Source organism: Carex rostrata, chromosome 6, assembly GCF_964058835.1.
Source record: "Carex rostrata chromosome 6, lpCarRost1.2, whole genome shotgun sequence".
Lineage (NCBI taxonomy): Eukaryota > Viridiplantae > Streptophyta > Magnoliopsida > Poales > Cyperaceae > Carex > Carex rostrata.
Window position 1 is genome coordinate 13,449,603 of NC_135923.1, and position 123,375 is coordinate 13,572,977.

General features: G+C 34.4%; 4 protein-coding genes, 1 long non-coding RNA gene and 1 pseudogene across 6 annotated transcripts; 3 read left to right on the forward strand and 3 right to left on the reverse strand.

The window, feature by feature from the left end:
* Positions 1 to 23,984: 23,984 nt before the first annotated feature.
* On the forward strand, positions 23,985 to 29,576 carry LOC144555145 (aldehyde dehydrogenase family 2 member B7, mitochondrial-like). The gene is made up of 11 exons (XM_078303380.1): positions 23,985 to 24,200; positions 25,181 to 25,318; positions 26,101 to 26,243; positions 26,675 to 26,828; positions 27,185 to 27,414; positions 27,502 to 27,591; positions 27,862 to 28,035; positions 28,161 to 28,298; positions 28,583 to 28,720; positions 28,817 to 28,878; positions 29,105 to 29,576. The coding sequence occupies exons 1-11, from the start codon at positions 24,113 to 24,115 to the stop codon at positions 29,376 to 29,378; spliced, it is 1,629 nt and encodes a 542-aa protein (XP_078159506.1). The 5' UTR covers positions 23,985 to 24,112; the 3' UTR covers positions 29,379 to 29,576.
* A 4,424-nt stretch (positions 29,577 to 34,000) lies between these two features.
* LOC144555146 (putative glycosyltransferase At5g25310) lies at positions 34,001 to 41,071 on the reverse strand. The gene is given in 6 exon segments (XM_078303381.1): positions 34,001 to 34,403; positions 34,860 to 35,212; positions 35,542 to 35,682; positions 35,684 to 35,782; positions 35,784 to 35,910; positions 40,920 to 41,071. Coding segments are annotated over 6 exon segments (1,146 nt in total). The 5' UTR covers positions 41,027 to 41,071; the 3' UTR covers positions 34,001 to 34,084.
* An 8,097-nt stretch (positions 41,072 to 49,168) lies between these two features.
* LOC144555646 (uncharacterized) lies at positions 49,169 to 53,791 on the forward strand (annotated as a pseudogene).
* Positions 53,792 to 72,536: 18,745 nt separating this feature from the next.
* On the reverse strand, positions 72,537 to 79,180 carry LOC144555647 (senescence-specific cysteine protease SAG39-like). Its single transcript, XM_078304047.1, has 5 exons — positions 78,618 to 79,180; positions 77,979 to 78,082; positions 77,368 to 77,466; positions 76,898 to 77,030; positions 72,537 to 73,045 (listed from the first exon to the last, which is right to left on the reverse strand). The coding sequence occupies exons 1-5, from the start codon at positions 79,045 to 79,047 to the stop codon at positions 72,537 to 72,539; spliced, it is 1,275 nt and encodes a 424-aa protein (XP_078160173.1). The 5' UTR covers positions 79,048 to 79,180.
* A 22,551-nt stretch (positions 79,181 to 101,731) lies between these two features.
* HB-1 (homeobox 1) lies at positions 101,732 to 105,336 on the reverse strand. Of its 2 annotated transcripts, XM_078303383.1 has the most exons (4): positions 104,785 to 105,335; positions 104,597 to 104,697; positions 103,312 to 103,551; positions 101,732 to 102,499 (listed from the first exon to the last, which is right to left on the reverse strand). In XM_078303383.1, the coding sequence occupies exons 1-4, from the start codon at positions 104,873 to 104,875 to the stop codon at positions 102,059 to 102,061; spliced, it is 873 nt and encodes a 290-aa protein (XP_078159509.1). In that variant the 5' UTR covers positions 104,876 to 105,335; the 3' UTR covers positions 101,732 to 102,058. The 2 variants fall into 2 exon arrangements, with proteins under 2 accessions (XP_078159509.1, XP_078159508.1); XM_078303382.1 differs by having other exon boundaries at positions 104,597 to 105,336.
* Positions 103,003 to 103,536, forward strand: LOC144555148 (uncharacterized). The gene is made up of 2 exons (XR_013511988.1): positions 103,003 to 103,175; positions 103,228 to 103,536. It is a non-coding gene; the product is annotated as an uncharacterized LOC144555148 (long non-coding RNA).
* Positions 105,337 to 123,375: the final 18,039 nt, after the last annotated feature.

The window sequence follows — 123,375 nt, forward strand, 5'->3', positions numbered from 1 at the left end:
TATGAGTTAAGTATTTAACTCCATATACAGATTATTTAACTTATCAGTTCTTTCAAAAAAAAAAAAAAAAAACTCTATCTGGCCACATGAATAAAAAAATTAAGCAAAATTTAATTGACTATATGATATTAGAGAATAATTAATAAGAAAGATGATGTAACAATTGCTTAACTTTTCAAAATATTTAATACCAATAATAATTATAAAAAGTATCACTAAAACAACGTTTATTATTTTTCTGCTATTAACAACCACTGGCAGTATTCTAAAAAATAAAGATTCCAAGTTCCAATGTATATCACTAAAATAATATTCTTTTTCTCAAATTGACAGCCATTGTTTTATTTGTAGAAAATTAATTCTTTCCAAAAAAATTTTATATTTTATATCAAAATTAATGATTTTAAATATATAGTATTGCCATGAATTTTAATGTAAAATATTTAATTTGTTTTGATATAAAATTGGTACTGTTTAAGCATGTTTAATTGATAATTTACTTTGTAAATTAATTAGCAACTTTTGAAGATACAACAACTGCAAATATTGTTTCAGAAGATTAAATTGGATGAATTAAAATTGAATTCAAAATAGTTAGCTTTGTAATTGTAAATTTTGATTGAATTAAAATTGTTTTACTTTCAATTTCGTCTTTTGGATTTCATTCCTTTAATTTATGTATTTTTATAAAACTTTTTTTTTTCGAAGGTTTTAAAAAAAAAAACCAATCAGATCTCTAAACTGGTCTTTTGTGAATCAAAACCCGTTTTTCATAATCGGAAACTATTCATCTCAAACCTACGAAAAACACTAGACACGGACTAGACTTAATGGGCCGTATTTGGGCCTATAGAACCCAACAAAACCAACCGCACTTGGAGCGGTCTTGACTTGACTTTATGCACATTTTATTTATATGTAATTTTTTACTTTTCCAGGTACAGAGATGCTGAAATATCTCTGACAAAAAAAAAAAAAAAACATATTCAGATATGTAAAGACATTTTTTTTGTAATTAAACACATGTTGGCTGATTTAATTATAGCCTTTGTGCGGACTCCTGGGTAATTTGTAAATTGGCGATTCATACAGATTTGGTGAAGTTGATTTATTCGGCTATTGTTGAAAAGCAGCTTCAGGACTTCATTTTAGCCTTAAAAATAGCTTTCTTTGAGTAGATTGCTAACGGGGAAACCTCCTTGTCTTATCTTTCTCTCTCCTTATTGGGTAAAATTTTATTTCAAGGGGAATTTGTTGCTGTCATACAGGCTCTGATTTAGGGGTGCAAACATATCGGATATTATCCAACAGTATCCGAAAATTTGATACGAATATCTGATATCTGAATATCTGTGCGGATACGGATATGTTTTAAATTTCAATTATTTGTATCCGAATAGTAAATATATACTATATATAGTTTAATATATATTATGAAAAAATTTATGTTATTTGCTATTATAAAAAGCGGATATCCGTATCCGTATCTGTCTTCCGATCAGTATCTATATCCGAAAAATAAAAACGGATACAGATATGATTTTACCACTATTCGATCTCTATCCGATCCGTTTGCACCCCTACAGTCTGATTGGCATTTTAGCAATTTTTTATCAATAGAAATTATTAAATTCAAACATACGAAATAGAAAGAGTGTCTTGTTTTTAATAAATATAGAAATATCTTATTTATTGAGTCCGATTCAAATATATGGTTCAGATTTAATGGTCCAGATCCATTGTTGTATATATATATATATATATATATATATATATATATATATATATATATATATATATATATATTTTAAATGGTTCCCATTAGCGCTTGTTTATAAAAATAAAAAAATGGATCTGGACCATTGAGTCAGGTTCTATATATTTGAATCGGACTTAATGAGTCAGATCTTTATATATAGGTTAGAAACGAGACATTCTTTCTATTTCCGTACGTCTGGATTTAATAATTTCTATTGATAAAAATTTCCTGGCATTTTAGCTGAATTGAGGAATGTTTTTCAACTGCGAATCCTACAACAACATTGGAAATAACAAGACACAACATTTGAGTTTAAGTATTAATACTTTTTAGAGGAATAAAATAATAAATAAAAGAATAATTATTTAACTTTAAGTAAAATAATAAATCTCCTCACCCCTGTCTCTCATTTTTTTCTGTACTCTCTCTCAATATTAACTTCCTTAACTGTCATTTATCCCCCCATTTATTTCGCTAATAATTTTTATTTATTCCTGCATTAAATTAGACTGTCATTTAATAACAATCCCCGCATTAATTATGCAGTTCTCTAATAACAATCCCCGCATTAATTATATTGTCCTCTAATAACAATCCTCGCATTAATTATGCTGTCATCTAATAACAATCCCCGCTAATAAATGCTTATCAGTTTATTAATGTTCAAGAAAGCATTTATCATTATTTCTGACAAGTATTTATCATAATGTTTGAGAAGTATTTATCATTGTTTCTGACGTGATAATACTTTGATTTGATTAAACATTACTTATTAACAAGTTGAAGAACAAAGTTCAAGAAAGTATTTATCATTGATTCTGAGAAGTATTTATTGTTGTTTTTGACATACATATGTTTTACTGAAAATTGCAATTATGACTGAGAATTATTTATTCATGTAATATAAAGTATTTATCATTATGTCTGAGAAGTATTTATCATTGATGTTTTACTGAAAGTTGCAATTATGTTTCAGAAGTATTTATTCATGTAACATAAAGTATTTATTCATGTAACATAAAATATTTATCATTGATGTTTTATTGAAAATTACAATTATGTCTCATAAGTATTTATCAATGTAACATAAAATATTTATCATTATGTCTGAAAAGTATTTATCATTCATGTTTTACTAAAAGTTACAATTATTTATGAGAAATATTTATCCATGTAACATAAAGTATTTATCATTATGTCTGAGAAGTATTTATCATTGAGTGAGGAGATTGTTTATTTAATGGTCCTCAGTTGTGCAGGGACAATCCAGAAAAAAAAAATTGTACGGGGATAACTGACAAGTATTTATGAGGGGTTGTTTATTTAATAGTCATTAGTTGTGCGGGGAGGATTCAAAAAAAAAAAAAAAATTGTGCGGTGACAACTGATGGATTGATTTATTCTTTCATAAATAGAGATCATTGCAAAGGGATTAATACTTTGCAAATTCAAGATAAATAATTTGATGCTTCAAGTTAAATACTAACAGTTTTCTAAACGCTTATTAATGATTGAGCGGTCACTCCATGATTTTTTTTATAGTTTGTGCAGAGTTTTTTGCGGGGATAAAGTTGCGGAGATTGTTATAATTAAGGATCCTAAATAAAATAGATTTAAAAGTGAATCAAGTAATTTTTTTTTTTCGTTTGCACAAAAAAATAAAACATTAGAACAGGTATCTGAGTGCTCGTCAAATAAGGAAAAAAAAATGTCTTCTGCCTTAGGTACAAATGGTTGACCTAGGATAGTTGCAAGCATAACATGGTAGATAATTAAGTATTCCTCATGAGAATCATGCTCGAGCAATTAACTAATAAATTGATTAAGTTAGCAAAGATGGATAGGATTATATATGGAACAAGGATCTTCTGATCTGTCAAAATCACATATTCTGACTCTTATGGACAAGCGGCCACTTTACCGCATAGAGGAAGAACAGAGAGGAATAAATAATATATTGTTTGTAGATCCAAATCTGTAGATCTAGTATAGCTCGTGAAAGAAGAATATATACTATGTCTCACCTGATGCAGTTGACTTATCCATTATAATAATAACGCGCGATTTAACTATTTCCCTTGTGAATCAGGCTGAGGCTGTTGGTTAATTAGTAATTTATTAGGGACTAATTTAGATTTTTTTATAAAGGAGAGCTTAAAGCTTTAAAAAACAGGACAGCATGTTGTTGGTTGTGGAGCTCTAAAAAATTCTGGTGCTCTAAATTTGACTGACTTCCTCTCGTATGTATGTGGAAGTTTATTTGTAAAAACATTAGAGGTAGAAATATTTTTTTGAGCTTCCATATCTAAGATAAAGATTTGAACATTATCTTTCAATTATTTTTTTAAGATGAAGTTGAGAAGCTTGCTTCTCATATATAGATATCCATCAAAAGTAAAAACACGTTACACATTTGGATTTCAAACATGTAACCCGTCACACAAAGAACATTATTTTTAACCACTAAATCAAAGACTAATTATTGCTAACATAATTTTTTTTTTTAAAAAGAAACATCGTTTCATAAGTAGAGAAGAAATGATTTGTGCTAATATTGTGTACCAAAGAAAACAATATATTTTTCTATAAATTTCAAGTATACTTACATTAACATTCATAATGTATATATTGCTTTTTCACTTAATTTGTTTGATTTTCTTTTTATAAGAAAGAATGAGGTTTAGTCTACCAACTATGTTTTTTTTTTCTTTTAGTAAATATTGGAGATTAAACTATCTAATTATTTAATATCTACAAAGAATTTCTCCATCCATATTTCGAACATGCGACCTTCTATATAGAGAGCATTGTCTTTATCACTAAATCATATATTAGTTCTCCTATCAACTTCTATTTAATATCTATAAAAAAACTATCTATCCGAATTTTGAATCTACAACCTTCTACACTTAAAGTGTTGTCTTTTATTACTAGACTAAAAATTAGTTTTTCATTTTGTTTGATCTTACAAATAATAAAGAAGAGAAAGGGTTTCAAAGCATCCTGAGTGTACTCCTTACATTCAGATCAGAGTAATTTTTTTCTTGTAATACCGACTATGTACGACTTCCATCATCAATCGTATTATGCATTGTCAAAATTTTATTTTGTAGTTATTTAATAGTACACCACATTTTGTAAGAGAAAATTATAATTATTACTTTTCTTCATATGATTAAACAATAGTAGGAAAATTTTCCTTTATTCGGAAGAATAATTACTACATTTTTAAGTAAGAAAATACTCAATAATAAAATATAAATTATAACAAAAATTACTTTTTATATTCTTGTTATTAAATTTTAGAAAACCTCAATGGCATGGCATAACCACACGATTAAATGAATAGGAACCATATAAAATGAAAACTCAATATACAGAAGTAATTTTCTTTATTTAATTATTAAGGATGCAATTTTTTTTTCCATAGCATGCACAATATTCTTCATCCGTCCATTAAAACCGTAAATGTTGTTCTTGATGTGAACCGTGAAGTGGGGTCCGCATAACAATGTCTCGATCGTTGCATAGATAAGATTTTTTAGACTCTTATCCTATATATTCTGAAAATAAGTTTGCTCTACTCTGAGTGAGTTCAATCTCAAATACTGCTCTGAAAAAAAAAAGAAACTATGTACAGGTGAATCCATTTCGTTTAGAAATTAAATAATGCACAATCTATTTTGTTTAAAATTTGCGCAGCTCAAAAAAAAAAAAGTGCAACCTACCATCGTGATTTTCTTTATCTTCTCATAGCTCCGCTTGTGATTTTCTTTCTTCTGACTCTGTTAGCTAATTCATGTTGACAATGCATCGCCTCCTCCGCCTCCTCCGCCGCCGCTGCAATTTCTGCTCATCTGCTTAGGACCTCACGCCATCAGGCGCTCCTTTGGTCCTTTGCTTAGTTGACTTGCTCAACACAGCTCAATAACTCCTCTCTCCTCTCCATCTCCGTGAGCACAGACTTGATTGTAAATTTGAGAGTTGGTTTTAATTTAAGTTTAATCGAAATTCGATTAGTTATTTAAAATAGATTTGATTACTAATCATGATTTGATTAGAAAATTGAGAGTTAGTTCCAATATAATGGGTTTGAACCCGACTCGATTATTTAAGCACAATTCAATTAGCTATTTAAATCTAATTGAATAATTTCTTACTCTATCCTTATCAAGGCTCTAAATAGCGTTTATCGCGTCATAGCGGGAAACCTACAAAAAAAGCTATAGCGAATAGCATCGCTATAACAAAAGCTATGCTACATAACGTATTTTACTTTTATAAAATTTACATCATATATTTGTACTAAATATCAACATTATCTAAGTCTCATAGAACAATAAATAACATCAAATTGATTAAAAAATTATAATATTTATATTGAACCAATACAAAGTCCAAATTGCGACTCAAAATATTCATAGTAATACTAATATCAAAAACTATCAATCTTTTTCTATTCAAAATATATTCAGCATCATGACATAATCCATCTTTTTTTATCATTTTGTTATTTCAAGAAATATCTTAATATATTCAATCTGAGCCTTTATTTAAATCCCATATAAATTGAAAAAAATAAAATAAAATAGCTCATGTTGCAAAGCACGCGCTATTTGCGCTACACGCTATGCGCTATAGCGGACCACTATTACCGCTATAGCGTCTGTAACTCAAATAATGCGTTTTGATGCCATAACTTAACGTTTAAGGTCCAAAAATACTATAGCGAGCTATTTAAAACACTGATCCATATAAAAGTTCTACATTAGCCCCTGACTATACTATTAGCTATATTAAATTGTTTCATGCTTTCCATGTCCGGAAAAAACAATCCCTCGCAGGGAATCACGAACATGTTATGCAAATTATTTCAATTGCTGAGCAGTGGCCAATGGGCTTCCTGCTTTCTGGGTGAATTCAGGTGGTGCCAAGGCCCAAAGAGGATTGAAAAAAGAAAATTATAATTGTCAACTGCTATTTCATACCCCCCCCCCCCCCCCCCCCCCCCCCTTTTTTTTTTCTATTTAATAAAGTTTCAAGAGAGTTATTAATTTTTTATTTGATCGCCTTTGATTATGTTAGGTGTGATGTGGTTAAATTATGATTAGAACAATCAAAATTGTGAAATTAGGTACATATTAATTACGTTAAGCCAAAAAAGAAATAAATTAAAAGAAAATGATTGAGTACAAAAGTATATTTTTTTTTAGGTACAACTCAAAATTTTCAACTTTAATAATTTACAAAGAATCCTTTCGAATTTATATTTTCCACATAAAATGTTGCCTTTTAGTCACATTACATTAATTATTAAATTTGGTATAAAGCAATATTTTAAATAACTTTTTTAGGCCTCAAATACTAAATTATGCGAGCACAAATGTGGAAATTACTAGCGCTATCTCTGAAAACTTTTGTGAGGAATATAACCGCAAAATTTGTGAAGATATTAGATGCAAAAATATTTTATGAAGAAAAAAGAAAACTCTTTTGATGAATAGAAAAGAGAGAATTTGTGCTGACATCGTGCATCAAATAAAATTCAAATGTCTCATTCGTGCATCACCATTTTTTCTTCATTTCAAAGTTCAAGTTCAAATATATGATCAAAATTGTTCAATATAATCTCCATATTAAAATATGTTTAGGAATCAAAATTTATATGTTTAGGAAGTTTTTTATTTTTTTAGATAGATACAAAATTCTTGTTTTTCAGCAAATTCCGAATCATCCAAAAATGATGATTTTGTATCTATCTTAAAAATAGTATAAAGTTTTGAAAAAGTATCTAAAATTTGGTCTCCAAGTACATTTTAATGTGGAGATCATATTTAGCAGTTCAGACTAACTACTTTAACTTTGAAAAAAAAAAAAATAGAGTAGAACTAGGGTGTTTCTAAGTTCACAAGTTTCTTTGTGAGCTCAACTCTAAAATTTATTGGATTGATTTCAATTAACAAATTCGAACCGTTAAAATCCTTCTACCTTAGAAGTGATGCGTCTGCATTTAAAAATTTTAAAGTTTTGAATTAATTTTGTATAGAGTCAAGTGGTCAAAATTAGAAGGTTTATAAATTAATTTTAATGCATTCATTTTTTGGACATCTTTTGACCACTTTACTCTGTATAAATTTAATTTAAAATTTTAAAATTTTCTTATGTAGGCACATCACTCATAAAGTAAAATGATTTCAACAGTTTGGATTCGTCGTTAAAGTCAATCCAATAAATTTTAGAGTTAAGTTCACAAAGGAGCTTGGTAAACTTAAGTACACCCTAGTTCTACTCAAAATATGAGACACAAATGAAACATGAAATATTTGAACCCTCGTCATAAAACATTTGAACCCTCATCATAAAACAATAGGATCTATTCCTAACTAACATGAGCATTCATAATGTATAGCCTTTTCATTTTATATGATCTTACAAATAATAAACAAGAGAAGAGTTTCAAATATCAAAAGACGTTTCAAAGTATCATGAGTGTACTTCTAATACACATTATGCACTATCAAAATTTTATTTTAGAGTTATTTTCTAGCAAACCACATTTTGTTTGAGAAAAATTTAGTGATTAATTTTCTTCATTTTATTAAATAAGAGTAGTAGGAATATTTTTTCTTTGTTTGTAAGGCTAATTATTTTTCACTATGTAAGAAAATATTTACTAATAAATATAAATTATACCAAATTACTTTTATATTCTTATTATTTTAATTTAAAAAATCTCAATAACATAACATAGCATAATCATACTAATCCATATAAAAAAACTAACATACTGAAGTAATTTTCTTTAGTTAATAACTCAGGTTACAATTTTTTTTTAAGCTTGCGCAATGGATCTAAATTTACTCATTTTCTTCGAGAAAGGCGAAATTCGTACAGTTATGTAGAATGAGATAATTGGACCGTTCATTTAACTTAGTACGAATCTTAATGGAAACCTTTACAGTAAAGTCTAAATAAGTATCGGATTGAGTTTGATCGGCTGAATATAAACCAGTGCCGTAAAGTTGTGAGCATAACCGTACAATATAGGGCTGCACTCGTAGTTCATGATTCGATTTGAGTTTGATTTGGAAAAAGTTCGTAATTAATTTGATTCGAAATTAGTTTGTTCTGAAACAAATTGAACCAGTTCGGTTCGAATCTTATTCAAACTCAAACTGAGTATAGTTCGTTCGAAATTGGTTTGTGAACTATTTAGATTCGAACCTAAAATAATACAACTAATGGTTTCATTCATCAATCTTTAATAATGCAGGAACCAAACTTATATCAGAGTTCAAAATTATTAATATAATGATAACTTATAATAAAAAAAAAATTCTGCAGCGTAACAAATTAATAATGAAAATAAGTTTCATTTGACTAGATTCATACCGTAATTTTAATCAATCCAGCAGCGTAAATAGTGAGGTAATTTTGGACTGGTCCAAAATTCATTAGTGTGAATTCTTGAAAGGAAAAAGGTAAAAGGAAACTGTGTGAAGATAACTAATGCATAAACTACCGATGGCTGCCACAAAAATCCATAGTCTTTGATTTGATTGATTTTAATTTGAATAAAAAAAATCGCAATTAATTCGTTCGATTGATGTTTGTTCTGAAACAAATTAAATCAATGCGGTTTGAATTTTATTCAAATTCAAACTCAAATAAGTTTGATTTGGTTTGATTCGTTCGATGCCCTACTACTATAGTATCATAGAAAATATGAATCCGAAAAGAAAGTCCCTCCTTTTTTTTGAGAGAGAGAGAGAGAAAAGAAGGATCTTATTTTCTCTTGAGAAAAGTAGAGTTGAATTTCTCTGTGCAATATTGTTCAGTATTGAAATACTATGCGCGTATGAAAAAAAAATGAGTGATTTTTTTTTTTTTCAACGAGAACAATTGCGTGCCGAACAAATGTTGCTCTTGATGTCAACCGTGAAGTAGGGAGTGGCTCGTTGCATGGAACATAATATCAGTAGGAGCCCCAACCATCCAATCCAATTATCATCATTATGCTATTTGTTGTATTATATTGTTTCATGCTTTCCATGCCCGGATAAACAATCCTTCCAAAGGAATCATGAATCTGTTATGCAAATTTAAAAAGCAGTACGTGCCTACGTGGCCAGTGGGCTTCCGGCCTTCTAGGTGAATTCACATGGAACCAGGAAGCAGGAAGGATCGAAAAAACAAAATTATAATTCTCAACAACGATTCCATACCTTATATTTTATTTTCTTTTTCTCTATCTAATAAAGTTCAAAGAGGAGAGACCAAGTTTTTTAAAAATAATCAAAATCATAAATATTTCATTAAAAATAACCAGCTTTGAGCTGGTTTTTTATTTCTACATAGTCCACAAAAAATATCCGCCCCCCGGCTTTTTAATTCCGCCCCGCGGAAAATATCCGCGCCCTGACTTTTTAATTCCGCCCTGCGGAAAATTTCCACACCCCGGGAGTAAATATAGACTAAACAGCTGTTTTCTCTCTCTCTCCTCCTATCCGAATTTTCTCCTCTCTTCTCCTCACTTCTCCCAATTTGCAAGTAAATCCCTCTATTTTTTTAAAATTTCATTTCTAGTGTAAAAATAGTTGTAAATTAGTCCAATTAAGTTAGTAAGGTACCAAAATTAGTACAATGTAGTTGCAATTAGTGTTAACTATATGTAGTTAGTTTAGTGTTAATTAGTTATAATTATGGTTAATTATATGTAGTTAGTTTAGTGTTAATTATATGTAGTTAGTTTAGTGTTAATTAGTTATAATTAGGGTTAATTAATTATGGTACCGAATTTAATGGTAATTAGTGTTAATGTAGGTACAAAAATTATTTGTAATTAGTGATAATTAAGGTACCAAAGTTAGTTATAATTTTATTTTGAATTGTTTAGGACAAAATTTTACCTTAATTAGTGTTAATTAGTTGTAATTAGGGTTAATTAATTAAGATACCAAAATTAGTGCTAAATGTAGGTACCAAATTAGTTGTAAGTAGTGATAATTAAGGCAGCAAATTTAGTTTTAATTTTATTTTGAATTTTTTAGTCCAAAATTTTTCCGTAATGACCGTATTTTAGCATATTTTTGCACATTTAAGTATATTCTTGCTTGTTTTAGCATATTTTACCCGAGTGACCTTTTTTTTGCATATTAGTTTAATTTAGCATATTTTTACCGCAATTAGCGTATTTTTGCATATTTGAGTATATTTTTTATTGTTTTAGCATATTTTATCCGAGTAATCTTTTTTTGCATATTAGTCTAATTTAGCACATTTTTATCGCAATTAGCGTATTTTTGCATATTTAAGTATATTTTTGTTTGTTTTAGCATATTTTACCCAAGTAACACTTTTTTTTTTTTTGCATATTAACCTATTTTAGCATATTTTTATCGCAATTTGCATATTTTAGCATATTTGAGTATATTTTGACATGTTTTAGCATATTTTACCCGAATAACCTTTTTTGCATATTAGCCTAATTTAGCATATTTTTACCGCAATTAGTGTATTTTATAATATTTGAGTGTGCATGTTTTAGCATATTTTATCCGAATAACCCTTTTTTTGCATATTAGCCTAATTTAACATATTTTTACCGCAATTAGCGTATTTTATCATATTTGAGTATATTTTAGCATATTTTGCCCGAATAATCCTTTTTTTTGCATATTAGCCTAATTCAACATATTTTTACTGCAATTAGCGTATTTTACCATATTTGAGTATATTTTTGTTTGTTTTAGCATATTTTATCCGAGTAACCTTTTTTTGCATATTAGTTTAATTTAGCACATTTTTACCGCAATTAGCGTATTTTTGCAGATTTAAGTATATTTTTGTTTGTTTTAGTATATTTACCCGAGTAACACATTTTTTTTTTTTGCATATTAACCTATTTTAGCATTTTTTTTTTTTACCTCAATTGGCGTATTTTAGCATATTTGAGTATATTTTGACATGTTTTAGCATATTTTACCAGAATAACCCTTTTTTTTGCATATTAGCCTAATTTAGCATATTTTTACAGCAATTAGCGTATTTTACAATATTTGAGTATGCATGTTTTAGCATATTTTACCCGAATAATCCTTTTTTTTGCATATTAGCCTAATTTAACATATTTTTACCGCAATTAGTGTATTTTACCATATTTGAGTATATTTTGGCATGTTTTAGCATATTTTACCCGAATATATTTTTTTTTTTTGCATATTGGCCTAATTCAGCACATTTTTACCGCAATTAGTGTATTTTACCATATTTGAGTATATTTTGGCATGTTTTAGCATATTTTATCCAAATAACCCTTTTTCTTGCATATTAGCCTAATTTAACATATTTTTACCGCAATTAGCGTATTTTATTATATTTGAGTATATTTTGGCATGTTTTAGCATATTTTACCTGAATAATCTTTTTTTTAATATTAGCCTAATTTAGCATATTTTTACTGCAATTAGAGTATTTTATCATATTTGAGTATATTTTGGCATGTTCTAGCATATTTTACCCGAATAACCCTTTATTGCATATTAGCCTAATTTAGCATATTTTTACTGCAATTAGCGTATTTTACCATATTTGAGTAGTATGTCTAATTTTTTTTTAACGTAGGATGGCGGCTAGGGGACGGAGACGGCCTAGGAGACCACCACCACCCGACCCTGATCTTGAGCCAATTCCCGAGAACAGCACCGAACATTTTAGTCCTCTATTATGGATGACTCACACAGAGCACTGAGTCTCACTGGCATCTGTTGATGTACTTGATTACTTTTTTAAGTTTAAATTTGATCGAGTAGTGATTTTCTATCTATCTAAAAAAATAGTAAAATTTTTTCAAAAAATGTAAAATTTGGTCTCCAAACACATATTAATATAGAGAACAAGATGAACAGTTCGGATTGACCGTTAGGATTTTGAAAACTCAAATATTGAGCCGTAGCACCGTAGCCCTCTATGCAACCCATAACACCATAGCCTTACCCCTTATATGTTACCTCCAGGGGCGGATCCACTGTAGCACAGGGGGGGTCAGCTGCCCCCCGCTGGATTTTCAAAAATAGTGCTAAAAATTTGCTTTTCGGATCTCTGCCCCTCCCTGGAATTCAAATTGCCCCCCCATAGCTCATTCTGGAATTCTAATAGACGAAACGGAGCCCATATAAACTTTGAGCGAAACAAATTAGCATAGCCCAAATAGGCGCTGATCCCAAATAGCGAAAATTAGTTGAACCAAAATTCCCTATAAATGTTGAATTGTTGATTTTTTTCAAGTAATTTAGGATTTTTATTATATTGATTGGTATTTTTTTTTGTTATGTTGAATTGTACCCGATAAGCTATTGGGTTTGAACCCGATAAGCTATTTGCATCCGATTATTGCCCCGCCCTGACAAAAATTCTGCGTCCGCCCCTGGTTACCTCAATTTATAATTATATTCTCATCTCATACATATATATCTTATATCGATATATTTTCTTTTAAAAAAAAATAAAAATAAAAATAACCATTGATGTCTTTCAAGAAACCATACATAATTATGAAGTCACTAATTTTAACCGTCTGATTTTAAACGGAAGCCAATCCGGTCCTGCTTATGATATAGGAGACCTTTAATATTAGTGCAAATTTAATATACACGAATCTTGAAACAGACAAGATCGTCAAGAATCATTAACTCAAAAGATTTGCTTTTGAGTTAATGCAGAGGATACGAATTCGAAGAATCATCACGATCTAGAAACCCCACGTGTATTCATTTTGAAGGAGCTGTTCCTAATAAAATATTTGTTGGTCTGATTTGTCTTGTGTCATTGTAACATCAGCCTCAGGGAATCTGGGATAAATTATTTGTGGTTACCCCTCTCAGTGTTGAGTTAGGCTAATATGACACTAGTGTTATATCAAACTAAATAACACCACATCTTAAATTCTTAGATTTGCTTTAAGATTCGTACAAAATGAAGTGCTTGAACAGTAAAAGCGGATAGTACGAATCTTAAAGCAGATCTAAGGGTTTAAGATGTGGTGTTATTTAGTTTGATATAACACTAGTGTCATATTAGCCTAACTCCTCAATGTTTGATATTTTACCCCAACTATTGACATTTTCTTTCAATCAGGATTTTATAAAGATTAGCAACAACAGTTTTATTTCAAAAAAAAAAAAAAAAATGTACCTAAAACTATAACTAAGCATGCACACTGGTTTAGAAATTTACTTCTCATAATATTTTATGCCTATTTGTTGTTTCATTATTTTTCTTTTTAACATAAACAAATAAAAATATATCATATGATCTGACTTGTTAAAAAGTAAAGCAATTTCTATATTTCTATCTTCTACCCTTTTAAGACATGACACGTGTATAATTTTATATTTCGGCGAGCGCAATTGGAGAATATTAGTCATAAATAACCTTCTTTTAATTATTTATGAATACAACTAGGATATTTTGAGTATTCTATTTTGCCTCGTATTTTGCTCTTTTTAAATTCAACCGTATATCATTTTCCAATGTAATGGAAGGAAATCTGCTATTACTCTAAGAGGATAACATCAGATCTTAATTCTTTTTCAATTGTTTGCAATTTTGGAGGGATGCTCATGTGCTCCAAAATCTTTTTGCAAGTGTTTGACATAGAAGAGAGGGAAAAGAAATCAACGACAACCAAGAGTCATACAAATTTATGGTAACGAAAATAACCGATCTAAGCTAAAAAAATTCTAATATTATGTAAAGCTTCCAATGTTTAATTTTTTAGTTGGATGTTTGTCAATTGAAAACATGTGTTCATACAACCAGTGTTGTAAAAAACGTCCGTTTAGGCCGATTAATCGACCGATTAGTCGTTGACGGTGATCAAACCGTTATGAAATTTTCTGACTAATTGACCTATTACTTCTAATTATAGCTAATTATTCTCTATTATTTTCGATTAATTGCTTGGCGGTATCATGTCCTTCTGATGACCGCATACCGTTATTTACAACACTGCATACAACACTTAATAGATGCTAACTGAAAGCATGCGTTCATACACACTTATACGTGGATTCAAATTTTGAGAATAATTTGTAATACTTTTCAAAGAAAGGATATAATTGTCATTTTTATGAAATAAAAGTTCCAATTTGTTGTAGAGCCAAGGGTGTGAACGTAAGAAACTCACAGCATACATTGCGCATAGGCTAGCTATCAAATCATGCATTCCTCCTTATCCACATTATGTATGGCCCATACCATCATGCCATGCTTATCTGATTTGTGTACTTCTGACTATAAATGCTTGATTTAACCAAGGAGCAACGACTATTCAATTTCAATATTCATCGGTTAAGTTTTACGGATACAATAATTTCATATTCCTTTTTATTTTTATTTTTATTTTTATTTTTAGACAAGAATGGGTGTCAAAGAAACTATAATCCTTTGTTAATTGGTTTTGTTGTTTTGAATTGTCTTCAATGCTGACCTAGTACACAATACACACCATTCATTTTAACTTAACATTTGCTTCATCCGAATAACTTTTGAATTGTCTGTGATTCTAATAGATGACATGAAGTGAAACAATTATTTAATAAATGAAAATATCACAAATGTGACTCGATGAAAATTAAGACATTTCATCAGACTATTGGAGAACCAAGGAAGTAAATTAAAAAAAAAAAATCAAAATTAAAAGGATAAAAAGAAAAGGATTAATTTCCCATGTACCCTTGAAGAGTTCTTTAATTTTTTATTTACCCCTGTACTCTTCATTATATCTAATATGTCCCTCAACTATTTATTTTCTTTCTTATTTGCCCACAAATTTAATTATTCATATTTAATGAGTTATTTAAATATATTGATAGTTTGTTACCAATAATACCCTTATTTCCAGTACACTCAAATTCCAGCAAAGACGGAATGTATTTCAGCACTATTATCTTCTGCACCATTTAACATTTTAATTTATTGGGTGCAGTTTAAATTAACTGACCTTGTTTTAAATTATTGTAGCCCTTAATTTGCTAAATTCAGTGAAGGTCCATATGATCATTTTACCACAAAGTTCCTTTGAGCCTTCCTACATAACTGCATTGGCAAAGGGATAAGGAGATTAATAGTGAATGGTAGGCGAAATAAGATGCATTTCATATTTTTAAGAATATTGCACAACCTGGTTCCAGAGGTGTTAGGTGCTTCTATGGAGCAAAAAATTAATTTTGTGGGCAAATATGAAGGAGAGATGAAGATGAGGGTATTATTAGAAACAATAGATTTAAATGACTCATTAAATATGAATAATTAATTTTGTAGGCAAATAAGAAAGATAAGAAATAATTGAGGGATATATTAGATATAATGAAGAGTATAGGGGTACATAAAAAATTGAAGAACTCTTGAAGGGTATATGAGAAATTAATCCAAAAGAAAAAGTAATCGATCTTTTATACCATCTTTGAGAGGGAAAAAAAAAAATCCAAATGCCATTTTCTTTAGAAACTTTTTAAAATTATCAGGTTCGCAAATTATAACTGTACAACTAACAAGTTAGTTGCGCAACTATGATATGCAGGGCCAATAAGTGTTCAATTTAATATTAATTTGATACTTGTTAGACCCGCTGGTTATAGATGAGCAACTATAATTTTAAATTTTTTTATTAAAAAATAGCATTCTAAGTTGTTTTTTTTTTTTTCAAAAGATGGTTAAAAAAATGAGAAATGCTCTTGGTCCACTGACTTTTGTCTACTAACTGTCCACAGCCTTATTCAATTTTGGGTTCAACTGTCGTTTAACTTCTGACGGTCCCACCTTCTAACAAGTCTTGTCGCCTTCTATTTAAACAACACGGAACCTTCCTTTTTTGAATTTCATTTCTGAATCTTTCATTTCCGATCAAATCTGCTCTGCGATTTCCTTCCTTTTTCGTCTCGAGGGAAGATTCAAGCGTGATTTTCCTTCCTCTTTCGTCTCAAGTGCAGATTCAAGAGTTCCTAATCGTGAGTTCCTAGTCGCCATTTCATCGGTACTGACTATCATTCAAACAAAATCTTATTTTTTTGCTTTTTTTTTTGTATTTTTCTTCTCTCATTCAATTTTCCTTTGCAATGAAGATTTTTTTTTTGGAGATTACTGACTCGACGGAACCTTCAGGAGTGGATCTCGATCGGCTAGAAGACGGCGAAATTCAAATCTAGTAAGTTTTTTTGTTGAATTTATTGTTTTCATTGTATGCAGTAATGGATCTAGCATTTCAACAGAATTTTTTTTTGAATTCCACTGGATTGTTGTAATTTCGTTTGATTTTGAATTTTTTTATTTTTCAAAGTACATATATATATATATATCTGAATTACAAGATAAATGTTATATTTTACAGGATATCGCACATTGAAATGTTATGTTGTAATTGTTGTTTTTTTGTATTTATCTTCTCTCATTCATTTTTCCTTTGCAATGGCGAATTTATTTGATCTATTAATTTTACAATATTTTTCCCGTTAATTTTACAGTATTCATCTTGTGAAAATATGGAGAAAAGAGATGATAGAAAGGCGATATGGAGTATTGATCTGTTAATTTTACAGTATTTCCCCTATTAATTTTACAATATTCATCTTGTGGAAATTTGGAGAAAAGAGATGATAGAGAGGTGATATGGAGTATTGATCTATTAATTTTATAGTATTTTTCATGTTAATTTTACAGTATTCATCTTGTAATTTTACAATATTCATCTTATCGAAATATGGAGGAAAGAGATGATAGAGAAGCGATATAGAGTATTGATCTGTTAATTTTATAGTATTCATCTTGTGGAAATTTGGAGGAAAGAGATGATAGAGAGGCGATATGGAGTATTGATCTGTTAATTTTACAGTTACTAATTTTTAACAATGTGGTTGTGAATATTTGATGTATTAATGTTTATAGTTTGCATCTGTTAGTTTTACTGTTTACATCTTTTAAATTTATTGTATTAATTTTTGTAGTGTATTTATCTCAGTTTTATAGTGTTTTAGGTTTCAGATTTACAGATTTATAGTTTGCATCTATTAGTTTTATAGTTTACATTTGAAAATTTTACAATATTGAAGTTCTATAGTTTGCATCTTTGTGTTTTACAGTATGTGTAGTTTTAATTTATAGGATATAGATGCATATATAAATATTAATAATTGAAGAAAAAAAATTATAAATTTTTTTCAAAAAAATTAAAATTAATTTTGTATAATTTTCGAGACTATTTTGAAAAAACTGCAAGTTTGAGAAGTGGTTCAATTTTAAAATGTTCTAGAAGGTTTTTAAACTGTCATTAACTGTAAGTTAGAGAAGTACATCAAGCGGTTCCGCATCAAGTACAGTTATTAATTATGGTTTATGAAAAAAAAAATCATATTAGTTTTATAATTTTTTATTTATTAATTATGGTTTATGAAAAAAATTATTTTATATTAGACCTCCCAACAAATCGGACGGCCACACAGGCACACACACGTGCAACGTGCATCGCTCGATAGAAAAAAGAAAAGCATGACCAGCTTACAGCTCCAATTCGTATATAGCAATTTATCAAAGAAATGTTGTGTATCGAGTTACTAGTTTGAGATCTTCTAAGCACAATCACAAGGTTTTCGAATACTAAATATCTGTATAAGATTTCAGCACGTTTCTCAATTATTTTTTAATTTGACGAATTATACGCAGTACCAAGATACTGAAAATCACGAATTTTTTGTTTGTTTTGCAAAAACTACAATATATAAATATATTCTTTGTGTTAAAATAATAATGCATTATTTCAAATTATATCTATATTATATCTCAATTACAAATTTTGATAATTGCCGAATTCTCGGATGCAACAACATGTTTGACTACAAAATTTCAAGTGAAATGGTTGATGGGTCCTTAACATTGTCTCATGTAGCCCAGGAGCTGGGTAGTGCGTATCCTCTGAGATATCTCAACTTTTGTGTGACCGACGTGTCCGGTGCCTATTCGGAGGTGATGTAGGGGTCAGTATTATGTGTGCTTTGAGATTTGTGCAGAACGTATTTAAACGGTTGAGATTTTCCATAAAGTCACGCAAAGTTTGAGATATCTCAGAGGATACGAATTCGGAGCTGGGTGCGTCCGATGGGTATCAGAACCAAATCGATTTGATGTATGTTTGAAATTGTGTGATTTGTTTCCTAAATTGTGTGTGTTTGATCTACACAAATGCTTAAGTGGTGAAGCAGCGTACACCCATTTTGAAATAAATCAGACAATTTCGAACGAATATTGAACTAATTTGAATCTAATATCCATCGAACGCAACCCTGCTTCCGTGTCCCATAACCCCTCTCCACCCACTCATCGGAATTATAGAATATTTTTATATTGATATCATTAACAACTTCTGGCAGCCACTGCCCGATTTTCAAAAAAAGAAAAAGAAAAAAAAGATAGCATTAACAACAAACTTATTTGACAAATGAAATTTTTAATAAAATAGTAAACAAAATAAAAATAATTGAATTTGTAGCAATAGAGATGCAATTTGAAAATCAATTGATATTCCAAAGAATTATTTGAAAAATTAACGATTCAATTCTATCAATACTACAAAATTTGATACACTATCTAACCCGAAATTTTTAAAATTACCATTTCCCCCAAAAAAATAAATCAAATAACTACGTTTTCTGAAAAATTCGAATTTTGAGACGGTCACATTTCCTAAATGCGGCCACTTTTTTGGAGGCCACATCTAGAGAATGCGGACCATTAATAAAGACCGCATCCCCTATATGCGACCAACTTTTTTCTTTTTTCTTTTTTATTCTTCAAAACAGCAGTCGAAATGTTTGACTAATTCTGTTATATTACCCTTAGAGAGTCCAGGAGACAAAGCCACCTCTACAATTAATTACTCAATGTGACAGAATAAAGAGAAACCACCTCTACATATATTATTTAATTTAGATTGAACATTTCAAATTACATTTCTTTTTATATTAATGAAATTAGTCAACGTGACATAATAAAGATAATATATACAATTGAAATTTATCAAAATTGTCTGATTTAAAATAGACAGTTTAAATTTATCTAGAACTTTCTTATGAAATTTGCAATTGGAGCACAGGTCAATTTCGAATTGTGGAGTCAATTATAATTCAAACCAAAATTTAATTTAAAAAGAAGGGCTTGCATCTATTGAGATAAATTAATAAATTTGACAATGTTAAAAAATAACTCTAAACTTTGAAATACAACGATTAAAAATTTATACTTCGTACATATCATATATATCATATATATCATATATATCATACATAAGTAAAATAATAAAATATGTTACAAGTTTAATTGTATATCGCATGGTTTGGAATTTATAACAATTTATATTTAACAACATTAAATTTTATACTCTTTTAATATGCAAGGCTAACAACATTACTATGATTTTTTTTTCATTTAAAACAAAAATCAATTTAATTTGAAAACAATTATCAAATCCTTTTAAGTTGATCTCAAGTTCTCAAGTACAATAATATAATAAAGGAGGTCATGAATTAACTTCTGTGTCAGAGGAATAGAGCTCAGACTAAAATGAGCTCACACCAATTCCAAATTATAATAGAATTAGTCAAATATTTCGGCTGTCATTTTGGAGAAGAAAAAAGAAAAAAAAAAAAGGGTGGCCGCATCTAGGGGATGCGGCCTCCGGAAAAAAATGGTTGTATTTAGAGATGTGATCGTGTCAAAATTTGAATTTTCAGAAAATGTGGTTATTTGGTTTTTTTTTTTTGGGTATGATATATTTAAAAATTTCGGCTAACTGAATAATTTAAGAGGAATATCTTCAATTAATCTGTATTATTTTGATAACTAGTTAGATGGTTGTCACTTCTCCCAAATCATTGAATCAAGATGTGATACTTCCTCATGCATAATAAATTAAATCTCCAGTCGATATAATGAAATTGAGTTGATGTCTAGTACAAGAAATACATTTTAGAATAATTTGTCGCGGAGGATGAGATGAATTATTGTCTGTATTTAAAAGCGGTAAATAATTTTCAGAAACCATGACCATGTCATAATTTACAATAATTAATTCATGTTTTCTTTTGCACCAATAGAAAATCCTACCCTTTGTTGTAAGGAGCAAGGACTAAGGCTTCGTTTGGTAGGAAATAAAGTAGGATGACTGGATGAGTGGTAGGTGGTGGTTTGTTCGTATATGGCGCTGTATGGTTTCAGACCGTTCGATTGCTTTAATGTTGATGTTGTGCGGCACGGATGAAGACTCATAAAATACAAGTGTTTTGAAAGTTGAAACAAGCGTTTTCCATTGCATATTCATGTTTTCAAAGTATAACGTATTCTTTTTGTCATAGCATGTCTATTGTCTAGCAGTCTACTGTTTAAAATCACTAGTACTGATGCATTATTAAGGAAAAAAAAGTTTTTGATAGAAATTAATAAAAAGATTGAGAGAGAAACAGAAAGAGTACATAAATTATAATATTGATAGAAAAATCGGTACAAATTTTATCGATCCTAAAATTAAAAGACCTCAGATCAATAAAAATTGCACCGATCTAAACATCAAACATTTTGTATCGAAATGAAATGCTTTACTTATGTGAAAGGCTTTTCGTGTAAACACTTAAACACTCAAACATTCTAATTGGTCTATGGTGAAACTATGCATGAGATTGTTTTGACCGGTACGAGACTTTTTAATATAACAATCAATATTTTAATACAAAATAGTATTTTAATATAACCAAAGAGAAAGTTTCGGTCAATAACTATGCATGAGAGGAAACAGAGTAGGTTCGATGGGCATCGGATCTACTTTAGTTCCAATGGATTTACTCATCGTCAGATTAGTTTTAGGATTCGCATCAGAACTTTTGCGTCTGTTTTAATATTCGTGTCAGAACTTTTTGAAGCAAATTAGACGGTATATCCGCCCATCGGAATGAAACTAGGTCCGATGGGCATCAGACCTACACCTTTTGATATAAGAAAAGAGATTGTTTAGACCGGTAGAATTCTTACCGATTTAAACTCTTTTGATTTTTAGAATCAGTAAAATTTATATCGATCTTTCTATTAATATTATAATACATGTACTCTTTCTGTTTCTCTCTCAACATTTTAATTAATTTCTATCAAAAAAATTTCCCATTATTAAAGCATTAAGTAAGATCTTTTGTAGCTCAACTTGTATGATCCACAAGTTAGCACTACTCTTAATATATTGTTGATTAAAATGTTTTTAACAATACGAAGAACTCAGAATGAGCCGACTTTTACATTTTCTTAGGGTGATAAATTATTTATCCCGAACAAAATTTCCTATGGAATTGCCCACTAATTTTCTTGAATCATATGTTATTTTTGTAATTTTTTTTTTAATAAAGATTGGATATCAAATCATTAAACTATTTAATATCTTTGTCACTACAATAAAAAAAAATTCATTTGAATTTTGAATCCATAACCTAACAAGTATACATCTTATATAAATTTGAATTTTGTACATAATTCATATTTTTTTTGTAGGAAAAATAACACAGCACAATGTAATTAGCAGGTGAGTCTTAAATAATTTTGTTCGAACTATTGTTAGCAAGTATCACTTTTTTCACGAAACAAAATAACTAAATTATTCATATGCAGTCCTTTGATCATGATGGATGGAAATACTTTTAGAACATAGCAAAATTAATTTAAGTTTTTTTATTCTCCAAACTCCAAAGCAAGTGTAGTTGTTCATAAACTTACTTTCATAATATTATTCTCTATATAACAATGATAAAAAATCTGTTCAATACAAGATTTTAAATAGTATTTATTGTGTTATCAGGGGAAGTCTATAAAATAATTATCGCGAATAGTATTATTATAGTGGAAACTATCCTACATAGTATTTTATTTTCAAAAATTATATTCTATATTTCTACTAAATATCAATATTACTATTATCTCAAGTTTCATTGAGCAATAAATAACACCAAATTGATTAAAGAATTATAATATTCATATTAATTTTTTTATTGCCTAATTTTCAATGTAAACTGTATGATAAAAAAACATTTATGAATTTTCTAACATTTCAAAACTAATCTCCATATTAAGTAGACATTTATAAAAATAAGAAAATAATCATTATTGAAAACAAATTTTACCAAATTAAAATAAAATATCAAAAGTAGCTGACGATTTATCCTTGTTTACCAAAAACAATGTATCATTTATAATTTTTAAATAATTATTATGCTATGAAAAATCTGTAGCGAGTAACGACTAGCAACAAAAAAATATGTAGCAACTAACAACTAGCAAAATTAGCGCTTGCAGCTTAAATAGTGCACTTTTACGTTTAGAGCCCGAAACGCTATAGCAACATGCTATTTAGGACATTTGTTCAATATCATCAAATGATAATTTGCAATACGTAACTATTGTAATATTTCATTTATTATTTGTGAAAACTTTGTAATTACTTTTAGTAAATACTATTAGGGAATTTGTTGTATGATTATAATCATTTTTTAGAAGAGCATACGTGAGATTACGAGACTATAGAAGAGCATACTATATATTTACATAATTATTATGAGGAGGGTTCAAATGTCTCCATTTTTTGTATCTCTATCATGTTTTCATTTTTTAAAACTTTAATAATTTAAAATTTAAAATTTAAAAATTAAAATAAAATCGTTGGATATGATCTACATAATTTTATCTATGCACGTATAAAAAATTATGACACTTCAATTTTATTTGGGTTGTCATTAAGAGCTTGTAAAAAAAAACATACTAATGTGGATAATTTCTAGACGTTGATTTTTGAACTTATTGATTCATATAAAAACAAAATTGAAATGTAATAATTTTTTATGAGCACATAGAGAAAATAACATAGATCACATCTAACAATTTTATTTTAACTTTTAACTTTTAAATTTTGAGTTATTAAAATTTAAAAAAATAAAGACATGATGAAAGCATTTGAACCGTCCTCAATTATTATTCACATGACTTTGAATGAACTAATATATAACTCTGAACTCAAGCCTCAGAAGATCCGACGACCCTGTGACTAATTAAACTCACTACATCCGGGAACAGAAACCAAAAGCCCTCTGTTTTAACCTAATTTACTAATTTGCCACTCTAGCTATCCCTCTATTATAGATCAGTGCTTCTCTTTTTCTCGGGTACAGACAGCGAACGCTTGAGAGGATATTCTCTCTGACTCGCCATTACTGAAGAGCGTAGAGGAAACAGAGAGAGAGAGAGAGAGAGAGGGAGAGATTTCGGGTAATTAAAGCTATGGCGGCTCGCAGGGCTGTTTCATCTCTACTATCTCGCTGCCTCTATGCCTCTCCCAAAACTCTCAGCCCTTCTCTCCTGCCTAAAGGTTCACCAAAAGCTGTTATTTTCTCTCTTTTGATTTTTTCCCTAAAAATCTCAGCCCTTCTCTCTGCCTAATGATTCAGAAAAAATATGTTATTTTCTCTGTTGTCAATTTTTGGTGAAGGTAAAAAAAAGAATTACCTGATAAAGGTTGATCACTTTACTGTTGCATTTTTTTTTTCCTTGCCTTTTTTCATCCTTTACCTGTCAATTTTTGGCAGAGTTGGTACTTGATAATGATGTTTTTTTTCCCCCCTATTATCTGCGCCTTTTAGCTAATTGTAATAAGAATTCGATCTATTATGATTTGAAGAAGTTGATTTATGTTAGAACTTATATTAGTTTTTCTTTTGCCATCAAGCTATTGAAACAGGCCTGAATTAAATCTGATTGTTTATTAGATTTGATAACATAATGAATTCATTTTGGGTTATTTTTGAGGAACTCTAACTTGGGTATTGATTTTTTGGAGTGTTTGGTGAAGGTATAAAAAAAGGAATTACCTGATAGAGGGTGATCACTTTACTGTTGCATTTTTTTTTCCTTGCCTTTTTTCATCCTTTACCTGTCAATTTTTGGCAGAGTTGGTACTTGATAATGATATGCTTTTTTTTTTTTTTTTCTTATTATCTGCGCCTTTTAGCTAATTGGAATAAGTGATCGATCTATTATGATTTGAAGAAGTTGATTTATGTTAGAACTTATATTAGTTTTTCTTTTGCCATCAAGCTATTGAAACAGGCCTAAATTAAATCTGATTGTTTATTAGATTTGATAACATAATGAATTCATTGAGAAGGGAAAATCAGGCCTAAATTAGGGCCTGTTCGGCCTCCAATTGGGAATGGGCATGGACACAGGAATTGAACTGAAAAGTACTGTTTCCGTGGGAAAAAAAAAATTCAGTTGGAACAGTAACGCAGCTGAACAGGGGTAATGTAAAAGAAAATCTGATTGTTTTATTCTTTCCAAACCATCTTTCAGAAAGAGCACATGGATCTGCAGCAGGGATCTTACAAAGATTCAGTACCGTGGCAGCCGTAGAAGATCCCATTGCGCCATCAGTTCTAGTCAATCACACAAAACTTCTTATCAATGGACAATTTGTGGATGCAGCTTCAGGTAAAATTATTTGATACAGCTTTACATGAAACAGAAAAAATTAAATAAAAATAACCAATTGGTGCAAAGAGTCAGATCAGGAATGCATTTTGTTCCAATTCCAGTGTAACATTGGTAGGCTGAATTTTGAAATAATGAAACTCTCATCTGATCTAAGATATTTAATGTATTCGAACATTTGTAAGTCTATTAATCTGTAGTTGATTTGGGTTGTACTGCCAATCCACTATATATTTTAGGTGGGGTCACTGTGTAGCATAAAGGAAGTCTAAATTATTATTCTTGAAAACAATATTGATTACATGTCAACCAGATATTTAATGACTTGGTCATTTGAGAACATATTTACAGGGAGATGTAACTATAAAATTTCACCTGCCACTGTAAGACGTCAATGTAGTTTGCATATATGAAAAGTGAAATCTGATTGAAGGTATCACATGAAAATTGTCACCCGGGAACTCATAGATTATTAAAAATAGCAGAACTTCACTTCCTAGGTCTATCTTTTTTTTTTGAGGAAAAACTTCCTAGGTCTATCATTATAAAGCAAAAGGAAGGAGTTAGTTTGGGTACTTTTGAAGAAGGGAAAATTTCCTGTATGATCAAAAATGGAGTTACTTTCACTTTTTGTTGGGGCTTACATAGTTTTTTTTCTCATATTTGAGAGCTCCTGGCTTTTGTATGGTCTACATGAAATATTCCTCGAACTTTTATTAGTTGCATGATCAAAAGAGACCCCATAATTAATATATCATATTAATTTTTCTTGGTTTTATTAGGCAAGACGTTCCCAACCCTGGACCCACGCACAGGGGAGGTGATTGCACATGTGGCCGAAGGAGATGCAGAGGATATTAATCTTGCCGTCAATGCTGCTCGCAAGGCGTTTGATGAAGGACCATGGCCTAGGATGACTGCCTATGTAGGAATTCTCTCTTCTTGAATTTAAACTTGGTATTATTTTTATGAGATATTTGCAACTGAGACCAAATATGTCTCATATTTGCCTTGAGACACTACAATTTCTTATTTTGGGGCAATTACAAATATTAACCAGTGCTAAAATCTGGCCTTGTGGAACATGACCAAATGGCCTAAAGACAAAATTTCTATGAATTGTTTTTTTGGTTGAGGCATGAGGAAAAGGACTCCGAAGGTTGATATTAAAAAAAAATGAATCATCCAATAAAACATACGATTTTTATAATGTTCTTATTCCTGGTTTGTTGTTCGCTACAAATACGAGAAACATTCCCTTTTTACTTAAAATACTGGATTGACTGTACACAAAATGTTTACCTAAATTGTATTGAAGATTGCTGAATAGAATTATAATTTGCTATTGGGCTGCAGGAGAGATCACGTATCTTGTTGAGGTTTGCTGATTTGATTGACAAGCACAATGATGAGCTGGCAACACTAGAGACGTGGGATAATGGAAAGCCTTATGAACAAGCAGCAGGGATAGAGGTCCCAATGGTCTCACGCCTCATGCGTTACTATGCTGGTAGGTTACATTGTTATTTTGCTTTCGACTTGGTGTCTTATTTTACCTGTAGTGTATCTCAGAATGCCCTTTTGGTTTAATTTGCTCCAAACCGTTCAAGTCGTGTGAGTTAACAAATATATAACTTCAATAAATGCTTTTAGGTCATTTCTTCTTTGACTTGATAATGTTTTAACAGTCCATGTAAGATTTAAAAGGTTTGAGAAATGCTGTATATGTTAGCTACTGAATTATTGGGTGTTAATTTCAGAATCAACGTTAGGGTGCCTTAGCAAAAGAACCGATAATATTATGGTTTTACTTTGCAAAAGAAACAAATTAATTGTTTTTTCATGACATTTGGAAAATTCATTCAGGATGGACCGACAAGATACATGGGCTAATTGTCCCAGCAGACGGGCCTCACCATGTGCAGGTTCTGCACGAGCCAATTGGCGTGGTGGGTCAGATCATCCCTTGGAACTTCCCTCTCCTCATGTTTGCCTGGAAGGTGGGACCTGCTCTGGCTTGTGGCAACACCATCGTGCTCAAATCTGCTGAGCAGACTCCTCTCACTGCTCTTTATGTAGCCAAGCTGTTGCATGAGGTGGGTAACTAATTCAGCTTTCCATTGTTTAAATTAAGTGTAATTCACTAATTCTACAGTCTTTTCTGAAATTTTGAACGGTTTTAGGCTGGGCTACCAGATGGTGTGTTGAATGTGGTCTCAGGTTTTGGTCCGACTGCTGGTGCTGCCCTTGCTAGTCACATGGATGTTGATAAGGTACATTTTAAAAATTTCTTTTGTGGAGCTATGCAATTGCCCGCAATTTATATAGTTTCTTACTTGAATACATATGCTTATTGACGACACATACTCAATTGAAAATGTATTATCTTGTTGGGGTCGCTTAGTTATGGGATTTTTTAGGGCTTATGGGTTCATTAAATCGGGATATAAAACTTACAACAAAAAGGTGCTACTAAATCCACCAATTGGATTATGGAATGTTCTATCGATTGCCCATTTCTTTTTCATAAAAAAAAATATCAGATTGCTTTCACTGGGTCAACGGAAACTGGCAAAATGATACAAGAATTGGCAGCAAGAAGCAACCTAAAGTCGGTGACGCTAGAGCTGGGTGGCAAATCTCCTTTTATAATAATGGATGATGCCAATGTTGATCATGCTGTTGAGCTTGCTCACTTTGCTCTTTTCTTTAATCAGGTAAAAACAATTGAACCTCCTCCCGCCCCTCACCCCCCACACCTCAAAAAAAAAAAAAAATGGAAAAATTATGATAGTTGAAGAAAAAAAAAAGAGTTTCAACTCAATTTCATTTTCTATTTCAGGGCCAATGCTGTTGTGCTGGGTCCCGCACATTTGTTCATGAGCGTGTGTATGACGAGTTTGTGGAGAAATCTAAAGCACGTGCCTTGAAACGAGTTGTTGGTGACCCATTCAAGAAGGGTGTAGAACAAGGCCCCCAGGTTTTGTTTGTTTAAAATCTTCTGAACTTATTTTACTTGAGAGTTTGTCACAATTGTTCCTCTGTCACTAACTATTTGTTGTATTAGAAACACAAGGAGGTGCCATATTTTGATACAAGTTCTGCATTTCTATGTTTTTCATTTGTAAACTCTAATTTGCCCAGTGTGTGCTAGAACCCTGCAATTAGGACCCTATTTGTTATTGCAGATTCAATGTTGCCTGAATTCAATTGCACAAAGAACTGAACCTGGACAATTTTTAACCAAGAAAATTTATGTACCAGATTGATGGCGAGCAGTTCAACAAGATTTTGCGGTACATCAGGTTAGGCATCGATTCTGGTGCCACACTTACGGCAGGAGGAGAGAGAGCAGGTAGCAAGGGCTTCTACATCCAGCCTACCATCTTTTCTGATGTCAAGGTAATTTGTCTTTGTCAGTTCTATTTCTTTTGCCCTTATAAATCAGTTCTATATAAGTAGTTATTTTGTTAACTTTTTTGTTTTTTTTTTGCACAGGACGACATGACCATAGCACAAGATGAGATCTTTGGCCCTGTTCAGTCCATTCTCAAGTTCAAGTGAGTCTGATGACTATATATATGGAATATTTTATATAAATGGATAAGCCCATCTTGGACAAACTATTCGTGCACAAAGTTATCTGGCCGAACCCATAGCCGAACCCATAGCCCAAAGTTATCAAATTGAAGTTTTAATGTGCATATATTTATAAAGAGGGCGAATGATAGCCGGTTCGGGCCAAAGTTATCAATTTTTTAACTCTTCTCATTTGCATGACAACAGGGATCTGAACGAGGTGATAAAGAGGGCGAATGATAGCCGGTTCGGGCTAGCTGCTGGAGTATTCACAAACAACCTTAACACAGCAAACACGCTGATGCGTGCACTGCGTGTGGGTACAGTGTGGATCAATTGCTTCGACATATTCGATGCAGCGATCCCATTTGGTGGTTACAAGATGAGTGGTGTTGGCAGAGAGAAGGGCATTGACAGCCTTAAAAACTACCTCCAGGTCAAGGCCGTCGTCTCTCCTTTGAGGAACCCGGCCTGGCTGTAAAAAAATAGTATTTCTGTGATGCTTAATTTATGCTCTGGCTGTGTAATAATCTGGTGCTTTATGGTAGTTTGTCTAGCAGCTTGAGACCTTTTGCGGACTGTTTAAGAAAGAGCTTTTGTTTTTTCTGTAGTTATTTCGGTGCCATTAAAGTCTGGCGCCAGTAATAATACTTAATCGGCGCTTATTTTGAATTGAAAAGGTTGGTGCTTGTTGGGGTTGCAAATAGAAAAACAAATTGGGTTGAACTGGGGTTAATTGGCAGTTATATTTTCAAAAGCAAAGAATAATTACAACGTAAAGTTATCAAATTGAAGTTTTAATTAGATGTCAAACATAGCATGAAAGGATGAAACAAATTGGGTCCAATTAAAAAAAAATTGTTCATTAAATTAAAAGCTGCCAATTATTCAAAAATATCACAAATGCATGCTACACAACATCTTGCAAAATATGCGGTCTATATTAATAGCCCTAGAAAATAATTCTGTACCACGATGTTAATTTTTTTTTTTTTTTTTTTTTTTTATAATTGATGACAGTAAAAAATGGATGGGCCGGATTGGGTCTAATTTGGGCTTGAAATCAATTGCGATTTGCGAGTTAGAATGTATTTTCTAAAAAATATTAAAATTCATTGTGAAATTATCTCCATATTGTGGTGGCAGTTCTTTGAAACGTTATTAAAATTTGCATAAAGCACTTGTACCATATTTTGAGTTACTATTTGAAATAGGGGACTACATGTTAGCATCTGGTTCCAACAATTTAAGGAATTGATACAGAACCAGGCTTCTACCTTAGGTAACGGTCGATCAGATTTAAGTCTACTTTTGACCATAAAAATTTAATAGCTGTCTCGTTGCATGTTTATCATTAATTCTGCATGGATTCTGCAATCACATACTCGTCACATAACATAATGGCTGTTGATTTGCATATGTAGACTCGGCCGAACCAACTCTACAAACTTAGACATGCATACTATCATTTCTTTTCATAAAATTCTCCTTGTTACAATGTTTTAGCAATACACTAATTAATTGTACCGATCATGCTTCACAGCAATTTTATTTCAGCAAAACATAATTAAGACTGATAAATCTCAAACGTACTAATTAACCCCACTGTTACACTAATTCTACTGAACCATTAAGGATGCCGCTGCAACATTCAGTGCCCCTCGCTCGCTGGGTGCACTAGCGCCTGGTCCTACAATTGCTCCTATGGTTGCTCCTACATTTACAGTGCCAGCTGGAGGATGTGCATTTCCTATTGTTGCACCTGCGTCCGATGCCAGCGGTTACGCCTGGATCTACACCAGCAAGGCCTGGGGCTGCAGTCTTTGCACCGACTGAGACTCCAGCAGTGAACAACATTCTTGCCGGTTCCTCTCTCGTATTCTCTCCATTAGCAGAGAGAGTTCTTGCGGTTGCGGCATACACAAGAGCACCAAGGAAAGCAAGCATGAATAGCTTGGAGCTAGGCCATGTTGTATTGCCCAAAATATGTAGTATATATCTTGGTTCTAATTAAGCTCTTACTCACTTGCTGTGCCCTGTAGAGATACTGCTGGGGATTTATATAGGCTTCTCAAATTGGAAAGGTGAATTGGGGTAATTGATGGCCTGTCAGTGCGGTAGGGGGACAATTGATAGCAATAGTAAATAGTGAATGGAATTAACTTTGTTGGGGTACATGTATAATTGTTTTGGATCAAGTTTCATTAATTTAAGAAGCGGTTGGAATGGGAGCGAGTAAAATGTAACTCATCAGCAACGGAAGAGCCAAGTAATCATGATCCTTGATGATTGAATACTGCTAAGACTATTTGGTAGAAAAATTAACCCAAGTAAATTTTAACATTTATATATATATAGAGAGAGAGTGACTAATGTGCATTCGAATGTATATGGGCCGAAATACATACGATTCAAATTTGACTTTTCAAAATTCAAACGGTCGATCCGAACCATTCAACATGATCTCCATATTAAAATGTGCTTGGAGACCAAATTTTACATTTTTTTTGAAAATTATTTACTATTTTTTAGAATTTCTCAATGGTCTAAAATTGTCTAACAACAACTTTGTACACATCTTAATAAATATTAAAAAGTTAAAAAAAAAATGTAAAATTTGGTCTCCAAGCACATTTCAATATGGAGATCATTTTGAATAGTTTAGATCGATTGTTTGAATTTTATAATTGCAAAAATAATTTATAAACATATGGTGTCAAGATGTGTCATTATAAAATAATATAATTAGATCCATATTTAAAAAAACTTAATTCTCAAATTTATTTCTTCATTAAATAAATGTATTACTCACACATATAAATGTATATATTAAGAAAAAATAAACATAGTATCATGTTATAATAATAAAGAGTTTGACTAGTATAACATCAGTGTCATTTCAACCTATATAACACCAACTCTAAAACCTATCAAATCGACTTCAAACGGTGAATTCAAACCGTTCAAACCAAGTCACTTCATTAGTTGTGCGTTTACATGCAAAATTTATAACTTTTCGAATTTATTTAGTATTAAGTCAAGCGTTCAAACCGTTCAAACCAAGTCACTTCAAACCAAGTCACCTCAAATGTGTGAGTTTTTAAGTTAATTTTAATACATTATTTTTTCAATATTTTTACTGCTTGATTTGATACCAAAATAACTCGAAAATATAAAAAAAATTGTATGTAAACGCATCACTCATAATGTAAAACGGTTTGAACTGTTTGAATTAGTCGTTCGAAGTCGATTTGATAGGTTTTAGATTTGATGTTATATAAGCTGAAATGACACTGATGTTATACTAGCCAAATTCAATAATAAAATCAAGTTAAATGAGATTTATCGAATTTTGAAATCGCAAAAGAAAAACTAGTAAATATGCATGTCGAAGTAGTGTGAAGATATGTCATCATAAAACGATACAGTCGAACCTTCTAACATGTTCTTCATATTAAAATGTGCTTGGAAACCAAATTTTACATTTTTTGGAAAATTTTTACTATTTTTTCAGAATTTTTTTATTAAACTAAACAATAATAAAAAATTTAGCAAAGTGATGATTTTCAAAAATTCTAAAAAAATAGTTAATTTTTTTTCAAAATATGTAAAATTTGGTCTCCAAGCACATTGGAAGTTTCAAATCGACTATTTGAACTTTGAAAATGAAGATATGAGGGAAATGTGCACGTTAGGAGCACAAAAAGAGGGTGCATTTTAACCCTCCTCTTGTTTCAATGCTTATTAATATATATAATAAGTATAATTTTTATTTATAATTACTTGATTGGGTAACATGTACAAAATAAGTTTTATCCGTACTCTTACCCGTGTGGATTACGAAAAAAATCTTTCTCCGTACCTGTACCCAATAAATTTACGAAAAAAAATCTTACCCGTACTTGTCTTATCAAATACGGTACAGATCGAGTAAGCAGATAATAGGTGTGCCATTGACACCCCTATTTGTGTCTCACTTTCTTATTTTTGTTTTTAAATTCCAATGTGCTTGAATTGGATACCAAATTTTATATTTTTTTAAAGTTTTATTATAAAATAAAATTATTTTAGATAGGTGCAAAATCATTAATTTTGAATAGTTGAAAATCTTCTTAAAAAACAGTAATTTTGTAATTATTTAAAAAATATATATAAAATTTGATTTCCAAATGAATTTTAAGATGGAGATCATGTTGAGCACTTTGAATCGATTATTTGTATATATGCAAACGCCGGGAAATGTCAATAGTGGCATTTGCTGAGGCCTATAGCGGCGTTTCTAAGCACCGAAAAAGGGTGGTTCTCTTGTAATGGAAATATAAGATATTTGAACTCTCTTCTAAATAAAAATACTATTTTTTATAAAAATATAACTTGGTTGGCCAATTTTTTTAATCTATATCTTGAATTGAATTGGAGAGAAACAACAAGTTAATAAAATGGTTAAAGAATGAAATGACCCGTCGACATTGAACGCCAAACTATATATAATAGGTCCAAACAGAGGTCTCTAAAATTATCTGAAATAATTACAATGGAAAGATAAACTCTAAATTTTATTACGAAAATGCGTCATGATTTTGCTATTTATCCATTGCGAGTTATTTTGGTAGGATTTTAAATAGTGGTCTTCTGGTCATGTATGTTATTGTGGCTTAATCGGCACAGTGAAGGCAGCTGGATTTTGTGTTAGTGGGGTTTTAGCTTGTAATCTGTAAAGCATACAAATTCAAGGGAAAATTCACTATTTGTCTTTGTAATATTTCAGCATTACACTATTAGCATTTTAAAAAAAATAAAACAAATTTTTCGCGTATATATTTGAACCTGGAAACAGGTGAACTCCATATACAATATTCTCTAATATAAAATTCCTAGAGACAGGTGAACTTCATATATATTTGAACCTATTCAATGTTCTCGAATACACAATATTTGGGCAAGTCCAAAGCTTACTCATGAAACCAATACAACCCCCACCTATGCCAATTTGGGCTTTAACTGAAATTGGACCTCAACATAACTATTTTTTCACAAGTCAATTTGAGAATTGTTAGAAAGAGATGTAAATTAATCAAGGTAATCCTATAGCACCATATTTATATTTTGAAATACAGACCAGCACTACTCCCTCACTCTCAGATTCTAGATAATTTCCTTCATAATACATTTGCACTTGCTTGGTAATTATCTTAGTTTGATATTTAGCCGCCTCAGCCACACAGAGTGTAAAATCATATTAAACATGTCGAATCGCGTAGGAGGTTGGTTTAATACAAAATGCCTCTTCACGGTCTTCACGCCTTCTCTGAGTCTCTCGATCTCCTCTTCTGGTATTGCCGCTAGCAGGTCTCTGAGGTTCGGTATATCAGAAACTGACATCAAAATTGAGAACTCGTTCCATTGTAGCACATCACTAAAAGGAAGTACATAACCTTCAGAGATGATAACTGGTACACATTCTGCCCAAATTGCCTCAGCGATCCGAGGGCTTGAGACCTCAAACCTGTCATTGTAAAAATTCAAACAAGGGGCTACAATTAGTTTTGATCATGATATAAAATTCTTAATGCATGTCCTTAAAAATATATAAACTATATACCAGCCTTTTAGATTGGAAATTTCAAACCTTTTCCAAGTTAGTTTATGAACTGAGATTAATAATAATCCCAGGACTTTCAACTTACAACTTAGTAGTGTATTACTACTGATCTATATTTATTAAACTAAATATTGTCTATGCTTGTGGCTTTTGTTTCGTTTGGCCATTTGGTCTCTTGGTGTCCAATATGTATGCCCATGCATATATATTGGAGAGATTAACAGACACAAACTTTTTAATTAAAAAGTTTTGTCGGCAATTTATATCTCAATACCAAATATCATATGATATTAAAGTACCATTACCCTTTTTTTTCGTTATATCAGGCAACTAATGAAGAAGAAACACAGCGGAGATTACCCACTGGGGCAGAGGCAAAATCGAGCCTGCAGCATGAACGAATAATAATCAAGTCCCTTTGGCAAATACTCGTACACAGGGAAGAGTTGAAGATCCTTATCTTTCCAGTGCTCAAAGAGAATTGGTCTCACCGGCCCATGACGGCCTCCGGCGAAAAATGCAAGGAGCATGCGATTCCTCAGACCAGGGAGCGGACCTGCGGTCAGTTGCGCAGGCATGCTTCCATCATGAAGATGTATCCGGGGGATGGAAATATCCTTTCGCAGGATGAACCCCTCGGAAGTGTTGGCATTGCAAAGTGCACGGATTGAATTTGAGTAGAGTTCTGGAATGGCCTTGGTGATATAAGGTCCCTGGAATTATTTGTTAGGCTGAGTTAGATGTCATAGCAGTAAATATAACGCACTCCAGACTACATACCCATCAAATATTGATCAATTTAGTTTGTTCATATATAGATAATACATTAATTAGATAATGAATACTATGTAAATGGTCTTAAATTCTTATTGACAAAAGCATAATGATCTTTTAGTCTGTCTAACTTGGCAGAAATTTACATCTCAATTGAAGAATGTCATCTCTGCAAATTAAGACAGTGGCAGCCAATAAAAATGCCAAAAATATTCTTAAAATTGCAACCAATCGTTGAAAAAGAAAGTTCAAGATTCTCAAATTATACCCAATCATGTGCAGCAAGCATGAAATGGTCAGCGCCTTCAGTTCGATTCCAGAAGGGGTGTTTTCTCTTCACAACTTGCACATAATCTTCAAATGTGCGAATGAGAGGGCCATAGCTATGAGGGTGTGGCTCATAAACATATATATTTACGCATGTCAAGGACACTGACGGGCAAGAAGTATGCATGGGCTAGATTCGGGTCCCACGTCCGAACCCCTGCTTGGCGTGGCTGCAACATCTCGATCGAGCTGTTCAATGAACCGACCTTCAATGCTGTAGATGTTCTTGCAGGGCCCACGGTGCACTATCGGTGGCTCTCCTTCCTCATACACGTAAACCTTGAATCTTTTCTCCATTTGTTTATAGCTCCTACAAGCCCAAATGCAGCATTGTTTTTGATTGTTAAACACACATAAAAAGGGCTAATCACATAACATTATGCAGGATAATAATGATGAGAATAAAAAACAATATACATTCAGAGTGCGAGTAATTATTAAATGTAAGAGGTCAAATTTATTACAGTGATGTCAAACAGCATTCTATGTAGGGGTGCATAAAAAACTCACGACTCGAAACTCAGTTCGGAATCAATTCGGATTCAACTCACTAATAACTCGAGTTGAAACTGATTCGAGTCAAAACTGACTCGAGTTTACTGACTCGGTTGATTTATGAATCGAATCCAAGTTACTTCCAACTTGGTTCGGAATCAACTTGGTTGGACTCACACCAAACTCTAATCCATATATTTATAACATTTGCGTCCCAAACACTTATACTTGTTTCCCACAATCTACTGTATTGCTGCTTAAAACTAAAAAAAAAAATCGTTGCTTCTCAAACGACTAAACCTGATCTGTTTAGTAATTTTTAATTATGTATTAGTTATTGTTCATTATGTACTGTCTTTAATTATGTATTATTTTAGTGAACTATGAATATTTCTTTTGTTAAAATAGATTAGATTGTCTCACTATGTACTACATTATGAGTCATGAGTCGACTCATTTCGACTCGAGTTGCTTGCGAGTTGATTCCAAATTAGAGTTTCTAAATCAAAATTGAATTAACAACTCACACTAGTGGAAAAACATGAATCAGGATCGGCCTATCTGGATCGGTTATATGAAACAACCGATACTAATACCTATCTGGATCGGTTTTCTGAACAAAACCGATCCTAAAAACTAGTTAGATCGGGTTTTTTAGTCAACCGATCCTAATTTGTGAACTATCCGGATCAGTTTTTTTATAAAACCGATCCTGATACTATCAGGATCGGTTGTTCTAAAAAATCGATCCTGATAGTATCAGGATCAGTTGTTCTAAAAAACCGATCCTGATAGTATCAGGATCAGTTGTTCTAAAAAACCGATCCTAATAGTTAAACTATTAGGATCGGTTGTTTAGAACAACTGATCCTGATACAATTTTTTTTTTCAAAATTGGTTCTGCAAAAAAAAAAAAAAAAAAAAAAAAAAAAAAAAAAAAAATCAGGGTCGGTTTTTTATAAAGAACCGATCCTGATACTATTAGGATCGGTTTTTTATAAAAAACCGACCCTGATTTTTTTTTTTTTTTACAGAACCAATTTTGAAAAAAAAAATTTGTATCAGGATCGGTTTTATTGCTAAAAACCGATCCTGATAGTTTTTTTCTTTTATTTGGAAAATCTTTTCATATGGTTATGTTTAAATAAATATAAAAAATTACATATTAGAAATATAAGTTAATTATTTAATAGAAATTTTATTTAATTTTCAAATTCTACTTAAATAATATTAAGATCCAACGTAAACTATTTACGGCCGTGCGATGTTGCTATATTGTTTTGCTTTGATGAAATAGTAAATGAATCCCGAATTGTATCAAATTTTATAATGGTGAAATTAATATGACATTCTTTCATTTTAACGGTTCCGATCGACCAAATGCTAATGTTCGTATTCGTTCCTTCACAACCCCACACAACAAGGGTTCAAGTCCTATGTATATTATTATATGGCACAAGTCATTGATGCATCATGCATGATTGTATAAAAAAATTCAATAGTCAAAATGACTTCAAAATGAAATATCAATGTCAAATAATTAATTATATTATCACATAAATTTTAATAATATAAATTACATTAATGAAATGTCAATGTCAAATAGTACCTATCTCCTGTTTAATATTATTTAAGTAGAATTTGAAAATTAAATAAAATTTCTATTAAATAATTAACTTATATTTCTAATATGTAATTTTTTATATTTATTTAAACATAACCATATGAAAAGAGTTTCCAAATAAAAGAAAAAAACTATCTGGATCGGTTTTATTGCTAAAAACCGATCCAGATACTATCAGGATCGGTTTTTAGCAATAAAACCGATCCTGATACAAATTTTTTTTTCAAAATTGATTTTTTTTTTTTTACAGAATCAATTTTGAAAAAAAAAATTGTATCAGGATCGGTTTTATTGCTAAAAACCGATCCTGATAGTATCTGGATCGGTTTTTAGCAATAAAACCGATCCAGATAGTTTTTTTCTTTTATTTGGAAAATCTTTTCATATGGTTATGTTTAAATAAATATAAAAAATTACATATTAGAAATATAAGTTAATTATTTAATAGAAATTTTATTTAATTTTCAAATTCTACTTAAATAATATTAAGATCCAACGTAAACTATTTACGGCCGTGCGATGTTGCTATATTGTTTTGCTTTGATGAACTAGTAAATGAATCCCGAATTGTATCAAATTTTATAATGGTGAAATTAATATGACATTCTTTCATTTTAACGGTTCCGATCGACCAAATGCTAATGTTCGTATTCGTTCCTTCACAACCCCACACAACAAGGGTTCAAGTCCTATGTATATTATTATATGGCACAAGTCATTGATGCATCATGCATGATTGTATAAAAAAATTCAATAGTCAAAATGACTTCAAAATGAAATATCAATGTCAAATAATTAATTATATTATCACATAAATTTTAATAATATAAATTACATTAATTTTCATAAAAATTACATTAATGAAATGTCAATGTCAAATAGTACCTATCCCCTGTTTAATATTATTTAAGTAGAATTTGAAAATTAAATAAAATTTCTATTAAATAATTAACTTATATTTCTAATATGTAATTTTTTATATTTATTTAAACATAACCATATGAAAAGAGTTTCCAAATAAAAGAAAAAAACTATCTGGATCGGTTTTTAGCAATAAAACCGATCCTGATACAATTTTTTTTTTCAAAATTGATTCTGTAAAAAAAAAAAAAAAAAAAAAAAAAAAAAAAAAAAAAAAATCAGGGTCGGTGTTTTATAAAAAACCGATCCTGATACTATTTTTATACAAAAAAATTAGTATCAGGATCGGTTTTTTTATTATAAAACCGATCCTGATACTATTAGGATCGGTTCTTTATAAACAACCGATCCTAATGATAATTCCTATATAACCAGCTTAGCTAGGGTTCTTCTTATTTTCATTTCGCGCCTCTCATTTTCAATTTAGCATCTCTGTCTCTGTCTCCGTATCTTCCTCTCAAATCCTCAGTACTATGTCTCTCTCTCTCTGTCTCCGTCTCTCCCTCTCCTCCGTGTCTCTCTCTCTCTTTCTCTCCGTCTCTTCCTCTCAAATCCGAGCCTCTCGCACCTCCGACTCAATTGTGCCAGTTTTTAATTTGTTTTATTGTTTCAAAAATTAATTAATGGTGTTTGTATATTGTTTTACAGTTTTGAGGACATCTCTTTCAAGTTACTTAATCATCCGGCCGATCAACTATCATGGTATTAGCTTTATCTAATTTTCTCATTATTATACTTTTAAAACACATTTTTTTGTATTTTTTATTGGAAAATATTTTTCCATCTAATTGTTACCTTTGTTTTTGTTTTTAGGGTCTTTTTTAATCTCAAGTGATGTGATTGCAAAAGAGGTAATTATTGATTTTTTTATTGTTGTGCTTTACATTAATTGCATAAATGTGTATATTGTATAAATGTGTGTTAATTGAAGAAATAGCCCAATTAGTCAATTGTATGTTTGTTAATTAATTTTTTTTTGGATTTAAATTTCTTGTTATAACATGTAATGCTTCACAAAACTTTTTATGAAGTACATGAATTTTTTGTAATAGTTTAAGATGTGTATGATAATTAATTTAGAATGTGTATATGATATTTAATTGATTATTGCTTCTTACTGTGCAACAAAAAAAAATTTAGGATGCTGGCCAGCAAAATATATATGGAAGCTGGTCAAATAAATAAAAATATTTTTTTTAGCTTCAATAAAACATCAGGATCGGTTATTTTAAACAACCGATCCAGATTACTACTATTAGGATCGGTTGTTTAAAATAACCGATCCTAATTCTAAAAAAAAAAAAAAAACTTTTAGGATCGGTTTTTAAATAAAAACCGATCCTAAAAGTTTTTTTTTTTTTTTTTGGAATTATGATCTGAAATACAATCAAGATCGGTTTTAATATAAAACCGATCTTGATAGTACGTATCAGGATCGGTTGTTATGTAATTTAAAATTTTTTTTGAAAATACTATCAAGATCGGTTCTTATATAAAAACCGATCTTGATAGTACGTATCGGGATCGGTTCTTAGTCAAAAACCGATATAGATAACAACTATTAAGATCGGTTTTATTAAAAAACCGATCCTAATAGTTTCTATTTGGATCGGTTCTTGAAAAATATAAAACCGATCCTGATAGTATCAGTATCGCCTTCATCAGGATCGGTTGGATTCCGATACTGATATGTGTATATAACCGATCCTGATTCCTGTTTTTCCACTAGTGTCAGACTCAACTCGGCTCATAAATTCGTGAATTAATCCAAGTTCTCAACTCGGAATCAACTCAGCTCATGAGCAGTCCTAATTCTATGGCTTCCACTTATTTCCTGTACTTTAATTGTCCTTGAAAAACCAATTCACTTGACTCTACCATGCATGCCTTTCAGATTTTCTGCTGAAATTCTAGCCGAAATTGGATTCACCAAACAAAATTAAACGTGGTCCAATTTATTAGTCTAACATATTAGCAAATGAATTCTTCACGGTCTCCCTAAACCTATTCATGTTCAGAATTGAGAGGAGAAAATATATATGGTTGAGCATTTATATTAATTGATTTGTCTAGGTTTGGCCATTGAGGAGAAATGCATACCGTCATAATATCCAACTTTTGTTCCTTTCCAGATCTCCAATCATATATAGCAATTCATTCTTTAAATCTTGTTATTACATATTATACCATTATATCAAACAAATTAAAGTACACATATTCTGTAAATCATAATCAACTTGAGAACAGAACAATACTTTGACAACAATTAAATAGCTTACTCAAGAAAGGCAGCAGGGTTTCTGTAGATGCGAGTAGTAGACACCCCCAATTCATTTTGAATTAATGTTGAATTCTTTGCTATGGAATTAGCTGCTTGTTTAATCATGGCACGTGCTCTTGCATGAGATCTTTGAATTTTTAGCAGTCTATGGTCTCCATTTTGGTCTTCATTAGATGTCTAGCCAACAAAAGAAAAATGATTCAATTATTAATACTCCATGATTTTAAGCATAGTAGGAAATATCGGTATCAGGATCGGGATCGGTCCCGGCCGATACCGATCCGAGATCGGGGTATCAGTCAATATCGGCCGATTAGGATCGAAAAATTGGACTTTTTGGCCAGAAGCTTATTTTACACTAAAAAAAAGGAAAAAAATTGATAAAAAATTAATTTATCAATAATTTATGTTTAGATAAATGATTACAATCAGATAATCCACTAATACAATATAATATAAGCATTAAAACTATAAACACACTCATTTACTACCAGAAACTATGTCATGCTGGCTGAATCACTTTATCATCGTTTGTATTATGATAAAAATGAGAATATTGTTGTCTGGAACAAAAAAGAAGACATTGTAGACTCAAATGAAAGATTGTTAACATCTTTAATCATGGGTTCATATTTCTCTATTTCAGCATAGTTGATACTTGATACTCTATTTAATTAATGAATGTGATGAGTTTTTAGCATGTGCATAGTTTATACTCTATTTAATTAATTACAGGTTCAAGTTTTTAGACGAATAATGATCAAAATCGAACTAGAATAGTAAGAATTGGATGAAAAACAAAAATCCGTGAATACGTATCGGCCGATCCGGATTGGTATCGGCCTATATATATTTCCTACTATGATTTTAAGTAAGCATTTTGGTTTCGATGTGAACATGAGTTGAGAAATCATATAAAGAAGTACCATATATGGAAACACTATGTCTTTCTATCAATATTCAATGAAGAAATATCAGTTATATCATAATGTAAAAATTAAATTAGAGATTGGATATATATATATATGCAATTAAGGTTGGATAGAACAATACAAAATGGTTCATAATAAGTAAGAAATAACAAATGCATGTATTGGTATTTTTCTTGAGAAATAGGAAACATAATGAAGAAGGAAAGGATCTTACTTACGGTTAGATGTTGGCGTGAATTTGGCTTGGTACCTGAGACACCCAAGTTATAAAGAAGAAACCATAATGTAAGAGCAAAGATTAGCAAAGTGTGCTTCGGGTGCATAATCGATGGTGAACGGTACTGAGAGAAAGTATTGTATTTCAAAAACAAAATAAAGGAGGGGGTGGGGGTTATGAAATCTTGTAATCAAGAGAGAGAGAGAGAGAGAGAGAGATAGCTAGAGAGAGGGGAACTCAAATGCAGTGCAAATTTGACTAGTAGAAGTGTACCTAAATAATTAATATCAAATTAGTTGTTGATTTTGAAATGACCAATTTCCCTAGATCTCTTGGAGCATCTCCAACAGTGATTACTTATGGATTGCTTATGTTGATGTGTCAATTATTTTTGTAATTGCTGGGTTGTATGGCTATTGCTTATTTAGCAGTTATTGGAAAGAATTGCTTAATAAAAAATTATTTTCTAAAGATGAGTTGGTCAAATGTTTAATTCTTATTGGCCAAATGTTTAATTATCAATTGTTTGGTTGATTGTACAAATGTAGAAGTGAATTGCTTAATTTCTAAAATTTTCATAATTGTTATTTAACAATTAATTTCAATTGCTGGATTGGAGATTCTCTTATGTACTTATTGGTGAGATACTAATTGATTTAATTACACATACGATAACGAACACCAATATATGGTTTATCTTTTTATAGCTACCAGAAATGAAGTTACAGGTTAATTACAAAGAAAAAAAAACAAAAGGGACATAAAACTAATGGTCAATTTATGTACATATAAGCAAAATAAACAACTGTTGCATTTTTGTAAAAATATCAGGGTTAAGTCCTAAATTTCCAGAGAAAGTCCACTATTGTTCACTACTAGAATCCCCAATATTAGCAACGGTAGGATTTTGATTGTAGCAACGGCGTGCCCTTGCTACAAGCCCGAAAAAGGCCATTAGCAAGCGCGGCGCTTGCAATAACTACCGTTGGTTAAAGCCCCCTTGCTAATACTCGGATTCTGATTTGTTGCAAGGGCCACGCTTGCTAATATTCTTGTCCAGGGTATCTGCAAGCGGGGCGCTTGCAAATACTACGCTTGCTAATACATTGATTTTTGGAGCCCAACTGAGTATTAGCAAGGTTATGTTTTGTGGGTCCCACTGAGTATAAGCAAGGATATGTAGCGTAGGCCCCACAGAGTATAAGCAAGGATATCATTTGTGGGTCCCACATATTATTTGCAAGGATGCCCTGCATGGGTCCCACTTGATTAGTTGCAAGGGTAACAAACGTAGGCCCCACCTGACTATTTGCAAGACAAACAAATGTGGACCCCACCTAACTATTTGCAAGGGTAATGAATGTGGTCCCACCTGACTATTGGCAAGGATATCTTTGATACTTTTTGCATGCTCCAATTCTATAATCCTTTCTCGTTGTACCAATTTGGTACCAACCCGATACCAACACAGTACCAACCCAAAAGTTATTACATTTCCATTGAACCAGATTTACATGAACAAATTGAAATATAGATATAACATGTAATAAGCATTAATCAACAAAGTGTATTATCATACATTTTACTAAAATACCAAAAAGCATTACAACAACAGTACAAAAAATATAACCACCACCCATTAACAAAAAATTACAATAATTTACAGTCAACAAATTAGTTGCATAATTCTAAAATTTGTAATTAGCATTAATCATCATATGCAACATTGACTTGGTCTTGTTATGAGTTTTCTGTAGGCATAATGATAAACAATTACCGAGAAGTACGAGACGTAAAAAAATAGATCCTTTGAAGCGATCCTGTAATTTGCACAAGGAAAAAAAAGTACATTAAAAAATTATCCTTTGAAGTGAGATAGACATTAGAAATATGACCTAATAAAAGAACAAATCAGTTGGTATCTTCTTACTTTTGGCATGTAAAGATCTATGATCTCTCCATAAGTTTCAAAATGACTGCAAGACATCAAACCATCAAAAGTAAAAAAAAATAGCATGAGGAATGTAAGTGTAACGTAAATAAAAGAAGTCATATAGTTAACCATCCAATAATTCCATGGCACCAGCAAAAGCATTTTCTTATCTTATCTTATATTTAATGTTCAAGTATTTGAGATTTTTCATCTACTAACTCGCCATATTTTAGTCGGTAATCCTTTGTATTATTAGGACTGTTATTATATTTTATCACATATATACATTCCTTGTATGGTGATATTTGAAAACTAGTGAAAAATGGCAATATACACAAATCATTGGTAGTGCATACACGATTTCTGATTATTTCAGTGAAAACAGAGATAGTTCTCAAATATAAAAAGAGAAATCATAGAGTTACCCTCCATCGACGACTTCATCAAGGCATAAGTAGATCAGATCAAGGTTTTCAAGTGCTGCCTTTTTCTCGATATTATTTCTGTACCAGATCCAAAATAAATAATCAATCCATCAGTAAATTACCTGAATAAAAAGTATCAAAGTAATGAACCAGTATAAACAGACCCAATAGTAACATGCCACTCAGGTACGCTACCCTGGTACCACATGACTTTCTCATTTTCATAGCATCAATGAACCTCAAATATCAGATACCAGCTAGAAGGCCTCCAAGTAAATTACTAGTCAATTTCCGTACTAGTGGCAAATATCAGTAAAGATTTACATAACAATATCTTCATTGTACAAGGAATTGAAAATATACCACTACGATATTATAAATGTATGTATCCAGTTATTAATATTCTTGGCTATTGGAGTCTGATATAAAACTTACTACGAGGAAAACAGACCTGAGGATGGTGCCAACAGCATCAAAGAAACCTTGAAGAATTGACGCTAAAATGAGCTCATTTTCATCATCTCCTCCGGTGACAAAGAAAACAGACCTGAGGATGGTGCTACCTTCATTTCGAGCATTTATTTTCATGGTCTTAGTAAAGACAGATTTCTCAAAAGCTAATTTTGAAGAGAGCAAAGGCCAATCATCAGTGTAATACTTTACTGCCACATGCTTTCCTTTTGAATCTAGCACCAGGATGTTTTTCACCGAAGGCAGGGCTGCCTACAATACACATAAAGCTCCAGTAAGCCAGAGTCAAATGAATTACTAGAATTGAATTATTCTTCACAAGGAAAAAAAAAATTAAGGATTGACTATGACAAGAAGATTATTGAAGAAATAAAACTATGCAAAAAATATATGTTAAAGAAAACCTAGCCTAATTTCTGCAATTAGGAGGTCCCCACAAACAAGGCACTTTCAAATCTTCACCTTCATCTGGGTCGAATAGATAGTCATACCTGAAATTTACAAAAGCAAAAAACAAGGATTTAGGTTTGAATATGGAAAACAGTACACAAGCTCTCTATGTACCTCTTTCAATTTTACAAATTTTATGTTAAAATAATGCCCCTTTTAACTGGGTAAAACTTAGCTTTACGTTTGAAATTCATATGTTAATCCGGAATAAACATTTTTCTTTGCAATCAGATGTACCTGTACTATAAATTTGGGTGTTTGAGCAGGTCCAGCTTGGTTTGGGTGTTTGGCAGTTTCAGCAGTTCCAGTTCCTAAACACGACATCTCAATATTAGTTAAATTGAGCAAACTTAAAAAATTAATACTTATTCAGACTGTCAGGGGGTGGGTTAATTCAGTATAAGGAAATAAAATGGCACCATGACTTTTGTTAGTTCCTTGTGATTATAATTCCTTCGACTTATTTCCTTCTGATTATACTTGGTCAAATTCAGTCTAAGTTAATTCAATGAACTCAAATAAGGCACCATGACTTTTGTCAGTAAACCCAGAACCCTAAATTAACAGGATAAAAAATTAATTCAATGAACCTTCAAATTAAACCCTTTGTTCTACTAGTAATAGTGATCACCAAATTAATGAAACCCTAGTAGAGAGAAGGAAGAGAACAGAGAACTTACCACTTTTTCAAATCAGCCTAGTAGAGAGAAGATCGGCGGCGACTTAGATCGGAGCGCTAGTGGGGAAGAGACTCTGATGGACCAAATCGGAGAAGGGGGTGGGGAAGGAAGAGAGAGCATCGGCGAAACCCTAGAGAGAAGAGAGAGCGAAACCAAATCAGTGGCAAGGAAGAGAGAGCGTCGGATCGTTTTGGTAGAGAGAAGAGAGAGATTTCAAAAAATTTCGCTAAGTCCTGCGTTCTCTCTTATGGCCTTGTTTTTTTTTTTTTTTTGGATTCTTTTATGGCCTTGTTTGTTTCCATTGGAGAGACGTCTATTTACTTCCGCACCCACCCGATATTTTTAGGCCTAAGGTAACACATTATTAATTAGAATGATCGGAGCGGCATCATATAATTGATAAGCATAAATTATATACACATTTGATCTAGATTTTATCATAAAACAATCTCAAATATCTTGTATTTTTAATATAAAATTATTTAAATACACCTAGAATCAAGCTACTGCGGTTGTTAGGCTTTTCATTGCAGGAAATGATGAAAAATGGCGAAAATACCCTCCAGTGCGGATCAAATCACCCGCAGTGCGGATCAGAGCAGCCGCACTGAGAACTTAGCCGCATTTCCAACATCCAAGCGCTGCGCAGGAAAAAGTCCGAGCCTAGTGCGGATGAACTTCCATCCGCAGTGCGGATGAGCCCAGCCGCACTCAATACTTAGCCGATTTCATAATCTTCAGAGAACCAGAATCCACCCGCAGTGCGGGTCAGCCATCCGCACTACCATCCGCATTCAACTGATTCGCAGGAGATAAATAAGGAAACTAGAGCCAATGCGGGTGAGACCACTCGCAGTGCGGATCGGCCATCCGCACTGGAGCCGCAGAAAAGCCAAATTTACATGATTTCAACACGGTTTCTATTTTTGGCACTTCATAGACGCGTTTTACAGCCAAATGTGGACAAGGCATCCTGGGAAACAATCCAGATATAGCACCCACTAACTCCACTTTGTAGGCTCTTAATTGGGCATGATCCTTGGCTATAAAAGAGGGGGTTTATTCTCCATTCAAGGCATCTCTTCCCACCTCACACATCATCCCTATCTCTTTCATTCTCTTCACATACACAATACTTAGCGATAAATTCTGGAGAAAAGGAAAGCTTTCAAGCAAGGAGAAGAAGGGTTTCCTGAGCAAGAAGTCGGCAAGATAGAGGTTTTTAATTTGTCAAAGGGTGTAATTACTTCCTTTATTTCATTTCTTCTTACTTTGCCAATTTTTGTAATGGATCTCTCCATGAGGGAGTAGTTTTCTCTTTAGGGGTTTAGGTCAATGCATGAACTTGTTTAATTGTATCTTATTCGGTTATTTGTCTTTGTTATGATTGTTTTATTGGGATTTGATGTTAATTTCTGTGATTTATCATTTGTGTTAATTACATAATTAGTACTTGAAATCGCTGTAGTCCCGCTTTGGTATCTCTTTGTCAAAGGATCCAAAGAAGTTAGGACGAGAGGAGAGTACCATTTATGAATGCAAATACCCTAGGTTTAGATTAGGATTGTAACCAATTTGTAATCTAAGCCGGAACTATAGAAATTAAGGTTAGGAATTTGGTGAAGAACCTAACCGTGAAGGCAAACCCTAATTAGGACATCTCAAATCGAATCGGGTATTGGTATGAAGGACTTAATCGTGAAGTATCAATATTTGAGGAGAGGAGAGACTAACAAGAGCTTATGGTCTAAGTAGCTAGGGTGAAGGACCTAACCGTGAAGTCCGAATTACTTAGACACGTTATTAATTCACGAAAGTGACCCTTAATGACATATTAGGTTAGAAACCTCATCAAATCATACATGAACTTAAACAAATACCGAATAGATATAGTTAGCAAGGGAATGTAGACCAAAGACCCCTAGATCTTCTCATCTAGAAAGCAATCCAATCTTTCTTTCATTCATTTACTCTTATTGTTTTAAAAACTCTCTATTCGGGTATTGAACCCAAATTTAGGAATTGTTAGAACAAACCCCCCCAATTTACTTTTATTGCACTTTAATTTCCTTTATTCTCTGAAATTAATTAGTAAAGTTTAAACTAAGTTTTTTATCGTACTCCCTGTGGTTCGATACCTCAAATACTACTTTGATATAATTGTGCACTTGCAATTCAACTCAAACACGTATTAAAGGTTTAAAAAGTACATCGTTGTACTGAAGCTTTTTACCATACCATTTGGACACATCAAGTTTTTGGCGCCGTTGCCGGGGAGTATAGTTTAAATTCTAAGTTTTTACTTTACAAATTTATTTCAGATTTTATTTTCTTTTTGTTTGAGAGCTAACCTTACTTCTTTTTCAGCTTTCTATGAGCTTTGGGAGAACCCCTTTAGGAACGCTCCATTACGAAGAAGAAGTTTACTCAAGCATGGCCACCCGATCTCTACCCATCAACTTCAATAACCACGTAGAGAATCCGGTTTTCGAACAAGACAACCGTGATGATCTATCTGTTCATGACGCAAGTTCCCGTGTACGAGGAGTAACACTATCTCCTAACAGGAACCACGACTACAATAACAACAACAATGGAAACGGAAATGGCCGTAACCGTCAACAAGGACACCGCTTTGGCTTCATCCCTCACAATCAAGATCCACGCGACATCAAGCCCTCTCTCATCCACCTACTTAGCCAAAATCAATTTGGAGGAGCCCAAAATGAAGATCTGCATGCTCATTTGGCGGTCTTCGAAGAGCATTGCGGCACTTTTGCGCGAGAAGGAGATGATCTAGACAACCTAAAACTCAAATGTTTCCACTTGTCCCTCCGAGACAATGCAAGAACATGGCTACGAACCGTCAACCGGGACCATATCGAGACATGGGACGACATGGAAAAGTTATTCTTAGGAAAATACTTTCCTCCATCCAAAACCCAACATTTCCGGACAAAGATCACGACGTTCAAGCAAGCCGAGGGGGAGTCTTTAACCGAGGCATGGGACCGATGGGCGGAGCTCCAACGCTTATGCCCTAACCATGGCCTTGACATGTGGTTGCTCTTTCAATTCTTTTATGGGGGTTGCACAATAGCTACTAAAACTCATTTAAATTCAGCTGCAGGGGGTTAACATGTCACGAATGGATCCGGCACAAGCTATGGCAATGATTGAAGATATGGCAATCAACCAAAGGGAATGGACGGCCGAGCGAGGGGGACGAGCCCAAACCACACCGGGCATCCTGAAAGTCGACGAGGTTACCGCCTTGAGAGCACAAGTGGAGGCCTTACAACACCAAATGGCACAAGTGCAAAATGCCAAATCCGTGACGAAAAAGGCTCCATGTGGCATATGTGGAGAGGCAACTCATATCATTGCCGAGTGCCAAGTCCTTATTGAAGGTGACGAGGTAGAACAAGCGAATGCCATGTTCTATAACCAAGGCGATAAGAGGAATTACCCGATCTATAATAAGGTTAGACAAAATGACAATTTCAATTCAAACTCTTACAACCCTAACAATAGGTGGAACCATCCGAACTTCAAGTGGAGGACCGAAAACGACAACTCCAATCAATACCAAAACAGATCCAACCAAAACTTGTATCAAGGAGCCTCCCAAAATAACAACCTAGAAAAGATGATACAAGGCTTGATGACCCAACAAAGTGACTTCATAGCATATCAAAGGAACACCAACACGGATTTTTCGGATTCCTTGAGAGAATTGAAGACGAAGTTTGAGCTCTTGGATACCAAGACCTCAATGCTAGAAACACAAATAGCACAACAAGCATCTTCATCCTTTCGACAACAAGGCACACTACCGGGCAAGCCCGACATCAACCCTAGGGAGCACGCAAAAGCGATAACCTTGAGGAGTGGCACGGAGTACGAAGGACCCAAGATGCCCATCATTGAAGAGCAGCTACAACCACCAAAGGAAGCACAACCACCCCCAGCTCCTCTCAATGCGGAAACACCGGCATCAAAAGAATCTCAAGAGCCGGGTAATTCCAACCCGGCCAAGGTAAAACCTACTGAAACTCCTAAGTATATTCCACCACATAGGTTTATACCCTTCCCTCAAAGGTTAGTAAAGCACAAACTTGACCAACAATATGCCAAATTCGTAGAACACCTCAAGAAATTGAATATCACCATCCCTTTTACCGAGGCAATTACTCACATGCCCGCTTTTGCAAAATTCTTGAAAGACATACTATCCAACAAGAGATCAATTGAGGAAGTAGGTACGGTATCCCTTAATGAGGAGTGTAGCGCTCTTTTCTTAAACAAGCTACCTCCGAAATTGAAGGACCCCGGGAGTTTTGCAATTCCATGTATAATTGGTGATACCAAATTCGAGAGGTGCCTCTGTGATTTGGGTGCAAGTGTGAGCCTTATGCCAAAGACCGTCTATCAAAGGCTAAAACTTGCTGACTTGAAACCCACAAGAATGTCACTACAACTAGCCAATAAGACGGTACGCTACCCCGAAGGGATTGCGGAAGATGTAATTGTTATGATTGGTAAGTTCTTCGTCCCGGTAGACTTTGTAGTAGTTGAAATGGAGGAGGATACCCATACCCCTCTCCTATTGGGACGAGATTTCTTAACCACAGCCGATGCAAACATAAATGTCAAAGAAGGCAAAATATCCTTTGACATTGGAGGCGAAAAGGTAAATTTTCACATGTTTGATGCCATTAAATTCCCTTCAAATGACAATGATTCTATTTGTAGATTGGATGTTTTAGATTCCATTTTAGCTACTCATGAGAAGGAAGAGATGGTGAAGGAACAACTCGACCCAGATCTAGAAGAAACCGAGTCTCAAAACGACAAAAATGGTGAAAATTCTCCCCAGTGCGGATGGAGCACCCGCACTGCGGATGAAGTGATCCGCACTGAGCCCCCTGAAGCTGCATAATCAACTTCCTTAGGCCAGTGCGTCCGCACTGACCATCCAGTGCGGACCAGCCACCTGCACTCAGCCATTTCAGCTCAGATTTGTGAAGTTTCGACCGATTCCGGTGCACCGAAGGTCGAACTCAAGCCACTACCACCTACCCTTCGCTATGAATACTTGGGGGAAGACGAAACCTACCCGGTGATTGTCAATTCCGAGCTCAACAAAGAACAAACCGAGAAGCTCCTACACGAGCTAAGGCTTCATCGGAAAGCGATCAGATACACAATCGATGACCTAACCGGGGTAAGTCCATCCCTTTGCATGCATAGGATCCTAATGGAGGATGACCACAAGCCCACCATTGAAGCTCAACGAAGGCTCAATCCGAATCTTAAGGAGGTGGTAAAGAAGGAAATCCTCAAACTACTTGACGCCGGGATCATCTACCCGATCTCCGACTCCAAATGGGTAAGCCCGGTGCATGTAGTTCCAAAGAAGGGAGGAACAACAGTGGTAAAAGGCAACAATGACAAAATGATCTCCACAAGGGTGGTTACCGGGTGGAGGATGTGCATCGATTACCAAAAACTCAACAATGCAACACGAAAAGATCACTTCCCTCTACCATTCGTGGATCAAATGCTCGAACGGCTAGCCAATCACACACACTTTTGCTACCTCGATGGGTACAGCGGATTCTTCCAAATCCCCATACACCCCGAAGACTAAGAGAAGACGACTTTTACCTGCCCTTATGGAACGTTTGCGTACCGAAGGATGCCGTTCGGTCTATGCAATGCCCCAGCAACCTTCCAAAGAGCCATGATGGCTATTTTTTCGGATTTATTAGAAAATTCCGTGGAGGTTTTCATGGATGACTTTTCAGTTTTTGGTACTTCTTTTAATGATTGCTTATCTAACCTAATCAAAGTTTTAGAACGTTGTGAACAGGTTAATCTAGTACTAAACTGGGAGAAATGCCACTTCATGGTGCAAACGGGAGTTGTTCTATGCCACGTGGTGTCTTCCAAAGGCTTGGAGGTCGACAAAGCAAAGGTTGAAGTGATAGAGAAGCTGCCATATCCAACTTGCGTGAAGGATGTGAGAAGTTTCTTAGGGCATGCCGGGTTCTATCGACGGTTTATCAAGGATTTCTCTAAAATTTGTAAACCACTTACCAATTTAACCATGAAAGATGCAGAATTTAATTTTGATAAGCCTTGTATAGATGCTTTTGACAGGATTAAGAAGGCACTAATCTCAGCTCCCATTCTTCGACCACCAAATTGGGAGGTGCAATTCGAGATTATGTGTGATGCAAGCGATTTCGCCGTTGGGGCCGTGCTAGGGCAAAGGATCGACAACAAGCCACATGTGATCTATTATGCGAGCAAGGTCCTAGATGAGGCACAAATGAACTACACAACCACGGAAAAAGAGTTCTTAGCCGTCATATTCGCTATTAACAAATTCCGGCCCTATTTGGTGGGATCCAAGGTGGTTGTATACACCGATCATGCGGCAATCCGATACCTTCTAAACAAAAAGGATGCCAAACCACGCCTAATCCGATGGATTCTCCTACTCCAAGAGTTCGACCTAGAAATAAAGGATAAGAAGGGGACTGAAAATTTGGTGGCGGACCATCTATCACGCATCACCATTGAATCTAAGGAGGAAGACATGCCCATCGACGATTCATTCCTAGATGAACAACTCTATGCAGTCAACAATCTCGAGGCACCATGGTACGCCGATTTTGTCAACTACCTTACATGTGATATAATACCTCCCTGTCTAACTTTTCAACAACGGAAAAAATTCTTGTCGGATGCGAAATATTACTTTTGGGATGAACCGTTGTTGTTTAAGTTAGGAGTGGATGGTATCCATAGAAGGTGCGTACCTCAAGAAGAAACCGAACAAATTCTTCATTGTTGCCACTCATCCGCCTATGGAGGACATGCTTCAACCGACAAAACCGCCGCCAAAGTCCTTCAAGCCGGGTTCTTTTGGCCCACACTTTTCCATGATGCAAGGGAGTATGTGCTTAGGTGCGACAAATGTCAAAGAACCGGGAACATATCTAGAAGACATGAGATGCCCTTAAACTCCATACTAGAAGTCGAATTATTTGATGTTTGGGGGATCGACTTTATGGGTCCCTTTCCAAGTTCTTGCAACAACAAGTACATACTTGTAGCAGTGGATTACGTATCAAAATGGGTAGAAGCCGTAGCTAGCCCAACCGCCGACTCCACCGTGGTAAGAAAACTCTTTAAAAAGATTATTTTTCCTAGGTTTGGAGTACCCCGAGTGGTGATAAGTGATAGCGGATCTCATTTCATCAACCGCCAATTTGACGCTCTACTACTCAAGTATGGAGTCAAGCACAAGGTGGCCACGCCGTACCATCCACAAACAAGCGGGCAAGTGGAGGTATCCAACCGGGAGATAAAGAGCATCCTCCAAAAGGTGGTAAATACATCAAGGAAGGATTGGTCACTCAAATTGGACGAATCGCTGTGGGCATACCGGACCGCTTTCAAAACACCTATAGGTATGACTCCTTTCAAACTTGTGTATGGAAAAGCATGCCATTTGCCGGTTGAGCTTGAGCATAAAGCTTATTGGGCGATAAAAACCTTAAACTTCGACATAAGCGCCGCCGGTGAGAAAAGGATCCTCAACCTACACGAATTGGAGGAATTACGCCTCAATGCGTACGAAAATGCCAAACTATACAAGGAGAAGACGAAGAGGTGGCACGACAAACGCATAATAAGGCGAGAATTTAAGGAGGGAGATACTGTTTTATGGTACAATTCAAGACTCTGACTCTTTCCGGGAAAGTTGAGATCAAGATGGACCGGACCATACAAGGTAATAAAGGTGTTCAACCATGGCGCAATTGAGATTTTGAGCGATAAAAGTGGACCATTCAAAGTTAATGGACAACGCCTCAAACATTTCAATCATGCAAGTCCAATAGGCGAAAAAGAAAGGATTCGCTTGGTTGACCCCCAACCTCAATAGTGAGCACGAGTCATGTCGAGCTCACGACGTAAAATTGAGCGCTTCTTGGGAGGCAACCCAAGGTTTTTCTTTACTTTCTGCAATTTATTTTTACTTAATTTACTTACCAAGTTTACAAATTTACGATTAACTAACATTGGAGGGCTTTGCCGACGAAAAACTGCGAAAATTCTCCCCAGTGCGGATGGAGCACCCGCACTGCGGATGGGATGAGCCGCACCAGAGGTAAGATTTTTATTTTTTGCAAAAATTTCAAATTTTTCGGTCGGTGCGGATGGGGCACCCGCAGTGCGGATGGGGCACCCGCAGTGCGGATGAGTCCATCCGCACCAGTGCGTCTCTTTAAACCAACTAAATCCCGTTTTCTTCGCGCCCTTTCGTATTTCCATCTATAAAAACCGATTTTTTCCCTTCCAATCCCGAAAACTTTCTCCTTCTACCCATTCCTTCTTCTCCTCTCCCTTCTCCACTCTTTTTCTCTTCTCCTTCTCCCTTTTTCTTCTCCAAAACCGAAGTTTCACTTCTCTCAAGCCGTTCTTCGTGAAAACTCGGATTTCTTCGGGTTTACTTGCAATTTTCGCGATCTACAACGAGGTTTGATCTCTCCTTACCCTTAATTTCATTTATTTGTAGTTAGATATGTGAAATGGTACCAAAAATCAAAGAAATCGTCAAAATTGGTAAAATCGGTGAAAATCAACCCCGGTGCGGATCAGCCACCCGCAGTGCGGATGAAATGACCCGCACCAACCCTGTAAAACCCTAGAAATTGACCAAGTACCTGATGCGGATCAACCACCCGCAGTGCGGATGGGTTTTCATCCGCACCAGGCTCAGGAAAACCAGAACTTAGCCAAATTAGAGGCAGTGCGGGTGAGATGACCCGCACTGACCCCTAATTACATCAAATTACATCAACTTCTTCGTAATTTTTAACTTTTCTCATTTGTATATTACAGGTAAGATGGCAACCAGGGCATCCAAGCGTTTAAGGTCCGGCAAGGGCAAAGGACAACCAAGCAACCCAACCCCTTCATATCCACCCGCAATGGAGTTGAACTCTAACCAACAACTCCGGAAGATGGCGCTTGAGTCCCATCGGACTCTCGAACCGTCCCGATGGATCTGCCAATTTGCTCTTGAGCAGTTGGGGCTCACTGACACGGTTCAAATGCTAACCAACCGCCTTGGATTGTGGGACTTCCTATGTGAAGAGGTTGACACATACCGAGCCATCACCATCGAATTCCTCTCCTCCTATGAGTTCGATCGGGCCTCCAGAACCATGAGCTTCAACCTTGGAGATTACTATGTCTCAGTACACACCACCGAGTTGCTGGAGCTGTTCAACCTTAGCCGAGACAATGTGGACCAAATGCGGACTATCCTCGGGTTCTTCCCCGACATGAATGAGCACCAATTCCGCCTCCTCACCATGCATGATGTCCTCAATGATCAGCGGGTTAAGAACATCTCCCACCCGGCAATTCGTTATCTCCAACGGGTACTTTCTCATACTCTTTTTGCCCGAGGGGAGACCGCTTCGGTCTTCAACGAGGGAGATATGACATATATTTGCAGCATGCTTAGGCGCAACAATGAGGAGATGCTGTATATGCCACACATCACCTACAACCTGGCCAAACACATCAAAACAGTGGCAAACAACATTCAACCCGGTGGTGTGGTGCAAATTGGGGGAATCATCACAAAGATTGCTCGTGCCCTTAACATACCGACTGGGGATGATGTGGTACCGGGTTACACAGTTGTGGACCTTGAGGGATTGGTAAGAGCACGGCTTCTCCGGTATGATAATGAACAAGAGGCATGGATAAATCTGGGAGTGCAAAGAATCTTGCACCGTTTGCCTCTCCAAACCAACCTCGACCCGTTGAACTATGCCACATGGAAGATAGTCGACCCTCCCCTTGAGCCACAACCGCCACAACTACCAGCGCCACCGGCTATTCCCCATGCCCAACCACAAGCCCAACCCGATGCAGCTGCACAAGGAGGTGTAACAATGCAGCAAATGTGGGAGTTGATGCAATCCATGCAAACATCCATCACCAACCTCAACCTTAACATCAACAACCGCATGGATGCCTTTGATCACCGTATGGATGAGGTGGAGACACATGCCGCTGCAGCTTACCACTACGCCTGTAAGGGATTCATGAGCAACAATCCTAACTATGAGGAAGATCCACCAACACCGCCATACCAAAGAAGGGCTGCTAGACGGATGGAGGCCGATTTGGCAAGACAACGGGCTGAGGAAGAGGCAGCTCAAGCTGCACAAGAAGCAGAGGCGGCTGCAGCTCAACAGGAGGATCAAGATGATGAGGAGGAGGAGGAGCCTGTGGATGACATGGATGCGGAGGATTGATCGAGCGCTTCACCACCACCTTAATCTAGGACAGCATATCTATTTCTTCCCATTTACTTTTGTTTATTTTTATGCATTGGGGACAATGCTTAATTTAAGCTTGGGGGATGGGAATAACTTATTTGCATGCATGTTTAATTTTTGTGTGTTTATTTTCAGAATTTTAGGATTCATAACTATATTTTTACTTGACCTTGAGTAGAATTTGTGAAATTGAACTTAATTGCTTGAGATTACAAATTTGTCAAGATGTTTTATGTAGTTATGAAAAATAGAGTCTTGCATAATTGGACTTAATTGTTTGAAAATGCATAAAGTAGAAAACCACATGTTTAATTTCTGTGTTAAAAATTGGCAGAAAGAAATTTTTTTTTGATAAGTTTGAGTGATTGACAAAATATTAGAAATTTTAGTGCGAATTTTTATAAATTTTTAGGAATATCCTTGGAATGATTAGAAATAACCTCATACTTTGGCGAAAAACTTTATGGAAATAACGGTTTACGAAAATGAAAACTTAGGGATTTAAATTTCTTTTTGAAAATACAACTTATTTGTGAAAAATGAATTTAGAAAGATCGGGATATCTATAGGTATGATTTAATGCCTAAGGATGTGTGTATTCATGATATTTTGCAAAAATATTGAAAAATTGTTCAAAATTTAAAATTTTTAGAAAAGAGATTCCGCTTGCTTATGTTACGGCGACATGACGTACTTGTAGCAATGAATCATTGACACTTTGCTCCGCTAGTTTGCCCGATAAAGTGACCGGGTTCGCACTAAACATGTGAGTTCGTGTCATGGAAGGGTTGAACCAAGAGCAATGCAAAATGCACTTTTGAATTAAAACGGTTGGGTATGGTTAACCACTTATAACTAACCGGTTTTGTTCTAAGGATAAAGAATTATAGTGTCATAGGATAAAAAGCAACAAAAGAAGATAGGAATTTTGCAAATTTCAACACACAAAGTCCTCGAATTTCTAGCCTAAGCTTGTTCCAAGCTTGGGGGATTTTTAAAAGAATTTTCGCAAAATAAGTATAAAGTTTTTATAATGAGTTTAGATGTTCTAGGTTTACAAATTCTAAGTCTTTAAGGAAATAAAAGTTAGAGTAAGCAAATTGTGGGGTACTTCATGATTAACCAAGGGTTGAATTTTAGATTTGTAAAGATTTACGTTAGGGTTTCTAACTTTTGTCAAGATCATATAAATTTTTCTTAGAATTTTTGGAAGAAATGTATATTTGATATGAGGGTTAAATTAAAGATTGAATTGTGTTCCAAGTATTGCTTGAGGACAAGCAAAGTTCAAGCTTGGGGGATTTTGATAAGCATAAATTATATACACATTTGATCTAGATTTTATCATAAAACAATCTCAAATATCTTGTATTTTTAATATAAAATTATTTAAATACACCTAGAATCAAGCTACTGCGGTTGTTAGGCTTTTCATTGCAGGAAATGATGAAAAATGGTGAAAATACCCTCCAGTGCGGATCAAATCACCCGCAGTGCGGATCAGAGCAGCCGCACTGAGAACTTAGCCGCATTTCCAACATCCAAGCGCTGCGCAGGAAAAAGTCCGAGCCTAGTGCGGATGAACTTCCATCCGCAGTGCGGATGAGCCCAGCCGCACTCAATACTTAGCCGATTTCATAATCTTCAGAGAACCAGAATCCACCCGCAGTGCGGGTCAGCCATCCGCACTACCATCCGCATTCAACTGATTCGCAGGAGATAAATAAGGAAACTAGAGCCAATGCGGGTGAGACCACTCGCAGTGCAGATCGGCCATCCGCACTGGAGCCGCAGAAAAGCCAAATTTACATGATTTCAACACGGTTTCTATTTTTGGCACTTCATGGACGCGTTTTACAGCCAAATGTGGACAAGGCATCCTGGGAAACAATCCAGATATAGCACCCACTAACTCCACTTTGTAGGCTCTTAATTGGGCATGATCCTTGGCTATAAAAGAGGGGGTTTATTCTCCATTCAAGGCATCTCTTCCCACCTCACACATCATCCCTATCTCTTTCATTCTCTTCACATACACAATACTTAGCGATAAATTCTGGAGAAAAGGAAAGCTTTCAAGCAAGGAGAAGAAGGGTTTCCTGAGCAAGAAGTCGGCAAGATAGAGGTTTTTAATTTGTCAAAGGGTGTAATTACTTCCTTTATTTCATTTCTTCTTACTTTGCCAATTTTTGTAATGGATCTCTCCATGAGGGAGTAGTTTTCTCTCTAGGGGTTTAGGTCAATGCATGAACTTGTTTAATTGTATCTTATTCGGTTATTTGTCTTTGTTATGATTGTTTTATTGGGATTTGATGTTAATTTCTGTGATTTATCATTTGTGTTAATTACATAATTAGTACTTGAAATCGCTGTAGTCCCGCTTTGGTATCTCTTTGTCAAAGGATCCAAAGAAGTTAGGACGAGAGGAGAGTACCATTTATGAATGCAAATACCCTAGGTTTAGATTAGGATTGTAACCAATTTGTAATCTAAGCCGGAACTATAGAAATTAAGGTTAGGAATTTGGTGAAGAACCTAACCGTGAAGGCAAACCCTAATTAGGACATCTCAAATCGAATCGGGTATTGGTATGAAGGACTTAATCGTGAAGTATCAATATTTGAGGAGAGGAGAGACTAACAAGAGCTTATGGTCCAAGTAGCTAGGGTGAAGGACCTAACCGTGAAGTCCGAATTACTTAGACACGTTATTAATTCACGAAAGTGACCCTTAATGACATATTAGGTTAGAAACCTCATCAAATCATACATGAACTTAAACAAATACCGAATAGATATAGTTAGCAAGGGAATGTAGACCAAAGACCCCTAGATCTTCTCATCTAGAAAGCAATCCAATCTTTCTTTCATTCATTTACTCTTATTGTTTTAAAAACTCTCTATTCGGGTATTGAACCCAAATTTAGGAATTGTTAGAACAAACCCCCCCAATTTACTTTTATTGCACTTTACTTTCCTTTATTCTCTGAAATTAATTAGTAAAGTTTAAACTAAGTTTTTTATCGTACTCCCTGTGGTTCGATACCTCAAATACTACTTTGATATAATTGTGCACTTGCAATTCAACTCAAACACGTATTAAAGGTTTAAAAAGTACATCGTTGTACTAAAGCTTTTTACCATACCATTTGGACACATCAATAATCCATGCACGAATATTGAAGCATCCTTAGCAGCATCTGGGGTCTGATCAGAAATGAAATTATTTCGTTACTTCAGAGTATTGCCACTCTCTACCCAGCAGATTTCCAAATTAATAGATCAAGACCATCTATCCCCAATCGGAGGGCATGGGATCTGCTGTTGTTCATAATTTGTACTGATCTATACAGAAACTTGTATGAAAAAATGTCATAAAAATTTCTAATAATTTTTGAAATAATATATGGCCAAATCACACTGAATAACACCAATTTTGTAAATTTTCATCATTTTTTGCCCCTAGTTTATTGTAAATTATTTTATGACCGTTCATTTTGAAATGAATTTTGGACGGTCGATCTTCGATGAAATGACCCGAAATTAATTTGGAAATGATCAAGGCATAAGAATTAACATAAACAATACAAAATTTAGTAAAAAAAGGGATGTCTTTCTTTCGATCCAACACAAAGTGTTTGTAGCCATTTGATGCTTCAATATTCGGTCAAATGGATGGAGGAGTTTGCGTTAATTTTACTTGATGAAACTTTCCTTCATGACAATATACGTAATGTTCTTCGGTTTCAACGGTTCTGATCAACCACCGCATGTTTTACTTCACCGCATCTTCATTACCTCGCGTTGCAAGAGTTTATGTTTCATAGATAAACATAGAAGATGTGACACATACATGCAATATTCATGAAAGACAACATAATTTAATGTGTTAAGTTCATTTAATTATTCAATGAACTATAAAATTATCATGTATTATTGTATAAAATTAATATCGAATTTGTTCCTTAATTGGTTAAATTTCATTAATCACATAAATTACTAATCATACATAATAAATAAAATGTATTCATTATCGCATAATTCAAAAAATCCCATTATAAAATATTTATTATATCTACAAATTCAATTTAAACAAATAAACTTAATTATTAAATATCTTACAAAATATTCATTACTGCGTAGATTTCAATAATAACATTTTTAATACAAAATATTTTACTAAATTAATGTCAAATTTGTTCATTAATCGCATAAATTTCATTAATCACGTAAATTATTAATTTTTGTCATCTCCAATTAAAAATATTAATCACGGACAATTAAAAATGAACACATTATATTCGAAATTTCATTCGAACGCTTGAAAATTCTAATGAAACTGACAAGAATAATTGAGCCAAACTATTAAGAAACTATTTAGAAGTGTTTAAGATCTCCAACAAATTGAGTCTATGAAATAAGCGGCCCGCCTGTCAGACAGAACCACACAAATAGCTGTATGGCCTTGCCTCACTTTTTTCTTTCATTTGCTCTCAATTTCTCTATCTCTTCCAAGTGGATCCCACCCCAATAAAATATATTCCATTTCTCTCCCTTCATTTCCTTCCTGGAGAAGATGACTAACGCGCTCCATTTACAATTTTGCTCAAAACTTTCAAAATTTTCAAACCAATTTTTTTCATTTCGCTCCAAAACTCTAATTTTCATTTCCCTCTAAAACTCCAAAACTCCAATACTTTTAGTGACTTCCCTCTACATTTTCCCTCCACAATTTTTGGCTGCCGCCAAACAATTTTTTTACGGTGTAATGGACGATTAGTGTTATTTCTACTGTCATTCCGTCTAGAGACCATCGGATAGAGGCAATCAGACTCGGTGCTTGTGCGTCGCTACTGAAGACTCGGTGCCGGCGCGTCTCTCTACACCAACGATTGCGCAGTGATCTCAGATCAATATAGACGGGTGTCTTTGAACTCTTCAATGTTACTTCCAAATTGTAAGACTGACTTTGTATCATAACTAATTTATATGATTTGAACTGACTTCAGATCATAACTTCAAAATTGTGAAAGGTACTTGATGAATTGTGATTAGAAACTGACTGCATGTACCTTGCGTGAAAGGTGTTTGATGAATTGTCTGACTTAGGCAAAGTTATTAATTCAGATTTTTGCTTGTGCTGTCTCCCTCTCTCTTTCTCACTAGCCGAACCCAAATCAGATCCGGTGTCTCCCCTCCACGCGACCACTGCCGACGCTTGCAGACCTCTCGTGACACATCCTAGGTTTTCCTGGTGTCTCTCTCTCCTTTAAGTTGGATATGAAACAATGATTATATCTGTTGCTACTATGGGGATTACTATAATAATCGAACAAAATATATATATATTTGACCTATGCCGAACAAACAATTTAATTTGATTAAATAATTTAGATATTTTGGATCCATGTGATTCGGCATGTTTTGATTTACTGATTAGGCTTATTATAAATCTGAATAAATCCAACTTATATTTGCAATATATTTTGAATTTATTGTTTCGGCTTATTATAATTTATTTGATTAAGCCGGTTACATCATCAATAAATCAAACTTTTCCAAAATGAATTATGGTCAATATTTTATTATCAAAGTTTTGATATTATTCGGGTCAAATTAATCATGGTTTGTTCCTCTGTTAAAATTTATGTTTTGATTATAACATAGTAAAGCAATTCTGTTAAGCCATTTTGTAAGTATTCCGCTGCTATTTTTTAGACCACAACAGAGTATGCAATAATTTGATTATAGAATAAAGCCAAATTTTGGAAACTGCAGATTATTGTGAAGCAATAAATTTTTTTCCTTTTGCGTTAGTTTGATTGCACATTTAGATTATATAATTAGGGTATAAATTATTGTTCTTTTAAAGGCAAATGGATATGTAATTTGGATTTGAATTAATTGATTCCTAATTGTACCCAAAGGTACCTCTTTTGATGAGGTTAATTCAAATGCATTTTATGAAGGAAGTTAAGGTGCAATTAATGGATGTAATCATTATCGGCCCAAAGGAAGGTAATGGTTATAAAAATTATTTGTGCAAGTGAGTAATAATAAAGTATAGTGATGATCAAAAATTTTACACATATGTCAACATTGTCGGCCCAAAGGAAGGCATGTTGTTCGGTATGTTCTAGGTTATCAGTACTTTATTATTGCGCCAAAGTATCATAAGAAATTGACCCGTTACCCAAAGGTAGCCGCTTAATGGAAACCGATACTTTGGTTTTATGATGATATTAAGACTCATAAAATATTTGGTGATTTATTAAGACAAGTTGCAACACTATGAACGTAACAATGTCAAGGCAAGTTCTGTCTAGGCAAGTCGGAATTTGAAGTGAATCATTGTGATCCCTGACTTACTTGGGAACTTACCTGGTTGTGAAATTTGAATGCGTTGTGACAATAAGGGAAAATCATCAAATATTTTTGAGCATTATGGCCTTTACTAGAATTAATAATTTAAAATTTAAAATTTCTGAATTAAGACTAAATCGTGTTTATGGTGTGTTTCTGTGAGGATATGCCTATGTTGAATGAGACCAATTTCAAGTATTGGCAGGAGAGCTTAATGATAGTTCTCGGTGTCATAGATCTGGATCTTGCGTTTAGAGAAACTTGTCCCCACTATTACGGATACAAGTACTTCTGATCAAAAGAAGGAAAAAGAAAATTGGAACAAGTCTAATCGCATGTGTCTTATGATAATGAAAAGGTTCATGAAGAGGCATTAATGAGCTCTCAAGGGGTTATAAATTTTATAATCCTACAGAACATAATGTATTTGAGACAAAAAAAAATGCAAAAATTTTTGGAGGATGTTGAGTTTGTGGGGGTGAGAAAATAATTGATTTCGAATAGGAATATGCAAATATTCCATTAGGTATTGTGAGTTTTGTGGATATAGATCCGAGTTTTACTCAAAACACTTGTACGGACGAAATCATTATTGAAATCAAACTCAACAAGATGAAACAACATAAAATAAAGATCCAAAGACGGGTGCAGGCCACTCAAGGTTGCATGAAGTTTTGGAAGATGTTGTTGTACGCCAGATTGTTTTAGACAATGCTGGAAATCCTCAAGAAAATTTAGAAGTGTCAATAAAGAAATATAATCATTAATTGACAATGACATTAGGAAATTACTCCATTACCTAAAGATGTGAAACTCATTAGTAATGAGGAGTAATATAAAACTCGTCTTGTCGCCAAAGATTTAAGATATTTTATATTTGATTTTATGAATGCAAGCATTAACCGGCCCAAAGGAAGGTTAATGATTGTTAAAATTATGTGCACATAGAGTATAGTGATGATTATTGTGTTTACATATAATCAATATTGTCGGCCCAAAGGAAGGCATATTGATTGATATGTTATTTGAATCATCAATACTCTATTTTTGGAAGTATCTTTAAAGATCATATTGGCATTGGTTATGCATTTTAATTTGGAGATTTAGTAGATGGATATTAAGACAGCGTTTCTAAATGGTGACATTAATGAAATAATCTATATGGTGCAACTAGAAACCTATGTGTCAAGAGATGCAAAGTCTATAGTGTGCAAACTTAAGAAATCCATCTATGAACTAAAGAAAGTGTCTCAACAATGGTATTACAAAATCATATTGAGATTATCTCGTTTGGTTTTGAGATAAATTTATTGAATGATTTTGTATACTTTAAGTTCTGTGGGAGTGAGTTTGTATTTCTGGTTTTATATATGGATATCATATTGCTTGCCGATAACGATATAAATATGTTGCAATAAACTAAAAACTTTATGATAAAGAATTTAGAGTTGGAAGGTTTTAGTGATGCATCATTTAGCCTAGGGATTAAAATACTAAGGGATAAAATCTAAAAGTATTCTAAGTTTATCCCAAGGTTATCCTTAAGTATGACAAGCAAAACAGTAAACCAGAAAATAAATCTCAATAGGGAATGGAGACAAATCTAGTCTTAACAAGTGCCCCAAGTATTATTCAATTAATGGAACAATGCTAAAATAAAGTAAAATAAAGGAAATAGTACAGAATGGTGAATTGAAAATAGAACATGTAGGAATAGACTCTATGTTAGAATATCCTCTTACTAAAGGATTGACACCGGCTAAGTTTGAAGAGCATGTTGCTCATATGGGTGTAATCTCTATTAAGAATATTCAGTTTTAGTGGGAGTCTGTTATTTGATATTTAATGTTCTATTTTTCATTGTAATTTTGGATATATAACTTGTGACATGTAACAAGTGTTATATATATTATGAAGTTTTGACATTCTGTTTCTCATTTATGTTTGAATATTCAGTTAATTTATGAAATTCAGTTTCAAGATTTAAGTGGGAGACCAAGTTAGAAATAGGCATGTGAAGATCACAATTACATGTAATTTCTATGCTACACATCCACATCATGATTCATGTCATTCAGCTGTATTAGTAATGTGATTATTGAGGGTTTAGTTGCGAATAAATGCGACGAATGCCGCTTTAGTCCTTTACTAGTATAGTTGATGGACCGAATTGGTTTGGGAATATATAAGTGTAGGGCGCAGAAAGTTGCACGGCGTCAGGTTAGCTAACGGTGCGGGTTTTATGTGTGGGTGAGTGGAAATGCTCTCAGCTGGGTTCAGCGCTCTGGTTCATGAGCAGGTCACTGAACTCAGGGGAAGGCATCCACTGGGTATTTCTTTCTGCATTCCTTCTGGTTCACCCCTTGTGACAACCTACGTTCATGATCAGTTGTCGGAGGTTTTATTATTTTCGATTGTGAGGACGTTTAACTCCCGACGGGCGCAAGCCCCCGCCGTTAATTACATCAGAAAGACCTTTCGAGTCAGACTGAATACCTCATGCATTCCGGGATTTGTGCCTATGGGTTGTGAACTGAATAATGGGGCTAAAAGGGGGCTCATGTATTATTTACTTTGGTCATGTGGTTGGTTCTCATTTGACTTTGGATTTCTATCTGGCCAGTTACCATGACATATACATGAAAATATGGATTTCATATTCAAAACATGAGAATGTACATCTTTGAGATATTATTTATGTGTTTTCAATTTGGAAGGAGCATTTAAATATCATTTTTTATATTTTTTTATTTATAAAAATATGTCAAGAGAGGGGTATTTTGGTCATTTCAGATTATGGCTGGGACCTGGATATGTTCAATTATTATTTAAAATTATGGAGGATTGAATTTGGGTTCGTTTGGAACTGATTTGGGTTGATTTGGACTTAGTATGAGAAAGTTATGGTCAAAAGGATTTGAAAGGACTTGTTTGTAAAGATTTTATATTTCCATGGACTTGTTTGTATATTTTCAGGGACCTGATATGTAATTTGGACTTTGAACAAGGTTTAGAATGAGACATGGGCTGACAGGGACCCTTTTATGAGGATTTTATCAAGTCAGAGGCTTATTTGCAAATAAATAAGGACTTCGGTGCATATTTCAAACTGTCAGAGGGACTTATGTGCAAAACAGCTTTCATTAATTATTAAGAGAGACTAAAAGCCGTTAGATCATTATTTGGGCTTTACGATTTGGATGCAGTGCTTCAAGACAGGTGCTATGCTTTGAGATATGAGCTCAGAGATTAGCTTCGGGCTTTGAATATGACATTGGGCTTATGGGCCTTGATTATTGATTTAAATGACATTGGGCTTTGGTATCAGAATATCGAAACATAGGATTTGGGCTTGCGTTAAAATTCGTGTCAAGCAGCCCAGATAGTTTTATGACAGGTGGGATCTGATTGTCAGGATCCGTTGGTTGTGATTTTAAACTTTGGCCTTCGGATTGAGTATTGCGCGTGGTGATGCGTGTTTTCATTTGAACTCTTCATCTGGCGCCTTCATCATGCGGCCTTGGGTTGCATCAAAAATCGTGCGAGTCTGATGGCTTCGATTCTGAACTGGAGACTCCATTCCCGACTAGGGTTCATAGCTCAGGTGACACCTCCGGCCATGGAAGGCTTTGAGGAGGTGCAGTTTGCGTCGCCTTGGTCTCAGGAATGCCTTGCACCACTCGTCGGCGATCATGGGTCGTCGGAATGGTGGTTCTCGGCCAAGCAAGTGGTTATCGGTACCAGTCAGGTTTGAATTCGATCTCCTTTTATTTCGATGCGATTTCATTCAATTAATTGGCTGTATAGCATCGTTTTGGGGTATGAAAGCCCAAGGAAGTATCAATTTGGGGTTTAGTTATATCTGGAACATGGTTTGACTTCATGGGTCTCGGTTTGATACCGATTTGGTACCATTGATAGGTACAGAGATGCTAGGGCTAGTTCAAGAGCTCAAAGGGTATTATTTAACCATTTCAAATAAGTATTGACATGTCAGAGGTTGTGGTTTTGCTTGAATTCGAATTTGAGTCAGAGCACCATAGAGATGGTCATATTTTCATGTATAGTTACATATAATTGATTCATTTTCTTATAAAACTTTGTACATGAAGCTATGATTTATTTTCATAAGCTCAAAGAGGTATATGTCAGAAGCTTGTGTGCCAATTTTTATGATTTTAGGTAATTTATTCATATTTCTAGGAATTTATTCATGTCAGGGGTATGGAAGTCAATTTAGCAGTTTTATTTCTGCATTTTCACCTTTTAAAACCTGAACTTTAGAAATTCATAGAAAATCATAGAAAAATCCGAGAAATGTAAAATTTGTGTCTATCCCATGTGTTCTTGAGTCCTCTATTCAACTGTGAAATCCATTTTTTCATTTCAGTCCCTGTATTTTCCAGAATCGTCAGATTTATCAGAACAGCACATTTTACTGTTTTTAGCCCTTTGCATTGTACCAGTTGGATTGTTTATGTGATTAACCACTGAGCTAATGCTTGGTATGGTACCAGAGACTGGTACAAGGTCTTTTGGTCATGATATGAATTCTGGTTTGAGTCCATAACAGATTTTAAGGCTTCAATGCCACTATGTTAATATGAGAATAAGATCAAAACTCCAAAATAAGAGATCAAGGTTTTCAGATTCAAAGTATCAAGCTCAGCTGAGCATCAAATTCTCTGTCATGGTGACAGTTTTGCAGGGAGGCCCCTGAGTTGTTGAGAAATCATATTTTCACATGTTGTTTCTTGTTTTTGAAGGGCAGATCATCAAGGAATCATTGGGCAAGCATACACATAGCAAGGATCAGCATAACTGATGCTTATATGCAGCCATACCCTTCTCCTCTCACCATTTACACAGCATATCCCCTGAAAACTCAGATTTCATGCATCATAGCATGTGTCCATGTCTGAGATCAGGTTCTAAGGTGCATATAGGCCCATTCAAAGGTGACAGTAGGGAAACCGTAAGGCTCAACCTGACTGCACCAGTTTGTTACACATTTTTTTGACCTTTTAATTCCTTGTTTGCAAAATAACCCTAGTTGATTGGATGCAAGAGGAACCATAAGGCTCGACAGTCACATCTTCTCAATTAAAGTTATTTTAAAGGAATTAAAAAGTTTATTATTTATATTTTTTTTATCAATTTCTTCAATCTTTGAATAAAACAGTTGGTGAACTCTGATGCAAATAGAACTGTAAAGCTCAATATTTACATCTTCACTCTCCATTTGCTTTACTTTAGATTGAGGAAAAGGTTTTAGAACAGATCCATGTAAAAAAGAAAAGAAAATAAAGGAGAAGGAAAAGAAAAGAGAAAGGAGGAAGTTTTGATCATTGAGCTCCATGCCATGGCATGGAGCTCTCTCCCTTATGCTTCAAAATGGCAAGATTACTGATTAGATCCAGTAGAATAAAGAGATCAAAGCAGAATAAGTCGAAATAACAGAAAATATACAAAAGAATAGAAATCTTTTAAACAACTTTGTTCACCAAGGGAATTGATACATCATATAGCCATCAAGGCTTCTTCTATGCTATATTATACCTATTGACTTGCAGAAAAGCACAGAGCTTGCTATCAAAAGGGAGGAAGAGAGCTTATGAGCTAATTTTCTATGTTTTGAGGCTTTCACAATTATCTATAACCTAACAGAGTTATGGGGTATGTTGCTTCTTTTCAATTCGGTCTGTGTGTTGAATTCGATCCCCTTTCTTTGCTGCTAGGCATGGGTATATATAGCCTTCAAGGCTAGGGTTTTGGAGAGCCTATGTTGGCATGATCTCCATCCTTCATTTCTTCATCATTTTATCAAGGGTTCAGATTACAGCCCGTCATTTTCAGGGGTTTGAACCAATTATAATGTGCCATTTCATCAATCCATGGACAATCTCATTTATAGCCATTGATTTCATTCATTCAAAGGCTTGGATTTCATGCATGAAGCTGTGAAGAGGATCATGCTTTCCTCACTACCCTAGGGTGGAGATTCATGTGTTGGCATCATCTGGAGCATTCATTTCCATTTGATCGGATGGCTGTGGCTTGAAGCGCAGAGGAGGCAGCAGCAGCAGAGGTCAGGACCAGCTGTCCGTTGCTTCCCTTGTCGTTTATTTCCATTTGAGCCGTTTGGAGAGAAAGGTGAAGATCCTATTCATCCGTGTAGGCATGGTGCAGCATGAGCCATGAGGCTGCCTAATGGAGGGTCTTTCATGAACCGCACGCATGGCTAGAGGCAGCACAAGGCGCGTGACTATTTTCATTCAATTTCAACGGAAGCTCAATGCTGATTGGCTGAGGGCTTGAGGGTCCACATGTCGGTTTAAATGAGAAACGAGCTGCGATGGTTTTCTGCCGAAGCTTAACTCCACGGCCCAACTCATTTACCTTCGGTTTAGCCTATTTAATTTCTTTCGGCATATTACTCTTTGCTGGGCCGATCTATTCATATAGCCCATAATTTTTGTTTCTTTAAACCGTGAGCAATTGAGCATCTATGATTAAATAGATACATTCAATCTTCTCCATTTCGAGACCAATTGGAGTCTCCATTTTCTCTTTTTTTTTTATTTCAAATGAACTCCAATGTTAAGGATCTCCCAACTTGTGCACCCAACAATCTTTCGTTCATTTAATTGGCAATTTTTTAGGGTACAACAATAAGGAAGACAATAAAGAAATGTGCGCACATAAGGAACACAATGCATAATTAAAAAGTCATGACATATTGCTCAAGTGGGAGATTGTTGGATTTATTGCCAACCTCGTTGGATTTAATGCCAACATTGAGCATATATGTAATCTAATTATGCATTGTTTACTGTCATATATGATTGTCAATTAAAGTGATCAAATAAGGAAATAGACAATCAATATATTCATTAGGATGTGGTCCACAAATGTGTAGAACAATTTAGGCAAAAATCAAATCATTGATGGACTGATTCTGAAATTTGCAATTAAGGAAACCAAATTTTCAGCTGCTGCACGGATTTTGATGCAGTTGCACGTTTTTTTTTAAGTTGGCATGTGGCTGAAAATTGGTTTAGGGTTAGGGTTAGGGTTTGGCAATATGCCGACTCTACATCTCTATAAATAGGTTGGTCCCCAAACCACAAGAATATACGAAAAGTTGCAGAATTTTCTAGCCGTTATCTAGTCAATTTTGTAGCCTTCTCTACTTCTCCCCATTAAAGAATAGAGATGTGAGATCATTAAGGAATTGTGAACACGATCTCACAAGGGCAGTCTTGTAGCTTTGGAAGGCTTTATCCTACCACTAAGGAGGCCGCCGACGCTTCAACCTCTACATCGGCACAGAGTTTTTCTTGCCGCTGTCTTACAAGTTCATCAACCGCTTTTGAGAGAAGCTTTGCATAAATACGCTAATGGAGTCAGGTATTGCGTCTGCTCCCTAAGAATTGATGAATTTTGCATGATGGCCATTTTGGCATAAGTAGATCAATAGTGGCATATAGAATTGAATTGTTTATGTGTAACAATAAGGTTCCAACAGATCTCTCTCCAGCAATGCCTTCAATATATATTTTATAAAACAAGTTCTTCAGCAGTAGACATTAGTAAATGTGAAAGGATCATGAATATAAGAAATGAATAAAAAATGCTTTTCCATGTGCTCAATCTCTCGTCTATATCGTAGACAATCGTGTCACATATTTGTTCTATATCCCCCTTAAAATTAACTTAATTTGTCATTTTTATCCCTTATTCACCATTTTGATCTATTAATAGCCTATAACAAAAAATATTTGACCAATTTACTCTATAGTTGAATACTTTTGATTGATATTTACTCATTACTGTTTTGAATACTTCTGATGCAAAATTATATTATATAGAGATTTAATTGGATAATTGAACAATAAAAAATAAAAAAGACAATTGTCATTGTTTTGGTTCCTATCTTCGCTTTACCGGCCCTCTTCCCATAGCTGTTTAAGTGAACACATATATAGTGAGATGATTATTTCTATTCCAAGTTAATAAATAATAATGCATAAATAATATATAAGTACTGGCTTTGAAAATTTTCAATAAGAATAAATAGTATCGACCGAGGTTATTTTTGTAAAACAACGTATCTTCGGTTAATTATTATAGGATTGCAAAGTTGCATATATAATACATATACGTACTGTTGTTTCTACTCTGGTTTAATGCAGCTTCCAGTTCCATCTTTCCTCAGTGGTTTATGTTTATAGTTCTACGAACAAAAGATCATTATTTATGTTCGAAGCATTATGCATACGTACTGTTGTCAATTAGTCATCTCCAGGTGCCAAAATGCAAAAGGGAAAGCAAAAATAAAATACAAACTAAAATAAAACAGTTGACTTAATTTCTTTTAGCATCTCGATGCCATTTAGTAAGAAAATTAGTACTGAACCCGATGTCATTCTTAGCAGAAAAGAAAAATAAATAAAAAAAAAAACTACATGGAGAAGAAATGAGCACTGAAGCCAATGCCATTCTAGGGAGATGCCTTTGAATTGTACGGTCAGTGTCTCTCTTCTCCTCCAAACATGCCTTGAATAGAGGGTGAGATGTCTTTTGATTATCCAAGCATGGAGAAGAGCAAAGCAACCATGGAGATGATCTTGTGCATGCGTGCAATAGTCACCAAAACATTAAATGGCCAGTCAAACAAATCTGAAAATTCCGCTCGCAATTCGCAAGGGACATACATGACAAATTTTACAACATTTTATTTTCTACAGCTTTTCTGACCGTATCATTTGTGCAGATTCGTTCGGAAGATTTATCTTGTTTTAATTTTGATATAGAAGAAAGCAATCATTCAATAGCTTAAAAAAAATGTACATCTCTGCAACCCGATTTATTTTCTGTCCTTTTTTTTTAGTAAAAAGAAGGATATATATATGTCCTTATTTGAATATATTGGATTTGAAAAAGTTTTGTAGGTTTCGAAATGAAACCTGATTACATTGTTTGAAAAAAAAAGAAACAAAAATTGTCTCAACCTAATTGAGACACTTTTTTTTTTAAAAAAAGATTAGGAAAAGCTAAAAGACTTTTGAATATGAACAAACCTTGATGAAAAGGAAATTATGGGACCCAACACGGTCTGAGTCCATAGCGAATTCGAAAAGGTAATAAAATAATTAAAAATAAAACAGAAAGTTATTCATGAAGCTGACGGAAGAAACGTTGTGCTCAATTAACGTACATATATATATTATCTGAAAACTTCTTTTGACAGGATTTGAGGGGTAAGGCAAGATTATTTGTCCCTGTTTCGCTTTCGTCTTTTCAAATCTTTAGATTTTTCGTATTCCAAATCTTATTTCATCAGCAGAGTTGGGTTTATCTTTTTCGAAAGAATCTAGAGCTGCTGATCTAATAAAAATCATTATCGAGCAATAATGTATTGCTTAATTATCGGTACAACCAACATCTGAACTCAATCAACTCATGAATTATTTATAACATAATGCAATTGCTAAATACCATTTCAATTGCTTGTACATGTTTTATTTATTTATTTTATGCATATTTTAAGCCAAACTGATTCTAGTGAAAGCGAATCACGAATAAGATAGTACAAAAGAAATCCAAATACTAATCATACAAAAGAAATCCACAATTTTTATATATCATATCTTCAAAAGCACACCAGTGTAGATTCTATTTTCAATGTAGTTCGTATCTTCCATCATCAAAAGCATAATATTAACCGCATCTTCAAAGCACACAATAATGATACTTATTTTTCAAACTATATTTTAGGATAGAAGTTATACATGGCTAGCCCACACAAGCCTCTAGGGTCAGCAATGTCCTTTTGCATTCGTATGTATCCAGATTCACCCCAGGATGTGCCCCAAGAATTTTTCACTATCCAATAGTTATTTCCATCAGAATTAGAATAACCAACCACAGCAACTGCATGATTAAGAATTGTTCCACATGGACCTGTGAAAATTCCGCCCGAGTAAAACATAAATGCAGAGCTGTTTGCATTAATCAATATGGACACAGGCTGGTAAGCGGTAACTTTTGCGAGAGCCGACTCACTATTAGCCGGGACATGTTCGTAACCTGTGATGGAAGCAGCATGATTTTTGGTTTTGGAAGCACAGGTACCACTGGTATTTGTCGTACCACTAATGTAAGGATAGTCATCCTCAGTTGTAATGCCACCATTTTGAACCACCCACTTAAAGCTTCTGTCAGGCCATCCTCCATTACAACCAAAATTAGTGGTAACACATGTTGGTGAATAAACTTAATTTGTCATTAAATTCGTGACTGCACATTGGACAAATTTTAAGGCAGTTTTAAATGAGGAATTGAAGAGGCAATTCTAGATCATTTTGAGCAAATGAAGAGTCTATTTCATGTGTTTTTAAGTCTAGTTTCTGATGGTTCAAGTATCAAGTCATTTGGAGTTCCCTATAATAAGTTATGGCAGTTTTAGTACCAAAGAGTCAGAATTTACTGCACTGCACGTTTTTCTGTTTTGAGTTGTTTTGAATTCTGTTTTTGTTTTAATTACTGTACGAATTTTAAGAGTCATGTCTAAGGCTATAAATAGAGTTGTATCTCAGTTGCAAAGTAAGAGAAGAACATTTGTTTAAGAGTTAATAGAAAGAAATTGTGTTCTTGTTTTCTCTTCCCTCCACCAAAATATATATCAAATACTAACAAATTGGTATCAGAGCCAATGGCAAATTACGGGAAAATGTCGGGTATGCCACTACCACGACTGACGAAAGCCAACTACAACAACTGGAGCATTCAAATGCGAGCACTACTCGGGGCCCAAGATGCATGGGAAGTAGTCGAGAACGGTTTCACCGAACCAGAGAATACAGAAGATATGACAGTAAATGAAATCAAGACATTGAAAAATACACGAATGAAGGACAAGACAGCGCTATACATGCTGTTTCAAGCGGTTGACGAGTCGGACTTTGAAAAGATAGCGAGCGCGACAACTGGCAAGGAAGCATGGGATACGTTGCAAAAAGTATTCAAGGGGGCTGACCGAGTAAAGCAAGTAAGACTCCAAACTCTACGCGGCGAGTTGGAGAGTATGAAGATGAAGGAGTCGGAAGGTGTATCCGACTACATCACGCGTGTGCAAACTGTGGTAAATCAGCTCAAGTGCAACGGTGAAACTCTAAAGGACTCGAGGGTTGTGGAGAAAATTTTGCGGTCACTAACTGATGATTTCGAGAATGTCGTATGCGCTATTGAAGAGTCGAAGGACCTGGAGGAGCTAACCATAGACGATCTTGCTGGGTCACTAGAGGCACATGAGCAACGCAAGAAGAAAAAGAAGAATGAGTCGCTTGAGGAAGCACTGCAAACCAAGGTGTCTATCAAAGACGAAAAGGTACTCTATACTCAAAACTTTCGAGGTAGAGGGCGCGGCGGTGGAGGTCGCGGTCGAGGTGGATACTATGAGGAGAAGGGGCAGTCAAGCCAACAAAATTGGCGAGGTAGAGGACGTGGTCGTGGGAGAGGCGGCCGGTCAAATCAATCAAATGTTGAGTGCTACAACTGTGGCAAGCATGGGCACTACGCAAAAGAGTGCAAATCAAATGTCGAGTGCTATAATTGCGGCAAGCATGGGCACTATGCAAAGGAGTGCTATTCCGAGAAAAAGGTAGAAGAAAACGCGAATCTAGTCGCGGAAGAGGAGACAAGAGAAGATGGTGTTCTCATGATGGCCTACAAAAATACCGTTCCTGACAGCGACACGGTGTGGTATCTTGATACTGGCGCTAGTAATCATATGTGCGGGCACAAACACCTTTTTGTGGAGATGCAAGAGATAGAGGATGGGCACGTGTCATTTGGAGATGCATCGAAGGTTCAAGTAAAGGGCCGAGGTAAAATATGTTTTTCTCAAAAAGATGGTAAAGAAGGCTCGATTAAGGATGTTTATTATGTGCCCGATTTGAAGAGTAATATCCTTAGCATGGGGCAATTATTGGAGAAGGGATATTCAGTTTTCATGAAAGACCGAATGTTGCACTTGAAGGACAAAAATAGTCAGTTGCTTGCACGTGTGGAGATGGCCAAGAATCGAATGTTCAAACTTAACTTGAGAAATGTGCGAGAAAGATGTTTGCAAGTCAACATGGAGGATAAAGCCTTGTTGTGGCACTTACGATTCGGACACTTGCATTACAGTGGCCTAAAAGAGTTAGCAAAGAAGGATATGGTACACGGGTTGCCCGATATGGATTACATCAAGAAATTTTGCGAGGGATGTGTACTCGGCAAACAAGCGAGGAATATTTTTCAAAAAAAGTCAGAATATCGTGCAAGGAGGTCTCTCGAGTTGATACACACCGACATATGCGGTCCTATCACACCAAAGTCATTCAGTGAGAAGAGGTATTTTATCACTTTTATTGATGATTACACAAGGAAAACTTGGGTTTATTTTTTGAAAGAGAAATCTGAGGCATTCGAGGTGTTCAAGAAATTCAAGGTGTTAGTAGAGAAGACAACCGGGCATTATATCAAGGCTTTACGGTCAGATAGAGGCGGGGAGTACATGTCAGCTGCCTTTACGAAATATTGCGAGGAACAAGGAATCAAGAGGTTTTTAACCGCACCCTACTCACCTCAACAAAACGGTGTGGCCGAGAGGAAAAATCGGACTATTCTTGATATGGTTCGGTCGATGTTGAAAAGCAAAGACATGCCTAAAGATTTCTGGGCAGAAGCAGTGCAATGCGCCGTGTATGTTCAAAATCGGTGCCCACATGCAAAATTGGTGGACCAAACACCACAAGAAGCTTGGAGTGGACGAAAACCGACCGTATCGCATTTCAAAGTGTTCGGTAGTGTGGCCTATGCGCATGTACCGGATCAAAGAAGGACCAAGCTCGATGACAAAAGCAAAAGATATATCTTTATCGGCTATGATGAAAAGACAAAAGGTTTCAAGTTGTTTGATCCAATAGAGAAGAAAGTAGTGGTCAGCCGAGATGTGCATGTAAACGAGTCAAGTTCGTGGGATTGGGAAAAATCAACGGAGGTGATATTCGAGAAAGGAGAAGCATCTACCGGTGCAATCACTACACCAACAAACACACCGGCAAATTCACCAACAATCGATGATGAAGATGAGCCAAGACAACCAAGGATGCGAAGCATGCAAGATTTGTACGACTCAACAAGTGAGGTACATTTAATTTGTCTTTTGGCGGATGCCGAAATAATTACATTTGAAGAAGCGGTACGGAATGAGAAGTGGCAAGCAGCCATGGATGAAGAAATAAAAGCAATTGAGCGAAACCGAACCTGGGAGCTGGTTGAATTGCCAAAAGGAAGTCAGTCCATAGGAGTAAAATGGGTATACAAAAAGAAGATGAATGCTCAAGGCGAGATAGAGCGGTACAAGGCAAGGCTAGTTGCAAAGGGCTATCGACAAAAGGCGGGGATAGACTATGATGAAGTCTTTGCCCCGGTTACAAGAATGGAGACGATTCGCCTTCTCATTGCTCAAGCAGCTCAATTCAAATGGAAAATTTTTCAAATGGATGTCAAGTCAGCATTTTTGAATGGTGTGCTAGAAGAAGAGGTGTATGTAGAGCAACCACCCGGGTACATGAAAATTGGGGAAGAAAAGAAGGTACTGAAATTGAAGAAGGCACTTTATGGACTGAAGCAAGCACCTCGAGCTTGGAATACCCGCATCGACACTTACTTCAAGAAGAACGGGTTTACTCAATGCCCATACGAGCATGCATTGTACGTGAAGAAAGAAAAAGGTAACTTGTTGTTTGTAGCTCTTTATGTTGATGATCTTATATTCATGGGGAATAATGAGGAGATGATAAAAGATTTTAAAGAGGCTATGACTCGGGAGTTCGAAATGACAGACTTGGGTTTGATGAAGTACTTTCTTGGTCTGGAGGTTAGACAAGAAAATACTGGGATTTTTGTGTCACAAGAAACATATGCAAAAGAAATTCTAAAAAGAAACAAAATGGAGGATTGCAACCCGGTATTGACACCAATGGAACCCGGGGCGAAACTTTCTAAGTTTGATGGTGGAGAACGAGTAGATGCGACCAAGTACCGAAGTCTAGTTGGGAGTCTTCGTTATCTCACATGCACAAGGCCGGACATTTCTTATAGCGTTGGTGTTGTAAGTAGATTCATGGAGGAGCCGGTCTACACGCATTTTGAAAGCAGTAAAGAGAATTTTGCGGTATATTCGGGGAACTGAATCCTTTGGGTTATTCTACACAAAAGCCGAAGATTTCATGCTAGTAGGATATTCCGATAGTGATTGGTGCGGTGATGTGGATGATCGAAAGAGTACATCGGGATATGTGTTCTTTTTGGGGGACACGGCATTCACTTGGCTATCAAAGAAACAACCAGTCATAACACTCTCTACGTGCGAAGCAGAGTATGTGGCAGCAGGAGGTTGTGTGTGTCATGTGATTTGGTTGAGAAGATTGCTGAAGGAGCTAAATTTTGCTCAAGAGAAGGCCACACAAATTTACTTGGATAGTAGATCAGCAATTGAATTGGCAAAGAATCCTGTCCATCATGAAAGGAGTAAGCATATTGACCTGAAGTTCCATTTCATCCGAGAGCACGTGAAGGCAAAGGAGATAGAACTGGTGCATGTGAAAAGTGAAGACCAAGCAGCTGACATCTTTACAAAGCCACTGTCCACAAGACTTTTTGAGAAAATGAGAAATCTACTTGGCATGAAGGACAGAAGAGAATTAAGTTTAAGGAGGGGTGTTGGTGAATAAACTTAATTTGTCATTAAATTCGTGACTGCACATTGGACAAATTTTAAGGCAGTTTTAAATGAGGAATTGAAGAGGCAATTCTAGATCATTTTGAGCAAATGAAGAGTCTATTTCATGTGTTTTTAAGTCTAGTTTCTGATGGTTCAAGTATCAAGTCATTTGGAGTTCCCTATAATAAGTTATGGCAGTTTTAGTACCAAAGAGTCAGAATTTACTGCACTGCACGTTTTTCTGTTTTGAGTTGTTTTGAATTCTGTTTTTGTTTTAATTACTGTACGAATTTTAAGAGTCATGTCTAAGGCTATAAATAGAGTTGTATCTCAGTTGCAAAGTAAGAGAAGAACATTTGTTTAAGAGTTAATAGAAAGAAATTGTGTTCTTATTTTCTCTTCCCTCCACCAAAATATATATCAAATACTAACAACACAATCGACTAATTCCTGTTCCGATAGACTGATTAGGTGGCCTGTCCTGATTTGATTTATTCCCTCAATTGTAGCCACGGCCGAGAATGCCCAACAAGAACCTAAATATATAGTTATATTTCAATACTTATTTAATATATTCAACTCTTTCTTATTTTATCTTTGTCAAAAAAAAAAATACTCTTTCTTATTTTATTTTATTTTTATAATTTTTTTTTTAGAATAGGTTGGGAGTTAAACCATCCAACTATCTAATATCTACATGGGATCCCCAATTCCGATTTCAAATCTGCGACCTCCACCTCTATCATATATATTTTAGAAGTAGAATTGTGGTCACAATAAAATAACCTTGTAGAAGTCTCAGTACACATTTTTCTCAGGGGGGAGAAGAATATGTAGCCCCTTTTTTCTATACCACAAGTGGCTATTATTCAAACATTGTGAAAATTGTGAGACGTATAAATCCTATGGTAGTATGCAACTTGTTACAAAAGAAAAGATTGGAGTACATAGATAATAAACTATATATGTTGAAGTTGCAGTTTGAAAAGGTTCAGTCATAACACAGTATTTTTATAGTTTATTCTGAAAATGACAAAATATGCTCCTATTGAAATTTTGTTTTTAACTCACCACAGCTGCCTTGATCTTTAATGGGTGTCACAGCACCGAGAGTGCGCCAATCGATAGAAGAAGGAATTGATGTCACACTTCCATACTTGAAATCAGTTGATGTTTCAGACGAACTGTAGGTTCTGTGTGTTGCATATCTTTGCAGAAACTCCTCGTTTGTGAGATCTGCAAATGCGTTAAGGTCTACAGTGTATGTCAGTCCAGGTTGATTTTTTATGGATTGGATGATCAGATAATTGTCTTTGAATACTTGAAAGCGTCGTAGTTTTTCAGTTGTAGATCCATAAACTCGGCCATTGTCGCTAATCCATTTCTCAAAAACTGACAACAAGGAATCATCAGCTGCTGTTATGGAGATGGGTGCTCTTTTGAAGGGACTAAAGGCAAGTAAAACAAGAAGTGCGACAGTGCAACGATAAGAAAATGCCATCAGTGGTTTGATGTATTAGATTCTATGTTAGAGAAAGAAGTTTAACTTGTGATAAGATGTATTTGTTGATTAATTAGTGTTATTTATAGAAATGTTTGGCCCGAGTTTTGGAGATTCTGGCAAAGCAGTAGAATAAAATATGAACATTATCCATTCTGTTATATTGTTTTAAAATAATTGCATATTATATTAGCTAGATCCATTCAATCCTTTATTTGAATATACAACGTTGATCAGTTCTAACACGTAAAGAAAAACAATATTCTATGATTTGATATTGAACGAGTGTTAATTATCGACTTATACCGTAATAAAAAAAAAGTGTAAATTTTCGTGGTGCTCATCTTTTTTTTGGGATACAACGTTGATCAGTTCTAACACGTAAAGAAAAACAATATTCTATGATTTGATATTGAACGAGTGTTAATTATCGACTTATACCGTAATAAAAAAAAAGTGTAAATTTTCGTGGTGCTCATCTTTTTTTGGGATACAACGTTGATCAGTTCTAACACGTAAAGAAAAACAATATTCTATGATTTGATATTGAACGAGTGTTAATTATCGACTTATACCGTAATAAAAAAAAGTGTAAATTTTCGTGGTGCTCATCTTTTTTTGGGATACAACGTTGATCAGTTCTAACACGTAAAGAAAAACAATATTCTATGAATTGATATTGAACTAGTGTCAATTATCGACTTATACCGTAATAAAAAAAAGTGTAAATTTTCGTGGTGCTCATCTTTTTTTGGGATACAACATTGATCAGTTCTAACACGTAAAGAAAAACAATATTCTATGATTTGATATTGAACGAGTGTTAATTATCGACTTATACCGTAATAAAAAAAAGTGTAAATTTTCGTGGTGCTCATCTTTTTTTGGGATACAACGTTGATCAGTTCTAACACGTAAAGAAAAACAATATTCTATGATTTGATATTGAACAAGTGTTAATTATCGACTTATACCGTAATAAAAAAAGTGTAAATTTTCGTGGTGCTCATCTTTTTTTGGGATACAACGTTGATCAGTTCTAACACGTAAAGAAAAACAATATTCTATGATTTGATATTGAACGAGTGTTAATTATCGACTTATACCGTAATAAAAAAAGTGTAAATTTTCGTGGTGCTCATCTTTTTTTGGGATACAACGTTGATCAGTTCTAACACGTAAAGAAAAACAATATTCTATGATTTGATATTGAACGAGTGTTAATTATCGACTTATACCGTAATAAAAAAAAGTGTAAATTTTCGTGGTGCTCATCTTTTTTTGGGATACAACGTTGATCAGTTCTAACACGTAAAGGAAAACAATATTCTATGATTTGATATTGAACGAGTGTTAATTATCGACTTATACCGTAATAAAAAAAAGTGTAAATTTTCGTGGTGCTCATCTTTATTTGAATATACAACGTTGATCAGTTCTAACACGTAAAAAAAAACAATATTCTATGATTTGATATTGAACGAGTGTTAATTATCGACTTATACCGTAATAAAAAAAAGTGTAAATTTTCATGGTGCTCATCTTTTTTTGGGAAGTGGATGAAGCTCAAGCCTAGCTCCTATTTCATAATCTCCTGCAGGAGTTGAATCGTAAATCACGTTTGCATCAAATAATTTTATTTTTGAATGATATTGGTATTATTAGGAGACGCTCAAATGGGGCTAAACCTGCATGCATTTGTAAGTTATCATCATTTCTAGTATGCCTAAAAAAACATAAACTGTTGATTTCAAAAGTACTAAATTTTAACGGACCAGTCCAGATTTCAAGCACAAGTAGACAACATGGAAATAATTGCCACCTTCAGATATTAGAAAGCAATTTATTCTGTTTTCTATATTATATGTAACTACAAATGATTACAAAATAGGTTAATAATTTATGATTCTGAAAGACAGAAATCTCTTCGATCAGATACTAAATGTTCAATTACAAAATAGCGTAAACTTCATATATATATGCCAACACCAGGTTTATATGAAATTGAAAATGCTTATAGAATTTTAAGAATTGAAGGGTGGATATTTGGAAGATAACAGGTATTATATTACTCTTTGCTTTTATAATATATAGAACGACGTCAAGCATAAATGTGTTATCTAGTCAACGTTATTGGAAATCTTTTATGATGATCATTAACGCCTACACCAATTTTTATGAAATAAAGGATGCTTATGGAATGGTAAGAAAATGAATGTTTATTCATAGGACCCGACTCATTATTTTCTTTTCAAATCAAATGAAGGAGGTCATTGTAATGGACGATTGATTATATATAATGGAAGAATGAGTCTTAACGGTATGCAAGTCTTCTTGATTTATTCCTCATCTTAATTAACAATTTAGTACCAAGCACTAAACTTGCAGTTTGGTGCTTTAATTAATTGACTTTATTATTTTATTTTATTTGCCAGTAAAGATATGCAACGACCTTCGATCATAAATTATCAGAAAAACCAGCATAGTATAGGGACTATGGAGGCTCGAACGTTCCAGATGCAAATTAAGTACTTCATTAAAAGCGGTCCTAAACAGAAAGGTACAATTGAATTATCGACCATGTCGAATTTTTTATATTCAAATCATGTTAAATTTGCATCAATATTAATATATAATTTTGCAATTTGAAATTGTAGGTGCATCAAAGGGACTGAACCTATCAAGGAGACAAGGATATATAATTAATGACCTCCCTCAATCGTAAGTTCGTAACCGAAAGGTAGAAAGAAGGAAATAACAAAGGTTCCGTTCAAGTTATTTGATTAGCTAAAATTTTATTTTTTTTAAATAACATGAAAGTTACAGCTCTCTGATCACCGCAGTATAGACATCAGATCCAAATTCATCTGACAAGACAATTTTACCACATCAGCCTCTCAAGACAGTGTGGGCCCACCATAAGAGAATGATGTGGAGTACACCTGTTAGCAGTAATCCCTAAATTGGGAGAGGAGAGGATTGCTATGCGAGAAGAGAACTCTGACTTCTTATTCCGAAAATCCCTAATTTAAACTTCAAAAAATAAAATCTCTATTTTAGACGGGTGCTCACCATGGTTCAGAAATTTTGCCCAGTAAAAGATTTATCATTTTTTCTCTCTAAAATTTGTGCAGGATTCACATTCCATGTATGTCCCATTTTTTCTCTCTCTCTCTCTCTCCTTCTCTATCTCGCCTTGTCTTTTTCTCTCTAATTCTATTTCTCTCTCGAAAAGCAGGGTGCTGCTCTTCTCAGAAAAGAGCAGCAGATTTTAATCCATGTCTTGTCATCTATGAAAAAAAAAGTAGACTCTATACTAGTCGAAATATAAGGGTCTTTTAAGAATATAACATTGGTGGATTGCTAGCAATTATTCTTTCTGTTCTAAAATATAAGGGTCTTTTAAGCATTTCATAATGCGACAAATTGCAGAGGAACAAAGATGCATTAAATATGTTTTTTTTTTCTTCTGTAATTTGCTATTTCAACATAGAAATCAAATATCCATAATAAATTGGTATAAATCATCAGATCAGCAACGAAAGGTCTATTTCAACATATAATAAATGGAAGATTTTCTTTTTAAGAAATCCAGAGCATTATTGAATGCATCAAGTCGTGAATATTTGAATATTGATAATGTGAATGCTTATTACTATAAACTTGGTAGCTACTACCAAGCAATTTAAAAAATAAAATAATATATATTGCAAATGCTTAACCAATAAAAAATCATTATAGATATGCATCTTAAACAAGGTCCGCCCAATTGAATTTCCTTAGGCATCATAATTATCCAGTCTATGTACTAATTAAGGCCCTATTTATTACCCTGTTATTTATACATTACGAGCTATTTTGCTAGGATTAAATGATGGGCTTATGGTCATGTCTTTTATTGGGCCTTAATGTGCCTAGTGAAGGCAGCTGGTCATTATATCGGTGGGCCGCTGCAGTTGAGTAGTCTTTAGAAGCAGGATAGATCTGGAACCAAAGGATATTTCATTTCGGTATAAAAATTTCTTTCATAAAGGAAGTCATTCAGACGAAAAAAATTACTTAATTATTAGTCCAAAATTACGAAACCATCTGTATATCAACAGGTTTCTGTATCAAAACTTAAAATGAGATCACCATATGTACAACTACGACATATATGGTTCCTATCATTAAATACAACAATCTGGTATGCTCACGTATAGTCCTGTCGGTAATAGCAATAGCAATTTTTATTGGCTTACCTTTGACTATATTCATTTTTTACCCTCACGGTTAATACAGATTCTCGTATATTATCAAGGTTTTGCTTTTTCCCCAAAATCTTGACTGATCAACTATTACCTAAATAGAATCAGCTAGAGAACTTTTGGAATCCCAATCACGACCTCCTGTCCCTTGGGAAGTGTCTCATCCTTCGTAGTAACCTCAACACCGCCGTGGGCATATTGGACAGAGCACATGCTTTATCAACCATGAATCCATGCAATTGGCATGGAACTGTGCTTGCACTGTGGCAGAAGCCTGCACTTGTCACCAATACACAAACTCTCTAGACAAACTGTAGAGATTGCGGTCCCGCTTCCAGTCTCTTCGCCACATCTGTTGTTGTAATTAATTGTAAGAAGGAAACTTCTCCATGTCGTCTGGTAATAAGCCAGTGATTGTTTCTTGGGTCTGCATCTCACCCTTGCGATGGCCTCTCGTGAGGCCCCAACAGATCAAAACCATGTGGAGACTTATATCAAACGAAGGCAATTGCAAGGAGAGCAATAGAGAGGTAAGTTGACATGAATTAATGTTACTATATTCCAATTCTTGATGCTAGGTTGGTGGAAGAGTGAATAGATCAAGTAGCTATAGTTAAAAAGCAATAAGACAAACCCTGATCTTATTTGCTTTGTCAAGATATCATAGATTACATATTAGTATAAATGTATAATTAATTTATTTTGTTGACTTTGTTATTAGTACGTACTTGTCCAATATTTCTTCATTTACTTCATTATTTTTTCCCCTATTACTTCTCTTATTGTATGAAATACATAAATTCAACAACTCTGTTGTATGGCTTCATCAATATTCTTCTACACATGGGCCTTAATTTAGATAGAATAATAGCAAGACGGCATCAACATTTGTAAGAAAGAGTAGTATTTTTTTTTCTGAAAAATTTGGTAGGGTGTCAAGATGAAGGCAGAGTAGTAGTAAGAGGAGCAAATAACACAACAAGAATGAGACACTTTTTACGAAGATAAAAAAATGACTTTTTGCGACGGACTACCGTCATAAATGCGTTTTTTCTTTTTGTTGTCATATAGGGACACTACAATAGTGCTCCAGGCATCTTTAATTGGAGAGTTCTATTAGGGTTGTAAATTACCTATTATTTTGCCATATGGAGAAACTACTAGATAGCTTCAAACACCTTCAATTAGAGTGTTGTATTAGGGTTGTAAAGACCCTATTATCTTGCCATCTGGAGGCACTACTAGAGTGCTCGAAACACCTTCAATTGGAGTGTTTTACAAGGGTTGCAAATGCCCTATTATCTTGTCACATAGAGACACTACTAGAGTGCTCAAAACACAGTCAATTGAAGAGTTGTATTGATGTTCTAATTGCCCTATTATCTCACTATCTGGATACACCACTAGAGAGTGTCAAACACCTTCAACTGGAGTGTTGTATTAGAGTTGTAATTGCCCTATTATCTCGCTATCTAGATACACCACTAGAGTTCTCCAAACACCTTTAATTGGAGTGTTGTATTAGGGTTGTAAAGGCTCTATTATCTTGCCATATGGAAACACTACTAGAGTGCCCCAAACACCTTCAATTGGAGAGTTCTACTCGGTCACAAATGCCCTATTATCTTGCCACATAGAGACACTACTAGAGTGCTCCAAACACCATCAATTGAAGTATTGTATTAGGGTTGTCAATGCCCCATTATCTTGCCATTTGGAGACACTACTGGAGTTCTCCAAACACCATGAATTGGAGTATTGTATCAGGGTTGTAAATGCCCTATTATCTTGCCATAATGCGACACTACTAGAGTGCTCCAAACACCTTCAATTGGAGAGTTATATGGGTCTTGTAATTGCCCTATTATCTTGCCATCTGGAGACACTACTTGGGAGCTCCAAACACCTTCAATTGGAGTGTTATTTTTGGATTGTAAATGCCCTATTATCTTGCCATATGGAGACACTAATAGAGTGCGCCAAACACCTTCAATTGGAGAGTTGTATTAGGGTGGTAAATACCCTATTATGTTGTCATATAGGGACAGTACAATAGTTCTCCAAACATCTTCAATTGAAGAGTTCTATTAGGGTTATAAATGCCCTATTATCTTGCTATCTGGAGAAACAACTAGAGAGCTCCAAACACCTTCAATTGGAGTGTAGTATTTGGGTTGTAAATGCCCTATTATTTTGCCATATGGAAACATTACTAGAGTGCTCCAAACACCTTTAATTGGAGTGTTGTATTAGAGTTCTAAATGCCCTATTATCTTGCCACACAGAGACACTACAAGAGTGCTCCAAACACCTTCAATTGAATAGTTGTATTCAGGTTGTAAATGTCCTATCATCTTGCACTCTGGAGACATCACTAGAGAGCTCCAAACATCTTCAATTGGAGTGTTGCACTCGTGTTGCAAATGCCATATTATCTTGCCATATAGAAACACTACTAGAGTGCTCCAAACACCTTCAATTGAATAGTTGTATTCAGGTTGTAAATGTCCTATCATCTTGCACTCTGGAGACATCACTAGAGAGCTCCAAACATCTTCAATTGGAGTGTTGCACTCGTGTTGCAAATGCCATATTATCTTGCCATATAGAAACACTACTAGAGTGCTCCAAACACCTTGAATTGCAGTGTAGTATTCGGGTTGTAAATGCCCTATTATCTTGCTATATGGAGACACTTCAATAGTGCTCGAAACACTTTCAATTGAAGAGTTGTATCCAGGTTGTAAATGCCCTATCATCTTGCACTCTGGAGACACTACGAGAGAGCTCCAAACACCTTCAATTGGTGTGTTGTACTCGTGTTGCAAATGCCCTTTTATCTTGCCATATACAGACACTTCAATAGTGCTCCAAACTCCATTAATTGGAGACTTGTATTAGGGTAGTAAATGTCCTATTATATTGCAATCAGGAGACACTACCAAAAAGCTCCAAACACCTTCAATTGGAGCGTTGTATTCGGGTTGTAAATGCCCTATTATCTTGCCATTTGGAGACACTACTAGATTGCTCCAAACACCATTAATTGGAGTGTTGTAGTGTCTCTAGGTGACAAGAGATGAGGATAGTTGTAACTCTATTATAATTCTCCAATTGAATGTTTTGCATCAGCTTTTTGAGGATATATATATCCAAAAAAACATATTTGGAACAAAAAAAAATGTGGTCAAAAAGAAAAGATTTTAATAATTTAATAGTTGGGGCGACCTAAGCACTTAATTGCATTAGTTCCAAGCTTTCGAGTCCATAATTGACTATAATTGAATATCAAGTATAGTGGTAAAAATGAAAAAAAAAAGTTTATTTTAATATTTTTATTTTTTATTGTTACTACATATTATATACTAAATTAATTCTAAAATTTATAATTTTTGAATATAAATGCATTAGTCGTGAAATATATCAGCTTTTTTTTTTAAATTAGTAGCTTTAACGTTTTTTTAAATATATCAGTTTTAACGATTTGAATTCGTTCTTCGAATTCGCTCATTACTCATGAAATATACTTGTATAGTTGTATTTGTATTCGTATCCGCTTATAAAAAACGGTTACGAATTTGGTATTTGCATTATCCCGCTCTGAATTTCTACAAAAGACAGGCACTTTTCGCGAGAATAAAAAGTGACTTTTCGCGACGGAGTTCCGTTATAAATGTGTTTTTTCTCTCGCGAAAAGTGCCTACTTTGTTCTTGTGAATTAATTACTCATTTTACACACCTAGCTAGCTAGCATCTGACCGATTAATGGACAAATACAAAGTTATTAATTTCTTTTTTGGTTGGAAGCCCTTAGGCACATGATATTGCATGAAAATATAGTTTCAGTACAAACTTGTAATGGATGTCATTATTTCATCACTAGTGGAGAACATACAATTAGTGCCGCCTTAAAAAACCGACACTAATACTTTAGTATCGGTCGTTTACAAAAACCCGACACTAATAATATTAGTGTCGGCTATTTATATGTAGGCGATACTAATAACTGAGAATTAGTGTCGGCCATTTATAAATAGCCGACATTAATACATTAGTGTCGCGTTTTTATAAACAGCCGACACTAATTCTCAGTTATTAGTGTCGCCTATTTATAAACAGCCGACACTAAAGCTAAAAAAATTTCATTTTAAGTCCCGCGCACCTCTTTCAAATGCACGCCTAGGGTTTAAAACATCTCCTTCACTTCGCTTCACGCTTCTCTCCGATCTGATCTTCTCAAACCGAGCCGCTTCTAGGTGAATACCAGAAGATGTAATGCAATATGGTCCTGCGCATGCTTCACGAAAAGGGGCGTAACTTTTGATCCGTCCGTCGGATCGGGCTGAAATTTTGACAGGAACTCCACAGCCCAAAATCGGATCAGAAACTAATCTATGATTCGTTTCATCATTTTGCGAGCTCAGATTCGCGATCCGTTGAAACCCACCTACCTTAAGCTCTTAAGCTCAAAATCGGATTAGAACTAGGGTGCTCTTAAGCTCACCAAAACTTTGGTGAGCTTAACTCTAAAACTCATAAAATTGATTTCAAATGACGAATCTGAACCGTTGAAACCCACCTACCTTACGTGTGATGCATCTACATGTGAAATTTTTAAACATTCGAATTAATTTAGTATAAAGTCAAGTGGTCAAAATTAAAAGGTTAATAAATTAATTTTAGTGCATTCATTTTTTGAACATTTTTTGACTGCTTGACTTTATACTAAATTAATTCGAATGTTTAAAAATTTTACATGTAGATGCATCACACGTAAAGTACGTAGACGGGTTTCAACGGTTCGGATTCGTCATTTGAAATCGATTTTATGAGTTTTAGAGTTAAGCTCACCAAAACTTTGGTGAACTTAAGAGCACCCTAGTTCTACTCACCTATATATATATATATATATATATATATATATATATATATATATAAATAGAGAGAGAGAGAGAGATGGGCTATGTTGCATTGCAATGCATAGGCACCCTTGTGCATTGGACCATAAATCACCAATTCAAAATCCAAATGACCGATCCAAACCGTTCATCTTGTTCTCCAGATTAATATGTACTTGGAGACCAAATTTTACATTTTTTTGGAATTTTTTTACTATTTATTAAGCCACTTTGAAAATTGCCGATCCAATGGTCCAGAAATTTTTATTATTTTTACTGTTCACCCAGATTTGCAGATTTTCAATAAATTTAAAAAAATAGTAAAAATTTTCAAAAAATGTAAAATTTGGTCTCCAAGCACATATTAATATGGAGAACAAGATGAATAGTTTGGATCGGTCATTTGGACTTTGAATCGGTGATTTATGGTCTAATGCACAAGGGTCCCTATTCATTGCAATGCACCATAGCCCATCTCTCTCTCTCTCTCTCTCTATATATATATATATATATAGAGAGAGAGAGAGAGACAGACTAATGTGCTTTCGGTAGCATATGGGCCGAAATACACACGGTCCAAATTTTTTAATGACGGTATAATAGTGACACCGTCAACATAATATATATAAGTGACTTTTTCTTTTTAAGACGGACTACCGTCATAAATGCATTTTTTTTCTCGCAAAAAGTGTTTACTTTGTTCTAGTGTAAAGGTACCAGTATAATTTTTAATATATTTTGCTCATCAATTGACAATTGGGGTACGGAGAAAGAAAAAATGGAGTCTAAGGTTAAATTTAAACTTACTAAGTACGGTAGTAAGGATATTTACTTCAGAAAAAAGAACAATAAAATAAATAATCAAAGGTTGGTCTACACTTAAATTACGGGCAAGGTAACAAGTAAATCGATCTAAATGAGGTAAATAATCATCATATGTACAACTCCGAGATATATAGTTCGTATCATAATCAACGTTTTGAATCCCCAAATTGTGTATTGATGAAAAACTATATATATAACCTGGCTAAAGGGGATCAGCTAGAGAACAATATTCCGGAATCCCAATCGCTAGCTACCTCCCATTCCTTGGGAAGCATCTCGTCCTTGCACTGTGGCATATTGGACAGAGCGCATATATGCTTCATCAGCCATGAATCCACGCAATTGGCATGGAAACTGTGCTTGCACTGTGGCAGAACCTTGCACTTGTCTCCAATACAAAAACTCTCTAGACATACTGCACAAATTGCTGTCCCGCTTCCAGTCTCTATCTTTGCCACATTCGTTGTTGTAAATTAATTTGTAATTGTAGGAAGGCAACTTTTCCACATCGCCTGGTAATAACCCAGTGAATGTTTCTTGGGTTTGCATTCCCCCCTCGCGATGCGCCAACAGCAAAAGATGTGGAGTGCTAACATCAGAGCGAATGTAATTCTTGATGCAACAAGGAGGTAAGTAGGCATGAATTAGGGTTACTAGCTAGCTATGATCTAATTTTTGATGCAAATTTGGAGGAAGAGTAGTGAATTGTAGGGTTTCAAGTGGTATAAAAGAAAAACAGAATAGAAATAGAAGAGAGATTTTTTGTCGGGGAGAGCACCCCAATTTTCTTGCTACTGTGAATTAAAAAGGTTTGCTTTACACATATATGCTAAAATTACAAAATGGCCCTCTAAAACTAAGATAATTACAAATGATACAAAAATGAGTGTAATGAGAGAGGGACCCAACAAAACTCCTCCTCCCGACTCATGGAACGCATCCTTCAATCAAACCCGCCTTTTCACAACAAGTTTTAAGCTTCAATGGCGGTACCGGCTTAGTCAACATATCCGAACCATTCTCACTCGTGTGGATCTTCTCCAACACCAATTCCTTTTTCTCAATCACATCACGTATCCAATGGTATCTCAACTCAATGTGCTTGGACCGAGAGTGAAACATCGGATTCTTACTCAAGTGAATTGCACTTTGACTATCACAAAACAATACATACCTTTCTTGCCGAACACCCAACTCATGCAAGAACTTTTTCATCCAAATTAGTTCCTTACATGCCTCCGTAATGGCTATGTACTCGGCTTCGGTAGTAGAGAGTGCAACGCACTTTTGCAACTTAGATTGCCATGACACGGCTCCATTTCCAAAACACACCAAATAACCGGATGTGGACTTTCTCGTGTCTACGTCACCGGCCCAATCGGCATCCGTGTATGTCTCCAATACCGGATTGTTTGTGCCTCCAAAACAAATACAATGGTTGGTTGTTCCCCTCAAATACCGAAGAATCCACTTAACGGCATTCCAATGCACCTTACCGGGGTTAGAAAGAAAGCGACTTACCACACCAACCGCATGAGCAATGTCCGGTCTAGTGCACACCATTGCATACATCAAAGAGCCTACAACCGAGGCATATGGCACATTTCTCATCTCATTCTTCTCATTTTCATCTTTAGGACAGCCATCATGAGATAATTTAAAGTGACTAGCAAGAGGAGATGTTACCGGTTTACACTTGTCCATGTTGAATCTTTGAAGTACCTTCTCGATGTACTTCTCTTGTGACAACCAAAGTTTTCGATCCTTACGGTCTCTAGTGATTCTCATTCCAAGAATTTGCCTTGCCGCACCCAAGTCTTTCATGGCAAATTCATTCCCAAGCCTTTCTTTCAATGCTTTGATTTTTGTCAAATCACTTCCAACGACCAACATGTCGTCAACATAGAGCAAGAGGATAATAAAATCACCACTAGAGTACTTCTTCACAAAAACACAATTATCAGAATTAGTTTTCTCAAATTTGTTGTCACATATAAAAGATTCAAACCTTTTGTACCAATTTCGAGGCGCTTGCTTCAAGCCATAAATGCTTCTCCTCAACTTGCATACCAAGTGATCTTGCCCCTTCTTCTCAAAACCCTCGGGTTGCTCCATGTAGAGCTCCTCCTCCAAATCACCATGGAGGAATGCGGTCTTGACATCTAGTTGTTCCACCTCTAAATTCAAGCTAGCGGCCAAGCCAAGCACCACCCGAATTGAGGACATTTTGACCACGGGCGAAAAAATTTCTTTAAAATCAATTCCCTTCTTTTGGTCGAATCCCTTCACAACTAACCGAGCTTTGTACCTCGGTTTTGCCTCTTGACCCTCGGATTTAATCAGAAACACCCATTTGTTCTTGAGCACTTTCTTGCCTTTTGGCAACTCCACCAACTCAAAAGTGTTGTTCTCATGCAAAGATTTCATCTCATCTTGCATGGCTTCCAACCACTCACTTTTGTGCTCCGACAATATGGCTTCTTCAAAGCATTCGGGCTCACCACTATCTACAAGCAAAACAAATTCATTAGAAGAATACCTTGTAGTAGCCCGCCTATCTCAGGTTGATCTTCTTACTTCTTGCACTTGTGGAACCTCATTTGAAGAGGTTTCGGTTTGAGAGTCATTCTCCTCATCTTGTGGGACATTTGTTTCAATTGATTGGCTTAGGTTTGGCTGATTGGTTTCAATATTTAGGTTGTTATTTGAAATAGGAGTTAGATCAACAAAATTATTTGAAGAGGTTTTCGCCTTGTCGAGGTTCCGCACATTTTCAATGGTTTCTTGTTCAAAGAACACCACATCCCGACTTCTTACTAACTTCTTTTCAATTGGATCCCACAACCTATACCCAAATTCACCATTTCCATATCCCAAAAAAATACATTCTTTGGTCTTGCTATCAAGTTTTGACCTTTCATCTTTGAGTATGTGCACAAATGCTCTACAACCAAACACCTTAAGATAATCATAAGAAATTTCTTTACCTTTCCAAACCCTTTCCGATATATCACCGTCCAATGCATGTGAAGGAGAACGGTTGATCAAGTGAACCGCGGTGTTCAAAGCTTCACCCCAAAAACCTTTTGAAAGTTTAGAATGAGAGAGCATGCATCGGATTCTCTCACAAATTGTGCGGTTCATCCGTTCGGCTATACCATTTTGTTGTGGAGTTTTAGGTACGGTTTTCTCAAGTTTAATACCATTGGTCTTACAAAATATCTCAAAAGGACCACGGTATTCTCCTCCATTATCTGACCGAACACACTTTAACTTCCAACCGGTTTCTCTTTCAACCTCCACAACCCATTGCTTGAACACATCCAATACTTGATCCTTCAATTTTAGGGAATATGCCCACAATTTTCTAGAATGATCATCCACAAATGTCACAAAATAAAGAGCACCACCAATGGTTCTATCTCCCATTGAACAAAGATCGGTATGCACCAAATCTAGCAAACCCGATTTCTTACTTGTGAGATTTCTTTTGAAGGCTACACGATGTTGTTTGCCCGCTAAACAATGTGTGCATGAAGTGAGAGAAGTACCATCACTAGGCACATAATTTCTTTTTGAAAGAATCTCAATACCCTTCTCACTCATGTGACCCAACCGCAAGTGCCACAAATCGGTTGAGTTACACTCTATAACATTTACTACACCACACACCTTAACTTGAGTCACATAAAGAGAACCGGATTTGGATCCGCGAGCAACAACTAAATGCCCTTTCAATAATTTCCATTTTCCTCCAAAGAAGCAACTTTGGTACCCGTCATCATCAAGGGCACCAACCGAAATTAGATGAAGTCTCATATCCGGCACATGCCGAACATTCTTGAGAATAAGCTTGCACCCCAAACTTGTCTCCACACTTACATCTCCAATTCCGGAGATTTTACAAACTCCGTTGTTTCCCATTCTCACAACACCAAAATCACCCTCCTTGTAAGAAGTGAACAAGTCACGTCGAGACGTGACATGAAATGAGGCCGCGGAGTCTACCACCCAAGTGGAATCTTGACTAGTTAAGTTTACAAAATCTTCATCACAAGCTATAAACACTTCTCCATCGGATGCAATTGCGGCGGTATGTTCCTTCTCATTATCACCGCACTTTTGGATTGATCTCTCTTGAGACCATCATTTTTCGCTTTTAACTTCCGGCATTCATTTTTCATATGACCAGGCTTCTTACAATAATGACATATAATCCCCTTTCTCGACTTTGACCTCCTCCTTGATTTATCCCGCTTGTCATCATCATGAGAGTTTCTATAAACATTCCTACCACGGTTTTCGGTAACAAGAGCCGAAGGCTCACTAGTGATCCCTAACTCCTTACGCCTCAACTCCTCATTGAGCATGCTATCCTTTACCATGGCTAGGGTCACAACACCATCCGGTGCCGAGTTACTCAAAGACACCACCAAAGTTTCCCAACTATCGGGTAAGAAGCTCAACAAAATTAATGCTTGTAACTCCTCATCTAAAACCATTTTCATGGTAGACAAACGGTTTACACAATCTTGAAACCGACTCAAGTGATCCGACACCGAAGACCATTCTTGGTATTTCATATTAACCAACTTTCTAATATAAAAAACCTTATTTTGAGCGGTCTTGCGCTCATACAAACTCTCAAGTTTCTCCCACAAAATTTTAGCCTCGGTTTCGGTTGAAATATGGTGATACACAGAATCATCAACCCATTGTCTAATTATGGCAATTGTCTTTCGGTTAGAAATTTTCCAAGCCGCATCGGAGGTACTATCGGGTTTTGTACCCGTAAGGGGTTCATAAGCATCCTTACAATACAACAAATCTTCCATACGAGACTTCCAAATATAATAGTTGGACGAAGTAAGTTTGATCATAGTACCACTATTACTCTCCTCCATTTCAAAATTTTAAATCACCACTAAACCAAGACTTGGATGCACCAAATACTAAAATTCTGATTAAATAAACTTACAGCAATCAGCGCATAATTAACCAAAGAGAAAATACACCCAAAATCGCGGCTCACCGTGGAACAAAGGAGAGCAGCGAACCAGGAGCAAAATCACTGTTCACTGTAGCTCGCGGGTCACTGTAGCACGCTGAAAGCGAAACAAAATCAGAAAACGGAAGCACCAGGAATCTCTACGCTCTGATACCAGATGTAGGGTTTCAAGTGGTATAAAAGAAAAACATAATAGAAATAGAAGAGAGATTTTTTGTCGGGGAGAGCACCCCAATTTTCTTGCTACTGTGAATTAAAAAGGTTTGCTTTACACATATATGCTAAAATTACAAAATGGCCCTCTAAAACTAAGATAATTACAAATGATACAAAAATGAGTGTAATGAGAGAGGGACCCAACATGAATATATAGATCAAGTAGCTTTGCTTTGTCAAGATATTATTGAATATTAGTTTAATTTATTTTATTGACTTGGTCATTGGTAAATGCGTACGTACTTGCTTGTACTTTTTTTGTTCGTTTACTTCGTTATTTTTCCCCTATTACTTATATTATGACTTATGAGATACATATATAAATTCAGCAGCTCTGTTTGACTCTGTAATCTTGTAATGGATTATGGCCTCAAATCAATCCTCATCCATATTGTGAGGAAGAGTAAGTAGAGGATAATATATAGAAGTACCAGTATAAAATTTATTATCGTTTGCTTAACAATTGGGGTATTTGTCACTTGGAAGAGAACGTACGGACAAAGAATAAAATAAATCACTTGAAGTCTATAAGGTTATGTAAACTTAATTAAGTACGGTACGGATGTTTACACAAGAAAAAAGAACAATAAAACAAATAATCAATGATTGGTCCATGTACGGTGGACCTTAAATTACGGGCAATGTTGAGAATAATCAAGAATTGCAACTACGTACAATGTCAATTCTAACCCGGGAGTAATTTTATTAAATTAGACATATATCTAAAGATGTAACATCAAAAAAACTTCTTCATTTCTACTATGACTGAGATGATTCAACATCTGATGTAATTAAAGCTAAGAACAAGCACTACAACATGAATACATAATCTCAATTGTTTTATGACCTCATTAATACGATATTTTGAGCTCAATATCTCTCTCCATAACCGAGCACATCTTGCATCTTATACAATCGTAAGACAGATTTTTCATGCCATATTGTAACTTTAGTCTTATTCCTCAATAAATTTCAGACCATTTTTCATACCTACACTTCCATTGAATTTCAAATTGTGAAATCATTTAGTATTTTATTCACGATTCATTATTTCAGTCATATTAATAACTAAACAAACTTGCAAAATTAGCAATTATTCGGCATCATGTATCATTGCATTTCAATTAGTTTGATGTTGGGATAAAAGTGATCTTAAGGTGTAAAAATAATATTTATTAAAATATTAAATGAGCCTCATAATGGAAATCAAATAAAAGAAAATTATTAAATTTACTAATGTGCCGAGAAAATTATGTATGAATGGAGATTATATTATCTTTCTCGGCTCCAACGATCAAGTACTATGTTGCTTCTAATAGCGCTATGCATTTGAAATATTGCTGATCAGAACTTGCGACCGTTAATAAAAAAAAGAATTATATTATTCTCCTCACCCATGTTCTCCCATTTATTCCCGTACTCTCTCTCAATATTGACTTTCTTAACTGTCATTTATTCCCTCATTAAATTATATTGTCCTTTAATAACAATCCTCACATTAATTATATTGTCCTCTAATAACAATCCTTGCATTAATTATGATGTCCTTTAATAACAATCACCGCTAATAAATGTTTATCATCTGTTTATTGATATTCAAGAAAATATTTATCATAACATCTGAGAAGGTATATATCATTGTCTCTGATATGATAATACTTTGATTTGATTAAAAATTATTTATTGACAAGTTCAAAAACAAAGTTCAATAAAGTATTTATCATTGTTTCTCACAAGTATTTATCGTCAATTCTGAGAAGTATGTATCATTGTCTCTGACATGATGATACATTAATTTGATTAAACATTACTTATTGACAAGTCTAAGAACAAAGTTCAAAAAATTATTTATCATTGTTTCTGACAAGTATTTATCATCATGTCTGAAAAGTATTTATTATTGTCACTTACGTAATGATACATTGATTTGATTTAGCATTACTTATTGACAAGTTCAAGAACAAAGTATTCATTTTTGTATCGTCAAGTATTTGTCCATATAACATCAAATATTCATCTAATATATTTAAGTCACAAATGTTTTACTAAAAATTGCAATTACGTCTGAGCAGTATTTATCCATGTAACATAAAGTATTTATTATTATGTCTGAGAAGCATTTATGATTAATGTTTTACTGAAAGTTGCAATTATGTGTGAGAAGTATTTATCCATGTAACATAAAGTATTTATCATTATGTCTGAGAAGTATTTATTATTGGGTGAGGGGATTTTTTATTTAATGGTCTCCAGTTGTGCGGGGATAACTGTCAAGTATTTATGAGGGATTGTTAATTGAATGGTCCCCAGTTGTGTGGAGATGATTGAAAAAAAAGTAAATTTTGTGCGGGGATAACTAATAGATTAATTTATTTTTTTCATAAATATTAATAGAGATCATTGCATAGGGATTAATACTTGCAAATTCAACATAAATATTTTGATGCTTCAAGTTAAACACTAACAGTTTATTAACAGCTTATTAATGATTGAGCGGTCCCCTATTATTATTGTTTTGGAAGTTTCTGCGAGTTTTTTTGCGGGGATAAAGGTGCTGGGATCCCAATAAAAATAGGAAATAACGGGGGATTTGTGATAAACAAGGCCTAATTCAGCATTTCCATTTGGTCTATTTTAGTTGCCGCTATTTGGAATTTCTTGTGATTTCGATATCTTGGTTACAATCAGCCCAAAAGGGGATTGTAGAACCCTACATTTAAAGAGGCACAATGCAAAAATGTTGAAATTTAGGCCCAGTTAGAGTTCGGTGACTGGGCCCACTTTGTTGCAACGGTTGTAGCTTATCCGCTACAGAGAATGGAGATATGTATTGGGAAACTTCTATTAAAGGAGAAAGGTGATGTCCGGCTCCTCTAAACCTATGACAACTTGCAAATAAAATCTCAAATTTGTTATAATTATAATCATATATATCATGAACTTCCGAACTACTGAAAATTATCCCCCTTGAAATAGTAGAAAATCCAAAAGGAATTAAAGTGGGAAAAAAAATTATCAATAGCACTACAGTCTTTTCATATTCGAAAACTAATGATTGAGAATAATTCATAGAGGGTCATTTTCTCGGATAAAAAAAAATCCAAGTGCAATTATCAATAATATATATTCGGATTTCGGAGAGTTATTTGTTTAGAAATTACTAATTAGTAGTTTGGAAAAGGCTTGTGTATTTTATCATAAAAAAAAAAACAAATTAGTATTTAAAAAAAAAATCTTCTATATGTAATGTTACAAGTTTGAAATACATATCATTAGAATTCATTTGATAACTTTAATAATCATTCTCTTATGCTAAGAAAATAAAGTCAAAACTAATCTGGAATAGTTTGGTTAAGGAAATTTGGTTAATTTGCTGCAATTGAGGAGGACAGCCGTGATTTTTTAAAAATATCCAAAAAAAAATTATTTTATTAAAAATAACCAGGTTCCAGCCAGAATTTTAAAAATACCCAGACTGGGGAAAAAATCCGTGCTCCGATATTTTTTTTTTTTAGAGTTTCGAGAAAGAAAATATCTATGGTTTGATTGTTTTTTTTTATAAACTCATTTTTTTTATAATATATGTATAATATATGTATGTGTATATATATATATATATATATATATATGTATATATAATATAATATATGTATATGTATCTATAATATAATATATGTATAATATATATAGAGTACGGCTAACGCGCTTCCTCTAGTATATCAACAATATGCTTCCGGTCTCTAAAATCTATCGAATCAGCTTCAAATGAGAAATCTAAACCGTTTAAACCAATGTCCTTAACGAGAGCTTCGTTTCCATATAAAAAAAATTTAAGTTTCGAATTTATTTACTATCAAGTCAAGCGGTCAAAAGATGAATGATTTTATGCGCATTTTAATGCACTATTTTGGTCATTTTTTTGACCGCTTGACTTGATAGTAAATAAATTCGAAACTTAAATTTTTTTTATATGGAAACGAAGCTCTCGTTAAGGACATTGGTTTGAACGGTTTAGATTTGTCATTTGAAGCCGATTCGATAGATTTTAGAGACCGGAAACATATTGTTAATATACTAGAGGAAGCACGTTAGCCGTACTCATATATATATATATATATATGTATAATATAATATATGTACATGTATATATTATATTTATATATAATATAATTACATATAATTATATATAATTAAGGTTTTTGTATAATTATATAATATAATATAATTATACAAAAAACTAAATTACTCTACATGCAAACTAAAAAATTCCACAATTAATAATTACACTACAAAAACCTAAATTATACTAAACAAAATATCGATCGTTGTACGCCTACCGTCGTATGAAAACTTAAATTGCATTTTTGAGGCACTAAACGACGTTTTTTTGAAATTCTGATGCTTCCGATGCGACGATGCCCGGTGTTCCACCCGGGCAAAATCAAATCTATCTCGTCCTCCCCTTTCCGAAAAGTTATCATACGCGCAAATCCGACTTTCCTAGCCAAAGTTATGACTGTTTAAAGTTTTTTCGAACGATAGAACTTTGAAAATTCATAACTAATTGTAGAAAAATTCAAATAAATTAAAATTTATGTCAATTCTGTATATTTTTTAATGTTCTACATGCTGGTGTAATCACTTTTTCAGTTTGGTCCCTGTATCAATCCAGACTTGCAGATTTACTAGCAGAGATCAAATTTAATATACATATATTATACATATATTATAAAAAAAATGAATTTATAAAAATAAAAAAACCAAATCATGGATATTTTTTTTCTTCAAACTCTAAAAAAAAAAAAAAAATTCGGGGTGCAGATTTTTTCCGCGGCCCGGAATAAAAATTCCGGAGCGCGGATATTTTCCGTGGTCTGGCTATTTTTAAAATTCTGGCTGGAACCTGGTTATTTTTAATAAAATATTTTTTTTTTTTTAGTATTTTTAAAAATCTCGGAGAGGACACACTACAGAATATGTCTATCAAAAATATCTTGCAGACAAGTATAAAAAGAATCTTTCTGAATCTTTTTCCGCTTTGCATTGTCCATCCAATTTCGAACTTTTGTACTTTCTAGAACTCTCTAAAGAAGAAAACCAAATGAGTCCGCAAACTTTTTGTATTTGCACTCAGTTGATCATTTGACTTTAAAAGAAAAAGAAAAAGAGTTCTTTGAATTTTTCTTCAGGCAAAAAAAAAAAGTATTAATTTTGAGGACTAGTATAAGCAGTGGCGGATTCAAAGAGAAGCAGGGGTACTTGCTTATCTCTGGATTCAAATTTTTTTTTTTAGATTTAGTGGTATTTTATACTTGTGTTTACTCTTGAATTGAAATAATGTCTAATCCTGAATATTTAATTTATGACTCAGTAGAAGAAAATTACACGGAAAAGAAAGTTAGACCAGACTGATTCACGTAAAAGAAAGAAGGGAAAAAAAAGCAGTATGATTTGCTGCTTCGCTCGGAAGAATCGTTGATTCGCCAGGAGAAAAAAATAAGTTTGCATACCGTGGCATAACTAGTCACGTCATGACTTAAATCACGTGTTGTGCAATGGCAAGTCAGATTTATCTGTGTTGTACCATGCGGTGATCAAATTAGGAAGGCTGATCATGACACGTGAATAGTCACAACACGTTAGTCTCGCCTTAACCTTACGTGATGTGTTCAAACATGACCGATCACGTTTAACTTTTTTTTTTTTTTTTTCATATTTTAAGTTAGTTTATTTAAGATTTGCCAGTTGATCAAAATCTAACGGTCCTAATTACACGTGATCATGTATCGTGCTATGACCAAATCTTTCGCGTGACGTGTTATGTCGTGCTAAATTTTTGAAAAATATATATATGATCATTTACATAAATAGTCACAGCACGAGACATGCGAGTTACAACACATGATCTGCACACGTGTCATATCGTGCCGTCTGTGCATAAATTCCTAGCAATTGTGTAATCTCCAATTCGGAGTGTAATAGAGGTAAAATCTCTGGCCTTTTTATCCCTTTTGTTCCTTCTTTTTTTCATTAATGAAAATATTATGGACTATGGAGCACCTTCTTAGAAGCCAACTTCACAGAGAAGTCCAAGACCAGGATTTTGTGCAAATAGACAGAATTCATTTTTTAATCTTTAGAAAAGCTTAAATACCATAACCTAAAATTATATTTAGAACGAACTGAACTTGAATGACTATTTTCAAAGAAACTGAAGGGAATGGAAATTAACAATCCCAATTCAAAATCTCTCCATTTGTTAATAACTGGAGGGAATCTAAATAATAAAAGCTATGGAAAGATTCAACTGTAGACCTACCCAGCCGCAGCAGCAGCAACAACCTAAAGCAAGAGACAGAGAGAGGTGGCCATGTGGGTGGAGATTTCACCTGAAAAAAGCGATGAAATCGAATCCTCTATGCCCCGGTTCAGACCACATTACCGGTAGTCACAAATTCAAACTTCTGTTTTTAATTGTTTAGGAATAATAAGCCTGACAGATAGGGGCAGATTCAAAATTTCCGTCAATAGAGGAAAGAAAATAGTAAATTGGATTTAAATAGTTAATCATGTTCAAATTCATTAGCTAACTAGACTTGTATTCTGATTTCCCAGCTGATTCTGTAATCTGGATTCAACACAATGGTGTCCAAAAATTCTGGGCATTGAAAATGTCGTTACAAGAAATGAGACAAATTAGATGATGGTGTTTTGTTTTTTGTGTGTTAATGATCTGTTATCACTTATCTGGTAAAGAGGATTGTTTCACACATGCTAAGTTTTGATTTTGAGTAGAGATGCCTTGATGAGGACCCATAGGGGACCAAACAGCTCATATTATGACAAACAAAAAACGGATTAGAAAGAATAAATTACAAGTTTTTCCAACGCTAAAATTGACAGGATTTGTAGAACCCCAATCAATCATGGTTAGAAATTACAACTTTGAAAAAGGAAAAAAAATTCTTGATATTTATCTTGCCAGATCAATTCTAACCACATAAAACATGACACGTGGTAGATCCAAGAGTTGCTAGAAAGCAAAGCATCGTGGTCACTGGTCAGTATAGCAAATATAAATGCTCACGTCTCTCTCCTACTCTAGTGAGAGGAGGGGAATCCAGTGGTTGAGACGTACATGTAAAATGACTTAGGCACAAGACAAAAGCACCATCAATATCAAATTAAAAGCGAGGGGGGATGCACCATGTGGTGGGTCTATATGCATTTTATGGCATATTTAACCATATACCCCAGTTAGCTTATCCAAATCTGATTTTAGATCATTGCTATAGCTTATGGATTTGCATACTGATGTTACTGTTTAACAGAATTGCTTAGTCAAATGTACAGTTTTGATACTGTAGTTAAAGCTATGACACCAAGAGTTCATAATCTTCTTCTTAAATGTAGCCAAACTCTTTTAATTTACTCTAGCAGATCATAGAACAGAAATACTTAAATTTATTGGGTTTAAACTTGTGTATGAATTTGGAAAACAGAAGCTATCTTAAAAGCACATATTACAATTACAGTTGAATGAAAAGACACTAGGAATTCATAAATTCATGGAAAACAGCTAAAGACAAAAACCAAGCACCTCCTTCCTAAAGGAACAGATACAACAATAAATAGCATAACTGTGCAAAAAGAGACTCGATTCCTTCCGGCACTTATTATCACCCCCATAATCTACACAATCTGGTAATTAAAATACTTCACCAATCACTGGATTACAAAACTTAAAGCTAAAACCTTGCACGAGACATTCAAAACTAAGTACCCAACCACATATGTGCACCATTTGGTTTTGTCTTCTAATTCCAAACCCACCAACTGAGCTGGCCATCATCAACCTCCACTTGATCACTGAGGTGCTCGGTGAAAATCGTGCCAGCATAATAATTGCACCCCTCATCGCTGTGACCATCCTCCTCCTCTGACTGGAACCCACCGTTGGCGGGCCCAACAATGCAGTGGTGGTAATCATCCTCGGGGAAGTATGACTCAACCACACCGCTGTCAACCAGCTGATGGTGGGTCCCATCATTGTCAACCACAGCGCTACCACCGCTGCCTGTGCTCAGCCTATCCTCTGCCTTTATCTCAACTGTCGTGGCAAGTATGTTCTCAGGTTTGGCTACAGCAGTTTGTTCGGCTTCTGACAACACTGCCACGCAGCCCTGTTCTGGACCTGTGGGACTCTCAGCGACTGAGCCGGATTCCTTCACTTGCAGTTTTTCTGTCAATGCCATCACCTAGATAACCACATAATAATCAGGTCCATGATCAGAATTTGAAAATAAATACTGTCCATTCAATACATTAAATTTCCATTAAATAAAAAGAATGTGCAGTGGGATGGCTTTTTGATAAGTGACTTTCCAATTGTCAGCTCCGCACTAAAAGTGAAATAAAAATGCAAACTTTTGCTTTTCTATTTTGACCCAGTTTGTGCATACAAAATTAGCATGTTGCTGTCAACTTTTCTATTGTTTTTGGCAGCCAATGAAAGAGCTTTCATAGTGGAAAAAAGACAGCATTTGGCACTAATGGATATGGATGGCATGGAAAGCACAACCTTCCTAGACCCGGTCTAACAAACAATCTCAGCTGAAAGCTGAAAACTAATATACAGACATACGATTATTTTATCGTCTTTACATCACCATGCCAGATTGTGAAGGCCATTGTAAAAAGAAAATTGAGTTTTTAAAGCATCTTGTGCATCCACTTGACTATGCCCATACCTTTCATCACAGAGTACTTCCATGGTTGCACCAAACAACTGAATAAACCATTTTACAATTCTCGACAACATTTGGCGTGAGCCAATAGGATATCAAAATTAACAACAAAAGTTCTAATAAAAGAAAAGTCGGTGTCATGATAAACCACATACCAGCATAAGTAGGCACTCAACATGTATGGATAGTACAACAACACAACAATATTCTTTTTTTTTTTGATAAAAGGCGTTGGATAGTACAACAAAACAACAATACTCTGTGATCAAATAACTATTTAATCCAATTTAGTAGTGGTAATGTACAGATTACGATGACCATACCTGAGAGCGAAGGCGAAGGTTGTCCTGGAGAAGTGAATCATGATCAGAGAGAAGCGAATCATATGACGACTTGAGCCGGTCAAAGTCTCTCTCAAGCTGCTTAGTCTTCCAGCGGGCTCGGCGGTTTTGGAACCAGACAGCCACCTGGCGTGGCTGTAGGCCCAGCTTGCGTGCCAGCTCACTTTTCCTCTCCGGCTCCAGCTTGTTCTCTTCCTCAAAGCTCCTCTCAAGCATCAGCACCTTCATTTTATTTCAGCCACAATTCATTCATTGTCAGCTGATTTCAATTTTATTTAGTTCCTTATGATGTGTTGTGATGTGATACTTTATTCTAAAAACATTTGCCATAGTTTAATTCCGCCATGGGGGTGGAGAGAATTTGATTCCCAACCCACCAACTCATTAAAGTCAGCTCCAGAAGATTTTTTTTTAGGCATCTTGGCAAGATTAAGTTTTAATTACAGCCGACTAAAAACTTATTTTTTAACTAGGTCTTCTCATCTCCGTGTTATTTCCCTTGTGGGGCAGAAAATGAAAGAGGAGCAAATCAAATACAAACATAGCCATATTAAAATGCAGAAGTACTTTTATAAAGGCATGTAATACAATAAAAGTTAAGACTATACTAACTGCCGGAACATTCTACCAAATGCTGGGTCATATGTTAGTGAAAAAAACAGTCTTTACAGATTCAGATAGATCTAACCAACTACCAGTGAACTCTTATTGAAGGAGTTAATAGTACAACCTGTGGTACCACTTTTCACAACTTTGTCCATTCAAAGGAGACAACCAAATCTTCCCAACAAACAGCTACAGGATCTGTTTTTACTTTTTATATAAACTTTTATATCAACTAAACTAATCAATGCATAGATTTTTAGTTTACAAAGTCTGGATGCTACGAGTATGAACCGATATTATTTTAATCAGATCTGACAATATTTTTCTGTACGACATAAAAGTTTTGCTTGGCCTCCTACAACAACTCACTGACTTGTCACAAATCTAATCTGAACAAAAAAGATTGCTACAAAAAGCTATATAAGATTTTGCCCAAAAGAAAATAATACTTTAATACTAATTAAAAAATATTTCATTGTATTAAAAAAATAATAATAAATTAGCTATTTGAGTTCGTTTGGTTGCACCAAGCTTTCATGTTAGTCCCACAAATATGTGGAACAAAAGAGACCTTTCTTACATAACACCACAACATGTTAGAACTTAGAACAGCATGAAATTTAAGAGCTCGAAATAAATACTAAATAAACTGCTACGATACCTGCTCAGGCGTAAGGCGGCGCTTCTTCTCGGGCATCTGTTCATCGTAGTACTCTTCTTCTAGGAGCTCCTCTGCTGAAGTAAAGAAAGGCCTCTTGCTCCCTTTCAAATTAAACCCAATATAAATCAGAAAATAGAGTAAAAAAATCAAGTTTGAATTCAGCAACAGATCTAACTCGGATCTACTACCTCTAAAAATTGCGCTCGCGTCGTTTAGCAAGAACATCTGTTGACCATGGTGAGATCCGGGTGAGGCAAACAACAGTCGACCCGATTCCATGGCTATTTCTCAAAGCTCGAACCTTGTACTATGTACACTTCGAGAAAACACGGATTTGTGCGGATTGAAGGGATGGAGATGCGAGATTACAAGAAGAAGTAGGCGATGGGGACGCAGCTCTTGTGGCGAAAGAAGCTGGTGCTCCACAAGAGGCGAGTCGAGGTTTTCATCGGAGAAAGAGAGATTCCAAACATCATGCGACAAATGGAGACCTCCAGTGAAGGAGGTGCACCGCGGTCTGTCAGCAGCCGGCGATGGTGAGGTTACCTTTTAGTAAGGCCAGAGAGCGACCTGGGAAGAGCAGGAAAGAGAACGGGTGAGGTTACCTCAGTGGTTGGGGTGGTGGTGAACCCTTCTTCCTCCTATTTCTTACCCCTTGGAGGGCTTAGTGGAAATTTTTTTATTTTGCGGGGAATTCTTTTCAATTAATTTGTTGTGGGTGATTCGCGGCTAAAGTTGAGAGAAATGGCGAGGTGGTGGCTTTATAGCTTGAGAGTATCCGGAAATAATAACGAAATTGCCCTTTATGAAACTTCTAGTTACACCCTCAGAAATTTTCAAGTGGATCTATCATTTCATCCAGCTACTTTTAATAATGATATCTTAGTAATATTTAAGTGTATCGCGATACCAATTTAAAACAAAAAAAAATGGTATACTACACCAAAAGTCCATAAACATTCTCTTAGCATTTTGATCCTTAATATACTTGAAAATTTTATTTGTTCTAAATTAGTCCTCTGTTTGACATCCAATGAAGAACTAAAATATTATTTTCGTCTATTTATTTTTATTATTGTAATTAGTGCACCAAGCCGCACGAATAATACAAATAACATGAGAACTAATAATCCAAAATTGGAGTAATGCTAATATGTGTTGATCATGCTATCAAAGATGATCGGTAAACTTAATTTTAAAATTTATTGAATTAATTTTAAATAATAAAATTAAACTGATGAAACTGATCTATTTTATGAGTGATACATTTACATTCAAATTTGCAAGTTTTTAATTTCATTTAGTGTCTGTTTAACAGAACAAAAAATGATAAAAAAAAAAACTAATTAAAATACATTACCGTGTGGAATAAATTCCACTTCCATCTGTTGCACAAGTATCCTCTACGGCACCTTACTATGGAGAACAAATTTCAGCCGAATCAAAATAGTTTTCAGAGGGACCGCTTTAAGATCCGTGTCAGGTTAAAAACAGATGATGTATATCTCATTTTATACGGTATTGTATTGAATCTAAATCCTTCATATGTTAGATGCTTGAGAGAAATTCTGACTCAAACCTAAGAGCATTATATATTAAGAAATTGTATCTAAATGCTCCACTGGTCAAGAAAATATAATTTCTAGTCTGACATGATTTAAGAGAAACTCTAAATTAGTTTAAGAAATGTGAATGTTTAGAAATTTTAGAGGCTTTAATTTTCTAAAATTGATTAACATTTATTTAGAAATTCATTTCAGTAGTTAGAATTAATGGAGATGTTCCAGTTCTAACATATGAGCCCAGTCACATAATTATTTATGAATTTGAAATGATAACCTACGAAAAAATATTATTAGATTATATGCTAAAGGGAATACTTTTCTCATAAATTACTTCAAAATTTACAAGGGCCAACCTTTGCTTGAAAGTTGAAACTTTTGGTCTAAAGCCACCATTTGACATCACGCATGCATGGTGCAAGGAACATTGTATATACATCTACAAAAAATATATATATATATATATATTATTTGTAAATGTAGAAACAAAGAACAGAATATTTTAACAATCTTTGCGTTCCTCTTTCCTCGATCCATACTCTTATCACATTCTTCTCAAGAATAAATAATAATTTCTTGTGACATGCTGACAAGTAAAACACTCTACCAGATAATTTTCTTTATTGAAAAAGGGATCGATTGAGGTCCAAATGTGCTCAACTTTTGGTGACAACAACAAAAAAAATATATTGTTGCAGTAATACATTAATAAAACAAATCAGTTTTAATTAAAATGCTTTTTTCTAAGTAAATAAAGAACATCTTTGGCGCATTACAGGAGAAACAGCTAAAACGGAACCTAAATTCTACGTTACAAATTCTCTAGAACTGAAATGTGGGACCCAACTGTCATATAAATCTGAATTCAATCGGAAGTCGGGACCACCGGACAGCGACGAGACGGTAGAATATATCTCCAATTTCTCAGCACAATTCCAATAAGGAAGATATCTAGCGAGTCAGTAAACTAGTACTAAATCAGCTCGCTTCACACATAATTCAGTTATATCAGTTGCAGACACTACGGCAGAAAGGACTTTCTGCGACCGGAATTCCGGTCGCAGAAAGTTGAGTCGCCGGTCTCAGATAGAGTAAACGGTCGCTGATCTAACATTCCGGTCGCTGAAATCCCGGTCGCTGTAAGCCTCGTCGCAGTTACTCTTCTGCTGATGTCAACGGTCGCTGAAAGACGTCAGCCGGTCGCTGATATTTTTTCTGCGACCATTTTTTTTCGTCGCTGTTTTTCTTGCTGACGTCATGAAAAAGTTTCTGCGATGACATAAAACGGTCGCTGAAACTCAAAAACGGTCTCTGAAAGTTTTTTGCTGACGTCAGAAAAGAATTTCTGCGACCAACAAAACGTTCGCTGATATTATATTCCGGTCGCAGATAATTTATTTCAGATTTATAATATTTGTTTTTGTTATTTATATTTGCACCATTTAATTAATTTGTACTACACGTACCAACAGAAACATCGTAACAATCGCATACAACATACATCATAACATAAACATAAAAATCGATTAAAAAAACAACATAAGAATTGCATACAACAGAAATATCGCATATAACATAAGCATACAAATCGCATATAACATAAAGATCAAGAAACTATATATCATCTCATCAAACATAAATATCCGAGTAACTCAAGCAGTAAACAGTAGCATAAACAATAAACAATATCATCTAACAAGATATAAAAGCATAAACAATAAACAGTATCATCTAACAAGATATAAATATATAAAAAGACCTAAGCAGTACCATCGCCAGCGACATCTGAGTAATGCCCCTCGTCATCATCACCGTCATCATCCTCATCATCCTGAGCGAGCATCGAGGCCGGCTGCGTACCCGAACCTCCCTGTAAGGTTTTAAGAAAGTGTTTTAGGTAATTATGATTTAGGGTTTAGAGTTCACAATTAAAAAAACATACTGAAATATCAAATTTCGTACCGAAGAAGCTCTGAACCGAGCCTCCAACCGAGCCTCCACCTGAGCCTCGATGTGAGCCTCCATCTTATCAAGTAACCAGGAAGATATCCTCTCAACATCTTCTTCTGTGAGATGCGTCGATGGCGGCATAGAAGAATATGACTGTGACGAGTGCGACCGAGCACTGCAAGACCCACCCGAGCGAAACATGCCTCTCGAAGTGCCTGAAACATGAAAAGTAAGACAATTAGAATTATCTGACAAAACTAAAAATAAATTTCAAATTTCAAATAATGTTTATTTTACCTAGAGCACCGAGACCGTAGTTATCGCCGTGGGCATTCTGATCATCAACGCCCGTAGTGAACCAGAGATCGCCGTCATATCTGGGCCATTTCTCTTTGTCCCCTCCATACTTGTCCTTCATAGCTTTCTCATATTTTAGCTGCAAATTTTGTAAAATATAATAATAATGTTACGTACAATATGAACTATGATATTTTATACAACGATTTGAAAGTACTATTACCTGTGCATTTTTAGCCTTAGTACTAACGTATTCCCCCGTCTGCTTGTTCGTATGGGTAGGCTGAAACAGCTCATCGCTCCATCTGGGTTCGCGCCCTTGTGTTTGCTCCTGTTAAGAATTTGAAAGACAATTTCATTTAAAAAAAGATTATCAAGGTTAGTTCGATTTTATTCAATAAGAATGAAAATATATTAATTTAATGAAAAACAACTTACGAAGCGCTGTTTGTGAACAAGCATGTTCACAGAGCCCGTCGAAGCCCCTGCACCTTCAACATTGGCCCTATTTTCTGCATTTCGCTGGCTTCGACTAGCAAAGGCGTCGCTGCACCAATGATCGACGAGTCCGGGCCAGTACGCTGGCTGGATCCAGGCGTCGTAGGGGCGAGGAGCAGCCCCATGCTCCTTCCACTCGAGCATTGACTCTCCGTATGACTTTTTTGCTGCCGCCTTGCATTTATTCAGCATATCCTGAAGCCGTACATCAGCTATCTTTCTAAATACAGTCCATGCATCTGTCAAAGGTATATCCGGATGAAACTGGTAGTGCTTCTGCAATGTATAGTTAAGAATTAATATCGTTTGTTAGCTTAAAAAAAAAAAAAGTAATTATTACAGATTTTATTTCAGAAAGATTTACTTACTAAAAACTCTTCCTGGATAACATCCTTATTATCCTTAGGGAAATCCGTGTATCTGTAGTACGGGCCAGGATAATTCTGACGTACTGTCTGTGAAATAACTTTTGCGACTTGCTTCGTCTTCTCTGGATGCCCTGCATCAAAAGTCCTGCAAATAGAAATAATTATTACAAGCACTATAATTAATGCATAATTACAAAATACACAAAAAAATGAATATTACTTGTAACCCCCTATTCGAAGCACTGGTCGCAAAGTCGGATCTACCGCCGGTGCAATATAGGCATTTGGACCGCGACCATTTTTCTGACTAGCCTCTCCTTCCTCTTCCGCTGGTGCCTTTCCCTTCCCTTTTCGACTCGGTGCCATATCTAAAGTTGAGACGATAAAAATTAATTAGTTTCACCAACTTAAACCATATTTTCACCAACTTAGAGAGACAAATTATTAAGTCAAATTGGACCTTCACAAACCTTAGACCCATCTTTTTAAAAAAAAAACAGTTCATCATTAAAAAAAAATTAAAAGAAAGAAAAAAAAATAGAAATTTTAAATCCTTAAATTTATATCTCAAGAGCTATTGAAATTTAAAATCCCTAAATGTATATTTTTACCTATATATACATACCAAAGCTACTGTAATTCCAACAATTTGAACAAACATTAAACCAACCAAAACAACATAGCCCCAATCAAGATACCCGAACCAGCAATAAAAAAGAAAAGAAAAAAGTAACCATTTATACCTAAACCAGATTTATACCCAAAATACCCAAACCAGATTTATCCATGCATGAAGCCATCACTGATTCCCATCAATTCTTTATCATAAAATATCCATGAACCAGATTCCCATAAATTCAAACTCAAATAAGCAATTTAGAGAAATCAGAGAGATGGAAGAAATATAAAATTACCTATAAAGAGAGGATGGTGAGGCGTGAGAGAGACAGACCCGAGAGAGAGACAATTTGCTCGTCTATACCACAAATTATCTCCTTTGTACCTGTAAGATCAATATGAGGTTGGAATAGGGGTACATGCACTCAGTAGCCACTAGTGGTACATGCACCACTGGTACAAGCAAAGCCTTCAAAAAGGGCTGATTTGACCCCTACTGACAAAACAGCAAATATGGACCAAAACAGGGACTCAAATGCAAATCTAAAATTACAGTAAAATAAAGGACTAAAAAATACACAAGTTCAAGACAAGTTTTACATTTTTATGATTTTATTTCGATTTTTAATGAATTTTCAAAGTTGGACATTTGAATCTGGAAAATGCTGAAAAAACAGTGCATATAACCTGTGCTGTCCGCACTGCCTTTTGATGATTTTACAGGGACCAAACTGTAAAATAAAAATTACAGATAGGTAGATTACTCCAAGCTGATCAAAATGGACATTTCATTTGCATCATTTGGGTTTATATTCAACTCTAAATAAAATGTTTAATTTAATCCAAACTAAACATAAAATTTCTGCAACTCATGGACTATAATGCCCTCCCTGTTTGAATCAAATATTTTAAAAATATAAATAAAATTCTAAAAATTGTAAAGTCAGTCATAGATGTCCTTGACACCTTATACCAAACACCCATAACTAAAATTGATATGATGTCTCATGAAATTCTGAATTTAAAACATATATTTCAGCAATTTTCCAAATTATGCTTTATTAGTGATCATGTATAATCACAATCAGTCTAAAAAATTCCCGCAGATCATGGGACGGTTGGGATCAAAACTCACTCAAAATTTGAGGTAAATTAGGTCATATGAATTCCATGCACACATAAGTGGTGGAGAAGAAAATAGAAGAGAAATGTACCTGAGGCAGCGGCGGGGGGCGAGCGAGTTGATCTTTCTTCTTCGCGCAGGCAGAGGCAACGGACTGGCACAGGACGGCACGGCTGCTCGGAAAGAAGAGTAGAGAACCGGCGTAAGAAGAAGAGGAGAGGAGCGGGCCTTCGCTTGTTTCACCTAACTAACGGGAGAGAAGCGGGGTGAGAAGAAGAGGTGGCACGAGTTTAGGGTTAGGGTTTAGGCGGAGCGATCGATCGACGGAGACAGAGAGCGAGAGAGAAGAGAAAGGGTTTTAGGCGCGATGCTGCGTGGCGCCTTTTTTTTTTCGGGAAAAAATACTTTCTGCGACCGGCGCAATACCCGGTCGCTGATACCGGTCGCAGATAATACTGGTCGCCGGAGAATATTGGTTTTTCTTTTTTTGGGGGGAAAAAATAATTTTCTGCGACCGGCGCTGTCAACAGTCGCTGATAACGGTCGCAGAAAATCCGTTTTGTTGTAGTGAGAAAGATATATGGTAGACCATGGCGTTAGAGAAGGAAATTAGTCGTGTCGTGATCAGTCATGTCACATCACGTGTATCGATCACGTGACATTACTCGTGTGTCGCGCGATGTGACTATTTGCGTAACGTAACTGCATTCGAGCAAAAATTATACATGAATTAGTAATATCACGTCATGTCACGGTATGAAACACAGAGTATCCAACTTTTTCTAATTAATTTTCAAGTTTTTTTTTGTACGCATAGAGTATTCAGTTTTTTTTTTTTAGTGTAGGTTCAGTGATACTTATACTCATGTAATATTAGTTTTTTTTTTTCTAATTTAATTCAATGAATTTGCATATTGTGCTTTCTTCTTCAAAGTCTGACTTTATTGGTGTCTGGTAGTGGTAGAGACGAAGTCAGAATTCTGGAGGGTCTAAATATATAGCAAGTCTTATTAATTTTTGTGCGGTATGGAGTTCTTATTCAATCACTACAAAATTAGGTTTGGATTATGGAGTACTTGTCTTCTACACGATCTAAGTAACAATGTTTTTACTTAATTTATTTTGATTATTTTTTTTTAACTATCCGCACTTTCTGAAGTTTAACTCCAACAATCGTAGTTTCAAAATTCGGATTGATGTTGTGATATTTCTGAAATTGAATTCAGCCATTTATATATGCATCAATATTTAGTTGATTTAATGAATCAGAAAATTAAATTGGTTAATTTAATTTCTAATTACAAAAGTTGCTGTCAGAACTTTTAATAGATTAAAATAATCTATTTGTATCATTCATCTTTAATAACACCGGATCAAATAAACAAATAGGAAATTTAACTAAACTAAGGTCTGAAATTGATCCATCTTACTTGGAATTTTGTTTAACTAACTAAACTAAGACCTTTGATAAAATAATAGTTGTTCATTTTATAATCTGAAAAAATTAGTAATTATATAGACATTAATTTTTCAACTTATTGATTCACATAAAAATAAAATTTAACTGTGATAAATTTTTATGAGCACGTAGAAAAAATAACATAGATCACATCTAACGGTTTTATTTTGACATTTATGATTTAAATTTTGAGTTATTAATATTTTAAAAATAGAGACATGGTAGAGGCACAAACAATGAAGACATTTGAGCCATCCTATTCTTATAATAAGCAGCTCAATTTATGAGTTGTTGATTTATTGAGCAAACACATGTGACAAAAAAAAACTGGATTTTTTAACTTAAAAAAAAAGATTTATTGAGCAATATAATAAAATAGTTTGTCATCTATGTTTGGATGTACTGAGAATAGCGAGAATAGTGAGAATAGCGTTATTCCGATTCATCTAAACATACTCAATTGCTATTCGGAACAACGAGAATAGCACTGTTATGTTATTCCTACAAAAAGTCGGAATAGCAATTGGCGCTCTCTCAAATGTTCAATTCCTCCATCGATATTCTAAATGTTTAATCCAAACAACATTTTCACTATTTCGAATAACACCACATCAACACTCACACTCTTCCAAAAATCACTATTCTCATCTACTATTCTCAAATAGTAGCTATTCTAGCTATTCTAGAGTGCATCGAAACGTAACCTAAAATAAATAAAATGTGGGGTATAAAGAAAACATGTAAATAATTATTTATAAAATTTATTGATTGTATTTGATGGGTCATGATGACTTGAATGATTATGGTTGCATTAGAATGTATGTTTTGACAACCTATCAAAAATAATTAAATAAAATGTTGTTGTTAGCTCATATATGTATCGCAGAAAATGTGAAAGTTCAAACGCGCCTGAAAATATTTAACTTATCCTACGATAAGCGTAGCACGATATATATTACGCATGAATTATAATATATGTGATTAATATTATGTAGCTATGATGTTATGATTAATTAATTATTTATTAATTATTGGTAAATTTTTAAAGGTTCTACTAATTACAAATAAATCAAGTAAAAAAACTACTTAAAAGTGCAAGCAATGAATGATGATTTTTAGACATAAAAATGTTGATGATGGATTAAAATTAAAGTTCTTATATACATTTCATCATGGTAGGTGGGTTTTGCACAAATATTAAGGGGTACTAAGTAATAACAAACCAGTAAATTGGCAAAACACACACACACACACACTTTAATGAGGATTAAGACAATATTTTCCACAAGATATGACTCCATAAATATTCTTGATAAGCAACTCATCTATATGAGAGTATATGTATACGGCGTGGTGTGAGGCATGATCAGTAAGTCTTTAGGACTCTTATGAAAAATCTAAGGTACTTGCATAAGATCATTAATGCGCTAACTGCGATGAGAATCTCCATATTGTATGTATGGTGGAGTAATTGAATAAAAGGAACAAGTTCAAGATATAATTTCACTTTATTACCTTCAAAATAAAGCCATTAATATTAGATGAAGTTCAAAGTTTGTAAACTAATTTATTGATGAACTATATTAATATCTAACAATTTGTTTCTGTAAAATCTTTCGTTTAATATTTCTAAATTTGAATTTTGTATGGATTGTTGAAACCTAAATTTTAAATTTTAAAAATTCAAATTTCATAATTATTTATAATATTTACATACTTAAGTTCTAAAATGAAAAATTCTCAGATCTGATTAATTCATTTTAATTTCTGTGTCTCATGGAGTCATGGTAACCTTTCAATTAAAATAAAGAAAATCAAAGCTCCTTTACCTTTAGGTGCTAGATCCTCTTTTTTTGTATTTAACTCATTCATTTTAATTTATTGGTGGAAGAGGCGTATGTGTTCTTTAAATTTGATCAGATTTCCTCCTCTGTTTTTTTTTTTTTTTTTTTTTTAAAAGGACTTCTTATTCTCTCTCTCTCTGTTCTGGATTTGAGTGAAACAATTATTTGCCTCTCCCAGAAAGTATTTTGATATTTCATTTTAATCTAATTAAGTTCCAATCAACTGTTAAATGAGTTATGGTTAGTTGCTTCCATGATCATGCTTAAGGAGCAATAATTCTGAATTATTGTGGTTACGGTTTCAAATTTGCTATGATAAAGACGGAATACGTTTAAGGACAGTGTTATATATGTACACGATCAGAGCAATATTGTTTTAACTTGATTTATTTTCATTAATTTTCTTAACTATTTGAATTATCTTAAGTTTAAGCCCAAGAGAAATGAGGGTTGAAGAGCAACAGATAATTGGCAATTACCACAAAGTCACAAACAGATTATATATTTGAATAGGCAAATGGATATGTGATGTTGCAAATTAAATACAGGGTCAAATTTGTACTATCGCTACCAACAAACAACTATCACGCTGGCCTGAATTTGGAAGTAATATCTTGCATGTTAGATGCCGGAAGCATCTCCATAACACATGCATGCCAGATTCGATCTTCCAAATGTTCCTACAAGACAAGACAGTTACACACTCTACAAAAGGAGCTAGCAAATTCAGATAGTAACTACCCCAATTAGCAAATGCTTCAAAATATTAACTACCTACAACAACCGTGAATGCCAAACTAAAAAATTAAAGAAATTATCAAATGGGAATGTACTTGTACCTTTTTTTTGGGTATAATTAAGATATATAATTTAATTGGCCAGTTACCCAATAAAAAATGAGGAAAGCGACAGCAAGTTATATGCTTTTCTACTGTGTAGCTCCTACATGGTTCTCAAAAAAAAAAAGTTATATGCTTTTCATTTTGTCAAAATGAGTGATCATCAATGAGCTAAGATCAGAATATTTTTCCCTGGATAGCAATTTTGCTTATAAAAGAAATTTAATCTGGCATATTCAAAGAATATGAGTTGGGCTACGGTGAGTTGCGAAGTAAAGCGACTATTTTATTTGATGCTCATATTTTGCAATTTTAAAGTTTAAAATGTCGATCCGAACCGCTCAACATGATTTTCATATTGAAATGTGCTTGGAGACCAAATTTTACATTTTTTGGAATTTTTTTACTATTTATTAAGCCACTCTGAAAATCGCCGATCCAGCGGTCCAGAAATTTTTACTGTTCATCCGGATTTTCAGATTTTCAAAGTGGCTTAATAAATAGTAAAAAAAAATTAAAAAAAATGTAAAATTTAGTTTCCAAGCATATTTTAATATAGATTAAACATCTAACAGTTTAGATCGGCTATTTGAACTTTGAAAATGAAGATATTGCGTGAAGTAAAATGTGTTTTACTTCGCAACTCACTGTAACCTTACTCCAAATAATATATATACAGAGAGAGAGAGGTTGGCTACTCTACTTTTATAAGCATATGAGGGCATATGCTTATAAATTACTTTTGCATTTTTAATGTTCAAATAGTCGATCTGAAGCACTCAACATGTTCTCCATACTAGAAGGTGTTTGGAGACCAAATTTTATATTTTTTGAAAAAAATTTTACAATGTTTTCAGAATTTTTCAAAACAATTATAAAAAATATTTAAAAAATAGATTAGTAATGCACATGTCCGTCATAAATTATAAATTTTCCTATTACATCATTAAAACTTGAAATTGCTTCTCTTCATCAAAACTTATAATTAACCATTAAATGAAGAAGTTCTAAATTGTAAATAGGTCCATTTTTAAAGCTTTATTATACCATAGAAATTTATTATTTGTGATTTGTTTCCCGTAGCTTATTATATATTGTCTGTTTGGTCGATGTTTCTCATAGTGAGCTTGTATATTTATAATCAAAATAAGCTTTCATGATAGTACATTTTGTACTGAATAAAAGTACAATAGATATCGTTACTTTGAATCTGGGGACTGCATGCTGGTACAAAGTTTTATAAAAATTGAATTCCATAAATATCAATGGAAGTATACTCAAATAGCAATCTCATCTAGGGGTGCAAACCGGTTGGATATTATCTGATCATATCCGACTCCGTATCTGAAAATTTAATACAGATATCCAATATCCGAATATCCGTGCGGATACGGATATGATTTTGAATTTTAATTATCCGTATCCGAATAGTAGATATATATGAGTGAGTCTATGGTACTATGCATATTACGATTTGGCAATGTAAAAAATTTTCAAAAAATGTAAAATTTGGTCTCCAAACACATATTAATATGGAGAACAAGATGAACGGTTCGGATCGACCGTTAGGATTTGAAAACTCGAATAAACCCGTGATATGCATAGTACCATAGACTCACTCAGATATATATTATACAATTTAATATGTATTTTGAAAAAAATTATGTCATTCACTATTATAAAAAGCGGATATCCGTATCGGTATCCGGTTAATATCCGATCCGTATCCGTATCCGTCTAATATCCAATCCGTATCTGTATCCGTATCCGTCTAATATCCAATCCGTATCCGTATCCAGAAAATAAAAACGGATACGGATATGATTTTACCACTATCCGATCCGTATCCGATCCGTTTGCACCCCTAATCTCATCACAAATTTAGTGAACTATTACCATTATTATTTTGTGCTGCACAAATTTAGTAAACGCATTATTTTAATTAATCAAATTTATTCGTCTTATTCCAGATTGGTTGCGGGAATCCATCGTAGTCATAATCATACCACTGAAAGTCAAAGTAGTAATAGAATTCTTTTTTAAGTGATGTAATAATAAAATTCTTGGAATTCATTCATTTGAAGGAATAAATCAAAGCATAAACCGAATGGAACGCCTAACTTAGAACATGGAGATTCTTGGAGTTCCAAATTAAAATACAAATATAATTAAGAATAAAATATAAATATAATTAAGAACTCCAGTATGCTCTCTTATAGAACCACAACATAAACCAAAGAAAGAAATTAAAATGAGAGACAAAAAAAACAGAGGGGCGGAGTCAGATTTTCAAACTATGAAAATCAATCATATACAATTTTTCTGTGGAGAATAAGAACCAATTTTACATTGCCATGATATTTTGCTCTATATTATCTAAAAAATTATATATAAATACAAAAAATATAAAAAAAAACAAAATGAGATAATTCCTTCTTAGCTCTATTTCTGAAAAAACATATAAACTTGTATTAGAAAGGTGGAGTCATAAATGCATTATATATATATCTCATTTACATCCTTGCATCTCATATATATATATATATAAGTGTTACGTTACGAAATTTTTACAATTAAATTGAAATGATTTAAAAGGAAGAACCGATAAATTGTGTTAATAAAATGGAAGTTTAAACCTTAATTAAGGTTTCCCTAAATAAGTAAGTTAATTGTGAATTGAAACCGCGTCGAAATTTCGAGATTTCGGAACCTTATGGGCTCAGTGCGGATTAGATTGACCGCAGTGCGGATCAACCTCATCCGCAGTGGCTCAGGATTTTTCTGGAATTTTGACAAAAATATGACTAAGTAGTGAGTGCGGGTGAGGGATCCGCAGTGCGGATTAGTTTAGCCGCACTCATGAATTTCTGTATTGCACTGAATTTTCCTGAAATCGACTAAGTAGTGAGTGCGGGTGAGGGATCCGCAGTGCGGATTAGTTTAGCCGCACTCATGAATTTCTGTATTGCACTGAATTTTCCTGAAATCGGCTAAGTAGTGAGTGCGGATGAGGTTGAACCGCAGTGCGGATCAGGTTCATCCGCAGTAGGCTCGGACTTTTCCTGGATTCGGCTGACAACCGACTAAGTCTCGAGTGCGGATTAGGTAACCCGCAGTGCGGATTGGCTAATCCGCATTCAGGGTAATTTTAACCCTAAAACCCAAATTAAACCTTCTCTCTCTCTCTCTCTTCCACCATTCCCCATTTCTAAGTGAAATTCGTCCAAGAGAGAAGGAAAAGATCCCGTGAGTTTCCGTTTCGTTCAGACTCCCGATTGTTGCGAGAAATCGAGTTTGGAACCGAGAAAGCAGCCGAGGATCTCTCAGAACCCTTCTATTTGGTATTTCTTTCTCTCCTTTTTGCTTTCGAAACCTCGAATTTTCTCGATTTCTCGGATTCTCGTTTTAAACCCGAGATTTGTGCTCGAATTGCTCGAGGACTAGTTCCTCTACACTTCTTACTAGTTTGTTTGTCATTCTTTTTCCCGATTTCTTCCGATTTATGAAATCTGATTTCTAGGGTTTCGTGCCAAAATTGAAAGTTGGCATAATCGTGATTTGATTTGCTTAACCCGACCAATTAGACTTGTAATCGGTAGGGTTGCCTCCTGATCGTGAATTTCTAGAACATTTAACGGCTGATTTGAGGTTTTGACCAAATTAGGGTTAACCAAATGGTAAATTGAAATGAACCGAGAACCAAAGTAGTGAAACGGTGATTGATGGTCACCAAATCGAGAGTTGTATGGTCCAGAGGACCTAGATGAGATTTTGTGTAGTTTTAGAGGATTTTGGTAATAAAGAAGGATCCGAAAAGAATTGATTTGGGACTGTACCAACCCTAAGTAAACGTATAGACCACTGAACCCGAATTAAACCAAGTATACGTATGATATAGGTGTAGGCTCGGTCGAGCAAGAACTTGCGAGACCATACGAGACGTCTGATCCTTAGCTTAAGCGGTACGCTCGTCAAACAGGTGCGGGATTCTTGGACTTGTTTGATACTTTATTTTCAGGAATTAAACTGTGTATTCGTTTGTCATGTTGAATATCATTGATTGCATCACTGAATTGTGTAGAGCATTTGCATAGCCCAATCAAATTAAATTCGAATTGATGTGACTTGAGTGATTTGCATGCTGGTATGGTTGTAGGTTGTGTCGATCTATTATGATATGATTTTATTGAAAGTCACCACGATTTGATTTGATATGTATGTGAATGGATTTACGAAGTTAAGCACTTGGATCCAATTAATTTGCCAAGTCGGGCTGTATGCTGACTTGGATTCCCAGGATCCTAAATGGCCTTAGGTGAACGGCCCTCGATATTCCCAGTACCGGTTGGGACGAGGGAGGGTGATTATGTTATGAGATGTGTGATTGGAAATCGTGGTTGACTTGTGTAACGTCTATGGCTCGGTGGCATTTTCCTACGTGTTAATGCATTTGAACGGTCGATTGAATATGACGAATATTGGAAACGATTCTAAAGTGGATTTTCTTTACATGATTTGAACCAGACCTTAATAAACTGTTAAGCCAAGCGGTTGCAGATGGGTGTCAGATAAAGGGTCCAGCGGTTGGCCATCTGTAGGTGTCAGTAACCCTACAGATGTGGGTTTGATAAAGGTTCAGCTCGAAAGAACATCTGTAATTGCTACAAGCCCTACTGAACTGAGTTAGGAATCGAGTTAAGCCAAAATATATGTTGTGTTTGAGATTCATCTTGGAAATTCCGTAAACTGTGTTTCAGGTTGATTAACTGTTGTCGAGTAGTGGCATTCTGTTAATTATGATTATATATATATCTGTTTGAACTGTTATTGTTTGGGTTTCATTATTGAATATAGAGTTTGATTGCAAGTCCAATAATTCAAATGTGGCAAATTCGCACTGAGAATTTATTCTCACCCCCACCTTCCCCGTTATTTTATAGGTATTGGTGCGACTGATTCCGGAGAGGCACGAGAGTAGTAGGCCTTAGTAGCTTACCAGTATATGACCCTAGATATCTTTTGTTGTATAGATTTAGGGTAGGCCTCGTGGTTGGTATCCGGATGAGATACTTTTGTTGTATTATATGCTGACCAGACTGTGTACTCTGATATATATATTAGAAACTTGTTTGAATTGCTTGTTGTTTGGTTTGAAATGTGAGTAGCCTTGTAAGCATACACGGCGTTGTATGCTTACGGCGGGGGACTGTTACGACCCGTGGCCGCGGGGTGTGACAATAAGGAGGGATCCAATTACACCTTTTTTGTTGACACCGAATTACCTGATTTTTTAATTTATATTCAAAAAATAAATAAAATTTTAAAAAAGATCTAAATCCCGATCTAAATCCCGACTGAAATTCGAAAACTACCCAAACCGGTTATCCAATAACCGGAAATATCCATTTTTTTCCGGTCCTCCAATTCCCGAAATTTAAAAATTGGACCGGTTAATGGTTAACCGAAAAGAGGTGAATTTCTGGTTGTTGGTTAACCAAATTTTGTGTCCGGTTAATGGTGCACTGGATTTGTAGATTTTGCTTCTTTTTTTTTAACAGAAATTTCTAATTTTTTTTATTTTTTGTATTAAAATATTAGAAATGTTGAGTATATTTCTTTGAAAATAGATGGAATACAATATAATTTGATTTACTAGAAATACTACAACAAATAACCCGGATCAATATTTTTCAGGCCGGATTTTTCGCGGCTGCAAGAAAAATTAATATATTTCTTTATGTGTTATTGGAAAAAAAATAAAAATGTTTAGATTCTAAGTTATTGATCCCGGTTCAAAAGTCACTTCTAGGTAATCCAGAAAATATTGTGATCTTTCTAGTACATTTAATTTATAAAAAGTTGTATCTATTTTGAGAATTCTTTTTGAAAAACAATTATTAAATAAATTAAAGTTTTTATTTTTTTTTCAAAAATAGATACAACTTTTTATAAATTAAATGTACTAGAAAGATCACAATATTTTCTAGATTACCTAGAAGTGACTTTTGAACCGGGATCAATAACTCAGAATCTAAACATTTTTATTTTTTTCCAATAACACATAAAGAATTATATTAATTTTTCTTACAACCGCGAAAAATCCGGCCTGAAAAATATTGATCCGGATTATTTGTTGTAGTTTTTCTAGTAAATCAAATTATATTGTATTCCATCTATTTTCAAAGAAATATACTCAACATTTCTAATATTTTAATCCAAAAAATAAAAAAAATAGAAATTTCTGTTTAAAAAAAGAAAAAAAAAAAGCAAAATCTACAAATCCGGTGCACCATTAACTGGACACAAAATTTGGTTAGCCAACAATCGAAAATTCACCTCTTTCCGGTTAACCATTAACCGGTCCAATTCTTAAATTCTGGGAATTGGAGGACCGGAAAGAATGGATATTTCCAGTTATTGGATAACCGGTTTGGGTAGTTTTCGAATTTCAGTCGGGATTTGGATATTTTTTTAAATTTTATTTATTTTTTGGATATAAATTAAAAAATCGGCCGAATTACACTCTCAATTTTTAAAGTTTTCAAAGTTCAAATAGTCGATCCAAACCGTTCAACATAATAGATATATTAAAATGTGCTTGCAGATCAAATTTTACATTTTTTTTTTGAATTTTTTTTATTATTTATTAAGTATTTAACAAAATCGCTATATTTAGACCATTGAATTTTTGTACCCATCTTAATAAATAGTAAAAAAATACAAAAAATTGTAAAATTTGATATGAAAGCACATTTTAACATATCCATCATGTTGAATGGTTTGGATCGACTGTTTGGACTTTGAAAATATAGAGTGTAATTCGGTGTCAACAAAAAATGGTGTAATTAGATCTCTCCTCTATATATATATATAGAGAGAGAGAGATGAGCTATGGTGAGCCATGGAGTAAAACACGTTTGTACTCCACGCCATATTTCTATTTTTGAAAATCCAAACAACCGATCCGAACTGTTAGATGTGATCTCTATATTGAAATGTGCTTGGAGACTAAATTTTACATTTTTTGGAATTTTTTTACTATTTATTAAGCAATTTTGAAAATTGCTATTTTGCTGTGAACAGTAAAAAACAGTAAAAATTTATGGACCATCGGATCAGCGATTTTCAAAGTGGCTTAATAAATAGTAAAAAAATCCAAAAAAATGTAAAATTTGGTCTCCAAGCACATTTCAATATGGAGAACATGTTGAACGGTTCAGATAGGTCGTTTAGATTTTTCAAAATAAAAATATAGTGACATGGAGCACCAACTCATTTTACTCCATGGCTCACTGTAGCCCATCTCACACATATATATATATATAGAGAGAGAGATGGGTTATGGTGCATTGCAATGCATGGAGGGGTTTGTGCATTGATCCAACGGTGGCTGCTGATTTTACTGTTTTGTTAAGCCACCGTTGGATCAACAATTTTGTAAAATACTTAATAAATAGTAAAAAAATTCAGAAAAATGTAAAATTTGGTCTCCAAGCACATATTAATATGGAGAACAAGATGAACGGTTTGGATCGGTCATTTGGATTTTGAATTTTAGATTTATGGTCCAATGCACCATAACCTAAGAGGTATGCTGTGTAATTAATGACGAATGAAGAATGCAATCTCGAGGTATCTGCAAAAGAGGTATGCTGTGTAATTGATTTTTTTATGGTTAGTGTCATTTATTGTCTATTTTTGAGTTGAATATATATGTGCACTATAAGGTGAAAATTAATGCAGCACGAGAATATTATATAATTATATCCACGATAAAAAAAAAATTATTACTGACGGTATCATATTCATGGGTACTTATTTTTGTCGACTTATTAATGACATTAGTCATTCATTTATCTACGGTTTTGAAATAAATTTTATTAGTATAATCTCACAAAATTAAAATAAAATCCAAACATATGACGAGAAAAGATATACTTCTCAGATATATTATCTCGCAAAATTAAGATAAAATCTAGAAATATGACAAAAACCAGTTGTTTTAAAGTGGCTAATTTAGCCATGATTAAAGAAGAACGTCAAATTTTCAATATACAACAAAATACTAGTTTTAACATGTTATTCTATTAAGACACGAATTAAATTATGGTAATATCTTTAATTTAAATTATGGATGGTGCCATCCTACAACAACATCTAATAACTTATTAGAATTGCATTTTTCAGATGAAGCCTTATGACTAAAATTTGTTCTTTTCTC

Coding starts and splice junctions, on each gene's coding strand:
- LOC144555145 (XM_078303380.1), top strand. CDS start 24,113: ATGGCGGCTCGCAGGGCTGTTTCATCTCTACTATCTCGCTGCCTCTAT. Junction 27,415..27,501: donor TAGCCAAGCTGTTGCATGAG/GTGGGTAACTAA, acceptor GAACGGTTTTAG/GCTGGGCTACCAGATGGTGT. Junction 28,721..28,816: donor CCATCTTTTCTGATGTCAAG/GTAATTTGTCTT, acceptor TTTTTTGCACAG/GACGACATGACCATAGCACA.
- LOC144555647 (XM_078304047.1), bottom strand. CDS start 79,047: ATGGCATTTTCTTATCGTTGCACTGTCGCACTTCTTGTTTTACTTGCC. Junction 78,083..78,617: donor TAAAGATCAAGGCAGCTGTG/GTGAGTTAAAAA, acceptor CTATATATTTAG/GTTCTTGTTGGGCATTCTCG. Junction 73,046..76,897: donor AAATGTCCGGCCTTGTGCAT/GTGAGATAACGA, acceptor TGACAAATTAAG/TTTATTCACCAACATGTGTT.
- HB-1 (XM_078303382.1), bottom strand. CDS start 104,875: ATGGAATCGGGTCGACTGTTGTTTGCCTCACCCGGATCTCACCATGGT. Junction 103,552..104,596: donor GCCGCCTTACGCCTGAGCAG/GTATCGTAGCAG, acceptor AATAAAATGAAG/GTGCTGATGCTTGAGAGGAG. Junction 102,500..103,311: donor ACCTTCGCCTTCGCTCTCAG/GTATGGTCATCG, acceptor GTGGTTATCTAG/GTGATGGCATTGACAGAAAA.